Consider the following 108,997-nt stretch of genomic DNA (forward strand, 5'->3'; position numbering starts at 1 on the left):
ATGGCTACCATAGCATTCTGCAGAGATATGCCATCCCATCTGGTTTGTTCATAGAGGGACCATCATTTGTTTTTCAACAAGACAATGACCAAAATCACTTCCAGGCTATATAAGGGCCATCTGATCAAGAAGAAGAGATGACATGGCCTCCACAATCACCTTAACCCAGTGCTTCTCAAATAGTGGGGCGCCAGGCTCCGTAAAGGGGGGCTCGTTCAGGGCCGGCCTTTGGGGTGTACAGGGCGCCATAGCAACAGGGGCGCCAGGCGGCCGACAGCTCGCAGTGTAATATGCGGCAGGGAGATGAGCGCTTCTATTGTGGAAGCGCTCATCTCCCGTCTGATCAGAGGCCGGCGCAGGCGCTGGACGCGATGTACGGAGCGGGGGCCGGGGGAGGGACCTGGAGGAGGAGCTGGGGGCCGGCAATAGCGGTGGGGCGGTGCGGTCATACATTTTATATTAGTATACCTGAGGGAGCGGTGCCCCGCCCCACCGCTCCCTCCGGTATACTAATATAAAATGTATTATTGAATTAAAAGTTATTAAACATGCCCCCCTCACTCCTAATAGTACCGTATATCCAAATTTCTTCTGTATAATGCCGGCAGGCAGGCCGGCGCGTCCCTTAGTGATGTCACGTGCCTGCGCCGCCTGCTTTATGAATGAAGCAGGCGGCGCAGACAAGTGACGTCACTGAGGGACGCGCCGGCCGCCCGGCCCGCCTGCCGGCATTATACAGAAGAAATTCGGATATACGGTACTATTAGGAGTGAGGGGGGCATGTTTAATAACTTTAAACGGCAGCGGCGGGCACACGGAATCTGTGGATGGCACAGTTAAGGGGTGGGGGTCTGTGGATGGCACTGTTATGGGCTGGGGGGGCACTGTGGATGGCACTGTTATGGGGTGGGGGGTCTGTGGATGGCACATATATAACAGTGCCAGCCACAGATCCCACCATAAGTGTCCGTCATCCACAGATCCCACCATAAGTGTCCGTCATCCACAGATCCCCCCATAAGTGTCCGTCATCCACAGATCGCCCCATAAGTGTCCGTCATCCACAGATCCCCCCATAAGTGTCCGTCATCCACAGATCCCCCCATAAGTGTCCGTCATCCACAGATCCCCCCATAAGTGTCCGTCATCCACAGATCCCCCCATAAGTGTCCGTCATCCACAGATCCCCCCATAAGTGTCCGTCATCCACAGATCCCCTCATAAGTGTCCGTCATCCACAGATCCCCCCATAAGTGTCCGTCATCCACAGATCCCCCCCATAAGTGTCCGTCATCCACAGATCCCCCCATAAGTGTCCGTCATCCACAGATCCCCCCATAAGTGTCCGTCATCCACAGATCCCCCCATAAGTGTCCGTCATCCACAGATCTCCTCATAAGTGTCCGTCATCCACAGATCCCCCCATAAGTGTCCGTCATCCACAGATCCCCCCATAAGTGTCCGTCATCCACAGATCCCCCCATAAGTGTCCGTCATCCACAGATCCCCCCATAAGTGTCCGTCATCCACAGATCCCCCCATAAGTGTGTGTCCGATCCACATTTCTTTCTTTTTATATTCTCTTATACGTTAATAAGGATACAGTGTTATGCAGAGGTGTACTTATAACAATTTTATAGACAAATGATACTATTTACAGTCGCGCGGGGGGAGCAAAATGTTTTCTTCTTCCTAGGGGGGGCATGACAGAAAATAATTGAGAAGCACTGCCTTAACCCAATGACCTTAACCCAATTGAGATGTTTTGAGATGAGTTGGACCGCAGAGTGAAGGAAAAGCAGCCAAAAAGTGCTCAGGACCTCTGTGATCTCCTTCAGGACTGTGGGAACACCATTCTAGGTATCTACCTCATGAAGAGGATTGAGAGAAGAGTGTGCAAAACGGTCATCAAAGCTAAAAGGGGACTACTCTGAAGAAACTAGAATAAAACATTTTGCTCTAACACTTTTTCAAGTTTACCTCTAATTCCATATGTGTTCCCTCATCGTTCTCATTTCTTCAACATGAAGCTAAAATGTAGGAAAAAGGTGTGTCTAGAATTTTGACTGGTTCTTGCTCCTCTCTACTTCCTGTCCCAGCGCGACACGGCAGAAACGCTAATCGCTGGCATTAGCAGTGACCTGCTGCGGGAACTGGAGAGCAGGGGGAACCAGAGCAGTGGATCGGTGGAAATAAATAGCAATTTTTTTTTATTTTTAACCCTTTCAGGCTTTTTTTTTTTTTTTTTTTTTTTAAGGGCTTCTGTCACCCCACTATATCAATATATAATGCTATTACTCATTTTGGTTCAGTAGTTTCTTAAAAAAACAGACTTTTATAATATGTAAATTACCTCTCTAGCAGCAGGTAGGGCGGCTACTTGCTGGTAGCAGCCGCATCCTGCTTTCAAAAAGACGCCCCCTCCTCGTGTTGATTGACAGGGCCAGCGAGCGCTCTCGTCCTCTGGCTGGCTCTGTCTACGTTTTAAATCTCGCGCCTTCGCCGTATCGGTCTTCAGTCGGCGCAGGCGCACTGATAGGAGGACGCTCGCTCGGCCGCTCCTTCCTCAGTGCGCCTGCGCCGGGTGTAGATGTGACGTCATCGGCGCAGGCGCATTGAGGAAGGAGCGGCCGAGCGAGCGTCCTCCTCTCAGTGCGCCTGCGCCGACTGAAGACCGGTACGGCGAAGGCGCGAGATTTAAAACGTAGACAGAGCCAGCCAGAGGACGAGAGCGCTCGCTGGCCCTGTCAATCAACATGCAGAGGGGGCGTCTTCATGAAAGGAGGATGCGGCTGCTACCAGCAAGTAGCCGCCCTACCTGCTGCTAGAGAGGTAATTTACATATTATAAAAGTCTGTTTTTTGAAGAAACTACTGAACGAAAATGAGTAAGAGCATTATATATTCATATATCGCAGTATAAGGAATTTAAGTAGCCAAAAAAAAAATCATTACTTTAGTGGGGTGACAGAAGCCCTTTAACTATCTTCCTGGAAAAGCCTACGCTACGCTCATCTCAGCACCCAAAGCATTTTTAAAAGATTGTGCAGTGCAGGTTAAAAATCTCCTATCATTTTTGTGGACACATCTTCTATACAGACTTATTTCCATGGTTACAGACTACAAACCTCGTGTAGGCAGATCCTGCAGTCTCTGCCCTTCTAAATAACCTACAGAAAGAAGTAGTTGAGGCAGATGGAAGAAGGGTAGCACAAGACTGCAGGATCAGACTACACAGGGACTGCTTGTAGTCTGTAACCATGGAGACACATAATAAACAAAACAGTAGGAGAGTTTTAATCAAAACTATTTACAAAGTTGATTAATTAATGATTTTAGGTGCCACAGAGCAATAAAATAGTTGCAAAAATGTACATACCCGGAAAAAGAGGGTCAACAACAGAACTACACATGAAGGGAGTATTTACCATCCTGCTGATAACAGGACGGACTCCGCAACCCATGGCGCTTTCATCTCATCCTCACCGTTCAGAACAAGCAGCACACTCCTCACAATGCTTTTTAAAGGACTCAGGCTAATCCCGTTGTCTTTGGCAAAATCTTCAAGCTGAGAAGTGAACTGATCCACCTGCCGGTAAAAGAATAAAATAAAAAATATAGACCTGTATGGCAAAAAAACATGTGGAGAAGCGGGGACATGTGGAGAAGGACGGGGGGTGGGGGTTGTTGTGAGGGTCAGGGATCGGAGCTGAAGTTACCTCTTTCTGTTCTTTTAAGAAGGAAAATATCACCAAGCAGAGTCGGGAGACTTGCTGCAGAAGAAGGAAAAGACAGTGATAAGAGAGTGGAAGAAGCATAACCAGATATGTCTATATAGGCCCCCTGCACACGATCAGGATTGCGTGCGGATTTTCCGCGCGGATTTGCGTGCGGAAAATCCGCACCGTAGGTCATGTCCATTGTATTCTATGAGAATTTGAAATTCTCAATGCACACGATGCAGATTTTTTCCGCGCGGATTTTGACCTGCGGTGCGGATTTTAAAATCCGCGACATGTCAATTAATTTTTTTTTTCCTGACCGGATTTTCTTCATTCACTTAGTGAAATCCGCATGCGGAAAATCCGCACCGAATCCGCACCAAATCCGCACGAAAATCCGCACGCAAATCCGCACCAATTAATGCGGATTGACCGCACAGATTTGCCTGCGAACACCTGCGGATTTCAGTGCGGATTCTCCGCACATGAATCCTGAACGTGTGCATGTACCCTAAAGCGTTCTCATAGAGATGTAATGAGAGCAGGACAGCTCAAGATCAGCAGCTGACCGTGTAGTGATCCTGAGCTGTACTTACATCGGACGTCTTCCAGTACCCCCCACTTGTTCAGTGTCTGCAGGGAGCTTTGCATTCTGGGAACTGTTTTATTTACATCATGTACTGTACAGCCATCTGACGCAGGAAAATGTTACTGCCTCCTGCATTGCAGGGGATAAAGGGGTATTCTGGGGGCAAATTGTGAATTAAAAATGAGGTTAGTAACAACCAGTACCTCCCTTATCATCCCTCCGGATGCTGCTCCAGTCATCGCTTCTCTCCACTTCCTGTTCTCAGGCTCCACACACCAGAAACGGCTTGGAAGGCCAACACAGCTAAACACAGGAATGACCCAGCTTAGGCTGCTTTCACACCTGCGTTAGGTGCGGATCCGTCTGGTATCTGCATAGACGGATCCGTACCGATAATGCAAACGCTTGTATCTGTTCAGAACGGATCCGTTTGCATTACCATGAACAAAAAAATAAATAAAAATTTGTTCATGATAATGCAAACTGATCCGTTTTTACTTACACTGAAAGTCAATGGGGGACGGTTCCGTTTTCAATTGCACCATATTGTGTCAGTGAAAACGGATCCGTCCCCAATGACTTACATTGTAAGTCAGGATGGATCCGTTTGGCTCTGCATCACCAGGCGGACACCAAAACTCTGCAAGCAGCGTTCGGGTGTCCGCCTCCAGAGCGGAATGGAGGCTGAACGGAGGCAAACTGATGCATTCTGAGCGGATCCTTATCCATTCAGAATGCATTGGGGCTGAACTGATCCGTTTTGGACCGCTTGTGAGAGCCCTGAAACGGATCTCACAGGCGGACCCAGAAACAGCAGTGTGACAGTAGCCTATCCAGGCGAGCGGGCAGTGGGGGCCAGTCCTGGTTGTTTGATATTTTACCCCACTCAAATCCCATTTTTAATTAAAATTATACCCCCAGAATATCACTTTACACAGTTCTGGCAACAAGCAAGAATAGTGTCTACAGACTCTGAAGTATAACAATGAGCAGAACAGCGAGTGCAGCTCTGAAGTGGAATACAAAATGTAACCCAGAATGAGTACAGATAAGTAATGTTATGTATGTACACAGTGACTCCGCCAGCAGAATAGTCAGATATTAAGAAAAACATTCATATGTGTCTTTTTATATAGTGTATGTAAACTTCTGGTTTCAGCTGTATCTCAAGATCAGTACAGGATGAGTAATGTGATGTGTGTACACAGGGACTCCACCAGCAGAATAGTGAGTGCAGCTCTGGAGTATAATACAGGATGTAATTCAGGATCAGTAATGTATGTACACAGGGACTCCAGCAGCAGAATAGTGAGTGCAGCTCTGGAGTATAATACAGTATGTTTAACCCTCTAGGCACCCCAGGTCGCAGGATAAGTGGGGTTCCTGCATTCATACCATAACAGTCTCTCATTGGAAGCTTCTTCAATTGAGAAGTCATTGAGGAGCCAGCCAGGTGACCACAGCTTTCAGCAGCTGTAACCTCCCTTCTATCTTGCCCCGATCCCTATGCTCTTACCTCCCGGGAGAGCTGCCTCATATTCTGCATGTCAGAAGACACCGAGTCGGGAAGAGGAGCCGGAGAGCAGCGCAGCGCCATGACACCGAAGACAATGCCACGCCCCCGGAGTAAGGTATCACGTGACCTACACAATGGAACACTAGAGGGCGCCGTAGCGCTCCTCAATGCCATATCAGGCTGTAGGCCGGTGTTAGAGCCGCGGAATGTGCGCCGCACCGGGAACGTGACTGCAGACATAACGAGTAATAAGAAGAATACTGCAGCCAGATACTCTATTACCATTATGAGGAGTAATAATTCTGCAGACATATCACACGATGAATAATAATACTGCAAATAGATGAGTAATAAAAACAGCCGGATATAGTAATATCACATGATGAGTAATAATACTGCAGATGTATAATCACAGGAGTACTAATACTGCAGCCAGATATACTGTTACCACATGAATAATAATACTGCAGCCAGATGTACTGTTACCACATGAGTAATAATATTGCAGCCAGATATACTGTTACCACATGAATAATAGTACTGCAGCCAGATGTACTGTTACCACACGAGTAATAATATTGCAGCCAGATATACTGTTACCAAGTGAAGAGTAATAATGCTGCAGCCAGATATACTATTACCATTAGGAGTAATAATACTGCAGCCAGATATACTGTTACCATGATAGGAGTAATAATACTGCAGACAGATATACTGTTACCATGTTAGGAGTAATAATACTGCAGCCAGATATACTGTTACCACATGAGGAGTAACAATACTGCAGCCAGGTATACTGTTACCACATGAAGAGTAATAATCCTGCAGCCAAATATACTATTATCACATTAGGAGTAATAATACTGCAGCCAGATATACTGTTACCACATGAGGAGAAACAATACTGCAGCCAGATATACTGTTACCATGTTAGGAGTAATAATACTGCAGCCAGGTATACTATTACCATAAGAGTAGTGATATATTTGTACATGACATACTACATTATCACATAATACCATCATATTATTTTTGTGGTGATATATTACTGGAAATACTGCTGTTACAGAGTCAGAGTATTCTACGCTGCCATTCACAGCACAACTGTGCTAGAGGATAAATGGCTAATGTATTAACCCCTTCCCATCATCCACCATACATGTATGGTGGATGTCAGGTCTTGGTGCCTGCTCAGGAGCTGAGCGGGTGCCATAGCCAGTGGGTACCTACTGTTTCACACAGCAGAAAGAAACCTGCCAGCAGTGCCCATAATCACGGACATTTAACCCCTCAGATGCCCCCTGAGCAGTCATTTACCGGGAACGGGCTGTTATAGTAGCCGGGAGCCTTGTGAAGACCCCCAGGCCTGCCATAGTAGAGTTATACCACTTCAGTCTGTGGAATGAAATATTCAAATCACCATCCTTCCCACCATTAACATATAAAAATAAATAAAATTATAACATGTCCAAAAATACCTAAATTATTAAAGAGGGGTATTCCGGTTATATCACGTTATCCTCTACCCACATGATAGTAGTATGGGGTTAACTATTAGGCCTCTTTGACATGTCCATGGCGACATATGTGACAATGGTCAGTGGTTCATCCATGAAGATGTCCGTGAAGGACCCATGTTTGGTCTGTGTGTCCGTTTTTTGCCCTCCATGTTTGATCCATATTCCACAGAAACTGCTCCGCTGAAATTCAGTTTCCAGGCATCCACGTATCAGCAGTTTTCACTGACCCATAAAATGGGCATTTGGTTCTCATCATGGACTGCGCGTCTCCATGGTTTTACCATTGACCCACGGTCCGTGGAAAATCACTGACGAATAAATACACACATTAGAATCAATGGGTACGTGGAGAACACTGACAGCACACCTCTGTGATTCACTGACGTGTGAAAGAGGCTTTAGATTGGTGGGGATCTGACTGCTGGGACCCCCACTGCTATCTCTGCCACTCCCATAGAGAATGAATGGAACAGCACAGCTCGACCTGTCACTCCACTCATTGTGCTCAGCTCCTCCTGCTCTATAATACGCCGCCTGCAAATTACACTGTATTTTCATGGTGATTGGTTCTCTTTAACCTTCTAACAGTCACATTAACCACTTCCCATCTGGGCCATTTGCCCCCTTCCTGACCAGGCCAAATTTTGCAAAACGGACATATCTCACTTTATGTGGTAATAACTTTGGAACGCCTTTATTTATCCAAGTCATTCAGAGATTGTTTTCTCGTGACACATTGTACTTCATGATAGTCATAAATTTGAGTCAAAATATTTCACCTTTATTTATGAAAAAATCCCAAATTTACCCAAAAATTTTTAAAAAATCGCAATTTTCTAAATTTCAATTTCTCTGCTTTTAAAACAGAAAGTGATACCTCATAAAATATTTATTATTTAACATTCCCCATATGTCTACTTTATGTTGGCATCATTTTGGAAATGTCATTTTATTTTTTTAGGACGTTAGAAGGCTTAGAAGTTTAGAAGCAATTCTTCAAATTTTTAAGAAAATTGCCAAAACCCACTTTATAAGGACCAGTTCAGGTCTGAAGTCACTTTGTGGGGCCTACATAGTGGATACCCCCATAAATGACCCCATTGTAGAAACTACACCCCTCAAGGTATTCAAAACCGATTTTACAAACTTTGTTAACCCTTTAGGCGTTCCACAAGAATTAAAGGAAAATGGAGATCAAATTTTTAAATTTCACTTTTTTGGCAGATTTTCCATTTTAATCAATTTTTTTCTCTAACACATCGATGGTTAACAGCCAAACAAAACTCAATATTTATTACCCAGATTCTGCGGTTTACAGAAACACCCCACATGTGGTCGTAAACTGCTGTATGGGCACACGGCAGGGCGCAGAAGGAAAGGAACTCCACATGGTTTTTAGATGCCATGTCCCATTTGAAGCCCCCTGATGCACCCTTACAGTAGAAACTCCCAAGAAGTGACCCCATTTTGGAAACTAGGGGATAAGGTGCCAGTTTTATTAGTACTATTTTTGGGTACATATGATTTTTTGATCATTCAATATAACACTTTATGGGGCAAGGTGACCAAAAAATTGGTTGTTTTAGCACAGTTTCTATTTATTTATTTTTACAGCGTTCACCTTAGGGGTTCAGTCAAGTGACATTTTTATAGAGCAGATTGTTACGGACGTGGCGATACCTAATATGTATACTTTTTCTCATTTATTAAAGTTTTACACAATAATAGCATTTTTGAAACCAAAAAATTATGTTTTAATGTGTCCATGTTCTGAGAGCTATAGTTTTTTTATTTTTTGAGAGATTTTCTTATGTAGGGGCTCATTTTTTGCGGGATGAGGTGATGGTTTTATTGGTACCATTTTGTGGGACATACGCGTTTTTGATCACTTGGTGTTGCACCTTTTGTGATGCAAGGTGACAAAAATTGCTTGTTTTGACACCGTTTTTTTTTTTTTTTTTTACGGTGTTCACCCGAGGGGTTAGGTCATGTGATATTTTTATAGAGCTGGTTTTTACGGACGCGGCAATACCTAATATGTATACTTTTTTTTATTTGTTTCACTTTAACACAATAATAGCATTTTTGAAACCAAAAAAATTATGTTTTAGTGTCTCCATGTTCTAAGAGCTATAGTTTTTTTATTTTTTGAGAGATTTTCTTATGTAGGGGCTCATTTTTTGCGGGATGAGGTGACGGTTTTATTAGTACCATTTTGTGGGACATACGCGTTTTTGATCACTTGGTGTTGCACCTTTTGTGATGCAAGGTGACAAAAATTGCTTGTTTTGACACAGTTTTTTTTATTTATTTTTTACGGTGTTCATCTGAGGGGTTAGGTCATGTGATATTTTTATAGAGCTGGTTTTTACGGACGCGGCAATACTAAATATGTCTATTTTACTTTATTTTTTCTATTTAAATTTTTTTTTTTTATTCCTAACTTGGGAACTTTTTTTTTTTTTACATGTGAAACTTTATTTTATTTTATTTTTTCAACCCTTTATTTTTTTTATTTTTTTTTACACTTTTCGTCCCCCATAAGGTCATACAAGACCTCTGGGGGACATTTGCTTCACTTTTTCTTTTTTTTTTCACAGTTGATTTCTCCTGTAACTGGGGCTGAGATAGTAGCCCCAGTTACAGGACAAATGCACCCCTATAGAGGCTGTACAGCAGCAATCCAGCGCTGTACAGCCTCAGAGCAGGGCTGATCGAGGTCTCTGAGAGACCTCACACAGCTCCTGCACACTCCGGTCACGGCGGTCACATGACCGCCGGGCCAGAACAGGAAGCGCACAGCGCTTCCTGCTCTGCAGACACAGCGCTCGGTGAGCGCTGTGTCTGCAGCGATCGTGAAGGCAGGGACACCTGGGCACTGTCCCTGCCTTGTCTTAGGGTTGCCCTGCTGTCACTGACAGCGGGCAACCCGATCAGCAGCTGCACGATTAGCGTGCAGCTGCTATTTCTGACAGGACGTTTTAAAACGTGCTGTCAGAAACAGGGCTGGGACAAGGCCATTTGGTGCCCAGGGCGAAGATGGCAAACTGCGCCCCCCCCCCCGTTTTTAAGAAAGAATCAATGTTGTTTCAAAACAAGAATATACTTAAAGCAATAGAACAAAGGACTGTGGGACTTTGAAAGTATTCATTTTAAAACACGTGTGTAAACACGAATATGAACTTTGCCCCACGATAGCTCTTTTGTAGAACCCCCATAAAAACTTACAGTTACTTGACTTGGCCCTTGGGGATCTCGGACGCCACTTCAACACTTGGCCGGGGGCTCGGCGGAGCTGATGTTGTGCTTTATCCTAATGAGAAAGATTTCATAATAAGGATTTGGAGAAGGGGCAGAGGAATAGCAGAGCAGGGAGAGGCTGGTGCTGCTACTAGGGGGTCATACCATGGGGGAGTAATAAAACCCACCATAATGCCCCCCCCAGTAGTAATAATTCTCCTTATAATATGCAAAACATACCCCTTTGTAATGCCCCCAGTTGAGCTAATGTTCCCATAATGTGCCAACATAAAATACCCCCCTTCTCAGTGCCCCCGTAGATGACCCCCATAGTGCTCCCCCCTTCCCCATAGTACCCACCATAATGTGTCCCAGTATAAAATGCCCCTATACAGAGCCCCCCATATAAAATATCTTCTTTTTAGCCTCAGTAGATGCCCCTAAATAATCTGCAGTAAGATGTGCCCCCATAGATGCCCCCATATCATGTGCCAGTAGCCAGAGCCCCCCCCATATCATGTGCCAGTAGCCAGAGTGCCCCCATATCATGTGCCAGTAGCCAGAGTGCCCCCATATCATGTGCCAGTAGCCCCCCATATCATGTGCCAGTAGCCCCCCTTATTGCCAATAGCCCCCTTATGTGCCAATAGCCCCCCTTATGTGCCAGTAGCCCCCTTATGGGCCAGTAGCCCCCCTTATCATGTGCCAGTAGCCCCCCATATCATGTGCCAGTAGCCCCCCTTATTGCCAATAGCCCCCTTATGGGCCAGTAGCCCCCCTTATGTGCCAATAGCCCCCCTTATGTGCCAGTAGCCCCCTTATGGGCCAGTAGCCCCCCTTATCATGTGCCAGTAGCCCCCCTTATCATGTGCCAGTAGCCCCCCTTATCATGTGTCAGTAGCCCCCCTTATCATGTGCCAGTAGCCCCCCTTATCATGTGCCAGCCCAGTAGTCCCCCCTTATCATGTGCCAGCCCAGTAGCCCCCCTTATGTGCCAGCCCAGCCCAGTAGTCCCCCCTTATCATGTGCCAGCCCAGTAGCCCCCCTTATCATGTGCCAGCCCAGCCCAGTAGTCCCCCCTTATCATGTGCCAGCCCAGTAGTCCCCCCTTATGTGCCAGCCCAGCCCAGTATTGTACCTATATAAATAAAAAAAATAATAAAAAAAACTTATACTTACCTCCAGCAATGTGATGCGATGCAGGCCGCCTCTTCCGTCTGTGTCCCTCGCTATACGGCAGTCAGGCGACGCGATGACGTCATCGCGCCGCCTGCACCGGCCTCTGATAGGCTGCCAGCACTAGGCCGGCAGCCTATCAGAGGAACAGGAGGGGACACACCTCTCCCTCCTCTGCCGCAGCGCAGGCATCTGTATTGCCGTCCTGAGGACGGCAATACAGATGACTATGGAGATGAGCGCTTCCGCAATGGAAGCGCTCATCTCCTGCTCTGCCCTGCCGCCGGCCGCGGCCGCCCCCCACTTGTCACCAGGGCCGCGGCCTTGCGGCACTCAGGCTTGCCGGCCCACCGGGAAATTTCCCGGTATCCCGGCAGGCCAGTCCGGCCCTGCTGCGCCCCCCTCCTTGTAGCGCCCAGGGCACCCGCTCCTTCGGCCCCTGCCTTGTACCGGCCCTGGTCAGAAATAGACGTCCACCCATAGGACGTTTATATCCTATGGGCGGACGTGAGGTGGTTAAAATTGGAAAAACACTAAAAATGTCACTTTTTTATTATAGAATTTTAATATGTGTCTGAAGTAAATCTTGTTGGCACACAACTCAGGGGACACAATTGCATTTTTAACCCCTTAGTGACATACAGTTTTTTTCAGACTATAAGATGCACTATAGTCTGAATAGTAGGAATACTAATGACCGCCTCCATTCTGGAAGCAGTTATTAGCATGCAGGAGGCACAGGGAGGTGTAATCACCCTGATCTTCTTCCAGGTCCCGCTGTGTCCTGACCATGCATAGTGTCAGGACGAAGTGCACGTAGGCGTGCACTATGAACTGATGCTGTGCGCCGTCAGGTCACAGTACACAGCGGGACCTGGAACAAGCGATGGAGCGGTGTGTCCTGGATCTGTGGCGCCATTCAGAGCAACCGAGGTTTTGTTTGTTTATTTATTTATTTATTTTGTAACGTTTGATCTGAGGTCTGATGGGGGTTTATCTGAGGCTGATGGGGCTGGGGGGTCCAATCTGAGGCTGGTTGGTGCTGGGGGTTTCGATCTGAGGCTGATTGGGGGTCTGACCTGAGTCTGATGGGGGTCGGGGGGGCTGATGGGGCTGATCTGAGGCTAATAGAAGGGGGAGGTCTGATCTGAGGCTGATGGAGGCTGGGGGGTAGTCTGATCTGAGGCTTATGGAGGCTGGGGGGTAGTCTGATCTGAGGCTGATAGAGGCTGGGGGGTAGTGTGATCTAAGGCTGATAGAGGCTAGGGGGGTCTGATGGGAGACTGGTCTGAGACTGATGGAGGCTGGGGGGTAGTCTGATCTGAGGCTGATGGAGGCTGGGGGGTAGTCTGATCTGAGGCTGATGGAGGCTGGGGGGGTCTGATGGGAGACTGGTCTGAGACTGATGGAGGTTGAGGGGTCTGACTGAGGCTGATGGAGCTTGGGGGTCTGATTTGGGGGTCTGATGAATGGGGGTCTAATTTGGGCGTCTGATCTGAGGTCTGATGACCTGAAGATAGGTCATCAATATCCTTTTCCCAGATAACCCCTTTAACCCCTTAGGGAACGGGCTCATTTTCACCTTAAGGACCAGGCCATTTTTTGCAAATCTGACCAGTGTCACTTTATGTGCGCATAACTTTAAAACGCTTTGACTTATCCAGGCCATTCTGAGATAGTTTTTTCGTCACATATTGTACTTCATGACACTGGTAAAATGGAGTAAAAAAAATTCATTTTTATTTATTAACAAATACTAAATTTACCAAAAATTAGCAAATTTCCAAATTTAAATTTCTCTACTTTTATAATAGATAGTAATACCTTGAAAAATAGTTATTATTTTACATTCCCCATATGTCTACTTCATGTTTGGATCATTTTGGGAATGATATTTTATTTTTTGGGGACGTTACAAGGCTTAGAAGTTTAGAAGCAAATCTTGAAATTTTAAGGAAACCCACTTTTTAAGGACCAGTTCAGGTCTGAAGTCACTTTGTGAGGTTTACATAATAGAAACCACCCAAAATGACCCCATTCTAGAAACTACACCCCTCAAGGTATTCAAAACTGATTTTACAAATGTTGTTAACCCTTTAGGTGTTCCACAAGAGTTATTGGCAAATGGAGATGAAATTTAAGAATTTCAATTTATTGGCAAATTTTCCATTTAAATCAATTTTTTCCAGTAACAAAGCAAGGGTTAACAGCCAAACAATACTCGCTATTTATTGCCTCGATTCTGTAGTTTGCAGAAACACCCAATATGTGGCTGTAAACTACTGTACGGGCACACTGTAGGGCGTAGAGGGAAAGGTGCGCCGTGTGGTTTTTGGAAGGCAGATTTTGCTGAACTGGTTTATTTACACCATGTCCCATTTGAAGCCTCCCTGATGCACCCCAAGAGTAGAAACTCCATAAAAGTGACCCCATTTTGGAAACTACAGGATAAGGTGGCAGTTTTGTTGGGACTATTTTTAGGATACATATGATTTTTGGTTGCTCTATATTACATTTTTGTGAGGCAAGGTTACCAAAAATAGAACTTCTGAAATTTCATCTCCATTTGCCATAAACTGTTGAGGAACACCTAAAGGGTTAATAAAGTTAGTAAAATCAGTTTTGAATACCTTGAGGGGTGTAGTTTCTTAGATGGGGTCACTTTTATGGAGTTTCAACTCTAGGGGTGCATCAGGGGTTCTTCAAATGGGACATGGTGCCAAAAAAAAGGCCATCAAAATCTGCCTTCCAGAAACCATACGGCGTTCCTTTCCTTCTGCGCCCTGCCGTTTGGTCATACAGCAGTTTACGACCACATATGGGGTGTTTCTGTAAACTGCAGAATCAGGGTAATAAATATTAAGTTTTGTTTGGTTGTTAACCCTTGCTTTGCTACTGGAAAAAACAGTTTAAAATGGAAAGTTTGCCAAAACATTGCTATTTTGCCACCGTTTTTACTGTGTTCATCTGAGGGGTTAGGTCATGGGGTATTTTTATATAGCAGATTCTTACGGACGCGGCGATACCTAATATGTCTACTTTTTTTAAAATTTATTTAGGTTTTACACTATATTATCCTTTTATAAACAAAAAAAAACTTTTTAGTATCTCCATAGTCTAAGAGTCAGTTTTTTGGGGTTTTTAGCCGATTATCTTAGGTAGGGGCTCATTTTTTGCGGGATGAGAGGACGGTTTTATTGGCACTATTTTGGGGGGCATATGACTTTTTGATCGCTTGCTATTACACTATTTGTGATGTAAGATGACAAAAAAAGACCTTTTTTTGCACCGTTTTTATTTTATTTTTTTGACCGTCTTCATCTGAGGGGTTAGGTCATGGGGTATTTTTATAGAGCAGATTCTTACCGCAGCGATACCTAATATGTCAAAATAATATTTTAGAAAATTTTTGTTTTTGTTTTAGTGTCTCAAGTCTGAGAACCATAGTTTTTTTTTCAGATTGTCAGTGGCTAAATGGAATTAAAATTGGGGAAGGGGATTATAAATTTAGTACTCCATGGAAATGTGGTACTCCCTGAAGCAACCAATATCGCACAGGCCCGGATGATCGGGGCACGTGTCACACTAAGTGGTGGTGTCGTTCCGTATCCCCCTCCTGTGACACACTCTGCACCTTTTTTGGGTCCGTCCCTTCTTTCCAGTATGGGGGACCACACCAGGAAAGTGCTAGCCAGGGACGATCCGGGCGCCTCCAGTTCCAGGTCAGAAAAGATCAGGGCCTTGAGGACTGCCTCATAGAACTGGAGGAATTTCCCTGTGTTGCCAGCTCTCCGGGACAGGACAAAAGAGTTGTACAAGGCAATCTGTACCAAGTAGACCGCAACTTTTTTGTACCATGCCCGGGTTTTGCGCATTGCATTATATGGCTTGAGGACTTGATCAGAGAGATCAACTCCTCCCATATACCGATTGTAGTTGACGATACAATCGGGCTTGAGGACCGTTGCCATGGTACCTTGCACAGGGACAGGGGTGATGCCGTTACCATAAATTGTGGACAGTACAAGGACATCCCTCTTGTCCTTATATCTGACCAGCAACAGGTTTCCACTGGTAAGGGCACGGGTCTCACCCCTGGGGATAGGTACCTGGAGGGGGTGGGTAGGGAGGTCGCATTGATTTTTACCGCACGGTCCCACAAGCGGACGTGGATCTGGCGGCGAGGGACTGGAACAAGGGGATACTAGTATAAAAGTTATCCACGTACAGGTGGTAACCTTTATCTAGCGGTGTATAAGGTCCCACACAAGTTTCCCGCTAACACCCAGAGTGGGGGGACATTCTGGGGGTTGAATACGGGAATCTCGCCCCTCGTACACACGAAACTTGAAAGTGTACCCTGAGGTACTCTCACAAAGTTTGTACAGCTTCACGCCATACCTCGCCCGCTTAGAGGGAACATACTGGCGGAAAATGAGTCTCCCCTTGAAAGCAATGAGAGACTCATCAACCGCGACCTCCCTTCCAGGTACTTAGGCCTCCAAAAATTTGGCCCCAAAGTGATCGATGACCGGCCTGATTTTGTACAGAAGGTCATAGGCAGGATCACCTTGGGGGAGGGGGGCGGACATGCTGCATTATCTGCATAATGCAGGCATTTCCGGATGGCCTCAAACCGGGTACGTGTCATGGCCGTACTGTAAAGTGGGGTCTGGTAGAGGATGTCCCCACTCCAGTAATGCCTGACACTAGGTTTCTTGACTAGGCCCATGTGCAGCACGAGGCCCCAAAACGACCTCATCTCGGCTGCACTGACCGGAGTCCAGCCACCGGCCCTAGCCAAAAAGGAGCCCGGGTGTTGAGCAATGAACTGTTGGGCGTACAGGTTTGTTTGCTCCACCGTCAGGTTCACAAAGTGGTCACTGAAAAAAATACTAAAATAGTCATATTGTGAAGCCCACTGTGGGAATCTGGATTCCTGGTTGGCCAACAAAATCAGGAATCGCGGGCTCAAAATGCTCTGGGGTACACCATGCAAGTTCACCGGTAGAGGGTTCCAGTGTACTTAACTGGTGGGCCAGAAAACTAGTACGAGCCACAGAGCTTCTCGTACTAGTGTGGGCCACAGGGTCCCTAGCATGGCGGTCCCCTTGCTCCGCCTGGTGGCGTCTCCGCCGCCTTGGGGGCTCATCATCATCGCTAGATGATGAGGAGGACGCGGATGACAAAAGGAAAGTGGGGTGGGGTGCTGGGGGTGCTGGCCCTGGAGATCGATGCAGTGGCTCTCCATGGCTCCCGGACACAGAAAGGAGGAGGAGAGGAGCGCTGCAATAATTTGAACCACCCGCTCCTGCAGCCAATCAGAGCCAATCCTGAGAGGTGATGTCACCATCACCTCTCAGGATCGCAGGATGGTGATTGGTGGTGTATTATCACACCACCAATCACCATCCTGTTATCGGGTCCCCAGAGACCCGAATAACCCGAAAACGCAGCAAACCACAGGTCTGAATTGACCTGCGGTTTGCTGCGATCGCCGACACGGGGGGGTCACAGGACCCCCCCCCCCCCGCGCATTGTCCCAGGGTGCCTGCTCAATGATTTGAGCAGGCACTTTGTTCCGATTACCGCCCGCCGCGCAGCGGTGATCGGAACTACACATGACATACCGGTACATCATGTGTCCTTAAGTACCGGGACATCATGACGTACCGGTACGTCATGTGTCCCCAAGAGGTTAATGTAGTCACTTTCACAATGACACGGGCTTTGTTATGGTAACACTTTGTGCATCCTAAGAACAAGTTTACTGAACAGAGAGCCCTGGGGTCCATTCTAGGACCGACTGCAACGGGGTTCCCCAGTCTAAGATCGGTCACTGGAAAACCCAGTGACCTGATTAAAAGTCAGAGTCCCCTTTAATCATGCTGCAGTCACGGACCACAAGGATTTAAGGGGTTTTCAATTATTTAGGTATTGATGACCTATCCTCGGTATCACATCAGCGGGGGGGGGGGGGGGTCTGATTCCTAGCATCCCCACCCATCATCTGTTCATGGCAGCTGTCAGTGCTGGAAACTATACAGAGCCAGAAACAGAAGGCTCCGTTCTCTGTGGAGGCTCCAACGCTGGCGTACCCCAGCATGGCCGCCACAGTGGGCGGAGCTTTCTGCTTTTGACTTTGTTCACTGTATAGTTTCCAGCACGGGGGGCTGCCAGGAACACCTGATAGGTGGGAATGCCGGATGTCAGACCCTGATAGGTCATCAATATCTGAATCCTGTTAAACCCATTTAAATCTTTCAGCCCTGGAGGATCCATAACTTTAAGCTTTCAGTTTTCCGTTCACATAGCCGTGTGAGGGGTTGTTTTTCGCTGGGACAAGTTGTACTTTCTAATGGCACCATTTAATATTGCATATGATGTACGGTAGTAGGAAGCTGAAAAAAAAATGGGGTGAACATGGAAAAAAATACATTTCGGCATAGTTTGATGGGTTTTGTTTTTACAGTGTTCCTGTCACGGCCTCTGTGGTGTGCGCCATGACACGGTTGCCGTGCATGCTGTTGCCAGCGGCATCGTGTTGTGGTTGCAGCATGTAGGTGCCTCCTCCTTTCTCTGGTGCCAGAGTTTTTTTTTTATCTAGCTGGTGGGGATTTAGGTGTGTTCTGGGTGTGGCCACGAGGTTTATAATGTCTGTGGCCTGTTAGTGATGGGAAGTTCGAATCTTTTAAATGAATCGGTTCATTCAAAAGAACCTATTCATGAATCAAATCTTCTATTTACTTGCTGAGTCGGCTGACAAGCAAGTGAACCGAAGCTCAGGAGTAAAAAAAATAAAATAAAAAGCATCCAGAGGTGGGGAAAACTCAGGACTGGAGGGGAGGGGTAATTAATATAATTACTGGGTGGGTTGGGAGGACCCAGCCTTCATTCTAGGTTCACGTTACACAAGACCTGCTAGAGTCTCTGCTACCTCACACTGAGCTGCTTCAAACGGATCAGCTCAGTCAGATGAAAGGAATCGATTCAAAAGAACTATTCGTTCAAGAACTGGACATCTCTATGGCCTGTTGGCTGGGTTCTTTGTTCCTCCAGCCTTGCTGTGTGCTGGAGCTGTGCTCCTGCCTGGCCTCTGCCATCTGCCCAGTGTTTGAGGGCCACCTTGTGGAACATCAAGGTCTCTTCTATGTTTTCCTGGTGTCACCTTCCCTTCTCTACCCCGCTTATTTGTGTGGTGTTGTTCATATGGTGGGCCATCTTTAACGCCGGGATAAAGGGGCAGTTGCCCCAGGCCTAGTTGCTCCTAGGGAGCCCAAGGCAGCTGCCTCTTGAGCCCCGCTGGCCACAGACCACAGCCACAATGACATGATCTGCTCTGCCGGTGTTCTGTCAGAAAACCTTACCTCGTCAGATTCCCTTACCCCACGTGACTTCTGGGGGTGTGCGCCTCCGCGCAAGCGCAGTACCACGTCACGGTGCCTCCACGCAAACGCAGTACCAGGGCATGGGAAAGGTAAAATTACAGTGAGCGTTGACTCATGGACACGCGCACGGACACCGCTCGTACGCCCTCAATGGTAAGGAGATCTGACAGTCTTTTGTCTTGTTAAATCTCCTTACCCTCACACTGCTCAAGCGCGGATTCCTAAAATCTCCTTACCCTCACTACACAGCGCGCTTCCTATGCGCAGTGTGAGGGTAAGGAGATTTAACAAGACAAAAGACCGTCAGATTTCCTTACCCCTGAGAGCGTCCATGAGTCAACGCTCACTGTAATTTTACCTTACCCATGCGCTGGTACTGCGCTTGCGCGGAGGCGCACACACCCGGAACACACCGGAAGTCACGTAGGGTAAGGGAATCTGACGAGGTAAGGTTTTCTGACATAACACCCGCTTCGTGTCCCAGTGAAAACTACCGTAGCAGGCAGGCTGGCCGGCCGGCCGCGTAACGTCACTCACTCCGTCACGCGCCTGCTCCACCTGATTCATTAATAAAGTGGGAGGAGCAGGCGCGTGCGGCGTGAAAGAGTGTGTGACGTCATGTTACGCTACCAGCCAGCCTGCCTGCTACGGTAGTTTAAATGTTTGATAGTGAGTACTTGCCTCCCAGCCATGATTAGTTGACTACACTTTACATATAAAGACCCCACCGCAATTAGTTGCCGGCCTCCACCCCCTGAATTGGAGGTCACTATTTACACAGGGACACTGTTATGGGGGGATCTGTGGATGACACATATATAGCATAAGATGCTATATATGCTCTTCCGTTACCCATCCTGTCCAGACCTTGGACACATTTGTCCATGGACTTTATCATAGATTTACCGAATTCTTCGAGAAAAACCTTGTTCCTGGTGGTAGTTGATCGGTTGAGAGAAAGGGCGCATTTTATAGCATTGCCTGCTCTACCTAGTGCCAAAACTCTTGCACAGGTGTTTGTCGATAACATCGTGAAACTACATGGCATTCCCTCTGATGTGGTGTCTGATAGAGGGACTCAGTTTGTTTCCAGATTCTAGCAAGCTTTCTGTACTCGACTAGGTGTACAATTGTCCTTTTCTTCGGCTTTTCATCCTCAGTCGAACGGACAGACAGAGCGCACCTATCAGAATCTGGAGACCTACTTGAGATGTTTTGTTTCGGAGAACCAGGAGGACTGGTCTTCATTCTTGTCGTTAGCTGAGTTTGCCATTAATAACCGTAGACAGGAGGCATATGGATTCCATCCGCAGTTTGGCACATTTTCTGGTTTTTAAACATCTGGTATTCCTGCGGAGGAACGATTTCCCTCTTCTTTGTCTTCGATTTGGCGGAAAATTCAAAATAACCTGAAAAAGATGGGCAACAGGTATAAGCGTGTGGCTGACAGGAGACATATGAATGGTCCGGACCTGAGAGTGGATGATTCTGTGTGTCTGTCCACAAGAAACATTAGGCTTAAGATACCTTCTTGGAAGTTGGGCCCAAGATTTATTGGTCCATATAAGATCACTGCCATTGTTAACCATGTAGCCTTCCGTCTTGAACTTCCTCAGGCTTTGAAAATTCATAACTTATTTCATAAGTCGTTGTTGAAGAAATGTGTCGAAACTGTTGAGCCGTCCTACTTGCCTCCCGCTCCTGTCTTGGTGGACGGTAATTTAGAATTTCAAATCAACAGGATTGTGGACTCCCGAGTTCTTCGTAGATCGCTCCAGTATCTCGTCCACTGGAAGGGTTACTGACCAGAGGAGAGGATGTGGGTTCCAGCAGACGATGTTAATGCCAATCGTCTGGTGAAGGCCTTTCACAGAGCCCATCCTGATAAGGTCGGTCCTAGGTGCCCGGAGGTCACCCGTAGAAGGGGGGTACTGTCACGATCCCTCAGATGACTGGTGTCAGGAGATCAGAGAGACTGGTTGAGCGTGGAGGAATCTAACAGCCTCCTTGATTTCTCTTTATTCAGTGTTTATAGGGTTAATGACCACTTCCCTTTTCTCAGCTGTTGCTCATTGGTCATCACTTCTACTCTTTATAGTCTGACCCCACCTTTCTGACTATGCGGTAGATAGCTTCATTTGGGTTTGGCTGAGCTGGTGTGAGGTCATCTCTGGTGTTCCTGTTCTTCCATCTCTACAGAAGTTAAGTGTCGCGTTTGTTTGTATTTGTTATATTCCCTGTTGTATCTGGGCCTGAGACAGAGACTTCCATTCATCCATCTGGGAAAGAATGGGTTGTCTCTGGTCCTAAACTTATTGCAGGGCCTTATAGAGAAATCAGGGCCTAAGTATCATGCATATGAATATTCCTACCTTCAAGGTCTATTCATATTGATAGGTAGTCAGGGTCCGGATTAGGGTTGTCTAGGAGGTGACCTATTTCTTCCCTAGTTTCCAGGCCCTACTGTTCCCCTTCCCTCCTGTGTTCAGTGTGGAGTTCCCCCCCTACACTGATCGTGACAGTAAGTGTGTTGTATGGTGTGCTTACCCGCCGATCCAGTTACTGTGTTAAGTCTCCACTGTTTCCTTGCAGTTGGGCCGGTAGAGACTCCGTTCATCCGTGTCTGGAATGAACAGGTCGTCTCTGCCCTTTCTTTATTTGAGGGATTATCAGGGCGACTCAGGGTCCTAGGTTTCCTGGGTATGAGCTATCCTACCATCAAGGTCCGCTCATACGGTGAGGAGTAAGGGCGAGGATTAGGGATGCAATAGGAGGTGACCTGCTCCCTTATCCCAGCCTCTGGCCTAGTTGCTTTTCCACCATGTGCACATTGTACGGTGGGGGGTTTCCCCCACTCCCCACCGTGACAGTTCCCTATGCAGTAAAACTGACCTGTCTCTTTCATTCTCTGAGTCAGTACGATTACAGCAATACCACATTTATATGGTTATTCTTGTGTTTTAATACTGGGGAAAAAAAACTTTAGAAAGAAAATATTTTTTCTTTTAATCGCCGTATTCTGAACTTTTTTTATAGTAACGTCTATGGAGCTGTGTCAGGGCTTAGTTTTTGAGGGTCGATCTGTAGTTCTTATTAATACACTGCCGTGTGTATGACCGTTTTTGATCAATTTTTATTCTTTTTTTTTATTTTTGGGAGGTGAAGCGATAAAAAATTGGCGCCAATTTCAATTTTTTTCTGTTATGGCTACCATATGGATACCATACTGGATACATACATTTATATTTTAGAGTAAATTGTTTTTATTAATTTTCACATTTCTATAAAGATAAGCAGTACAATGTCTCTGAAAATACAATCATGTATTGCAAATTCACTTCAGTAAAGTTATTTACAGTTGTTAAAGCGATCTTCGAGTCTCAATCCCAGATTACAATATAGTTTATAGAAATGAGTTAAAAAAAAAAAAATAAAAAAAAAGAGGAAGATAACAGTAACAGGTATCCAGTGTATGGATAAACAATATTTGCCGCTATTATAAATCAATGTAGGTACTTACAGTTTTTAGGAATAGTTATCCAGGGAGCCCATGTAGTGTTACAAGAATTGGGGGAGATTATTGTAGCTGAGAGGGATCGCTCGTAGCGACATGTTGTTTAGTTTCTGTATCACCTCCTATAGAACAGGCGGTTCTGCCTGCTTCCAAAGGCGAGTTATTATTAGTTTAGCACTAAGTAATATGTGTCCTATAAGGCTTCTGTATTTGGGATGTATTGTAGTCTGTATGCCAAGGAACAGTAATGCAAGTTCCGGAAGTGGAATTACAGTTTCCAGTGTTATATCAGATACTAACGCAAATATCTGTTGCCAAAATTGGGAAGGTTTGGGGCAGGTCCACAAAATGTGGTACAAAGAACCTATGTTACCACACTTCCTCCAACAGCAGGGAGAAGTATCTGGATAGATTTTGTTCAGTCTCTGAGGGGTAAAGTACCAATGCAAGAGTGTTTTAATACCTGCTTCGTAATGGGTAACGCATTTAAAGGGAACCCGTCATCAACTTTATGCTGACCTCACTGAGGACAGCATAAATTAGTGACGGAAATGCTGATTTCAGTGGTGTGTCACTCATGAGCTAAAAGTAAGTGGTTGCCGAGAACCAGCATCAAAATGATTGCAGCACAGGCCTTGAAAAGAGTCAAATCTACCTGAGAAGAGTCCTGGGTATTCATAATCTCCTGCTCTCCCTGATCTGCTGATGACTGGCAGTTCTCTCCTAGAGAGAAAGGGAGAAAACTAGGTAGAAGACTGTCAGTCATCAGCAGGTGGGCAGGAGAGCAGGAATGTATGAATAACCAGGACTCTTCTCAGGTATATTTGACTCTTTCCCAGGCCCAGTCTGCAATGATGGTTCTCGGCAACCACTTAGTTTTAACTTATAAATGACAGACCTCTGAAATCAACTCACCTGTCTCTACTTTATTCTGCAGTTAGTATGGGCAGCATAAAGTTGATGACAGGTTCCCTTTAAAGTTTGAGGCGAGGAATTTTATAGCTGCTGTCCATGTGTCTTCGGAGAAAGATTGTCTCAGTTCGGATTCCCATCGTTTAATAGGCGTAGATTTGACGAAAGTAGCTTTGTGTCCCAACAAGTCATTTATGTGTCTTGTAGTGTGTTTTTTAAAGAGAGAAGGGAATTGGTAAAGTCTAATAATGTCATTATTTACAGATGGGGTGATTGTATCATGGTTGCAAGGAAAGTAGTTGTAAAGTTCCCATTGTGGCAGCGTAAAGGACTGTTTAAGTGATTCAAAAGAGAGGAATGAGTTTGCTTCCATCAGTTGGGAGATATTATTAATTTCTCTCGCACACCATTCAGATAGGCTAATGTTAGATATCGCCATTTCTAGTGTGTGAGTAGTGGCTTGTTGAGGTGTTTGATGGTGGTTCACGGTTCCTGGCTTGTTCTATCTGTCCAGTGAGGGCCACCCTTGTGGTCATAGATGTTCTAGTTCATCCCGGTGTCTCCTTCCCTTCCTGTCCCTATTTGTATGGAGTGGGTTATGTGCAGGGTGTTTGAATGTCTAGTTTGGTGTTACATGTCTGGTTGTGTTTGGTGTCATGTTTACTAGACATTCCCCTGTCTCATGTTATTGCAGCTATGGTGTCCTGGGTTCCTGTGTGGTTTGTGGTGTGTGCTGTGTCCTTTAATGTTGGTGTGGACACTCGCACTTGTGCACGGTCAGTGTGTCTGTGGCAGGTAAGTGTGTTACTGGTTTCACTTACCTGCCATCTCCTTTAGCTGTATGTGTTTCCCCTCCTTGCAGCCTGGCCTTAGTTAGAGACTCCTGTTCCTCCGTGTTGTGGATGAACAGGTAGTCTCTCCCCTGCTCCTAAGTGAGGGATTTCCAGGGTGACTCAGGATATTAGGTATCCAGAGTATGAGCCGTCCCACCATCGGGTTCCGCTCATATGGTGAGGAGTCAGGGAGAGGATTAGGGATGCGGTAGGAGGTGACCTGCTCCCTTATCACTCCTTTTGGCCAGGCTGATCCCCTTTTTGCCTCCTCACCGCACGGTGGGGGGTTTTCCCCACTCCCCGGCGTGACAGCATGACTCTAGTGCAGCCGCGTGTGTCATAATGGCAGAGCATGTGGTTTCTAATGCCTCTACTCTCGTTCCAATACAGTATGTTTCACTTCTGACTTAATTTCAGAAAGGTCAGATAGTACCGGACGGAGAGCCTGGGCTATGGTGTCTCTGAAGAAAGCTTTGGAGGAAGCAGTCAGTTCAAGCTCCCCGTGATCGCTTGCAGCGCAGCTAAGTTGGTCTACGTCCTCCTCGCTGTCCTAAGCCGCTGGATCTTCGGCCGCAATTTTGGGAGGTCTGGGCTGCACACTTGGAGCTATGGTTTGGAGGTATTTGTGAATATCCGAGGATTTCTTTCGGGCCTGGGGTATGCCCGGAGACTCCAACCTCTTATCTTTGCCGTGTTTGACCATTTTTGATGGGTTAAAACGTCAGCTTATCTCGCTTGTAGTGACTGCTGTGCGGGAGCTCTCGCTTCACACCACTGTCTCCATGTGCGGTCAGGCTCCGCCCCCCCCATACATTTATATTTTAATAGTTAAGACATTTTGGGACCCAGAGATATCTATGATGTTTATTTTTTTATTGTTTATTTTAATTATGGGAAATTTTATTGTTTACTTTTATTGTTTTTAAGTCTTCCTAGGTGACTATAAGGGTGCTGCCACTGGTTGAATTTTTTATGTAGTTTTTGAAGCCACAACCAATAGTGCATAAAAATCTTGATATCAGTCCGGATGTTGTAAATCTGGTTTGACATCAGGGTTATAGCGTAGAGCCACACCATTCTGTTGCAGCCATCCGGCCCAGCTCCAGATGACGATAGAGCGTGGCCTCCTCTTTCTTCTGTTTTGAATTTTTCTATGGCATGTGAAATCCTACTGAGAAGCATTATGTTGCAGTTGGACGGGAAAATGTGTGGCAAACACCTAAGGCCGCTTTTAGACGGGCGAGTGTCACGCTCCGGACTTACAGTGCAGCTCCCGTCCTGAAATTCCAGCATTGCTGAGGTCGCATGATTTATGATGCTATGTAAATGATGAACAGCATATATAATCTACTGGTAATACAATTGCAGACTACAAATATCTATATGTACACATATAAAGTCTACTGGGATATAATATACATACCCACATAAGCACACATATAACTTAGCTTGCTCCTGAAGTGCTGTTGATCCAAGGGGGTCCAGGAAGAGAAGTGAGAGCCCGGCTCCCAAGTTTCACCTATATGTTCCTGTGTCCCAGCCCCCCACCATAGACTCCACCCTGTGACCACCCAAATATCTTCCCCCATCTCTTGGCCAAGAGAATGTTGTTCAACTGCTTTTACAATGTGCCCTTCCTGCCTTAGATATGCTAACAAGGGACACAATGCTACTGGCCATACTGATCACTGAATGGGGGAATACCAGTGGGTCCAATTATTAGGCATATTTCTGTGGTCATCAGGATGAGGTTCTGGCTGAAAGCCATATTTCCTGTAACATATCCCCCTGTTGTCGGTATACCGGCACACTAAGTTGGAAGCCTGGTCTATGTGTGGGAGTCTTTACAATAAGAACAAATACAATACATTATAAGCTCATTTATGTAGCATTTTTGGCCAATCTGTTGATTCATCTTCTTGTGCATGGATAGTTCTGGTGTTCATCTGGGATCAGGGCCGGTGCAAGGATTTTTGCCGCCCTAGGCAAAGATCCATTTTGCCGCCCCCCTCATGTCACTCACTCACTGACAGACACACACACTGACAGACAGACACACACTCAGACTCACTGAATGACGTACACAGAAACTCACTGACAGACACACATACACTCACTGACAGACACACATACACTCACTGACAGACACACATACACTCACTGACAGACACACATACACTCACTGACAGACAGACACACACTCACTGACAGACACGCACTCAGACACTCACTGAATGACGTACACAGAAACTCACTGACAGACACACATACACTCACTGACAGACACACATACACTCACTGAGAGACAGACATACACTCACTGACAGACAGACACTCACTGACAGACAGACACGCACTCAGACACTCACTGAATGACGTACACAGAAACTCAGTGACAGACACACATACACTCACTGACAGACAGACATACACTCACTGACAGACACGCACTCAGACACTCACTGAATGACGTACACAGAAACTCACTGACAGACATACTCACTGACAGACACACATACACTCACTGACAGACACACACCTACCCACTGAAACACACACACACAGAAACTCACTGACAGACACTCACTCACTGACAGACACACATACACTCACTGACAGACACTCACCTACCCACTGAAACACACACACAGAAACTCCCTGACAGACACTCACTCACTGGCAGACAAACACACACACATACTCACTGACAAACACACAGACACTTACTGACCGACAGACATCCACACTCACTGACATACACTCACTCACTGACATACACACACAGACACTCAATGACAGACACACATACATTTACTGACAGAAAGACAGACATACACACACTCACTGACATAAATACACAGGCAGACACTCACTCAGTCAAACACTTAAACACTCACCTCCCTGGGGTCCAGTGCTGTGCAGCTCCTCAGTCCTCCAGCGCGCCGTTTAGTATGCCGGGGCAGGAATGACGTCATATTCTGGCATCACAGAGGGCGCACGAGGGTGGAGTGGGGAGCTGCTAGAACAGCCTCCCTTGCCGTCCGCCTCCTCTCCTCCGGTAATTTACTGGCAGAGCAGGCACCTGCCATCAGTGTAAGCAGATGCCTGCTCTGCCATATTTAAGAAGGACTTCCACCTCCTGGCCCCCCTGTAACGGCGCTGGGGGCAGCTCAAGAGCTGCTCGCCCAGGGCTGCAGCCCCAGTCAGGGGGAGCCCACCAGGGCGCCCCCAGAAGGCCGGCGCCTTAGGCGAACGCCTAGTTCGCCTATATGGTTGACCGGCCCTGTCTGGGATTTCATCTGGGATTATCTGGTGCCTTCATGATGGGTCTTGACAGATGTCTGGTCACCTTTTTAGATCAAGGGCATTCATTGTGTTTCTGGGCATTTCTCCACCTGAAATCACAACAGTCAGCTCCTCGGGGGAGCACACCTCAACAGCTGCAGTTGTTTAAATCCGTCAGGAGATATCATGGCCTCCCCTGTTGACAGTATCTGTAGATAACACTTGGCACTCTTAGTAGGTACATTACAAACTGAGGCTATATATCACAACCCAGTGGGAGTTCCCACTTGCAACGGCTGCGCCCAAGTTCCGCGTCCAACTGGACAGTCACAATTCCTGCAAAGCGCCCCACAACCTACTGGCTGCGCTGCGGACTTTGTGGGCTAACACCCAAATTAGTTTTGGCCTTACTAAACGCCTACTTATAAGTGCCAGTGACAGACAGGGAGATAGACTGCCATTTCTCCATACTACTTAGGGACCCAATTCAGAAGCTGATTCAATTCAGAAGTAAAGGGTTTACCTGAGTAAGGCCTCATGCACACGACCGTTGTTTTATTCCGTGTCCGTTGTTCCGTTTTTCGTGATTTTCTGCGGATCCATTGACTTTAAATGGGTCTGTTGAAAACTCGTCTAATGCACCGTTTGCCATCCGCGTCCGTGATCCGTGGTTCCAGTCCGTCAAAAAAATATAACCTGTCCTATTTTTTTCACGGAAAACGGAACAACGGAACCCCATTTTTCGGAATGGAACACAACAACGGTCGTGTGCATGAGGCCTAAGACACACTGGAGATATGCAATGACATGCCCTTATGATGACACTCTGAGCTAAGTTTAAGGACCAACAGACCTTGGCACTAAAAATTAGAACCATATATTATATGCCGTCCTAGTGATATAGGCGAGGGACGCCTCACACACAACTAGAATTTGTTCGTTTTTTTAAGGTACCTGCCTAACATGAAAAGAGCACTCCCAGACTGAACTGTCCTATTGTACAAGAAGTTATAAAAGGTTTCATGCACAACAATCCTTTATGAACCAACAGTATTGGCAATTGATGCAAGCATCTAAAATCCATTGTCTCCTCATGGTTGAGGGACAATGCCATCTGTTTGTGAGCTGTATGGCCTTACCCCCTGAGGCTGTGGTGACCTCAGGCAATGGCCTCTACAATAAAGAGAGTCATAAATTCCTAACAGCTCCCCCAACAGACACTTGGGTGTAGAGATTAAAGACAAGAACTCGATCACATTTGCATTACATTACTGAGGACAAACAAACAAAAGGTTCTGCAACAGTAAACCTAATCCCTTCCCCTGTGTTGGTGACCATGCACTGGGGGCTATTTTAGGTTTACATTGACTGCATGCTCTGGCCAGTATATGGGGGACCCCCGAGTTACATATTATGGCCAGATCTTTAGGGATCCCCACCGCAAATCTATTATAACAGATTCCCAGTAGGGATATCTGTTGTAATGGTGTCTTGCAGCCCTGTTTCTTGTGTAGCCTGTTGGCTCACAAATGGAACAGGTCTCTGTCTTTTTTATTTTTTTATATATATAACTCTTTTTATTTCAACTTTATAAAAACATATACTTTTATACCCAAAACACAACAATTCAACAGTATAAAAGTCCATATTACAAATTGGTAAATATTATAGTGACTTTTTCCCCCCTTCCCCCCCCCCCCCCCCCTTCCTTCCCGTTCCATCCCAAATACCCACCCACCACCCTTAGGGAGAGGGAGGGGGATGGAAAAAAGAATAAATAAAAAAAAGACAAAGAACTTCCAGCCCTAAAGTAATTTTTTTTATCATATTTCATCAAGTTTTTCGATTTTTTTCTATGGCACTCCGTTACCCGTTCCACTTTAATCAAGTTAACAACTGCTTCTCGCCACTGTCCCACTGTCGGAGGATCTTCCTTTACCCATTTCCTAAGTATAAGGAGTCTAGCTTGAAATAGTACTTTACTCAGAACCAAACCCCTATCCGACACCATAGCATAGCTTCTAAGAGCATCTTTCCATTTCTCTTCCGTAAAAGACTGTAGTTCTTTTTCCCATTTTTTTTCCGGCAAGTAATATAATCCGTTTTTTCTTTCCCTCCATCAAAATCCCATATCTTTTTGCAGTTGTTCCTCCTTTTTCTCCTCCATTGGTAACTTTATGTAATCTGTCTGATTTTTCCCTTCTATATTTGTCTACCTGCACCACTGTCCTCAACGCATTCTTAAGCTGGAAGTATTTATAAATATCCTTTTGGGGGATCCCAAACGCCCTAGCCAGTGTATTAAAGTCCTTCAGTTTATCTTCCTCAAATATCTGGCCTAGATACTTCATCCCCATTTTTTCCCAATCTATATAAATTCTCATCGTTTATTCCTTTAAATTAAAATTTTTCCAAATAGGTGTAAAGTGCAAAAAACTTTTAATCTCTAATATTTTTTTAACTTCCACCCATATATACTCCAGTGAATTTAGGTCTCTGTCTTTGCAATTTTATGTGTGATTGAAAGCCACCCCGCCTTACATCTCTGTCGTTTTATGTGTCCAAATTGCAGACAGTGGAAACACCGTATATTCTCCCACTTTCTTTATTGAAGAGCACTAGAATACAGAGATATTTTGTTGGCTGCCATCCCCTTTAATGTGCAGCCATCTTGCAGTTTTTTATTAAATGATACCTTCTTCCTGATTTTTATAGATTTGTGACTCTTTAGCAAATCCTGCCTGACCTGCTCTATTACCATTGCTGCTTCAATCAGTGATTAGAGATGTCCCGAATAGTTTGCCGGCGAATAGTTCCCGGCGAACATAGCTTGTTCGCGTTCGCCGCGGCGGTCAGCAGACACATTCCAGCCAATCAGCAGCAGACCCTCCCACCTCCCGGACAGCATCCATTTTAGATTCAATCGGAAGCTGCATTCTTAGTGAGAGGAGGGACAGTGCTGCTGCTGCTGATTTAATAGGAAAAGCGTTAGCCAGGGCAGTGTTCTGTGTCCACAGACTCATCTGCTGTTAGGACAGCGTCCTGACAGCACCCCAAAAAGCCCTTTTCAGGGCTGGTACATCAGTCTGCTTTTTTTTTAATATATATATATATATATATATATATATATATATATTGCAGTTGCCTGCCCGTGTGTGAGAGGCTGCAGGCTCACAGACAGTACTGTATGCACACCATTCATACAGGGTGTCACAGACAGTACCTTGCAGATAAAAAAAAAAAAAGTCCATTTATTATTTCTCTGTGATATAATCGCAGTTGCAAGCCAGTGAGCGTCTGGCCCACAGACTGTACTGTGGCCACTGGCCAGGCCACCACTCATACCGTTACAGGGTGTCACTCACAATACCTTGCAGATAAAAAAAAGTCAATTTATTATTTCTCTGTGATATAATCGCAGTTGCAAGCCAGTGAGTGTCTGGCCCACAGACTGTACTGTGGCCACTGGCTAGGCCACCACTCTCACCGTTACAGGGTGTCACTCACAATACCTTTCAGATAAAAAAAGTAAATTTATTATTTCTCTGTGATATAATCGCAGTTGCAAGCCAGTGTGTGTCAGGCCCACACAGACTGTACTGTGCCCACTACCCACCACTTATATAGGGTGGCACAGTACCTTGCACGCATAGTACCACTTATCTAAAAAAAAATGACAGGCAGAGGCAGGCCACCCCGCAGGGGCCGTCGTCGTCGTGGTGCTGTGATTTCCACTGGCCCTGGAATAATGCCCAGTCTTTAGAGGCCACGTACCCTGAACTCGAAAAATTCGGAGAAAATAGTTGACTGGCTTACACAGGACACCCAATCTTCAACAGCTTCCGCTAAGAACCTTGACGCACCATCCTCCTCCAGCTCAGCTTCGGTCACCTGCTCTCAAGTTACCACTCTCCCGCCCGCCGCCACCACCACCACCACAGCCACCACAGTCGCTTCACTTGATCCGTCAGTGGAGTTATTTACACATCAGTTGTATGAAATTAGTGATGCGCAACCATTATTGCCAGAGGATGTAGATAACAGGGATATGTCTCAGTCAGGCAGGATTACACACATGGACGTACAGTGTGATGATGATGATGTTGTACCTGCTGCTGCTTCCTTTGCTGAGGTGTCAGATACAAGTGAAGTGGTTGATGATGACGATGTGTCCGTGGATGCCACGTGGGTGCCTGCTCGAAGAGAAGAAGAAGAGGGGGAAAGTTCAGAAGGGGAGACAGAGAGAAGGAGGAGACGAGTTGGAAGCAGGGGGAGGTCGTCGCAAGGAGCTAGTGGCACAGTCAGACAGCATGTATCGGCACCCGGGGTCAGCCAGACAGCACGCCAATCAACGCATGCTGTTGCCACCACCAGAATGCCGTCATTGCAAAGCTCAGCAGTGTGGCATTTTTTTTGTGCCTGCCTCTGATAACAGCAATGCCATTTGCAACCTGTACCAAAAGAAACAGAGTCGTGGGAAGTCCAACACCCACCTCGGTACAACTGCTTTGCAAAGGCACATGATCGCACAACACAAACGCCTATGGGATCAACACATGAGTACAAGCAGCACACAAACTCAAAGCCGCCATCCTCCTCCTGGTCCAGCATCTTCAGCCACGTCAACCACTGCTGTCCTCCTTGCCCCCTCTCAACCACCCGCCACTCCGCCTCTCACCTTCAGCAGTTCCTGCTCATCTGCCCACAGTCAGGTGTCTGTCAAGGACATGTTTGAGCGTAAGAAGCCAATGTCACAAAGTCACCCCCTTGCCCGGCGTCTGACAGCTGGCTTGACGGAACTCTTAGCCCACCAGCTTTTACCATACCAGCTGGTGGAGTCTGAGGCCTTAAAAAAAATTGGCGCTATTGGGACACCACAGTGGAAGGTACCCGGATGAATTTTTTTTTCAAAAAAGGCCATCCCAAACCTCTACTCAGTGATTGAAAAGGAAGTCATGGCATCTCTGGCATACAGTGTTGGGGCAAGGGTCCATCTGACCACTGATACCTGGTCTGCAAAGCACGGTCAGGGCAGGTATATCACCTACACTGCGCATTGGGTCAACCTGCTGATGGCTGACAAGCATGGAATGCGTGGCTCTGCAGCGGAGTTGGTGACACCGCCACGACTTGCAGGCAGGCCTACTGCCACCTCCTCTACTCCTCCTACTCCATCCTCTTCGATAATCTCCTCGGCTGAGTCCTTCTGCTGCGGCGTCTGGCTGCACATCAACTGAATCCCCCCAGCTCCCCAGGGGCTATTCCACATCCCGGATACGACAGTGTCACGCTGTCTTGGGGTTGACTTGCCTGAAAGCAGAGAGCCACACCATACCAGCACTCCTGTCCGCCCTGAACGCACAGGTGGATCAGTGGCTGACCCCGCACCAACTGGAGATCGGCAAAGTGGTGTGTGACAATATAAGCAATTTGTTGGCGGCATTGAATTTGGGCAAGTTGTCACATGTGCCGTGCATGGCACATGTGTTGAATCTCATCGTATAACGCTTTGTGTCTAAGTACCCAGGCTTACAGGACGTCCTCAAGCAGGCCAGGAAGGTGTGTGGCCATTTCAGGCGTTCCTACACGGCCATGGCGCACTTTTCAGATATCCAGCGGCAAAACAACATGCCAGTGAGGCGCTTGATTTGCGACAGCCCGACACGTTGGAATTCAACACTCCTAATGTTCGACCGCCTGCTCCAATAAGAAAAAGCCGTCAACGAGTATTTGTATGACTGGGGTGCTAGGACAGCCTCTGCGGAGCTGGGAATTTTTTTGCCACGTTACTGGACGCTCATGCGTCACCATCAGTGACCTCATCCCATTTGTTTTCTTCCTGGAGCGTGCTCTGCGAAGAGTGCTGGATCAGGCTGTAGATGAGCGTGAAGAGGAAGAGTTGTGGTCACCATCACCACCAGAAACAGCCTTGTCATCATCGCTTGCCGGACCTGTGGCAACGCTGGAAGAGGAGTATGAGGAAGAGGAGTCAGAGGAGGAATGTGGCTTTGAGGAGGAGGAAGACCAACCACAGCAGGCATCCCAGGGTGCTCGTTGTTGTCACCTATCTGGGACCCGTGGTGTTGTATGTGGCTGGGGGGAAGAACAGATCGTCAATGACATCAGTGAGGACGAGGAACGGCATCCAACCTTGTGCAAATGGGGTCTTTCATGCTGTCATGTCTGTTGAGGGACCCTCGTATAAAAAGGATGAAGGAGAACGACCTGTACTGGGTGGCCACGCTACTAGACCCCCGGTATAAGCAGAAAGTGGCGGAAATGTTACCAAATTACGGAAAGTCGGAAAGGATGCAGCAGTTCAAAACCAAACAAAAAAATATGCTTTACACAGCTTATAAGGGGGAAGTCACAGCACAACGGGAATCTAACTGGGGAAGAGGTGAAAGTAATCCTCCTCCTACCACGGCCACGGCGGCAAGGACAGGACGCTTTACAGATGTGTTGTTGATAGAGGACATGCAGAGCTTTTTCAGTCCTACACATCGCCACAGCCCTTTGGGATCCAGCCTTAGAGAACGACTAGACCGACAGGTAGCAGACTACCTCGCCTTAACTGCAGATATCGACAAACCCCTTGACTACTGGGTGTGCAGGCTTGACCTGTGGCCTGAGCTATCCCAGTTTGTGATAGAACTTCTGGCCTGCCCCGCTTCAAGTGTCCTGTCAGAAAGGACCTTCAGTGCAGCAGGAGGCATTGTCACTGACAAGAGAAGTCGCCTCGGTCAAAAAAGTGTTGATTACCTCACCTTCATTAAGATGAATGAGGCATGGATCCCGAAGGGACTGACAGTGGGGGATACGTTTGACTAACAAAAGGCCTGATGACATGCCTTGGCCTCAAAATGGTCCCCACGCTGCTGTATTTAATGTCTGCATACCGGATGACTTTCGTGAATTCTCCGCCACCAACTAGGGTTCAAGCCGCAATGTTTTAGTCACCTTTCTGCCTGGAAAACATACATTTTTCCGGCCGCTGCTACAACAGCGGCTGCAACAATAACATTATTTTTCAGGCATGTGTACATGCCTAATTTTTCTGGCCTCTGGTGCTGCACTGTGGCTGCAAAAACAAAACAAAAATAAAGGCACATACAAGTGTCAATTCCCCTTTGTGATCATTACCTTGTCGTGGTGAAGGGGCTTGCATATCACAATGAAGCGATCATCACCTCTATGAATGTGTTGGCAATGTTGCCACACCCCAGATGATAAGGCCGTTGCTTCATTATGATCAGACCAAAAGCGATCGGCTGAATAATTTTTCATAGAAAAAAACATACATTTTAATTTTTTTTTTAAAGTTGTATGGGTTTTTAATACATAAAATAAAAAAATCATAATAAAGTCTCTTAATAGTTTATTAGAAATAATGCAGACAATTTCAAAAATCCCCATCAATTCCAATACAAAGCAAGTACAGACCTCAGAACGAAATTATTTCAGGATGTCGTAATGGTTCGTTAATTCGACAATGGTTAATCAATTCTACACATGTCCCCGGATAGGGGACGTAACAGGGATTAAACTGATAGGAATAGTACTAGTTAAGACACCACTCATATAGGGTGTCACAGCACATTGCTCCGTGCACGCGCAGTGCCCCAACTTGGGAGTAAGAGGACCGACCAAGCTGCTTTTTCCATCTCCCGGTTCCTAAAATCAATTCAGTTTGGTGTTTTAGAGTTTGGTCTGTCACTGTGAAGGCAGTCGAAGGTACCCGGCCTAATTTTTTTTTAACAAAAGGCAATCCCTGATATGGGACGTAACAGGGATTAAACTGATGAGAATAGTACTACAGAAAATACCACTCATATCGGGTGTGACAGTAAATTGCACGGCGCAGACGCAGTGACCGTGGATTCAAACAAAGCGGAGGGAGCCAGAGTTTTTTTAACCATCTCCCCGTTCGAAAAAATCAATTCAATAAATGGACCCCAGATTGGGGACGTAACAGAGATTAAACTGATGAGAAGAGAACTACAGAAAATACCACTCATATCGGGTGTGAGAGTAAATTGCACGGCGCAGACGCAGTGACCGTGGATTCAAACAAAGGGGAGGGAGCCAGCGTTTTTTTAACCATCTCCCCGTTCGAAAAATCAATTCAATTCACCTTTCGGGGACCCTTGGTGTTGTACGTGGCTGGGTGGAGGAACAAACCTTCAATGACATCAACGGGACATGGCTAGCTTGGTATCCAACCTTGTGCAAATGGGGAGTATGCGGTTGGGCAAATGGACTGTTTGCGGTGCATTAAAAGGGGAGTTTGGTCTGTCAATGTCTGTGAAGCGGGCGTAACCCTTACACTACCTGATCGATACAACATCATACCTGATCGTATACACACACTGGATGTTTTAAACCACGTTGTTCAAAAAAATTTAGGAATGTTAGGTGATTTATGCCCTTTATGGATTAAAACCCAACTCTGCGTCAACTATGTAATTTTCCATGGGAGTTTTGCCATGGATCCCCCTCTGGCATGCCACAGTCCAGGTGTTAGTCCCCTTGAAACAACTTTTCCATCACTACTGTGGCTAGAAAGAGTCCCTGTGGGTTTTAAAATTCGCCTGCCTATTGAAGTCTATGGCGGTTCGCGACATCTCTATCAGTGATGTCTCCTTAGCTGCATTTAAACGAATTGTGGTATCAAGATATGGAAACTTCTCCACAAACATACGTATCATGCCTTGTGGGGCTCCTACACCGTCATCCTTTGTCACCTTCCTATACATGGCTTCAAACCTTCCACAAAGTGACAGGGGCTCATCATGGATGGCAGGCCTGAAGTTACTTAGGACCTCTGGGGTGACGTCCGTGTGCCCTGTTACCAATTTCATGAGGATGGAAAGTCTGTCTTCCTCATCATGAAATAGACCATTCCTGGGGGCAATTTTCCCTATGACCTCATATCTTTAAAAAAGATGTGTAGGCAACCATAGCTTGAACAGTTCCATGCGATATTCTGGAGGGACAGAAAATTTCTGGCAATGTCCCTCAAAAATATCACAGGAAGTGAAAGGATCTGCTTCTGGATCATATGTAGAAATCAATTTACATATCTTTAGCAGAAATTGCATCCTCTCGATGTTATGGAAAGAATGCAATTCTGTCGCATTGCTGTGACACGTCTGTGAGTTGGAAGTGGTCTGTAAATTTCCCATGCCACTTCCTAATCCACGAATTGTGTCACCAGCAGCACTTTGTACAGCTACTGGAGTTGTATCAGTTCCTATGACAAGCTGCGTTTTGGTGTCCGCCTCAAAAACAGAACGGAGACCAAACGCAGCCAAATTGATGCATTCTGAGCGGATCCTTATCCATTCAGAATGCATTGGAGCTGAACTGATCCGTTTTGGGCCGCTTGTGAGAGCCCTGAAACGGATCTCACAAGCGGACCCAGGATGAGGTTCTGGCTGAAAGCCATATTTCCTGTAACGGTAAGGCCTCTTTCACACGACCGTATGGCTTTTTCAGTGTTTTGGGGGCCGTTTTTTCCGGATCCGTTGTTCCGTTTTTTGTTTCCGTTGTGTTTCCGTTTCAGTTCCGTTTTTCCATATGGCATATACAGTATACAGAAATTACATAGAAAAAAGTGGGCTGGGCAAAAAACGGAACGGATACGGAAGACATATGGATGCATTTCCGTATATGTTCAGTTTTTTTTGCGGACCCATTGACTTGAATGGAGCCACGGACCGTGATTTGCGGACAAGAATAGGACAAGACTCAAAATCTAGCGAAACGGAATTGTGGACATACGGAAACGGAATGCTCACGGAGGACATTCCGTTTTTTTGGCGGACCCATTTAAATGAATGGTTCCGTATATGGAACGCAATAAACGGCCCGTATACGGAACGCAAAAAACGTTCGTGTGAACGAGCCCTAACCCTTAGGCCCCCTTCACACTGGCATTGCACCCGCACTGAATCCGGACCCATTCACTTCAATGGGGCTGTGCAGATGAGCGGTGATTTTTCACGCATCACTTGTGTGTTGCGTGAAAATCGCAGCATGTTCTAAACATGGTTATAAGGGAAAATAATAGCATTCTTAATACAGAATGCTTACTAAAATGTGGCACGAGGGGTTAAAAAATAAAAACAATTAACTCCCATCATCCAATTGATCGCACAGCCGGCATCGTCTTCCTTCAGGACCTGCAAAAGGACCTTTGTTGACGTAATCGCGCTCACCACGTGGTGAGCGTGGTGATGTCAGTGCAGGTCCTGCTGAATGAAGATAAAAGGATCTTCTATCTTCATTCAGCAGGACCTGTGCTGACGTCACCACGCTCACCAAGTGTTGAGCGCGATTACGTCATCAAAGGTCCTTTTGCAGGTCCTGAAAGAAGAAGAAATAAGAAGATGCCGGCTGTGCGATCAAGTGGATGAGGTGAGTTCATTATTTTTTTTTTTAACTCCTCAATGGACATTTTAGTAAGCATTCTGTATTAAGAATGCTATTATTTTCCCTTATAACCATGTTAGAAGAGAAAATAATAAAATCTTCAGAACACCTAACCCAAACCCGAACTTCTGTGAAGACGTCTGGGTTCCGGTCTGGGTACCACATTAAGTTTTTTATCACGTGCGTGCAAAACGCATTGCACCCACGCGATAAAATCTGAACGCAACACAATCGCAGTCAAAACTGACTGAAATTGCGTGCGCACTCGAGCGGGTTTCCCGCAATGCACACGTGACGCATTCGAAGCAAATCCGGGACGCCGGCAATACAAATGTCTGTAATGCGGCAGGGCAGGGAGAGGTGTGTCCCCTCCCTGTTCCTCTGATAGGCTGCCCAGCACTAGGCCGGTGCAGGCGGCGCGATGACGTCATCGCGGCGCCTGAGCCAGCGAGGGACACAGGCCGGAAGAGGCCTGCATCGCATCCTGGAGGAGGTAAGTATAAGTTTATTTTTTTTTTTTATATGTAAAAATGACAATCCTGGCACATAAGGGGGGCTGCTGGGCTGGCACAGACATAAGGGGGGCTGCTAGCACATAAGGGGGGATACTGGCTACTGGCACATAAGGGGGGCTGCTGGCACATAAGGGGGGCTTCTGGCACAGACAGGGTGGCTGCTGGCACAGACATAAGGGGGGCTGCTGGCACATAAGGGGGGCTACTGGCACATAAGGGATAAGGGGGGCTACTGGCACATAAGGGGGCTACTGGCACATAAGGGGGGCTATTGGCACTTGATAGGGGGGCTACTGGCACTTGATAGGGGGCTACTGGCACTTGATAGGGGGGCTACTGGCACATGATAGGGGGGCTACTGGCACATGATAGGGGGGCACTCAGGCTACTGGCACATAATAGGGGGGCACTCAGGCTACTGGCACATGATGGTGGGGGGCTCTTATTACTGGCACATGATTGGGGGCATCTATGGGGGCACATCTTACTGGTACATGATTGGGGGGCATCTATTGGGGCACTTATTACTGGCACATTATTGGGTGGCACTATAGGGACATCTACAGAGGCTAAAAAGAAGGGGTATTTTATATGGGGGCTCTGTATAGGGGCATTTTATACTGGGAGGGAAGGAAGGGGCCAGGCTGCGCTGCCCATGTGTGGACTAGGGCGGCGGCGGCCGCGGGCACTGGCAGCCTTGCTGTCACGACCGTCACTGGCAATTTTACTTGCATTCCTGTTCTCTAAAGGGGCGGTTTTAGGGGGCGGTCCTAGGGGTGGGTAGGGGTGTGGCCAGGGGGGTGAGTTCCACCACCTTTTCTCTGAGAAAAAAAGCCCTGAATAAGGCTAAATGCACACAGCAGATTTGCGCGTGGAAAATCCGCACTGTAGATCAGGCACATTGTATTCTATGAGAATTTGAAATTCTCATGCACACGATGCCGATTTTTTCAGTGCGGATTTTAAAACCCACAGCATGCCAATTTATTTTATTTTTCCTGACTGGATTTTCTCAATTCACTTCAATGGGGAGAGTAAAATCCGCATGTGGAAAACCCACACCAAATCCGCATGAAATCTGCACCTTGAGGCGGATTGACTGCACGGATTTCCCTGCGAACACCGGCGGACTTCAGTGTGGATTCTCCGCACATAAATCCTGAACGTGTGCATTTACCCTAATGCTTCCCTCCATACTGGGTGGCTGGGAGCGTTGCAGTAAAGAAGGGGCTGTAATGTTAAACCAACACTGCAGCACCTTCAGGCTTAGTATTATTACTCCCCAGGTGGTGATATACAACTGGATGGAGTATTATTACTCATGATGTGGTGACATATAACTGGATAGAGTATTATTACTCATTATATGGTGATATATAACTGGAAAGAGAATTATTACTCATGTGGTGACATACAACTGGATAGAGTATTATTACTCCCCATGTGGTGATATACAACTGGATGAAGTATCATTACTGCTCATGTGGTAATATAAAACTGGATGGAGTATTATTACTCTTCATGTGGCGGTATATAACTGGATGGAGTATTATTACTCCTTGTGTGGTGATATACACTCACCTAAAGAATTATTAGGAACACCTGTTCTATTTCTCATTAATGCAATTATCTAGTCAACCAATCACATGGCAGTTGCTTCAATGCATTTGGGGGTGTGGTCCTGGTCAAGACAATCTCCTGAACTCCAAACTGAATGTCAGAATGGGAAATAAAGGTGATTTAAGCAATTTTGTGCGTGGCATGGTTGTTGGTGCCAGACGGGCCGGTCTGAGTATTTCACAATCTGCTCAGTTACTGGGATTTTCACACACAACCATTTCTAGGGTTTACAATGAATGGTGTGAAAAGGGAAAAACATCCAGTATGCGGCAGTCCTGTGGGCAAAAATGCCTTGTGGATGCTAGAGGTCAGAGGAGAATGGGCCGACTGATTCAAGCTGATAGAAGAGCAACGTTGACTGAAATAACCACTCGTTACAACCGAGGTATGCAGCAAAGCATTTGTGAAGCCACAACACGCACAACCTTGAGGCGGATGGGCTACAACAGCAGAAGACCCCACCGGGTACCACTCATCTCCACTACAAATAGGAAAAAGAGGCTACAATTTGCACAAGCTCACCAAAATTGGACTGTTGAAGACTGGAAAAATGTTGCCTGGTCTGATGAGTCTCGATTTCTGTTGAGACATTCAAATGGTAGAGTCCGAATTTGGCGTAAACAGAATGAGAACATGTATCCATCCTCTGATGGCTACTTCCAGCAGGATAATGCACCATGTCACAAAGCTCGAATCATTTCAAATTGGTTTCTTGAACATGCCAATGAGTTCACTGTACTAAAATGGCCCCCACAGTCACCAGATCTCAACCCAATAGAGCATCTTTGGGATGTGGTGGAACGGGAGCTTCGTGCCCTGGATGTGCATCCCTCAAATCTCCATCAACTGCAAGACGCTATCCTATCAATATGGGCCAACATTTCTAAAGAATGCTATCAACACCTTGTTGAATCAATGCCACGTAGATTTAAGGCAGTTCTGAAGGCAAAAGGGGGTCCAACACCGTATTAGTATGGTGTTCCTAATAATTCTTTAGGTGAGTGTATAACTGGAAAGAATATTATTACTTCTCATGTGGTCATATATAACTGGATAGAGTATTATTAGGCTAGGTCTACACAACATTTGCCGCGCGACAGATAGGGCACAACTACACTGCAACATTTGTCGCGCGACATTTTGTTGCACCAATGTTGCTCGACAATTTTTAATAATGGTAGTCTATGGTGTCGCACTGCAACATGTGACATGCTGTGACGCGACAATTGCAAAAAATCCATTTGAGATGTCACATGTTGCAGTGCGACACCATAGACTACCATTATTAAAAATTGTCGAGCGACATTGGTGCAACAAAATGTCGCGCGACAAATGTCGTCGTGTAGACCTAGCCTTCTATATCACCATGCAAGGAGTAAGGCTAGGTCTACATGACGACATTTGTCGCGCAATATTTTGTCGCACCAATGTTGCACGACAATTTATTTAATGGTAGTCTATGGTATCGCAGTGCGACACCATAGACTACCATTATTAAAAATTGTTGAGCGACATTGGTGCAACAAAATGTTGCGCGACAAATGTCGTCGTGTAGACCTAGCCTAAATGGATAGGGTATTACTATTCCTCATGTGGTCATATCTATAGGGTATTATTACTTCTCATTTTGTGATATATAACTGGATAGAGTATTATTTTTGTACTCCTTATATGGTGATACTGGATAGAATATTATATATTACTCTTAATGTGGTAATGTATAACTGGATGGAGTATTATTTATTACTTCTGATGTGGTGATAGATAACTGGATAGTGTATTATTACTCCTCATGGGGTGATATATAACAGATAGTGTATTATTACTCCTCATCGGGTGATACATAAGCGTTAATTTTTAACGTAAATTTGTTTTCCCTTAGTCCTAACAGCAGCACAAGTGGGGAGTTCTCCCCTGTGAAACTAGTAGGACAGGTGGAATTTTTGATGACAAAATTTTTTCCTATCAAGCACTAATTAAATAATTAGTAGAAAACCCACCCCTATAAAGGGCAGACTGCCCATAATCCAGTGTTTTATAACAAGTACAAACAAAACAAGGGTGGGAAATTTGTGTGCTGCTGTTAGGACTAAGGGAAAACAAATTTACGTTAAAAATGAACGCTTCCCTTACGTCCTAACCAGCAGCACAAGTGGGGATCTAGCAAGCAACACAAACAAATTGGGAGGATCTCCTCACAGGTACACAATACCGTCCCCTTTTTTTTTTTATGAGAGGGCAGCAGACAGAATGGTGCGTCCGCATGCTACCCCCTCCGAGCGCATAGAGTCTAGGCGATAATGTCTAACGAAAGTGCTGTGGGAGCTCCAGGAAGCCGCAACACAAATCTGTTCAAGTGGAACTAGATTCTTTTCCGCAAAGGAAGTAGATATTGCCCTCGTGGAGTGGGCGGTGACAAAGGATGGAGGAGTCAAGCCTTGGGATAAAAAGGCTTCCCGGATTGCCTCCTTTACCCATCTACTTAGAGAAGGTTTGGAGGCTTTTAGACCTTTGCTTTTACCGGAGAAGGAGAGCAGCAGGTGTTCTGATTTCCTAAAGTCCGCAGTCCTGTTCAGGTAGATTTTGAGATTCCTGGAAATGTCCAAGGAGTGAAGGGCTTCTTCTTCAGGAGATGGAGTAGGACATAGGACCGGCAAGGAGATGGTCTGATTTCGGTTACCGAATGGGGGGAACCTTAGGAGCAAAGGTCGGTAAAAATCTCAACTGGTCAGAGTCATGGAGAAAGAGGGTATAAGGCTCAGCGGCCCCTAGGGCCTGTAACTCTCCAAACCTTTTGACCGATGTTATGGCCAGTAAAAATGTGACCTTTAAGGAGAGGAACCTAAGGTCTACATTCTCTAAGGGTTCAAAGGGGAAAGAGGATAGCCCCTTTAGAACAATGGATAAATCCCATTCAGGGACAGGTCTCAGGATTCTAGGTTTTAATCTTTCGGCTCCTTTGAGGAACCTACTGAGTAGGGGGTCTTAAAATAATGGTCTACCTAGAGAGGCAGAGAGAGCACTGGTGTGAACTCTGAGAGTAGACGGGCTTAGACCCTTGTCCAGGCCGTCCTGCAGGAATTGTAAAATAGCTGAAAGAGGAGGATCTGAGGGTACTACCTCTTTAACAGCACACCACTGAAGAAAGATCTTGTGAATTCTTGAGTACGCCTTGTTTGTAGACTCCGCACGGGAGTGTGAAATAGTTCTCAAGACCTCTGCAGAAAGCCCTCTAGCTTCTAGTAGGGGCCTGTCAATCTCCAGGCTGTCAGATTGAGTTTCCTCAGATCTAGGCAGGGGCCTGTGTCCTGATATACAAGGTCCTGCGTTAGGGGAAGTCTCCAATATGTGCCCTGACTTATCTTCATGAGCTGGGTGAACCAAGACCTCTTCGGCCAGAATGGTATTATTGCAATGACCGGGGTCTGGTCTTGTTTGATTTTCGTCAATACCCTTGGTATCATGGAAAGTGGAGGGAATATGTACGCCAGCCTGAACCTCCATGGAATGGACAGAGTGTCTATCGCCAGAGGGTTGTCCTCCTTGTAGAGGGAGCAGAACTTGTCCACCGTCGCGTTCAACCAGGTCGCCATTAAGTCGATCTCCGGAGTGCCCCAACGTAGAGTGATCTGGGAGAAGATGTCTCTGTTCAGTGACCATTCGCCTGGAACTGGTAGACCCCGACAGAGTCGATCCGCAACTATGTTGAGATCTCCCCTGATGTGAACCGCGGAGAGGTGGGATAGACTGAGCTCTGCCCAAGAGAGGATTAGACCAACTTCCTGGAGAAGAGGTCAAGATCTCGTACCTCCCTGTCTGTTGATATAAGCGACCACAGTCGTGCTGTCCGAACGGACTCTCACCGCCTTCCCGCGGATGAGAGAAGCAAAATAATAAAGAGCGAGACGTATGGCTCTTAGTTCTCTCATATTGAATGAGAGAAACCTCTCCTGTGGAGTCCAAATACCCTGTATTGGACTGTCTTCCAGATGGGCTCCCCAACCTAGAAGGGAGGCGTCTGTGGTCAACGTGATCCAACGAGGTTGAATCAAGGACCTCCCATCTGATAAGTTCCTACACCATTTGAGTGAGGAACGGACTTTGACAGACAGGGAGTGAGTCTTGTCCAACCCCTTGGGGTTGTGGTTCCAGACTGCTAACACTTCTTCTTGAAGTGGACGGAGGTGCCAAAGGGCCCAAGGAACTGCTTCTGCAGATGCTGACATGTGGCCCAACATCTTCATAAGTGTTCTGATGGAGACTCGACGAGGTGACGCTCTTATGACCCGATCTTTCCTCTCTGGAGAGAGAGAGTCATTGCTTGAGAATCCACTATAAACCCCAGGAATACCCGGGAAGTGGAACTTTTCCCAGTTTCAGACTCTCCAGCGGTTCCCAGTTTATTAACCAGCCTAACTGCTGGAGAGTCTGAAGAGCCAAATGAAGATGGGTTGAAGAACGTCTAGAGAGGCGGCTTTTAAAAGCCAGTCGTCTAGATATGGCACGATTTCTAGCCCTTGAAGCCGGACTTTGGCAACAACTAGAGCCACAACCTTTGTAAAGGTGTGGGGAGCGGAAGAGATGCCAAAGGGTAGAACAGCAAACTGGTAATGCTTTACCACACCCTTTATGGAGACCACAACTCTTAGGCCCCTTTCACACGAGCGAGTATTCCGCGCGGATGCGATGCGGGAGGTGAACGCATTGCACCCGCACTGAATACCGACCCATTCATTTCTGAGGGGCTGTTCACATGAGCTGTGATTTTCACGCATCACTTGAGCAAGCAAGTGCGGATGCGGTGCGATTTTCACGCACGGTTGCTAGGAGACGATCGGGATGGGGAACCGATCATTATTATTTTCCCTTATAACATGGTTATAAGGGAAAATAATAGCATTCTGAATACAGAATGCATAGTAAAACATCGCTGGAGGGGTTAAAAATAAATTTTAAAAAATTAAACTTATCCTTAGTCCACTTGTTCGCGTAGCCCGGCATCTCCTTCTGGCTTCATCTGATCTCTGTGCAGCAACAGAACCTTTGGTGACGTCATTCTGGTCATCACATGATCCATCACCATGGTAAAAGATCATGTGATGGATCATGTGATGACCAGAATGACGTCACCAAAGGTCCTGTTGCTGCACAGAGATCAGATGAAGTCAGAAGGAGATGCCGGCTACGTGATCAAGTGGACTAAGGTGAGTTAAATATATATATATTTTTTTTTTAACCCCTCCAGCGATGTTTTACTATGCATTCTGTATTCAGAATGCTATTATTTTCCCTTATAACCATGTTATAAGGGAAAATAATGCTATTTACAGAACACCGATCCCAAGCCCGAACTTCTGTGAAGAAGTTCGGGTCTGGGTACCAAACACGCGCGATTTTTCTCACGCGAGTGCAAAACGCATTACAATGTTTTGCACTCGTGCGGAAAAATCGCGGGTGTTCCCGCAACGCACCCGCACATTTTCCCGCAACGCCCGTGTGAAAGAGGCCTTAGGGACTTTTGGTGAGTTGGATGAATAGGGACATGAAGATAAGCGTCCTTTAGATCTATGGTGACCATGAGGTCTCCGGGATTTAGAATATTGATTAAGGAGCGGATGGTCTCCATTCTGAAGCGCTTCTGCCTTATGAAGCGGTTTAGGTAGCGCAGATCTATTATCATACGCCAGTCTCCGGAAGGCTTTGGGACTAGAAATATGGGGGAATACACCCCTCACCCTTGTTCATGGGAGGGAACCTCCTCTAGGGCTTTTTTGTGAAGGTAAAGAGGACCGCGTCCTCCAGGATCTTTTGTTTGATTTGGGGTAAAGGCCGGGTTAACACAAATTTCTCCTGAGGGGGAGACACGAAATCTATCGTGTAGCCGGACAAAATTATATTTAGGACCCACTGATCCGGAATTTCTTGCAGCCAGGAATGCTGAAAAAAACTTAAACGACTTCCGACTGGAGGAACACTTGGAAGTTGTGCATCGCACGGAGGGTCTGGAGGGGAAGGGGGAAGGTAAGTGGGAGAGTCATAGGTCCGCCTTGCGATCCCTGCCCCGACCGCGTCCGCGTGTGGAGGACCCCTGACGTCTTTGGGATCTAGAGAGGCCCTGGGGTCTTGTGTTTCTGGACCTACTGCGACCCCGAAAGGACTGTTGATGGAGATTTTTCCCTTTTTTGTCTGCCAAGCTTTCCATGAGCTTGTCCAGCTCAGAACCAAATAGCCTTCCTGGCTCATTGGGCAGGCCGCATAAATTAAACTTAGAAGTGTTATCAGCGACCCAAGGTCGCAACCAGAGGGGTCTATGGTTGGCAGAAGAAAGCGCCATACTTTTCGCAGCCAGCTTTAAATGCTGCGCAGAGGCGTCGCATAGAAAATCTGCTCCTAACAGGAGGGTCTTAAACTGATCCAAAATGTCCGTTCTGGCCACTCCGGCCTCCAGGTCAGTCTGAATTCTTAGGATGCGGAAACGTACAAAGTCCACGGTCTCAGACGAGGCAACAGCTACTGACGCGGAAGCTGCCGCAGCGGAGTAATTGCGCCTTAGGGTGCATTCAACCCTCCGATCTAACGGGTCCTGGAGATGACTACCGTCATCTGACGGGACTAGGGTCCTTTTGGACAATTTGGATATCACCATGTCGACCTTCGGAGGCGGTATCCAAAGGTCGGACTCTGACTCTTGGAGGGGGAACATAAGTTTAAACCTCTTGTTGAGGACTGGACCCTTTTCCGGATGCTTCCATTCGGTAAGCATGAAACGCTTAAGGTTTTCGTCCACTTTGAAGGTTCTTAACCCCCTAGAGGTGGACGGCGGAGCTTCCCCTTGCTCAACATCACGATCCCCTGACTGGATGGAGCGTAAAAGCCTTTGGGTTTTTTCGGCTGGAAACAGGAACAGTGAATCTTCGTCGTCCGAGGAAGAGGAAGAATGGTCGTCCACGGAGATCGCCTCTTCCAGCATAGGCATCGGACCCGGAGATGATGCTCTTGATCTCTTGGAGGCGAGGGCGCTTTTAATTTCGGAAATGGAATTTCCCATAAAGTCCTTCATCCACCCAAACATGTCGCTTACAGTGGGTTGTGACAGAGGAGGACGACATAACCGACACCTATTGTACTCATAGGAGTCCGGCATTGGCATCTCGCAGGAAGCGCAGACTAGATGTCTCTGCTTGTTGGAGGCTTCCCCGCGCTGATCACCGTTAGGGGACGCCATCTAGAAAGAAAGTTTAGTAGTAGTAGCAGCCACAAAACTGTAGCCTTAGCTCTCTGCTCAGAAAGAGGAAGTACTCCTCTTGTTGTGGGCTTATATAGGTGGACTAGCTCCACCTCTGACCTTAGCTCGGCCCCCCGCCCGATAGCTCCGCCTCAACTTAAAACTTTTCCTAAAAGCCAAGGAATATTAGTTTTAAACGACATATATATTACATATATCTTTAAATCCTGTAGCCCCCGGGGCTCATATTACCGAAATACACCTGCATTTAGGACAAACAAACCCAGCGCGAGAACTGGAAGTCGTCGATGACGCACTCCCTGTCGGCCGTGCAGCGTCGTGCAGCAGGAGCCGGCGACAGAGACGCCGGCGATCCACAGCCTCGCAAGCCCCTGTAGCCTGGACTGCCGCTACCTCTGGTGCAGCATGCGGCGGATCGCGGACCAACGATACCGTAGGCTGAGGGGACCGAGGACGACTTTGGGCCAGGACCACCAATTAAGTGGTAGGAAAATATCACTATCAAAAAACAAATTTTTTAAGGTAACAGGCCGCATCCTGACCCGTCCTACTGTCCACAGGGACAGAGAAAAAAAAGCACTGGATTATGGGCAGTCTGCCCTTTATAGGGGTGGGTTTTCTACTAATTATTTAATTAGTTCTTGGTAGGAAATTTTTTTGTCATCAAAAATTCCACCTGTCCTACTAGTTTCACAGGGGAGAGGACGTAAGGGAAAGTATTATTACTTATGTGGTGATATATAACTATGACTGTAGTGTATTATTACTCATGTGGTGATATATAACTATGACTGTAGTGTATTATTACTCCTCATGTGGTGATTAAACTGGACAGTATGATTATTACTCTTCTTACAGGACATTATTAATTGTGTGATGATATATCATAACTCAGAAACATAACCGGATGGTAAAATTGTCTATTCATAGACATACGGTATATTATTTGCACAATAGGCCAGTATTACACCCGGCCTTTAAGACAGGGCGCAGCCCTCGGTGAGGAAACAGTCTTTCTATTGCCCCCAGTGGCTGTCACCTGCTAGTGCAGCTCCGCAGTACGACACAGGGAGGCAGGCGTTGCTCTGCAGTACGCAGGGCCCCGCCCACCAGCCCTACAATGCGGTAGTGTCCACCGGAATCTGCCCGTCAACCGTCACATCCAGCCCGGCACACACCACCAATGGGGAGAGACACCGCCATGTAAACTCGTGCTCTCAACACTGTCTCTATTTTCCTCAGTACTGTGTTCGAGGATCGCCATTTTCCCGCAGCCTAACACGGTTATATTACTGGGTCCCACTTCGGGAAAATGGCTACAGCAGTCGGGACCGGGAAATGACGTCGCTTCCTCACACTCACATCACGTGATTCTTGGGTGTGGTTTTGCTCTGCTCCAGACAAAGCGTCACCTAGCAACTAAGCGAAGTATAAATTATTCATGAGGTGACGTCATCCCGCACGGCACGTTCTTCTACAGGCGTGTGACATCAGCACGGGTGAGGCCGGTTTGAACGAGACAGAAAAAGGTAACGGCAGCGGCGTGAGAGGGGGAAGTCTCGGGGTGCAGACGGTAGGGGCGGCGGACGGTCTTGTGATAGGTAGCCCCTGATTCCTGGCGTGAAGCACCCTCACCCTCTCCTCCGAATCCTAGCCGATTCCCCCGTCCTCTCCCAGCTGGTTCAGGGTGGCGGCCCCTCATTCTCCTTACACTACGTCTACCTTTATATAACCCAGGGTGTGCCCCTATTACCGCTCATGTTCTCACCTGCACCCCCTGTATGTGCCCCTATTACCCTGACACACATCCAATACCTTACCCATTATATGCCCCCTATAGCCCCTCGTGTGGTCTCCATTACCCGTTATATGCCCATATTACCTCCTCATGTTCACCCCAACATCATCCATGAAATGCCCCTATCGCTATGGCACACATCCCGTAGTTTACCTCTGATATGCCCCCCTATTACCCCCTCCTGTCTCTAAATTGCCCCTTATATGCCCGTTAGCCTTTCTTATTATTCTCACATCTTGTGCATCTATGACCCTTTTCTCATGGTTTTCCTCCTACATCACCAATTATTTGACCCCTATACACCCTTATGTACCTGCTTAGATCAGCCGATATGCCGTTTATTACCCTCTTACATTCTCCCCTGTATTACCTGTTATGTGGCCTTTTTACCCTCTTAGTCTCCCCTGTATTACTTATTATATGCTCCCTTTTACCCCCTCACCTTCTCCCCTGTATTGCCCATTACATGCCCCATATTACCCCCTCACATTCTCCTGTGTCACCTGTTATATGCCCCTTATTACCCCCTCACATTCTCCCCTGTATCGCCCATTACATGCCCCCTATTACCCCCTCACATTCTCCTGTGTCACCTGTTATATGCCCCTTATTACCCCCTCACATTCTCCCCTGTATCGCCCATTACATGCCCCTTATTACCCCCTCACATTCTCCCCTGTATCGCCCATTACATGCCCCCTATTACCCCCTCACATTCTCCCCTGTATCGCCACTTACATTATCCCTATTACCCCCTAACATTCTCCCCTGTATCGCCCCTTACATTCTCCCTATTACCCCCTCACATTCTCCCCTGTATCGCCCCTTACATGCTCCCTATTACCCCCTCACATTCTCCCCTGTATCGCCCCTTACATGCTCCCTATTACCCCCTCACATTCTCCCCTGTATCGCCCCTTACATTCTCCCTATTACCCCTTACATTCTCCCCTGTATCGCCCCTTACATTCTCCCTATTACCCCCTCACATTCTCCCCTGTATCGCCCCTTACATTCTCCCTATTACCCCCTCACATTCTCCCTATTACCCCCTCACATTCTCCCCTGTATCGCCCCTTACATGCTCCCTATTACCCCCTTACATTCTTCTCTGTATTGCCCATTCCATTCCCCCATTACCCCCTTACATTCTCCTGTGTCACCGTTATATGCCCCCTATTACCCCCTTACATTCTCCCCTGTATTGCCCATTATATGCCCCCCTATTACATGGCTTCCATCTCCACTGATCCCTTTCACATATGACGGGGTCCCTCCGCTTCTTGATGGCAGGAATAGCGCTGCAGACGGCTACATTTATGCCATCAGGAGCACAGCGACAAATACTAAAATCCTGCGTGCTGTATCCGTCTCCCTTGCTGAGAGCATACCCCCTAAGGCTACTTTCACACTAGCGTTCAGAACGGATCTGTCTGCATTATAACTTAGAAAAATTTCTAAGTGTGAAAGTAGCCTGAGCGGATCCGTCCAGACTTTACATTGAAAGTCAATGGGGAACGGATCCGCTTGAAGATTGAGCCATATAGTGTCATCTTCAAGCGGATCCGTCCCCATTGACTTCCATTGTAAGTCTGGACGGATCCGCTCGCCTCCGCACGGCCAGGCGGACACCCGAACGCTGCAAGCAGCGTTCAGGTGTCCGCTCACTGAGCGGAGGCTGAACGTTGGCAGTCGGATGCATTCTCAGCGGATCCGCCTCCATTGAGAATGCATGAGGGCTGGACGGCTGCGTTCGGTTCCGCTTGTGAGCCCCTTCAAACGGAGCTCACGAGTGGACACCTGAACGCAGGTGTGAAAGTAGCCTAACGTGCTCATACATAACATGTATATCTGCTCTGACCACCTTCCAGATCACTAGCCGTTTCTGCCCCCTACTGGTCCATCAGCCATATCTCCCCGTGCTAATTCAATTGAGACGACCAGCGACGGATCTGTCACCAGCAATCGGCTGCCATACATGAATGAGTTGTCTAGATTGAAGGCTGTGCTGCCGCGCTCATCTGATTGCTGGTGACAGATCCGTCGCTGGTCGTCTCCATTGAATTAGCATCTCACAAACTGTGGTCTAATAGTAATGTCATTTCAGAAGACCCGAAGCAGAAATTCTGAGTGACGTGGCCGCCGCAGATTGGGTTAATATTTTGTGCTTCTGGTCCTCTCGAAACGTCTCTATCTTCACCAGGCAGCTTTGTTTGTTTGATAATCCAGAATATTTGCTAATCTGCCACCTATTGATGGCGAATTAAACCTTTCCAGATGCTGATTTACTTGTGTCCCCCCTGAGCGGGGTCTCGTGTCCCTTTTTGCTGTGCTGTCAGACTTCAGCTAAGATGGCATGCCATGCTACGACCTCCAAATCTGCTGTGCGGTCACTTGTTATCGGAGGGCTGATAGCCATGTACCTTGTAAATCCTGATGTCCATAAGACCTACCGGAAGTCCGAACTGGGAGGAAGAAGAGACCCCACCCACCTCACCAGCGCAGGGCGCACCCAGTCATGCAGGGATGACTGCCGACTTGTTCCTTGGGTGGCCTTGTGGGATTTAAGATGCTTCCAGAGCCACATGCATGCTCAGCTCTTCCACGTGTCCACGGTTGAGTTAGGAAAGACGACATCTTAGGTGGCTTCAGTCACATCTTGGAGGAGTCCAGGTTTTGTCTCTGTATATCACTGCATAAATTATGGAGGGTTGATGTCTACTTAAAGAGTTGTTCCACCGGGCAGATTAATGAAGTGAGTAATCTACATAGAAAAAATGCCAGCGTGACAAGTGGAAGAGAAGTGTCTATGTACTTTATGACCAGAGACGGCGCCGCAGCTTCATTATGGCCGACTACAGCAGGAGGAGCGGCTCAGGGACACAAACTGCTGGTTTCAGGAGGCTGTGGAGCCAACCTTGCACCGGAACAGCACCCAGTGGAACAACGAGTGGTTGTCGTGTCTTCTGAAACAGACCTAATAAGAGGCACAGTAATGAGCGCAGTGTAGAATTTAGACAGAGCCCCCCCCCCCCCCTTCCTGTGGCACAGTCATGAGACTGGTGGCACCAGGGAAGGCAGTGATCTATAGCTCCGGGTTCTGGGGCAGTCACATTGTTGTATTTTTTTTTTGCATAATTAATTTTTTTGTTCTGATCTTTGTTCTCGTATTTCTTTTTTCAGAACAATGGCAGTGAATGTTTATTCCACGTCAGTAACCAGTGACAATCTAAGTCGTCATGACATGCTTGCTTGGATTAATGAGTCCCTACAACTCAACCTGACCAAGATAGAGCATCTGTGTTCAGGTAAGTGACGGCCCTGCATACAGCCATGGAGAGGACTGGAAGTGATCAGGGGAGATTTAGAATATATTGTCTGCATGAGTGGGGCGCCCTCCACAGGACGTGTTGGGGGCTGAGTTCAGTCCCTCCTATATGGTTGACACCGGTTTTCTCCCTCCTACATTACTACACTAATGTGGAGCAGCACATGTTTGTTCTGATCACGTCCCCTGCTCCCCACCGTTCGGTGTCCAGCTGCAATGATGACGTCCTGACATGGGGTTATATGACCCCTGCAGCCTTCACATGTCATCGCAAAGTAGTGTGGGCTGGGTGTGGTCAGAATGGCAGTGCCAGGGGGTTAGTGATTAAAGGGGGTTGTCTCATCTTGCTGTTACTAGGGCAAGATGAGACACAGTTCCGACTAGGAGGTGGCATGAAGACAGTGGAGCAGCCTGGCATCTGCTGTTTCAGTAGCTCCTATTACAGTCCTTGGGAGCTACGGAAACAGCTCAGTTTCAGAAACCGCATAGCTTGCTATAATGGTGAGACGAGGCAACCCCCTTAATACATTTTTTTATTACTTATTTTCAACAAGCGGAGTTTATTTTATTTTCCCTTGGACAACAACTTTAAGTCCATTTGAAACTTGCAAAGAGCATTCCTTCCCCACCCTCCTTCAGGTTGGCAGCAGCTAGAACCCTACAGATTGAGTTGGGTTCATTCAGTAGACCTGCAGGGGTCCTGGTTATTGCATTAGTGGCAAGGGCTGAAATCATCCCCCTTCCCCCATAGCCACAGGCTACCTTATATCAAGATATCCACTGCCTGTTAGTGGCTGCCAATAGAGTTAGGCTCCATTCACACGTCCGTGGTGTATTGCGGATCCGCAACACACCCGCCCGGCACCCCTATAGAAATGCCTATTCTTGTCTGCAGCTGCGGACAAGAATAGGACATGTTTTATCTTTTGCATAGCTACGGACCCGAAGATCGGGGCCGCGCTCCGCAACTGCAGACAGCACACTGTGTGCTGTCCGCATCCATTCAGTCACCATAGAAAATGAATGGGTCCACACCCATTCCGCAAAATTGCGGAACTGATGCGGACCCATTTGTGGACGTGTGAAAGGAGCCTTAAAGGGCTTCTGTCACCCCACTAAAGTGTTTTTTGTTTTTTTTGGGCTAGTTAAATTGGTTATATTGCGATATATGAAAATATAATGGTGTTGCTTACTTTGATCCAGCAGTTTCTTCCAAAAACGAAGTTTTATAATATGTAAATTAGGTCTCTACCAGCAAGTAGGGCGGCTACTTGCTGGTAGCTGCTGCAGAAAACCGCCCCCTCGTCGTGTTGATTGACAGGGCCAGCCGGGATCTCCTCCTCCGGCCAGCCCTGTCGGCATTTCAAAAATCGTGCGCCTGTGTTCATTCGGCGCAGGCGCTCTGAGATGAGGAGGCTCGTCTCCTCAGCACTCCCTCAGTGCGCCTGCGCCGATGACATCACCGAAATAGAAGACGTCATCGGCGCAGGCGCACTGAGGGAGTGCTGAGGAGACGAGCCTCCTCATCTCAGAGCGCCTGCGCCGAATGAACACAGGCGCACGATTTTTGAAATGCCGACAGGGCTGGCCGGAGGAGGAGATCCCAGCTGGCCCTGTCAATCAACACGACGAGGGGGCGGTTTTCTGCAGCAGCTACCAGCAAGTAGCCGCCCTACTTGCTGGTAGAGACCTAATTTACATATTATAAAACTTCGTTTTTGGAAGAAACTGCTGGATCAAAGTAACACCATTATATTTTCATATATCGCAATATAACTAATTTAACTAGCCCAAAAAAAAAAAAAAATCACAGAAGCCCTTTAAACTGCGCATTGCAGTGAGAAGTTTGCTCAGGCATTGATTGACTTTGACTTCCTGTAAAAGTGCATGGTGTGGAGTTGTCATTGATATAACTGAGCCATAGTTAAAAGTAGAGTTGTTGCGATACCAAATTTTTGATTCGGTTTCGATACCATGAAAAAGTATTGCGATACTCGATACCATTCGATACCACGCGAAAAAAATAAACAAAAAAAGCCACGTGCATTCCTCATTTTTAAAAATGGCGAATCGCGCAGTTTTTATTTTATTTTTTCTGTTCCGGCATTCACCACCTAGATTTTTTTTTTATATTTTAATAGTTTGGACTTTTCTGACGTGGCGATGTAATATGTTTATTTATATATTTTATATGTGAAATTGGGAAAAGGGGGGTGATTTATACTTCATATTTTAGTGTTTTTTTTTTTTTTTCACTTTTTATTTAATAACTATTTCCCCCCTTAGGGGCTAGAACCTGGGATCTTTCATCCCTTTTCCTATTCACCCTGATAGATCTCTATCAGGGTGAATAGGACTCCACACTGTCCCTGCTGCTCTGTGCTTTGTGCACACAGCATCAGGGATGTTACCATGGCAACCAGGGCTTCTGTAGCGTCCTGGCTGCCATGGTAACCGATCGGAGCCCCAGGCTTACACAGCTGGGGCTCCGATCAGAAGCTGCCACTGCACCACCAATGAGGGGGAGTGGAGAGGTCCCTGTGGCCACTGCCACCAATGATTTTAATACTGGAGGGTTGAGAGGGGCCGGCGCACTGTGCCACCAATGATTTTAATGGGATGGGGGGATTGAGGGGGGGGCACACTGCACCACCAATGATTTTACCCCTTTATACAGGAGGCGGGTACTAGCAGATCAGCGGCAGTTAACTGCCGCTGATCGCAGCTCCCTGTCAGGGGCAGGGTGCCGGCAATGCGATTCTGCTGCTGGCACCCGCCTCCTGTATGTGTTAAAGACTGACTACTGTATATGAGTCCAGACTTTCACTATTAGGCCACACAGAGCGGCGCCCAGCGATGTCTCAGCACTCACCATTTAGTCCTGGGCGCCGCTCCGTTCGCCCGCAGTGCCCCATTACTGTCTCCTCTCCTGCTCCACATGCTGCTGATTACTATCGGAGCGATGGGAGGAGACATCAGCTTCACTAGTGGGCGTTCCTTCTCCCTGGCTGTAGCGCTGTCCAATCGCAGCGCAGGGAAAAGGAACGCCCACTAGTGAAGCTGATGTCTCCTCCCATCGCTCTGATAGTAATCCTATCATTGGTGGCGCAGTGCGCCCGCCCCTCCTCCGCCCCTCTCTTCTCATTGCCGCCCCTCCTCCGCCCCTCTCTTCTCATTGCCGCCCCTCCTCCGCCCCTCTCTTCTCATTGGTGGCAGCAGCACAGGGGGAGGGAGGACAGCTTCCTTCTCCCCGTGCTGCTGAGAGAGAACATGAGCGCGCCGATAGCAGCGCGCTCATGTTCAGAGATACTAGACTGCGCAGAAGCGCAGCCCAGTATCGAAAAAACGGAAATCCCGGTATCGTATCGATACCGGGACAAAAGTATCGATTGGGTATCGAAATTTCGATACCCGCAACAACCCTAGTTAAAAGGGTGTCTCTCTTCAGCAAATTACATTAATCTTGTAGAGAAAGTTAATGCAAGGCACTTACTAATGTATTGGGATTGTCCATATTACTTTCCCTTGCTGGATGGATTCATTTTTCCATCCTATTGTACACTTCTCGTGTTCAGGAGTTATGGCCTCTGCTGCAGTGTAGGTATAAGGTGGCCCCCACGAGAGGCTGGACCTTTTTCCAATAGTGTGATAGCACGACCACCACTACTGGATTGCAGGGTGGTCTTACCCCTGGAAACGGTGTAAAAGGAGTTTGAGAAATGAATCCAGCCAGCAGAGGAAGCAATATGGACAATCGCAATAATAAGTGCCTTGTATTAACGTACATGCCATTTGCTGAAGTGAGACAACTCCTTAAGTCAGCCTGGCAACTGCAGGGCTTTGACCAGCATTTAATGTCTCCACTGTCTATAGTTGAAGTGTACCTGCACTTTCAAAAGGATTTTGGTATGTCATAGCGACATTAAAGGTTTTGGTTGGTGGGGGTCCGAGTCCTGAGACTCCCAGCGATCTCTAGAATGAGCAGAGAGAAGTGCTCACATATCGGGATCTCTCCTCACTGCTGAAGACGCGGTCAGTAGTCTGTCTCAAGTCTGTCTCCAGCAGTGAGGAAAGTGAGCACTTCTTTCCTCATTTTAGTGATCTATGAGGGTCTTAGCACTCAGACCCTAACCAATAAAAACCTGAGACGTCACTTTTTTTTTTTTTAAATACGGGGACACTTAAGTGCGGCTTTGCTGCCTGCTGATGTTTGGCTATTGTGCTGTTGCCCAGTAACTGTGGTCATTGTCTGCCGTCAGCGACCCTTCAGTAGCTGGCCCTCATGTTCTAGAAGTGTTAACGGCTTTGTTGCTATAGTGCCAGTTTCTTTCCTAAGATCCAGTGTCGGATAGCTTCATTGTTATATTGATGTGGGGGTTGTGTGGGCGTCTTAGGATGAAGCATTTGCCATTAGAGTTTTTGGTTCATTTTGCCTTAAAGTACATAGTTTGGGTTGCTGTTATGGTACTTGAAGAAATGCAAAGCCCCCTTCCCTACCCACCAGTGCACGGCAATATTATAGAAGAGAGCTTGTCTGGTATGCTGGGCCCTGGTTACCACGCCAAGGGGCTGGAGCATGTCATCTCTGTGAATGACCACGCCAGATCTACACAAGGACATACAGATTCAGTACGATCACACACAGGCCTTGTCTACCGTTTCTCAGGAATGCCCTGAGCATATCTGGGCCGCTTCTTGGCAAACTGCTTGCATGCTTGTGATTCCACATCTGGCCATGTAAAGGAACCTACACTTATGCCCTTACACAGGTAAATTTTGAGCTGCTTCCTTTTTTATTTTTTATTTTTTTGTTTCAAAACTTATTTATTACAAATAGCAAAAAAATAAATACATTTGCAAAGCATACATGTAAATACATAAGAAATACACAGAAGCATCGAATATCGGTGGATAATGTCAAATATAGTTTGAAGAAGCAGGATGTGTATAAAAACAAAGCAGTCGTAAAACATTAGGAACATAAGGGCACATTCATTAAGACTGGTGTTGCCCATGGTGGTGCAACTAACCATCGTGCTGCCATCTGTGCCTGAAATAACCCTAAAATAGGCGTATTTGAGTATAATGACTCCCATAACCTACAATATGAGTTACATGAATAATGCAGTATGAAAATAAAAGGGCTCAACTGCTGTGACTCTTCTGGCCCAAGAGTCAAAGGAGTTCTGCAGTTTGTTTAAACTGATGATCTATCCTCTAGATAGATCATCTGATCGGCGGGGGTCCGACACCTGGGACCCCCGTCGATCAGCTGTTTGAGAAGGCAGCAGCGCTCCACGAGCACCACGGCCTTCTCACGGTTTACTGCAGGCCCAGTGACATCACGACGACTACCAACTTGTCTGGGCGGGGCTAAGCTCCATTCAAGTGAACAGAGCTTAGCCCCGCCCAGGCCAGTGATACTAGTGGTGATGTCACTGGGCCTGCGGTAAACAGTGTCCCGGGTGTCGGACCCCTGCCGATCAGATGCTGATGAACTATCCAGAGGATAGATCATCAGTTTAAACAAACTGCAGAACCCCTTTAGGCTAGGTCTACACGACGACATGTCGCGCTGCACTACACTATACGTCGCACGGCAATTGTTACGATTGTCTATGGCAGTGATGGTGAACCTTTTAGAGACCGAGCGCCCGAACTGCAACCCAAAACCCACTTATTTATCGCATAGTGCCAACACGGCAATTTACCCTGAATATGGGCCCTTGCATCTGACCTTTATCTATGATGTTCGTGTGCATTCTGTATTTTGCGTAACGGGACAGCTGGCCCCTAATAGAACAGGACTATCCTTGTCCATAATACGGACAATAATAGGACATGTTCTATTTTTTTGCGGAACGGACATACAGAAATGGAATGCATATGGAGTAACTTCCGTTTTTTTTGCAGACCCATTGAAATGAATGGTTCCGCATACAGTCCGCAAAAAAAACTGAATGGACACGTGTGCATGAGCTCTACTACAGTCCGATATAGTATATCTTCCATGTACTCTATCACTTAGCTATAACAGCCTGCCTACATTCAGTGCGCTGCCTGTGCTGTTCATAGTGCACCCTGCGCTGATGAATGGCAGGAAGAGTCTAAGGCATATGGGTACACCATAGACTTTTTCCAGGGTGCGGGTGCCCACAGAGAGGGCTCCGAGTGCCGCCTCTGGCACCCGTGCCATAGGTTCGCCACCACTGGTCTATGGTGTCGCAACATACTGCGACACGACAGTCGCAGAAAAATCCATCTCAAATGGATTTTTATTTTTTTTTTGCAACTGTCACATCACATTCGCAGCGCCACACCATAGACTATCATTATAAAAATTGTTGCGTGACAGCCTTAAAAGGGAGAAAGAGGTCAGTTAAGTCTTCTGTAGGCTATTCTAAGTGTTCAAGGATTGGCACAGTTTAGGGTACTTTCACACTTGCGGCAGGACGGATCCGACATGCTGTTCACCATGTCGGATCCGTACTGCGGCTATTTCGCCGTGCCGCTGGACCGCCGCTCCGTCCCCATCGACTATAATGGGGGCGGAGCTCCGGCACGGCGAAAGGCCGCCGGACTAAAATTACTGCATGTCAAAATAGCCGCAGGACGGATCCGACATGGTGAACAGCATGTCTGATCCGTCCTGCCGCAAGTGTGAAACTAGCCTTAACCATGGATTCCATACTTTTGAGACCTGTTCCCTGGAATCACTTAGAGTGGCATTAAGTATCTGGTATAACGCCGTGTGATTAACCCTATGAATAACTGCAGAGATAGAAAGTGAGGGAGACCTCCACCTGGACACAATATGAATTCTTGCAGACATTAGAAGATATTGTAGACGTTTATAGGCAGTATTATTAAATGTTGGTCGTTTAAGCCCCAGTACACAGGTGCTGAGAATGGGGGATCTCTCCCAAACGCGTCAAACAATCCTCTTGATATTGGGCCAGATCTGTCTTACTTTGGGACTAGGTCCACCATACATGGAGGGTGTTGCCAGTTTCTTGACAACCCCTAAAACATAAGGGAAAACCATTGGATAAATAAGGTGCAATCTAGAAGGCACCATATATACTCTGTGGTATATTTAAAGAAGTTAAAGGGAACCTGTCACCGGGATTTTGTGTATAGAGCTAAGGACATGGGTTGCTAGATGGCCGCTAGCACATCTGCAATACCCAGTCCCCATAGCTCTGTGTGCTTTTATTGTGTAAAAAAAAACAACTATTTTATACACATGCCAATGAACCTGAGATGAGTCCTGTCCCTGATTCATCTCACGTACAGGACTCATCTCAGGTTAATTTGCATATGTTTTAAATCGTGTTTTATTTTTTTTATTTTTTTACACAATATATGAGGACTTTAGAATGAATGTGTTGGATGTGGTAAGACTATTTAAAGCATAATAACAGGATAGACGGCAATCAATTATTATGGGAAGCAGGAAAGGCATTTCTAAAGGGACGGATAATTTCCTATGTGGCAGGGCAGAAAAGGAGACTAACACAAACAATTATACCAGCCATACCCCACTCCTCTACACAGAGTAATGGGCTAGGGCGAAAAAAAGATTACGAACTCTGGCTCATCTGTAGGGAAGATCTATATGGAACTGCACAGGCCCAATTGTTCAAGTTTGGGAATAAGATGGGGAAACTTCTGACATCCCTAGTAAAAGGCCCGTTCAAGCATTCCCCAATTGCTCTGATGAAGGATAAGTGGGGAAAGACACACTCACCCGGGCAAGGTAAATGACATTTTTGAGGGATTTCTATGCTGATCTATACTTGGGTAGTCTTGGCAAAAGCTAAAAAGCAAGCCACTGGCTTAGAAGCTTGGGGCTTCCCGAACTCAGGGGGAGGATATGAATTTGAAACTCAATAAAAAAAATTACAGGGGTGCCCATTATCCCCACTTTTCCAATCTATTGATCAAAGCCCTCTCCTGAGCTATAGCCTCAGCTTCTAACCTAACTGGGATCAAAGTAGGGGAGGTGGAGGTACATCACACCTTATTTGCGGGCGACCTGCTGCTGTTCAGGAAGATCCCTGTCCGGATGTTCTAAGTAGTGTTTAAAGGGGTTCTGCACTTTCATTTAACTGATCTATCCTCTGGATAGATCATCAGCTTCTGATCGGCGGGGGTCCAACACCCGGGACCCCCGCCGATCAGCTGTTTGAGAAGGCAGCGGCGCTCCAGCAGCGCCGCGGCCTTCTCACTGTTTACCGCCGGCTCACTGACGTCACGACTATTATCGGCTAGCGTGGGCGGGGCTAAGCTCCATTCCAGTGAACAGAGCTTAGCCCTGCCCACGCTAGTTGATGCTAGTCGTGACGTCAGTGGGCCAGCGGTAAACGGTGAGAAGGCTGCAGCGCTGCTGGAGCGCCGCTGCCTTCTCAAACAGCTGATCGGCCGGGCTCCCGGGTGTTGGACCCCCACTGATCAGAGGCTGATGATCTATCCAGAGGATAGATCATCAGTTAAATGAAAGTGCAGAACCCCTTTAAGCTTCTCTCGGATTTTGGGACTATGTCAGGCTTTAGGCTAAATATATCTAAGTGTGAAATCTTGGACCTGGCCCCAAGACTGAGAACATGCAGTTGGAGGCATTTCCGGTAACAATACCCAAGACCTCAGTGAAATACTTAAACATTAATATCAGATGAACTCCTGAATCATTATATTTGTTAAACTACCCTAAAGCAATCCAGAATACATTATCAGACATAGACATGGTGGATGAAACTCCCTCTCGGTGCTGGGGAGATGACATTCAGTGAAGATGGTTAGTTTTGCAAAACTAATCTACCCCCATGCAAACTATCCCGGTTTTACCAAAACACTCAGATGTTATTACTCTGCAAACTGCCTTGAGATATCTTATATGGTCAGGTAAAAGAGTGCATCTCGTTGAATAAGCTGATGCTACTGAGGGGGTGAGCAGACCTACCAGATATCAGAACTTGCCGTTTGGCCAATTTGCTTCGACATGGAATTGATTGGATAGGAGGGTCTTCTGAATTTTCCATTCTGGCACTAGTCAGTTGGTATACCCTTGGAGTCTAAATGCTCTCTGGCGTACCAGCTTCTCTGCTATGCCCTCTCAACTACAAAATTAGAGACACGGTAGCGGCCCGGAAGGCATTGTGGAAAGTTTACCACAAACCATTTCTAATTTCCCAATATCTCATTCCTTGGAAACGCCCTGAATTTACACCTGGCCCTATAAACAATTCACTGCTTGGAGACAGAAGGGTCTTCTCACAGTAAGGAATTTATGGAATGCTGGTACAATGAGATATTATTCTTTAAGGAACTGTGCGACATATGTCATCTAGATTAAACCCACTTTCTAGCGCATCACCCAGTCATGAGCTTTCTCAAACCGAGATTGAAAGACCTCTCCACAGATGAGATGGAGGACATCCTCTCTGATCCTAAGGAAATTAAGTCCTTAGCAAGACTATATGGCTTGTTGAGGAGAGCAAATAAAATGGGGGCAAAGGGGCTCTTTTTAAGAAGTGAGGAGATAGTGAAGGTGACGGAGGTCATACTAGAGCAGTATCTAGTGAGATATGGAGAGAAACACAATTTTGCCTTATGCATAGGGGAATTTACGGATGTCATTTGCATGATCGGGGAGGAGGCCATCAGGATGCACGCAGCATTGCATGTCCTAAGTGCTACACGATGAATGCTCACCTCCTACATGGGATTTGGACATGCCTGACAGTAAGCAAACTATGGAAGTCTCTGAGACTATCCAAAACCTTATGAAACTTCAATTATCACATCATCTTGTTTTCCATCATACCGTACATTTGGTTCCTATGGCGGGGCAGGCGCTAATATTAGCGATTTTAAACACTGCGTATTGAGACACTGGCTAAAACCTGACTTCCCGACTATATCCGAAATAACAGAGCACACACAACCATGGCTGACGGCAGATATGTAGGAGACCGGGAGGCAAAGTACTCTAACGGTTTCTTACGAAAAGGGAAGGGTTTATAGGTGCATTCTACGCACCCACAGAGACCACTGACCTGCTACTTAATTTGGGACACCCCACTGTGTGGCAGAGCCTCTCATAGGGACCAAATCGGCCTGTTTCGGGATCTCGGGTCACCGGGCAATACACTTAAATGCTACTAGACCGAGACCTGGAGATGGCTGAATACAGTTTGAATGAGCTGTATGTAGGATGATAGAAGAGCGCATCAGACATCATGCAGATCTATTGGGATACGGGAAGCGAGGGGGGGGGGAGGGGTTATGTACTTCTGTATTCTTGTCTATTGGAATATGTTGACATGTGCTACATTTCTACTCTATTGTGGAATGTTTTGTGCACATTTGGCACATCTAATTTTCTGCTCTTTGCTCCACAAAGGGGTGTGGCCTAAGATGCGCCATTTAGAGCCATATTTGCGCCACTGTTCTGGCCTATAATTGTCTCAAACTAAGCCAACCATAGCTTTATACAAAAGTGTCTCTCCCTGCACCACATTATCATCCAGCCTGAGCCCCTGTGATAAATGTTGTGAGTCTAGACAGCCAAAGTTTACACCATTTACAGGATTAGAAAATCTGGGCCAGAGTGTCTTACAGATTGCATTTTCATCATGGTGATTGCATGAAAAAGGCCAAGAGCTTCAGCATGCTGCATTTTTCAAAAGGAGCCAGAAGGACAAAAAATTGCCACCTAATTAAAGGGGTTGCTTAAGATTTTCATCTTCTATCCTCTGAATAAGTCATGAAAGGAGTTATCCGACTGATGACCTAGGGATAGGTCGTTAGTATCTAGTGGGCTGACACCTGGCATCACTGCCGATCAGCTGTTTGAGAAGGCACCACCGTGGCTTTCTTGCCGCTTGTTTTAAGCCATTGACTTCACATGGCCTAGGTTCAGTTCAAGTGGATAGGGCTTAGGCTACTTTCACACTCTAGTTCGGGCTTGGGATCGGTGTTCTGTAGATTGTATTATTTTCCCTTATAACATGGTTATAAGGGAATGTTAAGTAAAACAGCGCTGGAGGGGTTAAAAAAATTAATAAAAAATCATTTAACTCACCTTAGTCCACTTGTTCGCGATGCCGGCATCTGCTTCTGTCCCCTTTACTGAATAGGACCTGTGCTGAGCATTAATTATAGGTTAAGGACCTTTGACGCCAATCCGGTCATCACATGATCTTTTACCAATGGGTGCGGATAGGATGCGGACCCATTAATTTTAATGGATCCGCAAAAAACGCGGACAGCACACCGTGTGCTGTCCGCATCAGTATGTCCGTTCCGTTGCTCCGCCCAAAAAATAGTGCATGTCCTATTTTTTTTTTTTTCTAGTTTGCGGACAAGGACAGGCATTATTACAATAGATCTGCAAAAAAAAACGGATGCCATACGGAAAGTCATCCCTTTTTTTTTTTTTTTTTTTTTTTTTTTTCCCTGGACCGCAAAACAGTCGTGTGCATGTAGCCTTAACATCTGGCGTTTTTAGCTGGAGAAAACACCGCTAAAAGTGCTGAAAAACTCCACCATAACCCTTCCTTTTACTGCAGTTTCCCATTAATACCCCATCTTCCTTGACGAAACAAGAGCTTGGGTGGTAGACACCCTTTTTATATACAGCTGCCTTTATCTGCTGTGGTCCTCTGGGTCTGGTTCCTCCTCGCCTGTACACTCGGCTCTGTCTGAGCTGCACAAGTCTCACAATCCATGTAACTCATCACTCCCTGAGAGTCTATGAATGGTTTACTTTACACAGGACTGCACAAGTCCCTGGTGTGAAGACTGAAACCGTTCCTCAGACCTCATTGCCTTTTCATGGAGATCCTGAATATCAACGGACTGCTATTCCCTGAATGCCTCTAAATGAGGGCCTTTGTTCCTCTAAATGAAGTCATTTGTTAATGTGGCTTTATTTGCCACTTGGTACAACCGGTTTTATAATCTGGACCATGCTTAATCTTCTATCAGCCAGAAAGGTGAGCCACTTGTAAGGACGTGAGTCCTGCATGCATTACATGGACATCGCCTATCTTCAGGATGGGTCATCAATATCTGATCGAAAGAGGTCGCAATAACACCTGTACAAGCGTCATAGCCGTTTTTCTCCCTGGGAAAAGGTCTAAGGCGTTCCAATTCGCCTTAGACTTTTTTCCCTGCTTTTCATCAGCGCTGAGTGCGCTGTGTGCGCTGTGAACAGCGCTGGCAGCGCAGCAATGCTGCCTGTGCCTGCAATAACCAATAGCAAAGCTCCGGACAGGATGGAGCTTTGCTATTGGTTAGTTTGGGCGGGCGCTGGAGCGATTTGGCGCCCTGCAGCAGTGGAGCCAACGGCAGCTGGAAGGAGGGGGGGCCGGCTTCTAGGGGATACTTGAATATGGAGTGCCGGGCGCCCTACCCAAAGACTCTGGCGGCTGTGGAGCTAAAGACTGGGCCCAGACATGAAGATGACGCAGAACAAGATGACAGCAGCGTGTAATGTAAAGATGTGTGTGATCACACCCTGCATTACATCACATGCATGTATGTAGTGAATGCAGACGGGCTATTCTAGCCAAGTGGTAAAGTACATGGAAGACTCACCATATTGGACTGGACTTTATAACTTCGCTATAATGGCTTGATGTTTATTTAGACCAGTAATGGTCCCCTGCATAAATTCCCACCTCTTAGGCCCTGTTCACATCACCACTATTTATTTCTGTTCTGCTCATCTAATGGAGCAGAACAACAAAAATAACGGAAGTGCTGGATTGGGCACGTAAGGCTGGGGTTGTCACTCGATCAACATGCACAACAGATGCCATACTGTGACATCTATCACCATGGAGTTCCATTGTATAAAAATACTTTTTATTTTTTTGAGGACTTTGCAGGATGGCAATGTGCAGTGTACCACGTTTTTGCATCCTGCAAAGTCCAGCAAAAAGGCTAACGTATGGCGTCTGTTAATGTATGTTTTTTGTGTGTACATTAAATCTATGGCAGAAATGTGATGTGAACTCGGCCTGACAGGGAAGAAGCTGAACAGACCCCGCTTACTATGATGGAGTCGGTTCAGTTTCCATTCACAAGCCTGTCTTTTTACCAGGCCAAAAAAGTGCTGCATGTGAGGCTTTTTTGTGTCCGGTCTTTAGACAGAATCTGTAACAGAGGCTCCAAACGCAGATGTGAGCAAGTGTAGGCCGATATATTATGTATTTGAATTACTGCAAATTTCATACTCCTCCTCGGGTAAAAAAATACTCCTCAAAAATGGTCGGAGGAGTATTTTTACTCTTTTGGAAAAAATGTAGTGCGACCTCTGCTGATCGGTGAGTGCTGCGGCTTCTTGTCTATGGATTATGTGGCTTTTATCGTGAATGGTATTGAGCTGCAATAAATAGTATGTGGCGGTGCTTAGTACAGTATGAAGAGGCCACAATGCTTGTCTGAGCACCGCTTGGGCCTAGAGCAGCAGGACCTGGAACGGATGCAAATCCGCATTTTCGAGATCCGCATCTGTTTTTCTCGCCCATATTCCTTGGGGGACACAGGAAACCATGGGTATAGCTCTGCTCCCTAGGAGGCGTGACACTAAGTGAAAGCTGTAAGCCCCTCCTCCATCAGCTATACCCTTCAGCCTGGAGAAGAGACTGCCAGTTTTTGCTTAGTGTCCAAGGAGGCAAGACACCCCCTGCTTATGCAGGGTTGTTTTCCTATGATTTTTTATTTTTACGTTATTTGTTGTTTTTAATTCGGTTTTTTTCTACTTACAGGGACAACAGAGGCGCATTAGACCCCTCTGTTTCTCCCGGGGTTGAGTTGCGCCAGTGCCGGTAATTCCGCACTGCCGCCTCCCCCACAGAAGACAAGGTGGACCAGGGCAGCCTCGCTCCCCTGCGTCCCGCCAGCTCAGGGTCGCCCGCACGCCAAGTCCCTCCCCCGGCTTGCTGCCACTGCGGTGCCAGGAGCTGAAGGGGCGACCCCGCTGGATGGATTGAGGGTGAAGACAGCGTATGGTGAGACAGGCTGCTCCAGCCTCCCCTTCCTCCCTCCCACCGCTGCTACAGGCCTCCTGGGCTCCCATGGCCACTGTTACTACATGGCCACTGCTACATCGTGCGCCCACCCCTCCCCCCCCCCCCCCCCCCCCCCCGATATCGGACCGTTACCGGGCAGGGGAGTTTATCTGGGCAAGTCCTTGGCAGGGACGCTGCCTTCTGCCACATCCAGGCGCGGAGGGGGCCGTTTTCTTGGCGTGAACGGCGCCATTTCAGGCCGGCACTTCATTATCCTTGGGGGTTAAGTTCATTTTGCCGCGCGCGCGCGGCTCTGCTTCAGAGCGGCAGGGAGGGGGCGGAGCTTCCTACATGCGCTCCGCTACTTCCGGGTTCATCGCACAGTGCTGCGTGGAATCCTCTCTGCAGTGCGATCCGAAGCCGGTGCTGCTGCCTCTCCTCCACAGCCTCCTCAGTCTGTTCCCCCTTACCGCTGCCGCTTGCATCATCCGGGTCTGGTAGGACTTTTAACCCCCTCCGTGCCACAGTACTGTCGCTTGGGTGTTATCCCCGTTTCTTTCCTTGGGGTCTCCCACTTTAAGTGCAACATCTTTGTTCCACCATGTCAGACCCTTCTGCAGCCGCCAAGCCTTGGTACCATGCCTGTACTGCTTGTAGGGAACCCTTTCCCCGGGGGCAGTCTGATCCGCACTGTACTGCATGTCGGGCTCCACCGCAGCCTCAGTCGCCCGCTGTGTCGCTCCCTGCTGCCTCTGACCCGCCTGACTGGGCTAGATCCCTGTCCCAGGCCGTGGAAAGCCTCACTCATGTCGTGGGCCGCCTAATAGACAGGCCGCCTACCCCGCAGGACGCCACTCTTACTGTCGCGCCCTCCGGGTCCACCGCTTCTGCCGCTGCAGCGGGTTCACTCTCCTTTAGTGACCCCTCCCGAGCTAGGCACTCTCAGAAGCGTATTAGAGTAGAGCGAGCCTCCTCCTCGGATGCCTCCCTCTCCCCGCCACGCGTGCGCACCCAGACGAGCCTCTCCTCCCCAAAGGATTCGCTCTCTGAAGGTGAATTGGCGGTTTCAGATTTGGAAATGGACTCGGCCCTGCCGTCCAAGCTAGCCTCAGCGATGGGTCAACTCATCTCTGATATTCGTGACACCTTTAAGGTGCAGGATGATCCCCCTAGCTCGGACGCAGCTAGCGTCTCATTTATCAGACCCAGGCAGGTCTCAAAAGTCTTCCCAATCCACTCTGATTTCTCCTCTGTGGTGTCTAAGGCTTGGGCTCGACCGGACGCCCGTTTTGTCAACCCCAAGAAGCTGGACATTTGCTATCCTTTTCCAGCAGATGTCGTGGCCACATGGTCTTCCCCACCCAAGGTGGACCCCCCTGTGGCCCGGCTGTCGAAGAACACGGCCATCCCTGTTCCCGACGGGTCCTCTCTTCAGTCAGCGGAGGACCGTCGCATGGAGACCCTTTCTAAGGGCATTTTTGCTGCCTCCGGTTCGGCTCTCAGACCGGTTTTTGCCTCTGCTTGGGCAGGGAAAGCAATCTCTGCTTGGGGTGCGCAGCTGGAACAGGAGTTGGACTCGGACGTCCCTATCCAGGACCTGCGTTCCTTGGCCCAGCTTATTGTTCGGGCCGGGAATTTTGTTTGTGAGGCCTCCCTTGATGCGGGAGCCCTTATTGCACGCTCCTCCGCCCTGGCAGTTTCCGTCAGGAGGGAGCTCTGGCTGAAGGTTTGGAAAGCGGACGCTGCCTCCAAACGTTCCTTGGCGGGGCTACCGTTTGCGGGTTCCCGCCTTTTCGGGGTCCGCCTAGACGAACTTATTTCGGAGGCCACGGGTGGTAAAAGCACCCATCTTCCTCAACCCCAAGCCAGGGGCGCCCCCCGCGGACGCCCTGGTGCGTCTCGTTTTCGGTCCTCCCGCAGGGCCTCTGGGGCTCCCACCACAGCTGCCGCTTCGGCTCCTCCCCAGGATAAGCATAGGAAGCCGTTTTTTCGGGCGCAGCCCTCCTGGCGCAAGCCGCAGGCTGCCCGCACACCCGCAGCAAAGCAATCCTCTGCCTGAAGGCGCGCCCCCACCCACCCGGGTGGGGGGCCGGCTCCTCCTTTTCAGGGACGTCTGGTTGGCTCACGTCTCCGACGCCTGGGCCCTCGAAATTGTGTGCTCCGGATACAAAATCGAATTTGCATCCTTCCCTCCAGATCGGTTCTTTCGCTCCCGCCTGCCACGGGACCCGAAACGCGCGGTTGCGTTCTCCGCGGCCGTTCAAGCCTTACTGGACAGGGGGGTGATTACCCCCGTTCCTCTAGAGGAAAGGTTCCAAGGGTTCTACTCGAACCTCTTTGTAGTTCCCAAGAAGGGAGGTTCCATGCGGCCCATTTTGGACCTCAAAAAGCTCAACCGTTTTCTCCTCCTTCGACGGTTTCGGATGGAGTCCCTCCGTTCCGCGGTGGCTTCCCTGGAGCAGGGAGATTTCATGTCTTCCATCGATATACAGGATGCCTACCTCCATGTTCCGGTAGCCCGGTGTCACCATCGCTTCCTCCGGTTCGCCGTGGGGGACCTCCACTTCCAGTTTGTCGCCCTTCCCTTTGGGCTGGCAACAGCCCCCCGGGTGTTCACCAAGGTCCTGGCCCCGGTTTTGGCCTTACTCCGTTCCAGGGGTGTTTTTCTGCTACCGTACTTGGACGATATCCTCATCAAGGCTCCGTCCCTTTCTCAAGCGGTTGCCAGCGTGGATCTCACTCTAGAGACTCTGACGAGGTTCGGTTGGGTCATCAACTTCCCCAAGTCCTCCCTTCCCCCCTCCAGACAACTGGTCTTCCTGGGAATGCTTTTAGACACGGGAGCGGCGGAAGTACGTCTTCCCTCGGAAAAACGTCTGATCCTCCGTGGGGCGGTTCGGGGTCTCCTTCTCCACCGTCGACCGTCCTTCCGCTTCTGCATGCGGGTCTTGGGGCAGATGGTTGCCTGCTTCGAGGCGATCCCGTTTGCGCAGTTTCACTCCCGCCCTCTCCAACGGGCGATCCTCTCCTCCTGGGACAAATCGCCGCAGTCTCTGGATCATCCCTTCCATCTATCGCCTCCGGTGAGGTCATCTCTCCGCTGGTGGTTACAGTCCCCTCTTCTGGGCAGGTCTTTTCTGCCACTCAGCTGGTTGGTGGTTACAACCGATGCCAGTCTCTTGGGCTGGGGAGGCGTGTTTCCTCCCCGATCCGTCCAGGGCATTTGGTCTCCATTGGAGTCCAAACTCTCGATCAATGTCCTGGAGCTGAGAGCGGCCCTTTTGTCTCTACGACACTGGACTCATCTGTTGAAGGGTCATCCAGTTCGTGTACAATCGGACAACGCCACGGCTGTGGCGTACATAAACCACCAGGGGGGCACTCGCAGCGCTGCTGCAATGAGGGAGGTCTCCAGCATTCTCCGTTGGGCGGAAGCCCACGTCCCGGCCCTATCGGCAATTTTTATTCCAGGGGTGGACAATTGGGCGGCGGACTTCCTCAGTCGCACCACTGTCGACCCCGGCGAGTGGTCTCTTCACCCGGAGGTATTCGAGGCCATTTGCCTTCGTTGGGGCATACCGGACGTGGACCTCATGGCCTCCAAGTTCAATCACAAGGTCCCCGCCTATCTGTCCAGGGCCAGGGATCCGGGAGCTTGCGGAGCCGACGCCCTCGTTCTTCCTTGGCGAGGCTTCGCGCGTCCATACATATTCCCTCCCATCCCACTCCTGCCCAAGGTCCTTCGGAAGATCGCGGCGGAAGGCGTCTCGGTGATTCTGGTCGCTCCGGACTGGCCCCGCCGGTCTTGGTATGCCGACCTCATGCTGCTCCTGGCAGACGCGCCCTGGCCGCTGCCCGCCAGGGAAGATCTTCTCTCTCAGGGACCGATCTTCCACCCGCGTTTAAGGTCCCTACGTTTGACGGCGTGGTTGTTGAGACCACCGTCCTGACACGTAGGGGTTTTTCTGCGGACGTCGTCCGCACCATGATCCGCGCCCGTAAGCCGTCCTCTTCTAGGATCTATTATAGGACCTGGAGGACCTATTTGGGGTTCTGTGCCGATCTAGGGATTCCTCCGCTCCGCTTTTCTCTCCCCACCGTTTTGTCCTTCCTGCAGAGCGGACTTGCCCAAGGTCTGGGTCTTAGTTCTTTGAAGGGTCAGGTGTCTGCGCTGTCCATTTTGTTTCAGCGCCCACTGGCCCCCCTTGGTCCTGTCAAGACCTTCCTTCAGGGCGTGGCTCACGCGGTTCCCCCGTACCGGCCTCCGGTACCGCCCTGGGACCTGAACCTGGTTCTCTCAGCGCTCCAGGCTTCTCCTTTCGAGCCTCTGCGGACGGTTTCCTTGCGACTTCTGTCCTGCAAGGTTATTTTCCTTGTAGCAGTCACCTCTCTTCGGAGGGTGTCCGAATTGGCTGCACTCTCCTGTCTGGAACCTTTCCTAGTGTTCCACCAGGACAAGGTAGTTCTTCGTCCGGTCCCTTCCTTCCTTCCTAAGGTGGTCTCCGCCTTTCATCTGAACGAGGACATCGTTCTCCCCTCTTTGTGTCCTTCCCCTTCCCACCCTAGGGAGAGGGAACTTCATCGCCTGGACGTTGTCAGGGCGCTCAAGGCTTACCTGGAGGTAACCGGCTCTTTCAGGCGTACTGACTCGCTCTTTGTGGTTCCGGAGGGGTCACGCAGAGGGTTGGCGGCATCCAAAGTTGCTATCGCCCGTTTTGTCAAGATGGCTGTTACTGAGGCTTATCTCGCCAAGGGCAAGGTTCCGCCCCTCGGTGTTACCGCTCATTCCACTAGAGCGGTCGGGGCTTCCTGGGCTCAGAGAAATCGGGCTTCTACGGAGCAGATTTGCAAGGCGGCCACTTGGTCCTCCTTGCACACCTTCACCAAGTTCTACAGGGTGCATACTCATGCGTCGGCTGACGCTGCTTTAGGCCGTCTGGTGTTGCAGGCGGCAGTTGATTGATGCCTCCGGTGTTGGTCTAGTTTGTTCTGGTCCCTCCCTTCTGGGACTGCTCTGGAACGTCCCATGGTTTCCTGTGTCCCCCAAGGAATATGGGCGAGAAAAGGAGACTTTTGTATTACTTACCAGTAAAGTCTCTTTCTCGCTCTTCCTTGGGGGACACAGCACCCGCCCTTCATTTGGGTTTACAGTTGTGGTTCCGGCTTGGTTGCCCCCGTTGGGGCTTGACGGTTCTTTTTCCGGTTGGTGGTTATCTTTCACTACTTGGACACGCAACTGGCAGTCTCTTCTCCAGGCTGAAGGGTATAGCTGATGGAGGAGGGGCTTACAGCTTTCACTTAGTGTCACGCCTCCTAGGGAGCAGAGCTATACCCATGGTTTCCTGTGTCCCCCAAGGAAGAGCGAGAAAGAGACTTTACTGGTAAGTAATACAAAAGTCTCCTTTTTCGGGATCCGCAATTTTGTTCCTGAAAAAAATAGAACATGTCCTATTCTTGTCCGCAATTGCGGACCAGAAAAGACATTTTCTATTATAGTGTCTGTGATGTGCGGATCGCACATTGCAGGTGTCCGTGTCTTGCGGATCCGCAATTTGCAGATCCGCAAAACACTTATGGACGTGTGAATGGACCCTAAAGTAGACCCCGGCCAACAGGAAGTGCCCATTGCGTGTAATTTTTATCACAAGCTAAAATCTGGCTAAAAATCATGACCGCTCCTGGTTCATTGCTTTAGATACTGTAAATGTGTGTTGATCTGGGTGTGCAGCTAATAATTTTCATACTTTCTTTTCACAGGTAGCATGTATTGTCAGTTTATGGATATGTTGTTTCCTGGATCAGTCACATTAAAGAAAGTGAAATTTCAAGCCAAACTTGAACACGAGTACATCCAGAACTTCAAAGTGCTACAAGCCGGCTTCAAGAAAATGGGTGTGGACAAAGTGAGTGCGGTGCGACCTCATGAGTTGTCTGTGTATTAGTATAGCAGCCTTCATGTCACTGCTGCATGGGGCAGACATCTATTTAGAAGGCCTGATGTATGAGACCGTCTGCATTTCATCCCATTATTATTATTTTTTTTTGCAGAGCTATTGACTTCAATTGTTTTTTGGTGTGTGTGTGTGTGTGTGTGTGTGTGTGTGTGTTTTTTATTTTTTTTATTTTTTATTTTTTTTATGGAATGGAAATACAGATGCAGAAAGTACACAGATCATACATCTGCTTTCCACTTCCTTGTGTTCATTTTGCAAAAGATATGCAATCCTGACATGGTGCCCAAAGAACGGCCACTTGGGATGAGCCAATAGCTTCCACTCTATATATGATACATTGGAAGAATTGCTTATTAAATTAACCAAAAGCAAGCATCAAAGCTGGCCAGATGCTTTCTCTGTGCGGTCGGTTAGCTGGCCAAACTGTTTTAGCTCCCATTCTGGGCAGCGGCGGATTAAAACCTTCACTAAAGATGCTTGCAAGAAGCTGTTATCTCTGCACAGTCCCAGCAGTCCTCTTATGATAGAAAAGCTTCAGGTCCTTGAGGGATCTAGCAGCTAGGAAGAGGGGAGGAAGTTTTCGGCATTTGAGCGCAGATCCTATGCAGAGACCTCTCAGTGAAGCGTTATTAGATCTCAGTATTAATGCCATTCTTATTTATGCACTTATACCAGGAGACTGATGGAAATGTATAGATAAATGTTGTATTGTCATGGAAATGGTTAAAAAAACTGGTTTATTTTCTTTTGTCTGCAGATAATTCCAGTGGACAAATTGGTGAAGGGAAAGTTCCAGGACAACTTTGAATTTGTACAGTGGTTTAAAAAGTTTTTTGATGCAAACTATGACGGCAAAGACTATGATCCAATTGCTGCTAGACAAGGACACGAGTCCGCCCCTGCCCCAGTCCTCCCCACTCCAGTCATGAACAAACCCAAGAAGCCGATGGGAACTACAAATTCTGGTACTGCCAATAAACCTCTACTTCCTAATGTTTAAAGTACATCTGTCAGCAGATTTGTACCTATGACACTGGCTGACCTGTTACATGTGTGCTTGGCAGCTGAAGGCATCTGTGTTGGTCCCAGGTTCATATGTGCCCACATTGCTGAGAAAAGTCTTAATACATGCAAATGAGCCTCTAGGAGCAACAGGGGCGTTGCCATTACACCCAGAGGCTCTGCTCTCTGCAACTGTCGCACTGTGCATCTTTGACAGGGCCTGGCAGTAAGAACGTCCTCTCCTTGCCCTGGGAAATAGATCAGGTACAAATCTGCTGACAGATGCCCTTAAGGCGGCTTCACACAGCTGTAATATATGCAGCATTTTGGAGTCTGTAACATCTGAAACACCTGGACTCGCTGCTGATCTGCTGAACCAAGCTTTGATCACCTTACTGTTCTAGAATATTCTGAAGAGGGTCTAGCTGTACAGATCTTATAATGCAACCTTATGTACAGCAGTGTGAAACTAGTCTAAAAGAATATTCAGATTTTCATGAGGACTGTTTAAAGTGTAAGTAAACCTTAGCTGTTAATGAGACATCTTAGGGAATTCTTACAATAGAACTAGCCCTATTAGGGCGATTGTAACTGATACTAACTGGTCTAAAGGATGTTTTACCAGTTTCCAGATTCCCAACTAGCCCCAGAAAACTGTTAATTATTCATTAATGCTCCAGCACACTTTCATATCGATCGGTCACTTCTCCCACCCCCCAACATACAGTCCTGCTTCCCTGTCGCATAGAGGGAGCAAGCGAGTCCTGCTTCTCCCACCCCTGCATAGAGCTAGCTAGTCCCAAGTGATCTGCCTGCCACAGCAGTATAAGGGTCGATTCACACGTCTGTGGTGTATGGCGGATCCGCAGTACACTCGGCCGGCACCCCCCATAGAATTGTGGACAAGAATAGGACATGTTCAATTTTTTGTGCGGGGCAGCGCTCCAGAAATGTGGAGGTCTGGAAAAGATGCAGACGGCACACGGTGTGCTGTATGTCTGTTCTGTAGCCCCACAAAAAAAAAAGATGGGATAGGTCCCCTTGTCTGTTTTGCGGACAAGCATTGTTACAAAGGATCCTCAAAAAAACCAAAAACGGATGTAACAGACAGCAGACATACTGTCGTGGGAAACGGCTCTTAAAGGCGCCCTGTTAGTGGGTGGAAAAGGCAGACTTTTGGTGTCTTGGTAACAATTAAAAAGTATTTTCCATGAAAATACGGAGTCTGATTGTAGGAAACTATAAATCTCCAAGCTCAGCACTGCAGTCCTATGTTTGCCTCAACAATAAGTGGGTTTTTGTGCATTTAGTTTTTTCTTTTGGCCTTTTATGAGCTGTCTGATTTTTGGTGAATACTGTACCTCTTTCAGATGATTCTGCTGATCTAACCCTGCCAAAGACAGAAGATAGAAGGAAAATGGCCAGAATTGGTACATGCCTGTGTCAGGGAGCGGGGTGCACATATATTTTGAGTGGTGTCTCACAATAGGCTGTGGGTTATGGTGGTTTTGTACAGATCAGCACTTGAGTGTGAAGTTTATGTTGACTCTAACATTTGTCTCTCAGCTCCACAGAGAGCCGTACAAGCCCAGAGGACCGCAGTAGCAAACAAACCTGCCCAGGGAGTTGCCAGAAAGCCTGCTGCCATGGGCAATGGTGAAGAGGAATCTGCAGAACTAATTCAACAGGTAACCAATTTCAGTCTATGATGCAGCATTCTGTCTTGGTCATATTATTATTTACTCCTTTATTGCCGAATACAGTGGTAAAATGGTTTCTTGGTGAGACTTTGCGCCCCCTGGAAGTGGCTTAATCACTTGGGCAGCTCCATTTTGTCATGAGAGCTAATGTATTCTGAGAAGCCATTGACCTGGAGCGGATTTTCTTAGTTCTGCACTGGCAGCAATGGAGGTTTTCAATTGGAGCAGTTGGGGTCTGGGCATGGGGTGCTTACATTTGTTTAGGCCATTGTTATTAGGCCAAAGCGCATGTACAGCCCCCAACCAGTGTAATATTCTGGTATAAACAATTTGCCCATCCTCCAGAAAATCTACATGCTCGTTCATGCAATGTTCTAGAAAATCCCACGCACCAATGAAGAAACTTCAGCGGTTAAGGAAAAACCTAAAGGCAAGTGGTTTACATCTTTGACAGATATATATTGTAAGATTTTTATTTTCCAGGTAAACGTCCTTAAAATCACAGTTGAAGACTTAGAGAAAGAAAGAGACTTTTATTTCGGCAAGCTAAGGAATATTGAACTGATCTGCCAAGAGAACGAAGGAGAGAGTGACCCTGTTCTGCAGAAGATCATAGAGATTCTTTATGCCACAGATGTGAGTGTTTCTGATGTTGTGCCATTAGACTTATAAAGTAGACAAACTATTTCATTTTATCAGTATTTGATGGGGCTGGCTCATCAGATTTTAGTGGCACATTGCTAAGAAATGTCGCCTAAGTCCACTCAGTGTAAGACTTATGCCTTAGGCTACTTTCACACTGGCATTTTGGCTTTCCGTTTGAGATCCGTTCAGGGCTCTCACAAGCGGTCCAAAACGGATCAGTTTTGCCCTAATGCATTCTGAATGGAAAAGGATCCGCTCAGAATGCATCAGTTTTCCTCCGTTCCGTCTCCATTCCGCTTTGAAGGCGGACGCAAACTCTGCCTGCAGTGTTTTGGTGTCCGTCTGATGAAACTGAGCCAAACTATTTTCTATGACAGAATCTGGCACAAATATAAAACTGATCCGTCCTCCCTTGACTTTCAGTGGTGTTCAAGACTGATCCGTCTTGGCTATGTTAAAGATAATACAAACTGATCCGTTCTGAATAGATGCAGACGTTTGTATTATCTGAATGGATCAGACTGTGCAGATCCATGACGGATCCGCACCAAACGTGTGAAAGTAGCCTTACAGATGATATTGGTGACATTTCTGAAGCATGTGCCATCACTTTCATTGATATGACCCATTTATCTTGTGCCATAAATCCATTAAGGTAAGCAGTAATATTTTTGCATTCTTTAGTGCACAGGGCCGCTTTAATCATAGGGCAAACCGTGTACTTGCACCAGGCCCCCCTGGCAGCCAGGCTCCACGGCAACAGCGCCATCTTCAACTGTATCTGCATTCTTAGGATTTGAACAGTAGATGCAGACAGTTAATGGCTGTTTTTGCATCAACTGATTGATTTATTTTTATCATCCCAACCCAGCAGTGCCCTCGGTATCTGACACCCTTGTAGTGCCCTCAGTGTGTATAATTCCAATGCCCCTTTATAAAATATTCCACCCGCCCCCCAAATACTTACCTTGTATTTAAAGGGAACCTGTCATCTGGATTTTGGGTATAGAGCTGAGGACATCGGCTGCTAGCACATCCGCAATATCCAGTCCCCATAGCCCTCTGCTTTTATTGTGTCATAAAAAGCTTGGTGACGTCGGGAAGCAAGAAGGAGATCTGGAGGATGCGGTGCGGTGCTGGGCTCCTTCAGTGGGCGTGGCTGGGCTCAGTCGGAGAACGCTGGACTTGTCTGACAGGACTCATCTCAGGTTAATTTACATACAGTAAAGACCAAAAGTTTGGACACCCCTTCTCATTCAAAGAGTTTTCTTTATTTTCATGACTATGAAGGCATCAAAACTATGAATTAACACATGTGGAATTATATACATAAACAAGTGTGAAACAACTGAAAATATGTCATATTCTAGGTTCTTCAAAGTAGCCACCTTTTGCTTTGATTACTGCTTTGCACACTCTTGGCATTCTCTTGATGAGCTTCAAGAGGTAGTCCCCTGAAATGGTTTTCACTTCACAGGTGTGCCCTGTCAGGTTTAATAAGTGGGATTTCTTGCCTTATAAATGGGGTTGGGACCATCAGTTGCGTTGAGAAGTCAGGTGGATACACAGCTGATAGTCCTACTGAATAGACTGTTAGAATTTGTATTATGGCAAGAAAAAAGCAGCTAAGTAAAGAAAAACGAGTGGCCAATATTACTTTAAGAAATGAAGGTCAGTCAGTCATCCGAAAAACTGGGAAAACTTTGAAAGTAAGGGCTATTTGACGATGAAGGAGAGTGATGGGGTGCTGCGCCAGATGACCTGGCCTCCACAGTCACCGGACCTGAACCCAATCGAGATGGTTTGGGGTGAGCTGGACCGCAGAGTGAAGGCAAAAGGGCCAACAAGTGCTAAGCATCTCTGGGAACTCCAAGACTGTTGGAAGACCATTTCAGGTGACTACCTCTTGAAGCTCATCAAGAGAATGCCAAGAGTGTGCTAAGCAGTAATCAAAGCAAAAGGTAGCTACTTTGAAGAACCTAGAATGACATATTTTCAGTTGTTTCACACTTGTTTGTTATGTATATAATTCCACATGTGTTAATTCATAGCTTTGCTGCCTTCATAGTCATGAAAATAAAGAAAACTCTTTGAATGAGAAGGTGTGTCCAAACTTTTGGTCTGTACTGTATATATAAAATCGTGTTTTTTTTTTTACACAATAAAAGCACAGAGCTATGGGGAATGGATATTGCGGATGTGCTAGCAGCCCATGTCCTCAGCTCTATACACACAATCCAGGTGACGGGTTGCTTTAAAATGCATCTCAATAGTGTTCCCCCTAGTATAAAAAGGCCCCAAGGAAAATTTAGCTCACCCCACTTAGCGCCACCAATTTTCCGGGTGCAAAAAAATATCTCCCTAATCCTCTTGAATATGCTGACACTCGCAATGGAGGGAACTGGAAGGACCTGACACTCGCAATGTCATGACTTCACATGTGATGTTATGACATTGAGAGCATCAGGTTCCATCAGTTCCCTCCAGTGCAGAGCGCGTGTCAATGCGTTCAAGTCGATGAGGCATGTGTGTAATAAATATATAATATATATTAACCCTTGAAAGTCCCTTTAACCGGTTTTTAACAGCCGTTAAGATGGGTGTACTCCTGTCTACATGGCTGTTAAAATTGGACCTGTTCATTTTAATGGGGTCAGTCTGGCCTTGAAGGGGGGGGGGGGGGGGGGGGGGCGGGGGCTGGGAAAGGCCAAAAATAGGGCCTGTCCTGTTTTGACGGCTGCTATTCATGGTTTCTCATTGTCATGTGGATGAAGCCTAACTTCTGATCCCTACAACACAGATCTCATATGCAGGTCTTTATCTGCTGGAGTTGTAGTTTTGCAACAGCTGGAGGGCTGCAGGTTGAGCATGCCTGATCTAGGATATCTGACTCTGCACTACAAGGTTAGGGCTCATGCACACAAACGTATATATTTTTTCCCTTTCACCAATGACTGCACCATAAGAGAGAGGATCCGCCCCCACAGACAGGAAACCTGCAGAATAAAAGAGCGGACACTCTCCTTCCAATTCAGTGTGGTTTCCTGCCTCTGGGGAAGCCTGCTTTTTCTTTTTCAGGTTCCCTCCCTCTGGTGCTCCTACGCTGACCCCTATGGTGGGCTGGATTTCTCCCCGTCGTACCTGCCGTTCCCGGGATTGTATTGCGGCACCTCTGGTGCGCTGAAAGGGACAAGCAGAGGCACAGCTAAACTCCAGAGGGAGTACTTTGTGTGCTGGAGCATACAGTGCCTGGCGGCATCGGTGATGCACTAGAGGCACAGACTTTTAGACCCCGGGGGGGGGGGGGGGGGGGGGAGCTGTTAGGACGGGGAGAGAGGCATGTGTCATGTGACCGGCGTGCAGCATAGAGCGTGACATCATAGAGGCGCCTATGAGAAGGGGGCATTGTGAATGGCTAGCCGGTGTCCTAGCAGCGCTGGTGCAGTAACAGAAGCAGCATGGAGGAGGACAAGCATGTGGCAGAGTCTGCAGTCCCTCCAGCCTTGGGGGTGAGTGCTCTGGGCATAATGTTGTGCTTCTCTCTGCTGATGTACTTATACTAATGTATTACAGACAAAACCTAGGAAAGTGGTGACAAAAAAGAATAAAGAATGTGTTCTTTGTAAAACTGGGTTGTCATCTGAATGGGAGAAGAGGATGTGTCAGCCATGTATTGATAAAACAGTAGATGAGGAATCGCCGTCTTTTTTACAAATGTCTTCAGGCACTAGTCAAATCGGAAGTTAATTCTACCTTCTCACAAAAGAATCTAGAATTAGACGACATGATCCTATACAGGAACATAATTCGTCTGATTCTGATGAAGGCGACCTACATTCCTCATTACATATCCAGTCTGATGATTCATCCCTATAGTCTTCTGAAGGTGAAATTAGTGGTAGACCCTGTTTCCCTATAGAAGACACAAACTCCTAAAAGCCATACGTTTAACTATAGGCATTAAAGAGACAAAAGAACCCAGGTCCATCCAGGATATTATGTTTGGCGGGGCTGAAATCTAGACACCTTAGCACCATTCCGGTTCATAAAAATGTTTCAGCTTTAATCAAAGGAGAATGGGGAAAAAAAACCTAACAGAAAAGTTTACATAGCTAAAAATCTTAAACATAAATATCCCTTCAAAGAGGAAGATTGTGCCACATGGGATAAAGCACAGAGAATAGACGTGGCCATTTCTAAAGTATCTCGGAAGACTGCTCTTCCCTTTGATGTGGGGATATTAAAGGACCCACTGGATAAAAAAGGCTGATAACCTTTTTAAAAGGGGCATGGGAAGCATCTACTTCGCGTTCAGACCAAGCATTACCTCTACTTGTATGGCCCGATCTCTGATAGTATGGCTCTCTGGATTAGAAAATCAATTAAATAGATGCCCCAGGGAAGAGATTTTTATCAGCATTGCCAACTATAAAAAAAAACAGCTGACTTCTTGGCGGATGCCTCAGCTGACTGTTAGACTGGCGGCCAGATCTGCCGCTTTGTCTAACTCAGCCCGTAGAGCACTCTGGCTAAACAATTGGGTGGGAGATATTTCTAAAAATAAACTGTGGGGTTCCTTGTGAAGGGCAGTACCTTTTTGTCGTTTTTAAGAAGTAATCAAGGAGAAAAAAAAATCCAGGGAGGACAGATTTCAGAACCAAGGTAGAGGTAGAAATTACTTTTTCAACCAATCCCTTGTAGACAAAGAAACAAGACCAGCAATGATGCCAGAAGTCAGGTAGGGGGCAGATAAATTTTTTTATATATTTTTTTTTTTTTTCCCCCCCTGACTGGTCCCAGATTTCGTCAAGTTCTTGGATACTAGACACCATTCACAACGGATTAAAACTAGAATTTCGTCTGTCCCCGCCAGCAAGATTCTTAATTACAAAAACTTAGGCCTCGGCTCTAGGAAATTCAGCCATGGAAAGTGAGGTGCTAAAATTAGTTGAAAAATCGGTCTTGGTGCCAGTAACAAAAGCGGAAGAAGGTTTTACTCTCCCCTGTTTTTAGTGAAAAAAACGGATGGGTCCTTCAGGACAATAAACCTAAAAAAATTGAACCGGTTTTTACAGATAAAGTTCAAAATGGAAACCTTTGAAATCTGCTATAAACCTTCTTTTTCCACACTGTTTCATGGCAGTACTCTATCGCAAAGATGCATATCATCATGTCTCAATCTTTTCAGAGCATCAAATTCCTAAGTCGCAGTGAGAATAGGGGGTCACCTTCAACATTTTCAGTTCCAGGCTCTCCCGTTTGGCCTGTCCATGGCTCCAGGAGTAATTATGAAAATAATTGCAGAAATGGCAGCTCATATGAGGGAAAAATATTTTCTCTTCATACCATATCTGGTCAATTTTCTGATAATGGGGGGGGGGACAGAAGAAGCTTGCAGAACTGCAGTATTGACAGTATCAGAAATTCTGAGCAAGTTGGGCTGGATTTTGAATCTGGAAAAGTAAAGACCAGATCCCACTAGAAGACAGTCTTTTCTGGGACTGATATTAGATTCCTCCAGATAGAAATGTTTTTTACCATAGGAAAAAGTTATCCTTGTCCAGGAAAAAAATAAAAAATCCAAGATCTGATCAGGAATCCTGTGATCACAATGAGGAAGGAAATGTCTATTTTGGGGTCCCTCACATTATGCATTCCAGCAGTAAGATAGGCACAACTCCACTCGATGGTTCTCCAGTGGGAAATCCTGTCATTCTGGGAGAAGAACGACTCCCTAGAGGCAAAAATAAGATTATCAGACGTTACTCTTCAGAGCTTAAGGTGGTGGATGGAGGAGAAAAATCTGATTCGGGTTCCATGGAAGCTGGAAGACCTGGTATGTCTAACTACAGACGCAAGCCCCTGGGGGTGGGGTGCTCGCATCCAAGAGATCTCTCTTCAGGGTTGTTGGAGGGATATCCAGGAAAGGGAATCCTCCAACCTAAAAGAACTAGCTGTGGTATGCCTTGCAATGAGCTCTGTCCTCCCAAAAATAAGAGGAAAAGATCTCTGGGTCATGACAGACAACAAGACAGTAGTCTCGTATCTGAACAAGCAGGGGGGCACAAGGTGCAGAATGCTGATGCAGGAAGCCCAGAAAATCCTCCTATTAGCAGAAAGAGTGCCTCCATCTCTGCAGTACGTATCAGAGGCGCAGAAAATGGACAGGCAGACTGTCGCCATTTATTCTCTCGGGGTGAATGGACTCTAGACCAATCTATTTTCAAGAAAATAACTGCCCTCTGCGGACAACCAGACATCGACCTCTTTGCTACTTACCAGAACAGGAAGGTCCAGGGATTCTTCTCCCTAGACCCAGCGGGATCCCCTTGTGGGATAGATGCTTTCCTTTAAAAAATTGGATTTATGGAAAATCGGGGAAGATGGGGCGAGGGTTGTGCTCATTGCCCCTTTTTGGCCAAAAAGATCTTGGTTCACATGGCTCCGAATAATGTCAGTCTTGGATCCCTGGGTTCTTCCAGATAACTGGAATCTATTGAGCCAAGGCCCATTTTTTCACCCTGGCATTAAAAAAAAATCTCCATTTAACAGCCTGGAACTTGAAAGGTACTGGTTAGGTAAGAAGGGATTCTGACACCCTAATCTCTACCCTTCTTAAGAGTAGGAATAAAGTGACTGGCTATTTATGCTAGCGTTTTGCAAAAATTCCTAGACTTTGCTCCGATCCAGATTAATGACATCCTCTCTTCTGCCCCCATTTATCTATCTAATTTTAGAGTTCCTTCAGAAGGGACTGGATTTGGGCTAGCAAGTAGTACTTTTAAGGTACATGTTTCTACTGTCAGCTTTGTTTAATCAGGACATAGCATGGATCCCATGGGTGTCCAGGTTCCTTTCAGCAGTAGCCAGATCCACCCCAATAACTTCCACTAGAACCTCCTCCTTGGGATTTAAACGTAGTGTTAAAGCCTTTAACTCAACCTCTATTTGAGCCTTTAGAGACCTCTCCATTAAATGTCTCGCCTTAACATCTGCTCGCAGAAGAGGATAAAGTCTTGATTCAGCCAGACCCGGGTTTTCTTCCAAAAGTGGTTTCTAAATTTTATAGGTCTCAGGAGATTGTTCTCCCTACATTGTTCAGTAACCCTGGGTCAGAAAAAGATAAATCTCTTCAGTGCCTAGACATTAGAAGGACCTTGATTTAATTACCTATCTTGCACTAGAGACTGGCACAGATCTTCACACTTTATACTCCTTCCAAGGAGTGAATAAGGGAAAGGCGGCCACAAAAAGTTATATTGCTAGATAGACTGTCTCTGCTATATCTTTCTTATCTTGCTTCTGGGTTGTCTCCTCCGGTGGGTCTTAAAGAGGACCTTTCACCAGACTAAAACCTCTAAACTGACTATACAGACGTGTAGAGCGGCACCCAGGGATCCCCCTGCACTTACTGTTATCCCTGGGTTATCTTGATTCTCTTATATTCACGCGGGTGTTGCATCAAAAAATAAAAATAAAATTTATGATCATCTTACACTATGTTGGCGGACTTCCTCCGATGCTTGGATATCACACTGAATTGGGAGGAGAGTGTCTGCCCCTTTTTTATTCTGCAGGTTTCCTGTCTGTCGGGGTAGATCCTCTCTCTTGTGCTGTCATGGGCTCTGGAAAATCAAATTACTGGTAAGTAATCATCATTGTCAATGTCGTTCCGTGTTTTTTTTGGGGCCCGTATACGAAACCATTTCAGTGGGGCTGCAAAAAAAGGTAATGACTACGTAAGTCTGTTTTGCAGACAAGGACAGGCGTTGTTACAATGGATCCACAAAAAAGATGTCGCACCGGATTTTTTTTTTTTTTTTTTTTGCGGACTGCAAAATACATACATACAGTTGTGCATGAGCCCTCATCATGGACATCCCTGCCCAAGGAAGGGTAAATTCCACTTTGTAATTGCTATCCACAAAGTGTGAGTACATGTCTAAACAGAGTTTCTTAGGGTCCATTCACACGTCCATATGTGTTTTGCGGATCTAAAAATTGCGGATACGCAAAACACCGGCAATGTGCGTTCCACATTTTGCAGACAGCACATCGCTGGCACTCATAGAAAATGCCTTTTCTTGTCTGCAATTGCGGACAAGAATAGGAGATGTTCTATTTTATTTATTTTTGCGGAACGGAAGTGCGGATCCACAAATGCGGATGCGGAGAGCACATTCCGGCCCCATTGAAAATGAATGGGTCCGCACCTGTTCCTCAAAATTGCGTAACGGATGCGGACCCATTTTGTGGACGTTTGAATGGACCCTAAGGACGTATAGACACATGCATATAGTTTCTTACATCAAAGTACCGTAAAAAAAAAATTAAGAGAAACTAAAGGATTCACTTAAGCCTCAAAAATCAACTTTTCCCACTACAAAGTCCTTTATTATTGGAATACAAAAATTAAGAGTACACATTCATACTGGTGTCTAACAATTTGAACTTAATAAAAAAAAAAATACCAAATCTGCTTTGCGTTGGTGAGGGCCTACCAAAAATGGAGCAAAAAGTTATCCAAATATCATACGTACCCTAACATGATATCCATATGAAAACTGCAGCATGTCCATCTAAGGGCTTTCACACTTGCGTTGTTTTGTTCCATCGTCGGGGCTCTATGCCGGAAGAATCCTGATCAGGATTATCGCCATGCATTCTGAATGGAGAGAAATCCGTTCAGGATGCATCAGGATGTCTTCAGTTCCGGAACGGAACGTTTTTTGGCCGGAGAAAATACCGCAGCATGCTGTGCTTTTTGCTCCGGTCAAAAATCCTGAGCACTTGCCAGGCCGGATCCGGAATTAATGCCCATTGAAAGGCATTAATCCGGATCCGGCATTAAGCTAAACGTCGTTTCGGCGCATTACCGGATCCGACGTTTAGCTTTTTCTGAATGGTTCCCATGGCTGTCCTGTTTGCCATGGTAAAGTGTAGTGGGGAGCCGTATACTTGCCGTCCGTGCGGCTCCCGGGGCGCTTCAGAGTGACATCAGGGCGCCCCACGTGCATGGATGACCTGATCGCATGGATCACCTCATCCATGCGCATGGGGCGCTCTGACGTCATTCTGGAGCGCCCTGGGAGCCGCACGGACGGTAAGTATACTGCTCCCCCGCTCCCCACTACTACTATGGCAACCAGGACTTTAATAGCGTCCTGGGTGCCATAGTAACACTGAATGCATTTTGAAGACGGATCAGTCTTCAAATGCTTTCAGTTCACTTGCGTTGTTACGGATCCGGCGGGCACCTCCGGCAAATGGAGTACACGACTGATCCGGACAACGCAAGTGTGAAAGAGGCCTAAAGGCAAGCCTTCACAATGGCTTAATCCAGTGGTGCCTAACCATTTTTCATCTGGGGGCCGAACTAGACATGGAATTAATTTCGCGGGCCAGAACCTGGTAGCTTTGCCAGAAAGAAAAGCAATCATTATTTAAAATGGAAATTATTCTAGTGATTTAGATAACACAGTGTTAGAAAGAAACCAGAAATAATTTCTGCACTCGCCATTTGATGTAATTTCATGACGTCCACAGATTTTTTCCAGAAACCAGTTTTGAAATGTTTGGGTCAAAGTTTGTCACGTTGATTCTCAGCACAGAATGCGTATGATCGGCAGTAAGCCGAGAGCGTGAGGCAGGTTCTGCTCTCTTTAGCACTGAAAAAGTTTGTTCACACAAAAGTACTCGCAGAAGTTGTCGTCATTCTTTGTCCTAGTGTTCGCAAATTTGGAAATGTTTCTGGACATAGCTCGGCATAAAAGTCTGGTAGTGCTATTTCTTGACATTTGTCCAGTAGTGACATCTGGGATTGTAAGTCAATCAGTTCCAGCTGTAAATCACCTGGTGCAGTGGAAGGGTCGACTGGAAATGGATTTTCGAACAAACTAATATTCTTCATGTGGTGAAAATCTGCAAACCTTTCTTCAAAATTTTCACTTAGCAACTTAAGAAGTTGAACCATTCTTCCTTTTGGGAAGCGAACATTCATGTCTTCCTGATGTAGTTCAGCACATGTTGGAAAGTGCAACAACTGTTCTCTTTCAGCTTGTTGTATGAACTATTTCAATTTAGCTTGAAATGCATTTGTCTGCATACACATGACAGATTAACTAACTTGTTTTTTGCCTTGCAGCTTTAGATTCAGTTCATTTAACCCCTTCAACCCCGGGCCTGTTTTCCCCTTCCTGCCCAGGCCATTTTTTGCAAATCTGACATGTGTCACTTTATGTGGTGATCACTTTAAAACGCTTTTACTTATACAGGCCATTCTGAGATTTTCTCCTCACGTATTGTACTTCATGACAGTGGTAAAAATAAGTAGTAAAAAAAACTTTTTTATTCATAAAAAAAATACCAAATTTACCAAAAATTTTGAAAATTTCAATTACTCTACTTTTATAATGGTAATACCTTCAAAAATAGTAATTACTTTACATTCCCCATATGTCTACTTCATGTTTGGATCATTTTGAAAATGACATTTTATTTTTTGGGGACGTTAGAAGGCTTAGAAGTTTGGAAGCAAATCTTGAAATTTTTCGGAAAATTTCCAAAACCCACTTTTTAAGGACCAGTTCGGGTCTGAAGTCACTTTGTGAGGCTTACATAATAGAAACCACCCAAAAATGACCCCACTTTAGAAACTACACCCCTCAAGGTATACAAAACTGATTTTACAAACTTTGTTAACCCTTTAGGTGTTCCACAAGAATTGATGGAAATGGAGATGAAATTTCAGAATTTCTCTTTTTGGCAGATTTTACATTTTCATCCATTTTTTTTTTTTTTTTTTTTTTCAGTAGCAAAGCAAGGGTTAACAGCCAAATAAAACTTTTTATTACCCTGATTCTGCGGTTTACAGAAACACCCCACATGTGATCGTAAACTGCTGTACGGGCACACGGAAAGGAACGCCATATGGTTTTTGGAAGGCAAATTTAGCTGAACTGGTTTTTAGATGCCATGTCACATTTGAAGCCCTCCTGATGCACCCCTACAGTAGAAACTCAAAAAAGTGACCATTTTGGAAAGTACGGGATAAGGTGCCAGTTTTATTGGTACTATTTTGGGGTACATATGTTTTTTTTTTTTTTTTTTTTTTTTTTTTTTTTTTTTTTTCTTTTTTTCTTTTTTTTTTGGGGCAAGGTAACAAAAATGGATGTTTTGGCAGTTAATTTTACAGCGTTTACCTGAGGGATTAGGTCATGTGACTATTTTTTTTTTTATAGAGCAGATCGTTACGCACATGGCAATACCTAATGTGTCAACTTTTTTCTTAAGTTTTACACAATGGCATTTTTGAAACCGAAATAATGTTTGTCTCAGTCTGAGAGCCATAGGTTATTTTTTGACCGATTTTTCTCTCAGGTAGGGTCTATTTATTTTTTATTTTTTTTTGCGGAATGAGGTGACTGGTACTATTTTGGGGGGCATACGCTTTTTTGATGACTTGCTGTTGCAATTTTTGTGATGTAATGTGACATTGCTTTTTTTTTATTTTTTTATGTATTTCACTTTAGCACAATAATAGCAGTTTTGAAACAAAAAAAATGTTTGTCCATGTTCTGAGTTTTTTTTTTTTTTTTGGGCGATTGTCTTAGCAGCTCACTTTTTGCGGGATGAGGTGACCATTTTGGGGGGCATACGCTTTTTTGTTCGCTTGGTGTTGCACTTTTTGTGATGTAAGGTGACAAAATGGCATTTTTACACTTTATTTTTTTTATGGTGTTTATCGACAGGGTGGATCATGTAATATATTTATAGAGCCGATCATTACGGACGCGGCGATACTGAATGTGTGGGTTTTGTTTTTATTTTAGTTTTTTATTATAAGGGGAAAGGGGCCTTTTTTCTTTTTTACTTAAATAGTTAAAGTTTAATAAAATTATGACATTCACTTTTGGGGGTCTGATCCCCTCTGCAATGCATTATAATACATCTGTATTGTAATGCATTGCCTGTTAGTGTATGACACTGAGTCATACACTAACAGGTTGCCTAGGAGACCTAGCCTGAGGCAGGATCTCCTCAGCTCCCGTAGAAGGCAGTTCCCGATGCTGTGCACGGCATCAGGCTGCCTTGTCGCATCGGGTCCCCGCCACAGCAGCGCAGGGACTCGATGCGATCATTCACCTCTTCTGTCACACGCACCGCGGCATATAAGGGGTTAATCCTCTGGCATTGGCTTTTACAGTGATGCCGGCGGATACAGCAGGGGCCCGGCTACCACTGACTGCCGGGCCCTTGCAGTGATCGTGTGCACACCGGTGCCCGCGCGATCACTATGATGTACCATTACGTCAAATTGCGGGAACTCAGTGGTTCCCAGGAGGTAACAGTACGTCAAAGGTCGGGAAGGGGGTTAAATAAGCTGTCAAATCGCACAAGATTGATTGATCGCTAATCTCGGGAACTTGTTTTGATTTTTCAGCCATGAAGATACAAATCTCATGTCTCAGGTCAAAAAAAGCGTTTCAGCACTTTGCCTCGACTCAGCCAGCGAACTTCACGGTGATAGACAACACATCTTCATGTTCAGATTCAACTTCAATGAGAAATTCTCTGAAAGTCCTGCAATTCAGTGCATGTGATCGTATGAAGTTTACACATTTAACGACAACCTTCATAACATGTTCCAAGTTACACTGCTTCCTCCAAAGATTGTTTGTGAATTATGCAGTGGAGCTCCAGTGGTGGAGAACCATTGGATTCTAGCTACCAAACCACTGTGCCGTCCAACCATGCTTCTTGCACCATCTGTAGTCACTCCTATTAACTTGCTCCAGTCCAGGCCAAGCTCGTCAATAACTTCTGATACTTCTCTGACCAAATCTTCACCAGTGCTTGTTCCAGTCATGCTTTTCATCGCTGCTAGTTCTTCAAGAACTTCAAATGTAGAGTTTATACCATGAATGAACACAAGCAATTGAGCAGTGTCACTTACATCTGTAGACTCATCAGCAGCAATTGAAAACATGTCAAACTGGCTTGCTATTGTCTTCAGTTGCAGCATAAGATCGCCTCTCAAATCTTCCACTCATCTCGTGATTGTCATTCGTGACAGGCTGATTCATTTTCTGTTTTTATTGAACATTTTTGTTAATCCATCAACTTCTTCATGCAATTTGTCCACTTCTCGTGAAAATTATAATTTTTTTTTTTTGGAGCACCTTTTAAAATTTAATAAAATAAATATTTTGCATTATATTGGAGTTCCATGGTATGTGAACTACTTATGAACAAATTAAGCCCCTATTTTGGTGTAGTTTCACATAGCAGCCACTAGATGGTGATGGGGCACAACTTAAAAAAGTGACCAGGCAGACTTGTATAGATTTGCTCTATATATGCAGCACAGACAACTTGTATGCATACCTCCAAACCCTCCCAGATCTGCCAGGACAGTTCCTGATTTTAGTGGCTCTCCCACTGCCCAGGAATGGCTGAACTATGCCCACTCTCAGCTGTCTGTGCATAGACAGCCTGTAACGGTCAAGCAGGGAGCTGTCCGCTCCACCGTTTAGCTGCGTGATGCAGTCAAAATCCCACTGCTGGGCTGTGTAGGAGACACAGACCAGCAGCTGAATGTGTGACTGTATCCTGCTGCTGGGGAGCACACTTCATCAAAGGAACTAGGTGATTATTTACTGATTTTTATTTTTTAAATCCCTGTGAAGGGGGCACTTACCTGAACATAGCTAGTCTAAGGAGCGGGATGCAGGAAACTCTCCACAAATGACTTTGGGTGCAGCATTACAAGTGCTCTCTCCCTCACTATTCCTGAGGAGCAACCCAGACGGCCCCACGGACTTACTAAAATACACTTCCCACCACTACACCTCGCCTGTCACATCCTCCACAGAACTCCTGCTCCCTTCCTACTCGTCCTCACAGTCTCAGACTTGCTCTGATGCCTGGCTGAGAGTCCAGATGAGGTCTGTACCAACCGGTGTGGGGAGATGGGGTCTCCAGTCGCTGCTGAAAATAATTCTACTGCAGCGGGCCAGGCGTGTCCCTTCAACTGAGCGCAAGCTCTGCCTCTGGTCACTGCGCAGGCCGAATGACTGTGAAGGGAGCACATCTGAGCTTTATTACTGTGAAGGGGGCGCATACCTTCACATAGCTAGACTAAGGAGTGGGATGCAGGAAACGCTCCACAAATATCTTTGGGTGCAGCATTTCAAGTGCGCTCTCCCTCATTATTACTAAGCTGGTGAGGAGCAACCCAGACGTCCCCACGGACTTACTAAAATACACTTCCCACCACTACACCTCGCCTGTCACATCCTCCACAGAACTCCTGCTCCCTTCCAACTCGTCCTCACCTTCTCTGATGTGCTCTGATGCCTGGCTGAGAGTCCAGATGAGGTCTGTACCAACCGGTGTGGGGAGATGGGGTCTCCAGTCGCTGCTGAAAATAATTGTACCGCAACACTCCAGCGGGCCAGGCGTGTCCTTCAACTGAGCGCAAGCGCTGCCTCTGGTCACTGCGCAGGCCGAATGACTGAAGGGAGCACATCTGAGCTTTTATTACTGTGAAGGGGGCACATGTGACCATTATTACCAGTGTCCCAATTCCAACCAAGACCAATGAACACCACTCATGTAATGGCCTTACCAAACAACAAGGAGGGGTTCCCTTCTTACCCCTCAAAGCCATGTAAATGCCGGAACCCTGCCACTTGGATAACACTGGCTGATCAAGATCCCAACTCTCCTCGTTAAGTGTACCAGCCACACTCACAGGGGCAGCCCTACTGAAACACTTCTCACAGCTTGGACCACTGTCGCCTGTGCCGCCATTAACTGCCCTTCCTTCCTCCGTACAGTCCGTTCACAAGGACCGACATAGCGCACGAATCCTGCCACCGCACTTTCCTAACATGGAGCCCTCCACAGCACAGTAGGGGCCCAGCACTGCCGGGACGGACAGTGGTGAGAGAAGTCCACACACACAACGCCACAGTCACAGAAATTATTACACTCACTGATTTTGCTTCCAGGTTTAGATGGATTCTGTAATGCGCCACTGCAGCCGGCCAGGCATGTACCTTCTTCTGCTTCTTCAACTCTGCACAAGCTCCACCTCCCATCACTGCGCGGGCCGTAGGTTGAGCACCACTGGCTTAATCGATGGAAAAATAAGTTATGACTGAAAAGTAATAAAACGTTAAAAACATAAAAAATCGAATTTGTAATTGTACTGAACCTGCAGAATAAAGTCAACGTGTTATTTATACCGCATGGTGAACAAAGCCCAATTTGCTGTTTTCATAAAAATGTATTATGGCTTGATGTACTCCACACAGTTTACACATGGCTGACTTCAGGGACTAGGGCAGCCTAAGCAGTATGTACGGCTCTGGATATGTGTCCAAACCTTTCCCAATGTCAAAAACAATTGCCTGTAAATAAAATAGTTTATAATGTTTAAAGGGAGTCCTCCTAAACGGCTCATAACCCCGCCCTCCGTGCGCCTCTGCCCGCCCGTTTACTCCCCTCCCCTGTCCTTTTCCACTGCGGCTGTGCGGTCCAAATCGTAGCGGGCGCATGCGCAGTAGGTATTGCGATGCCCTGCCAGGAGCGGGCATCGCATTGCGCATGCGCCCGCTACGATTTGGACCGCACAGCCGCAGTGGAAAAGGACAGGGGAGGGGAGTAAATGGGCGGGCAGAGGCGCACGGAGGGCGGGGTTATGAGCCGTTTAGGAGGTGCTGCCTGGGGCTCCGAGGATTGAGAGACCGCCCTGGGCACTTGAGAGGGCTCATTAACATAACCTTAAGTTCATTTTCGGCTAAAAGAAAAGTCCGTTTTCTACAACAAAGGTACCGTTTTTAAGTTCTGGGTGGATCATATAACCCTATTTGTTCGGTCTAATATGCTGAAATGTGGTGACAGACTCCCTTTAACTGAATATGTAAATTTTGGAAGATGATGAACAATGTTAGAGGGGCCCACTCATAAAACTTGGGCACTAGACCCACCACGGCCCTGCAGGTGCATATTATCCATGTAATTGACCACCGCTCCTTCTATGATGATGGAGATCCCTTTTGTCTATCTCCTTGTCATGGTTGCAGAGTAAAGGCCCCATTAGACCAAATGATATTCAGGCCAATTATCCGGAACAATCGTTCATAGGAGAGCTCGTTCCCAATAATTGGCCTTTATAGTCGATAAACCCAAGAACGAGCAAATGCCGTTTGTCAGCCGACTGGCAGAATGAAAGATGCATGCTTATCAGTAGCACATCTCCTTGTGTAATCAGGGATGTGCTGCCAATCTGTAGAACTGAATGAGAGAGGGAACCACTCTGCTTAGCAATCTACCCTCTCAAATTTGCTTTGCATTGGCCTGTGTAGTAGGCCAGTGCAATGTGTTTATCATCCATCGGTGCTCGTCCTGCTTCATCATCGGCAAATGTAATGGGGTCCTTGCTTACAGAAAGGTCTTTAGATAAGACAGCCTCCTACAATCAGGTTGACTTAAAAAAAAAAAACAATCAAAATTGTGTCCATGTGGCCAATTTACCTCTAATCTTCTGAGCACTTTCTTATCTCTTCCAGGATGGCTTTGTCATACCAGATGAAGGCGCACCCGCAGAGGACCAGGAAGAATATTAACGGCACTCTCGTACCATGCAGTCATTTCCAGAAAAACTTTTTTTTTTTTGTTTCCCTCCCAAATCATGTGCTTAACTGTAAAATATCCCTTTTATTCTTAGAGGGCTGGCCCAGCGCCTCACCTTTTGAAAGTGTACTTTGCCAAAGTTTCCAAAGTTTCACTCATTTTACAGTGGTTTGACCTTGGAGATGTCTCATTTTGTAGCAAAGAAGTATTGTTTTTGTGTTTATTGAACATTTTTGAGGACTTGAGAAGGTTCATATGTTGCAGAAAAGAATGTTTTAAATTGATTGTCGCTAAATGAAACGAGGGGGTTGGGCAAACGACAAAAACGTATTGGAAGTCTTGTATTCATTGTAATGAGATTAAATCTAGTGAACAAGAGTTGAAAATGCCTTAAGAAGTTTACACGTGCTTTCATATCGAAGCCCAAGAAACTATAACCCTGGCGGCATGAGCGAGTTGCGTGCTCGTTGTGAAGCTGGTGTGCTTTCCTATTAATTGTTTAAAGGCGTTTTCCTGGCTCCTCATATTGTTGACTGAATGGAACAGGAAGCAGAGCTCCGTTCAAAGTGTGGTGGTCTTGTCGGGTTACTGCAGCTTGGCTCCCATTCATTTCGGTGACAGCTGAGCTGCAGTAACCCAGCACGGCCACTACGCTTTGAACGGAGCTGTGCTTCCTGTTCTGTTCAAAGTGTCAGTGCCAGCTGCAGAGAACAGCTGATCTGTGGGGGTGCAGGTGTCAGACCCTCACCAATCGGATATTAAGGACCTATCCTGAGGATAAGTTATCAGGAGCCTGGAAAACGCCCTTTAATGCATGCAAAAGTATTGAGACAGCTCCCCCACCAATGTGCTGCTCTCAGATGCTGTGGGAAATGGGTTTGTGCATCTGCCTCTACCTTTTGCATCCTATTGCTCTCTACTTTAGATGGCATTGTTGCATGAAGACCCCTTTGGCGGCCTCGAGGGTAACGGAAGTTTAAAAATAAATATATATATATCCAGGATTAAATGAGTTGAAATTTTTACTGAGGCTTGGTGATAAATCTTAGAATTTTCTGAAGCCTTCTATAACTTTTTTTTTTTTCTATTATTATTAAAATGTCTAACTTTATTTTGCCAACATATTATTATTTAATAAGTCAATGTGTTGTATGTATCTGCTGTATCCTCCAGATCACTGGGTTGTTCACTCCGAGGAGAAAAAAATAGAATGGTTTGGTTATTGCTGTTTATGTTCTATTGGGTAACAAAAAAGTAACGTGTAATGCATGAAAAACAAAATAGAAAGATTTAAGCCCGTGCTGTCTTGGTAGCAAGCCATCACCGACATTGCAGTGCTACACTTTCTAAATCTCTCGTGGCCTTTTTTTTAAGACTCTTTAATTCTTAATCCCACCCTTTTTTTTTTTCATTTTTCAGATTTTAGTCCCAGTTTGTTTTTGTTTTTTTTAGTTTTTTTTTGTTAGTTTTTTTGTCCCACTCTGTTGGTTCTACTTTCTCAACAGTTTTCTACTTTTAAGTCATTTCTAAATAAAACTTCTGTATTTCAAGAGTGAACTATCTCACACTTTGTGTCTTCATTTCTGAGCCTTGAAATTGGACTTTGAAGTGATTCTGTTGGCATCCCTCTAAGGTTTTATTCAAATTTTTTATTTATTTTTGTTTAAAAGAGAACACCTTCCTTAGTGGTTCTCTGTCTTTTTGGAGTTTGGAGCATGTGTCTTGGGGCCTTGAAGCAGGGAACACATTTATAATGGAATTAAGCCAGGATCTACAGTAAATATTTGAGTCTAGTAGGCCTTTTGGTGCTTAGTCTTCCTTTGTGTTAATAGTCAGGGTAAATTTACTTTGCTTCTTCCTCTGTTTGGTTTGGACGGTGCAGACCCTGTGCCTCGTTTGAGGGCTACCTGTGAACCATGTTGCCTTGCACCCCCTTTTCATGTTTGGATCCATTTCATTACTTTGTTTTAGCCTGCTTTCTCTGTGCTTAGTTTGGTGACTGACCCTGTGCCTCATCCGGCTTTTTGCTTCTGCCTCTGTTCCTGGTCTGTCTGGCTGCCTCTGCATCTTGCCCCATTTGCTTTTATCTAACAGCTGAGCTTCTGTACTTGGATGGTTTGGTGGAGGTTTCTGTGTCTGCCATTAAATTGCCTGATTTGCTGTTCCTGGCCCAGTGGTTTAGCATTCATGAACTCAGCTGGTATATTTCCTCTAGCAAAGTGTCAGATATTTTTTAATTTATTTTAGGGGGGAAAAAAATATTTTTTGTATGAGTCTGGTGGAGGTAGCAGAGGTCCAGTTGAGGCTCCTAGTGTGGGGTGGTACAGTAGGTAGTATGCAGAGTTTAGCAGAGGACAAGTATGTGAGGGCAGAGTCTAAGCTCCCAGTGTAGTCATAACAGGGGAAGGATCGCATTTAGGTTACTTTCACATGACGGTGAAAAACAGCTGTGTGATTGCTGCTTTTGTAACGGCCTTCACATGGCTGTTTTTAGAACAAATAGTTGGGGCTATCAAAAAATAAAACGTGTTTTCACGGCCAAAAGTACCCCACTGAAATCAACGGGACAGTTTTTAACGGTGGTTAGGAGTGTACCCATCAAACAGCCATTAAAAAAAAAATCACTCGCCTCATCCACTTGCGCGCACAGAGGCAGCCGCTCCTGTCCAGATGCTGAAGGCCCTGTGCTCATGTGATAAAGGGGGCAACATAGTTATCCAAGATGGAGACTATGTTGACATGGTGTTGAGACTACTGAGGGATAAAAAAAACATATATGGCCCTACCCAGTGACCCCACAAAAGAGTATCTGAACGAACTTAAAAATCTCCTTCCTGAAGCATTCCAAGAGAATATAATAACCAAAGATGAATACCAGTACCTCTATAACAAAAGCCCCACAATCTCCACCTTTTATGCCTTACCAAAGTACATAAGAACAAGAAACCCATCCCAGGGAGACCCATTGTCTCGGGTAATGACAACCTAACACAGGCCATCAGCGAGTATGTGGACCAAATATCAGGACCATTTGTGACCATTCTGCCCTCATATATCAGGGACACAAAAGACCTCCTCAAAATAAATGACATCACGCTGACACCAGACACTATTTTAGCAAGTTTAGATGTAGAATCGCTCTACAGCAATATCCAGCACTCACTAGGAATACACGCGGTTGAATATTATCTGAACACAAGGAGTCAAAATTTTAGGAGGCACAATGAATTTGTTTTGTCATCACTTAAGTTTGTTTTAGAACACAATTTTCTGGTATTTCAGGGACAATTTTAGAAACAAATTAACGGGACCGTGATGGGGATGTCATGTGCCCCAACGTACGCAAATTTATTTTTAGGTTGGTGGGAAAATAATCACGTATTCACGGAGGGAATGTCGTCATATGTCTGCCACATTATATTTTGGGGCAGATCTATCGACGACATTCTCATCCTATGGGACGAAGGTCACTCACTATTTCATGAATTTACTCAGTCACTGAATAACAATAATATAGGAATGAAATATACCTACGAAATACAGGATAGGGAGATTGTGTTCCTGGACCTAAAAATAAAGAAAACAGAAGGTGGACAGTTGGTCACAGAGGTTTACAGAAAACTACTGCAACAAATAGCTATCTACATTGGAATAGCTGGCATCCTTCTCCCCTGAAAAGGGGAATTCCTACAGGCCAGTATCTGAGGGCACACCGTAACTGCTCCGATGAGGCCTCCTTTGGTAAAGAAAGTGAACAACTGTTCCAAAGATTTAGGAAGAGAGGATATCCAAACAGATCCCTAAAAAATGCATACAATAGAGCTAAAAGGGTGGACAGAGAAGATCTACTAAAGGTAACAGCACCAAGAAATAGTGAAGTTATTAGATGCATAGGGACATATGATGGATATAACAGAGAGATATACGGCATCCTCAGAAAATACTGGCTTATAATAAAATCTGATAGAGACCTAAATATGATACTTACCCGAAATCCATCTGTAACGTATAGGAGAGGCCCAAATTTAAAGGACCAATTGGTTCATAGTCATCTAGTGGAGAAAGGAACCAATACTGGAAAGACAAGGGAAAGGTATCGAGGCTCATCACCCTGTGGAGATTGCTCCTTTTGTAAGTATATTCCCCGCATAAAGAAGTTCACGAATCCTGTGGATAAAAAAGAATATGAAATTAGACAACTTATTACTTGCGAAACGCAGGGAGTGATATATATAGCCTCCTGTCCATGTCCCAAATTATACGTAGGGAAAACCATACAAGAACTGAGCCGCCGTATCTCAGGTCATCTGAGTACAATCGAAACTGAAAAAGATACCCCTATAGCCAGGCATATCAAATATATCCATGGAAATAATAGCTCCGTTTTACGGTTTTGGGGCATTAAAAAAATATCCATGGGACCAAGAGGGGGTAATCTGGATAAGAAACTCTTACAAGGTGAGGCTCGCTGGATATACAGACTGGGCACTATGAGTCCACATGGACTGAATGAAGGTTTCTCCTTCACAGCATTTATCTGGAAATAAGAGATATACCAATCATAGGAGAAAACCTAGAACACTGCATTAGAATATTAAAATAATATAGGAAAAATAATAATGCAGAAGGAAGAAAAAGACCAATCCATAACCACAGTCACATGTAGTCATAGAAAGAGAAAATTAAAAATAGATGATAGATGCATCTGTGGATTGAATACTACAAAACTACTGAATATTAACAGTAGGATCGAAATTATACCAGTGAATATATGGATACAATATATGGATTCTGTATATGGATATACAGAATATATGACAGCAGCCTTTAAAATCATGAGCTATAGTATACATATAAATATAAAAAATATATTAGAAAATGGACTGACCATTTAAATGGAGATAGACTCCTGAGAAATTGAAGAATAATATAGCAGAATGAAAAATCACACTGGTGGAGAGAATAAGATGGATATATATTTACTTTGTAGATCTGCAGTTACCAACCTTCTGTATAATATCCGGGATTTGAGACATGCGTAATAAGAGAGGCGCCTTTGAATGATGGAGAAAATATATAGGATAAATGTGGGTAAAAAAATCTCTAAGTCCCACCCCCTGTTAAAAAATTACTGATTTCTAAGCCCCCCGCACACTCTCCTTTCTCCCCCCACCCCCTTTCTCTCCCCTCCCTGCTCCAAAGGCTGGGCCGGAGACTAAGTGGTAACTCATGCGCAGTAACATCTTAATTATGAATCAGTCTTCTAAGATATAGCGCATGCGCATCCACTTAGCCTTCCGGAGACAAACTGATAGATAAGCGCAACTGGAGATATTCGATCCATAGTATATGCGCAGAAGAAACTTACGATCTCAAACAAAATTAAAAGTTCCCACGCATGCGCATGGACTTTAAAGATACTGGTGACACGCAAGCTTGATGACTTGGCGGTGATTGGTCAGATTGGACTGTTATCACATGAGCCGGGATACTGATTGGACATCCGATGAGGAAAGACCCACCCACCGTAGTTAAAAACATTGGTTCAGATGGCGCTCGTGTTGACTGTAGCTCCATTTCCCCTGAAGATGCCACATCTGTGGCGAAACATGTTGGGGGAGCTGCAATCCAGTTTTTAGTTTGTGTGGTTGAAACTTAGTGACCGCACTTGGTGTACTGCAGACACCTCGTGCAAAACACACAAGCGGCAGGGTGCTATATTAGAGCACAAACAAAGTGAATTTAGGGATAGGAAAAACCTCAATAGACATGCTGCCTCCCAGAATGTGACTTATATAGATACAGATTCAAGATCCCAGCTAGTAGGATAAATAGCCGGAAAGCGGAGATCTGAGAATAATCTGTTGAAATAATTGCCACGATACGAATAGTTATATTCGGGCAGGCATAGTATATAGGCGAAGCAACCTATATCCCCAGCCGCAGAGTTCACCAGCACTTCAATTTTTAAATCTATTTCTTTCTTCCTGATTTATACCAGTCTTAATAAAATGCAATAAACGTTATGTTTTAAATGACCAGAAACGGGAATCCATTAGCCTTAGGCTATTTGAACTTTAATATTTATCTCCCGGGTCCAAAGGGTCCTTAACCACCTCAGCCCCTATAGCTTAAACAACCTGAAAGACCAGGCCACTGTTTACACTTCTGACCTACACTACTTTCACCGCTTATTGCTCGGTCATGCAACTTACCACCCAAATAAATTTTACATTCTTTTCTTCTCACTAATAGAGCTTTCATTTGGTGGTATTTCATTGCTGCTGACATTTTTACTTTTTTTGTTATTAATCGAAATTTAAAGATTTTTTTGCAAAAAAATGACATTTTTCACTTTCAGTTGTAAAATTTTGCAAAAAAAACGACATCCATATATAAATTTTGCTCTAAATTTATTGTTCTACATGTCTTTGATAAAAAAAAAATGTTTGGGTAAAAAAAAAAATGGTTTGGGTAAAAGTTATAGCGTTTACAAACTATGGTACAAAAATGTGAATTTCCGCTTTTTGAAGCAGCTCTGACTTTCTGAGCACCTGTCATGTTTCCTGAGGTTCTACAATGGCCAGACAGTACAAACACCCCACAAATGACCCCATTTCAGAAAGTACACACCCTAAGGTATTCGCTGATGGGCATGGTGAGTTCATAGAACTTTTTATTTTTTGTCACAAGTTAGCGGAAAATGATGATTTTTTTTTTCTTTCTTACAAAGTCTCATATTCCACTAAGGTTACTTTCACACTAGCGTTCGGAGCGGATCCGTCTGATGTTTCATCAGACGGATCCGCTCCGATAATGCAGGCGTTCGCATCCGTTCAGAACGGATGCGTCTGCATTAAAACTTAGAAAATTTTCTAAGTGTGAAAGTTGTCTGAGCGGATCCGTTCAGACTTTACATTGTAAGTCAATGGGGAACGGATCCGCTTGAAGATTGAGCCATATAGTGTCATCTTCAAGCGGATCCGTCCCCATTGACTTACAATGTAAGTGTGGACAGATCCGCTCGCCTCCACACGGCCAGGCGGACACCCGAACGCTGCAAGCAGCGTTCAGGTGTCCGCTCACTGAGCGGAGCGGAGGCTGAACGCTGGCAGGCGGATGCATTCTCAGTGGATCCGCCTCCACTGAGAATGCATTGGGGCCAGACGGATGCGTTCGGGGCCGCTCGTGAGCCCCTTCAAACGGTGCGCACGAGCGGACACCCGAACGCTAGTGTGAAAGTAGCCTAACTTGTGACAAAAAATAAAAAGTTCTATGAACTCACTATGCCCATCAGCGAATACCTTTGGGTGTCTTCTTTCCAAAATGGGGTCACTTGTGGGGTAGTTATACTGCCCTGGCATTCTAGGGGCCCAAATGTGTGGTAAGGAGTTTGAAATCAAAATGTGTAAAAAATGACTGGTGAAATCCGAAAGATGCTCTTTGGAATGTGGGCCCCTTTGCCCACCTAGGCTGCAAAAAAGTGTCACACATGTGGTATCTCAGTATTCAGGAGAAGTTGGGGAATGTGTTTTGGGGTGTCATTTTACATATACCCATGCTGGGTGAGAGAAATATCTTGGTCAAATGCCAACTTTGTATAAAAAAAATGGGAAAAGTTGTCTTTTGCCAAGATATTTCTCTCGCCCAGCATAGGTATATGTAAAATGACACCCCAAAACACATTCCCCAACTTCTCCTGAATACGGAGATACCACATGTGTGACACTTTTTTGCAGCCTAGGTGGGCAAAGGGGCCCACATTCCAAAGAGCACCTTTCGGATTTCACCGGTCATTTTTTACAGAATTTGATTTCAAACTCCTTACCACACATTTGGGCCCCTAGAATGCCAGGGCAGTATAACTACCCCACAAGTGACCCCATTTTGGAAAGAAGACACCCCAAGGTATTCGCTGATGGGCATAGTGAGTTCATGGAAGTTTTTATTTTTTGTCACAGGTTAGTGGAATATGAGACTTTGTAAGAAAAAAAAAAAAAATCATCATTTTCCACTAACTTGTGACAAAAAATAAAAAATTCTAGGAACTCACCATGCCCCTCACGGAATACCTTGGGGTGTCTTCTTTCCAAAATGGGGTCACTTGTGGGGTAGGTATACTGCCCTGGCATTCTAGGGGCCCAAATGTGTGGTAAGGAGTTTGAAATCAAATTCTGTAAAAAATGGCCAGTGAAATCCGAAAGGTGCTCTTTGGAATGTGGGCCCCTTTGCCCACCTAGGCTGCAAAAAAGTGTCACACATGTGGTATCTCCGTATTCAGGAGAAGCTGGGGAATGTGTTTTGGGGTGTCATTTTACATATACCCATGCTGGGTGAGAGAAATATCTTGGCAAAAGACAACTTTTCCCATTTTTTTTTTATACAAAGTTGTCTTTTGCCAAGATATTTCTCTCACCCAGCATGGGTATATGTAAAATGACACCCCAAAACACATTCCCCAACTTCTCCTGAATACGGAGATACCACATGTGTGACACTTTTTTGCAGCCTAGGTGGGCAAAGGGGCCCAAATTCCTTTTAGGAGGGCATTTTTAGACATTTGGATACCAGACTTTTTCTCACACTTTGGGGCCCCTAAAATGCCAGGGCAGTATAAATACCCCACATGTGACCCCATTTTGGAAAGAGGACACCCCAAGGTATTCAATGAGGGGCATGGCGAGTTCATAGAAAAAAAAAAATTTTGGCACAAGTTAGCGGAAATTGATTTTTTTGATTTTTTTCTCACAAAGTCTCCCTTTCCGCTAACTTGGGACAAAAATTTCAATCTTTCATGGACTCAATATGCCCCTCAGCGAATACCTTGGGGTGTCTTCTTTCCAAAATGGGGTCATTTGTGGGGTGTTTGTACTGCCCTGGCATTTGAGGGTCTCCGCAATCATTACATGTATGCCCAGCATTAGGAGTTTCTGCTATTCTCCTTATATTGAGCATACGGGTAATGAGATTTTTTTTTTCCGTTCAGCCTCTGGGCTGAAAGAAAAAAATGAACGGCACAGATTTCTTCATTCGCATCGATCAATGTGGATGAAAAAATCTCTGCCAAAAAAAGAAAAAGGAGGGGAAAGGCGTCTGCCAGGACATAGGAGCTCCGCCCAACATCCATACCCACTTAGCTCGTATGCCCTGGCAAACCAGATTTCTCCATTCACATCAATCGATGTGGATGAATAAATCCTTGCCGGGATTTTTTTTTTTTTATATATATATACAAAGTGTTTGCCAAAGTATATGAACACCGCCACCTCCTCAGCTCATATGCCTCGGCAAACGTATCTTTTACTGCAGAGGAGAAATCTCGTCTTGCAGCGCCGCATACACCGACTTGCGTGTAATCTGACAGCAGCGCAATGCTTCTGTCAGAATGCACATCAGTGCTGCAGCTAGTCGATCGGTTGGTCCACCTGGAAGGTAAAAAAAAAAAAGAAAAAACCAGGCCGCAACGCAATAAATTTATTAACTTTTGAACAGAACATATAAACTTTTTTTTAACTTTTTTAACTGAACGTTAACTTTTTTACTTACCGGTATTTTTTTTTTTGTTTAGTTTTTTTTACCTTTATAGAACAAACCTCTCCTTCCCCATGGGACAATGTGCAAAGCGCAAATCGCCCAAAGATGTGGCGAAGTACGTTATGCACTTTATCCCAGGTGAAAGGAGAGGTTTGCAGCAGCTGTGAGTAAAAGGGCCCTAATAGCCCTGTGTGCCTGTCCTGTGAGATGCAATCCCTATGCTAGGTGTACCTGTGTGTGGTACTTCCGGAAACACTCTCCAAAGCATAGGGCAGGGTGGTCAGGACAGAAATAGCGGGTGTCACGCCTTATTCCACTCCTGCTACAGACACGACATCTTTTTCGGGGTGACGGTTGGGTTGAGGTACCAGGAACGACACTGGGGAAATGTCGCTCGTGTAGACGGCTAACTACACTTGTGGATGGGGCCACGGAACCTTCTGGATACAGGAGGTTCTCGATGATCTCTTCCTGGAATTTGAGGAAGGATCGTGTTCTCCCAGCCTTACTGTAGAGAACAAAACTATTGTACAGAGCCAATTGAATTAAATATACAGACACCTTCTTATACCAGCGTCTGGTGCATCGGGAAACTAAATACGGAGACAACATCTGGTCATTGAAGTCCACCCCTCCCATGAGCAAATTATAGTCGTGGACTGAGAGGGGCTTTTCAATGACACGGGTTGCTCGCTCAATTTGGATTGTCGTGTCTGCGTGAATGGAGGAGAGCATGTAAACGTCACGCTTGTCTCTCCATTTCACCGCGAGCAGTTCTTCGTTACACAAGGCAGCCCTCTCCCCCCTTGCAAGACGGGTGGTAACGAGCCGTTGGGGGAAGCCCACGCGACTAGTTCGCGCGGTGCCACAGGCGCAAATCCGTTCTAGAAACAAATGCCTAAAGAGGGCCACACTTGTGTAGAAATTGTCCACATAAAGATGGTACCCCTTGCCAAATAAGGGTGACACCAAGTCCCAGACTGTCTTCCCACTGCTCCCCAGGTAGTCAAGGCAACCGACCGGCTCCAGGGTCTGATCTTTTCCCTCATAGATCCGAAATTTGTGGGTATAGCCTGTGGCCCTTTCACAGAGCTTATACAATTTGACCCCATACCGGGCACGCTTGCTTGGGATGTATTGTTTTAAGCCAAGGCGCCCGGTAAAATGTATTAGGGACTCGTCTACGCAGATGTTTTGCTCGGGGGTATACAAATCTGCAAATTTCTGGTTGAAGTGGTCTATGAGGGGCCGAATTTTGTGGAGACGGTCAAAAGCTGGGTGGCCTCTGGGACGGGAGGTGGTGTTGTCGCTAAAATGCAGGAAACGGAGGATGGCCTCAAATCGTGCCCTGGACATAGCAGCAGAGAACATGGGCATGTGATGAATCGGGTTCGTGGACCAATATGACCGCAATTCATGCTTTTTAGTTAGACCCATGTTGAGGAGAAGGCCCAGAAAAATTTTAATTTCGGAAACTTGGACTGGTTTCCACCGGAAAGGCTGGGCATAATAGCTTCCCGGGTTGGCGGATATAAATTGTGTGGCATACCGGTTTGTCTCTGCCACGACTAAGTCCAAGAGCTCCGCAGTCAAGAACAGCTCAAAAAATCCCAGGGCCGTACTGATCTGAGCCGTCTCAACCCGAACTCCAGACTGGGCGGTGAAAGGGGGAACTAATGGTGCGGCTGAAGTTGGTGACTGCCAATCAGGGTTTGCCAGCACCTCAGGGATTCTAGGGGCTCTACGGGCCTGTCTTTGCGGTGGCTGCGACGGGGTAACTATTGCACGTGCCACCGTACCAGCTTCAACTGCCCTTCTGGTGCTCGCCACGTCACCATGTTGTACGGCAGTGCTGGTACTAGGTCCAGGATGGGCTGCGCTGCTGGTGTATGCCCCACCACGTAATCCGACAGCGCCAGCCCCACTCTGCTGCTCTTGAAGCGGATCCTGCATAACCTGTGGTCTAGCGACACGGGGCCTGGTACGCCTGGTGCTATCAGGGACCTCCTCGTCCGAACTTTGGGTCAGAGAGCCACTGCTTTCTACAGGTTCATATTCTGACCCGCTAGATTTGTCAGATGAGGGTTCCCACTCCTCATCCGACTGGGTCAGAATCCTGTAGGCCTCTTCAGAAGAATACCCCCTGTTTGACATTTTGGACTACTAAATTTAGGGGTATTCCCTGAGACTACCCAAGAAAAAAAGCAAGCCTGTCTTACAAAGGGGAGGCTAGCGAAGTACCGGAGGCCGCTGCGGTTGATAAAAAATATCAAAACAGATTTTTTTATCGCCGCAGTGCTTGTAAAGTGAATGTGCAGTGATCAAAAAATATATATTTTTTGTCACTGCGGTGGGGCGGGCGTGGGTGAACGCACGTGTGGGCGACCGATCAGGCCTGATCGGGCAAACACTGCGTTTTGGGTGGAGGGTGAACTAAAGTGACACTAATACTATTATAGATCTGACCGTGATCAGTTTTGATCACTTACAGATACTATAAAAGTACAAATGCTGATTAGCGATACTCGAATCAGTGACTGCGGTGCAGTGGGCTGGGCGCTAACCGATCGCTAACTACCTAACCAAGGGGCCTAAACTATCCTAAAACCTAACAGCCAATACTAGTGAGAAAAAAAAGTGACAGTTTACACTGATCACTTTTTGTCTTTCACTAAGTGATTGACAGGGGGCGATCAAAGGGGTGATCAAAGGGTTAATTGGGGTGCAGGGGGTGATCTGGGGCTAAAGTGTGGTGTTGGTGCTACTCACTGTGAAAGTCTGCTCCTCTGCTGGATCCAACCGACGAAAAGGACCAGCAGAGGAGCAGACAAGCCATATAACAGATCATATTTACTAATATGATCTGTTATACGGCTTGTGATTCGTTTTTTTGAAAATCGCCAGCCTGCCAGCCAATAATCGTTGCTGGCAGGCTGGTGACGAAATTGTTCTTTAACTTTTGCCGGCCCGCGATGCGCATGCGCGGGCCGGCTTTGAGCGAAATCTCGCGAGATGACGCGTATATGCGTGACTCTGCGCAGCGCTGCCGCCTCCGGAACGCGATCCTGCGTTAGGCGGTCCGGAGGCGGTTAAAGAGCTTCTGTCACCCCACTAAAGTCATATTTTTTTTTTGGGCTAGTTAAATTCCTTATACTGCGATATATGAATATATAATGCTCTTACTCACTTTCCTTCAGCAGTTTCTTAAAAAAACAGACTTTTATAATATGTAAATGAGCTCTCTACCAGCAAGTAGGGCGGCTACTTGCTGGTAGCAGCCGCATCCTCCTCTCATAAAGATGCCCCATCCTCATGTTGATTGACAGGGCCAGCCAACTCGATCATCCTCTGGCTGGCCCTGTCTGCGTTCAAAATCTGGCGCCTGCGCCGTACCTGTCTTCAGTCGGCGCAGGCGCACTGAGAGGAGGACGCTCGCTCGGCCGCTCCTTTCTCAGTGCGCCTGCGCCGGGTGTGACATCATCAGCGCAGCCGTATTGAGGATGGAGCGGCCGAGCGAGCGTCCTCCTCTCAGTGCGCCTTCGCCGACTGAAGACAGGTACGGCACAGGTGCCAGATTTTGAGCGCAGACAGGGCCAGCCAGAGGACGATCTCGTTCGCTGGCCCTGTCAATCAACATGAGGAGGGGGCGTCTTTATGAAAGGAGGATGCGGCTTCTACCAGCAAGTAGCCGCCCTACTTGCTGGTAGAGAGGAAATTTACATATTATAAAGTCAGTTTTTTTAAGAAACTGCTGAAGGAAAATGAGTAAGAGCATTATATATTCATATATCGCAGTATAAGGAATTTAACGAGCCCAAAAAATAAAAAAAGACTTTAGTAGGGTGACAGAAGCCCTTTAAAGCAAACATGTGACGTTGTCACGCTTGATTGCAGGTCCTTCAGCATCAAGAGAGGAGCGAATGAATTAGGGCTGTAGCTAACGATTATTTAAATAATCGATTAGTTGTCTAATTTCATCGATTTAATCGGGAAAAAACACCAACATGACAAAAAAAGGGGTTTATATGATTTTACTTGAAAATTTATGTTCAAAGGCCATATTAAAACAAATTTAGGAGTTACATAATTATAAAATTTTTGCATTACAATGTAAAAAAGACAAGTTCTGGGGGATCTGTGGATGACACTGTTATGGGGATCTGTGGATGACACTGTTATGGGGATCTGTAGATGACACTATTATGGGGGATCTGTGGATGGCGCTGTTATGGGGGTGATCTTTGGATGACGCACTTATGGGGGTGATCTGTGGATGATGCACTTATGAGGGATCTGTGGATGACGCACTTATGGGGAGGGGGATCTGTGGATGGCAGTGGTACTGTTATGGGGATCTGTGGATGGTACTGTTATGGGAGGGGGATCTGTGGATGGCACTGTTATGGGGAGGGGATCTATGGATGACACTATATTGCATCGTATGTTATATGTGTCATCCACAGATCTCCCCCATAACAGTGCCATCCACAGATCCCCCTCCTCATAGCAGTACCATCCACAGATCCCTCTCCTCATAGCAGTGCCATCCACAGATCCACCCCCCTCCATAACAGTGCCATCCACAGATCCCCCTCCTCATAGCAGTACCATCCACAGATCCCCCTCCTCATAGCAGTGCCATCCACAGATCCACCCCCCTCCATAACAGTGCCATTCACAGATCCCCCTCCCCATAGCAGTGCACAGATCCCCCTCCCATAACAGTGCCATCCACAGATCCCCTCCATAACAGTGCCAGCCAAAGATCTCCCAATACACCGGCCACATCAGTATTCAGACTATTCCTTAACTGGCAGTAACTTTTACTTGAACTTTAAATCAGCTCTATGATCTTTATTATCTTACAAATACAATGAAGCTCCAGTAGCAGGCAGAGCAGGCGGCGGTGTAACGTCACTCATTCACGTGACGCGCCTGCTCCACCCACTTTATTAATGAAGCAGGCGGAGCAGGTGCGTCACGTGAGTAAGTGACGTAACGCCGCCGCCCGCTCTGCCTGTTACCGCAGCTTCATTGTAAGCTAGTAAAGATGCGCCGATTTAAAATTGAAGTAAAAGTTACTGCTGGTTAACCACTTCCCGCAACTGTAACGCCGAAAGGCGTCATTGCGGCGGCTCCCCCAGGCTACGCTAACGCCAATTGGCGTCATCTCGCGTGAGCCGAGATTTCCTGTGAACGCGCGCACACAGGCGCGCTCACAGGAACGGAAGGTAAGAGAGTTGATCTCCAGCCTGCCAGCGGCGATCGTTCGCTGGCAGGCTGGAGATGGGATTTTTTTAACCCCTAACAGGTATATTAGACGCTGTTTTGATAGCAGCGTCTAATATACCTGCTACCTGGTCCTCTGGTGGTCCCCTTTGTTTGGATCGACCACCAGAGGACACAGGTAGCTCAGTAAAGTAGCACCAAGCACCACTACACTACACTACACCCCCCCCGTCACTTATTAACCCCTTATTAGCCCCTGATCACCCCATATAGACTCCCTGATCACCCCCCTGTCATTGATTACCCCCCTGTCATTGATCACACCCCTGTTAAGCTCCATTCAGATGTCCGCATGATTTTTACGGATCCACTGATAGATGGATCGGATCCGCAAAACGCACACGGACGTCTGAATGGAGCCTTACAGGGGCGTGATCAATGACTGTGGTGATCACCCCATATAGACTCCCTGATCACCCCCCTGTCATTGATCACCCCCCCTGTCATTGATCACCTCCCTGTCATTGATTACCCCCCTGTCATTAATCACACCCCTGTAAAGCTCCATTCAGACGTCTGCATGATTTTTACGGATCCACTGATAGATGGATCGGATCCGCAAAACGCATACGGACGTCTGAATGGAGCCTTACAGGGGCATGATCAATGACTGTGGTGATCACCCCATATAGACTCCCTGATCACCCCCCTGTCATTGATCACCCCCCCTGTCATTGATCACCCCCCCTGTCATTGATCAACCCCCTGTCATTGATCACCCCTCTGTAAGGCTCCATTCAGACATTTTTTTGGCCCAAGTTAGCGGAAATTATTATTTTTTTCTTACAAAGTCTCATATTCCACTAACTTGTGTCAAAAAATTAAATCTCACATGAACTCACCATACCCCTCACGGAATCCAAATGCGTAAAATTTTACCAATATTCCAGACTTCTTCTCACGCTTTAGGGCCCCTAGAATGCCAGGGCAGTATAAATACCCCACATGTGACCCCATTTCAGAAAGAAGACACCCCCAGGTATTCCGTGAGGGGCATATTGAGTCCATGAAAGATTGAAATTTTTGTCCCAAGTTAGCGGAAAGGGAGACTTTGTGAGAAAAAAATAAAAAATATCAATTTCTGCTAACTTGTGCCAAAAAAAAAAAATTTCTATGAACTCGCCATGCCCCTCATTGAATACCTTGGGGTGTCTTCTTTCCAAAATGGGGTCACATGTGGGGTATTTATACTGCCCTGGCATTCTAGGGGCCCCAAAGCGTGAGAAGAAGTCTGGTATCCAAATGTCTAAAAATGCCCTCCTAAAAGGAATTTGGGCACCTTTGCGCATCTAGGCTGCAAAAAAAGTGTCACACATCTGGTATCGCCGTACTCAGGAGAAGTTGGGGAATGTGTTTTGGGGTGTCATTTTACATATACCCATGCTGGGTGAGAGAAATATCTTGGTCAAATGCCAACTTTGTATAAAAAAAATGGGAAAAGTTGTCTTTTGCCAAGATATTTCTCTCACCCAGCATGGGTATATGTAAAATGACACCCCAAAACACATTCCCCAACTTCTCCTGAATACGGCGATACCACATGTGTGACACTTTTTTGCAGCCTAGGTGGGCAAAG

At 46.4% G+C, this 108,997-nt stretch overlaps 2 protein-coding genes across 4 annotated transcripts in view; one reads left to right on the forward strand and one right to left on the reverse strand.

Annotated features, from left to right (window-relative positions):
• The window catches only part of COMMD7 (COMM domain containing 7), a 20,353-nt gene extending 14,426 nt beyond the window's left edge, over positions 1-5,927 (reverse strand). Inside the window, exons 1-3 of the mRNA XM_040437732.1 lie at positions 5,827-5,927; positions 3,719-3,772; positions 3,486-3,588 (exon numbers count right to left, since the gene is read on the reverse strand). Coding sequence (XP_040293666.1) covers positions 3,486-3,588; positions 3,719-3,772; positions 5,827-5,907 — 238 coding nt within the window. The 5' untranslated portion in view covers positions 5,908-5,927. The remainder of the gene's footprint in view (positions 1-3,485; positions 3,589-3,718; positions 3,773-5,826) is intronic.
• A 43,032-nt stretch (positions 5,928-48,959) lies between these two features.
• On the forward strand, positions 48,960-94,072 carry MAPRE1 (microtubule associated protein RP/EB family member 1). Of its 3 annotated transcripts, none has more exons than XM_040436125.1 (7): positions 48,960-49,038; positions 52,491-52,615; positions 72,414-72,559; positions 73,368-73,575; positions 75,179-75,300; positions 75,796-75,948; positions 92,535-94,070. In XM_040436125.1, the coding sequence occupies exons 2-7, from the start codon at positions 52,495-52,497 to the stop codon at positions 92,589-92,591; spliced, it is 807 nt and encodes a 268-aa protein (XP_040292059.1). In that variant the 5' UTR covers positions 48,960-49,038; positions 52,491-52,494; the 3' UTR covers positions 92,592-94,070. The 3 variants fall into 3 exon arrangements, with proteins under 3 accessions (XP_040292059.1, XP_040292060.1, XP_040292061.1); XM_040436126.1 differs by having other exon boundaries at positions 49,032-49,082; positions 92,535-94,072; XM_040436127.1 differs by lacking the exons at positions 48,960-49,038; positions 92,535-94,070 and adding an exon at positions 88,400-88,540 and having other exon boundaries at positions 52,495-52,615.
• Positions 94,073-108,997: the final 14,925 nt, after the last annotated feature.

This window comes from Bufo bufo, chromosome 6 (genome assembly GCF_905171765.1).
Source record: "Bufo bufo chromosome 6, aBufBuf1.1, whole genome shotgun sequence".
Classification (NCBI taxonomy): Eukaryota; Metazoa; Chordata; class Amphibia; order Anura; family Bufonidae; genus Bufo; species Bufo bufo.

Coding starts and splice junctions, on each gene's coding strand:
- MAPRE1 (XM_040436125.1), top strand. CDS start 52,495: ATGGCAGTGAATGTTTATTCCACGTCAGTAACCAGTGACAATCTAAGT. Junction 72,560..73,367: donor AGAAAATGGGTGTGGACAAA/GTGAGTGCGGTG, acceptor TTTTGTCTGCAG/ATAATTCCAGTGGACAAATT. Junction 75,301..75,795: donor CTGCAGAACTAATTCAACAG/GTAACCAATTTC, acceptor TTTATTTTCCAG/GTAAACGTCCTTAAAATCAC.